This window comes from Daucus carota, chromosome 7 (assembly GCF_001625215.2).
Source record: "Daucus carota subsp. sativus chromosome 7, DH1 v3.0, whole genome shotgun sequence".
Taxonomy (NCBI): domain Eukaryota; kingdom Viridiplantae; phylum Streptophyta; class Magnoliopsida; order Apiales; family Apiaceae; genus Daucus; species Daucus carota.
The window spans coordinates 31,222,946-31,367,124 of record NC_030387.2 but is presented as its reverse complement, the minus strand read 5'-3'; the positions used below and the strand labels follow the sequence as shown (position 1 = coordinate 31,367,124).

General features: G+C 37.8%; 10 protein-coding genes, 2 long non-coding RNA genes, 2 other non-coding genes and 1 pseudogene across 33 annotated transcripts; 9 read left to right on the top strand and 6 right to left on the bottom strand.

The window, feature by feature from the left end:
- Positions 1–1,695: 1,695 nt before the first annotated feature.
- LOC135147745 (uncharacterized) lies at positions 1,696–2,699 on the top strand. Its single transcript, XR_010285530.1, has 3 exons — positions 1,696–2,059; positions 2,376–2,424; positions 2,561–2,699. It is a non-coding gene; the product is annotated as an uncharacterized LOC135147745 (long non-coding RNA).
- Positions 2,700–7,885: 5,186 nt separating this feature from the next.
- On the bottom strand, positions 7,886–9,693 carry LOC108195272 (uncharacterized). Its single transcript, XR_001801470.2, has 3 exons — positions 9,255–9,693; positions 8,433–8,509; positions 7,886–8,296 (listed from the first exon to the last, which is right to left on the bottom strand). It is a non-coding gene; the product is annotated as an uncharacterized LOC108195272 (long non-coding RNA).
- Positions 9,694–12,322: 2,629 nt separating this feature from the next.
- LOC108194920 (disease resistance protein RPP8) lies at positions 12,323–15,408 on the top strand. Its single transcript, XM_017361855.2, has 2 exons — positions 12,323–13,319; positions 13,634–15,408. The coding sequence occupies exons 1-2, from the start codon at positions 12,323–12,325 to the stop codon at positions 15,406–15,408; spliced, it is 2,772 nt and encodes a 923-aa protein (XP_017217344.1).
- Positions 15,409–17,795: 2,387 nt separating this feature from the next.
- LOC108194919 (uncharacterized) lies at positions 17,796–20,023 on the top strand. The gene is made up of 2 exons (XM_017361854.2): positions 17,796–19,101; positions 19,207–20,023. Exons 1-2 carry the CDS (start codon positions 18,592–18,594, stop codon positions 19,828–19,830), a joined length of 1,134 nt encoding a protein of 377 aa, XP_017217343.2. The 5' UTR covers positions 17,796–18,591; the 3' UTR covers positions 19,831–20,023.
- Positions 20,024–28,939: 8,916 nt separating this feature from the next.
- Positions 28,940–35,068, bottom strand: LOC108195613 (uncharacterized). 18 transcript variants are annotated; one of them, XR_010285857.1, is made up of 10 exons: positions 34,719–35,050; positions 34,539–34,630; positions 33,412–33,568; positions 33,240–33,300; positions 32,942–32,988; positions 32,544–32,594; positions 31,183–31,389; positions 30,788–30,897; positions 29,847–29,942; positions 28,940–29,384 (listed from the first exon to the last, which is right to left on the bottom strand). XR_010285857.1 is itself a non-coding variant. In XM_064082195.1 (7 exons), exons 3-7 carry the CDS (start codon positions 33,504–33,506, stop codon positions 31,239–31,241), a joined length of 405 nt encoding a protein of 134 aa, XP_063938265.1. In that variant the 5' UTR covers positions 33,507–33,568; positions 34,539–34,630; positions 34,719–35,064; the 3' UTR covers positions 31,182–31,238. The 18 variants fall into 18 exon arrangements, 1 of the variants encoding a protein (XP_063938265.1); XR_010285855.1 differs by having other exon boundaries at positions 28,940–29,374; XR_010285856.1 differs by having other exon boundaries at positions 29,847–30,897.
- A 53,014-nt stretch (positions 35,069–88,082) lies between these two features.
- On the bottom strand, positions 88,083–88,427 carry LOC135147975 (uncharacterized). Its single transcript, XM_064082061.1, has one exon. It carries the CDS (start codon positions 88,425–88,427, stop codon positions 88,083–88,085), a length of 345 nt encoding a protein of 114 aa, XP_063938131.1.
- Positions 88,428–95,123: 6,696 nt separating this feature from the next.
- On the top strand, positions 95,124–95,229 carry LOC135148112 (small nucleolar RNA R71). Its single transcript, XR_010286005.1, has one exon. It is a non-coding gene; the product is annotated as a small nucleolar RNA R71 (small nucleolar RNA).
- An 8,273-nt stretch (positions 95,230–103,502) lies between these two features.
- On the bottom strand, positions 103,503–104,096 carry LOC135147974 (uncharacterized). The gene has a single exon (XM_064082060.1). It carries the CDS (start codon positions 104,094–104,096, stop codon positions 103,503–103,505), a length of 594 nt encoding a protein of 197 aa, XP_063938130.1.
- Positions 104,097–104,129: 33 nt separating this feature from the next.
- On the bottom strand, positions 104,130–105,317 carry LOC135147973 (uncharacterized). The gene has a single exon (XM_064082059.1). It carries the CDS (start codon positions 105,315–105,317, stop codon positions 104,130–104,132), a length of 1,188 nt encoding a protein of 395 aa, XP_063938129.1.
- LOC135148100 (small nucleolar RNA R71) lies at positions 104,716–104,822 on the top strand. Its single transcript, XR_010285995.1, has one exon. It is a non-coding gene; the product is annotated as a small nucleolar RNA R71 (small nucleolar RNA).
- Positions 105,318–113,726: 8,409 nt separating the features above from the next.
- LOC108194915 (probable disease resistance protein RXW24L) lies at positions 113,727–114,716 on the top strand. Its single transcript, XM_017361851.1, has one exon. The coding sequence runs from the start codon at positions 113,727–113,729 to the stop codon at positions 114,714–114,716; it is 990 nt and encodes a 329-aa protein (XP_017217340.1).
- A 5,272-nt stretch (positions 114,717–119,988) lies between these two features.
- On the top strand, positions 119,989–123,435 carry LOC108194914 (probable disease resistance protein RF45). The gene is made up of 2 exons (XM_017361850.2): positions 119,989–121,116; positions 121,517–123,435. The coding sequence occupies exons 1-2, from the start codon at positions 120,114–120,116 to the stop codon at positions 123,283–123,285; spliced, it is 2,772 nt and encodes a 923-aa protein (XP_017217339.2). The 5' UTR covers positions 119,989–120,113; the 3' UTR covers positions 123,286–123,435.
- Positions 123,436–131,604: 8,169 nt separating this feature from the next.
- On the bottom strand, positions 131,605–132,342 carry LOC108195305 (stromal 70 kDa heat shock-related protein, chloroplastic-like; annotated as a pseudogene).
- An 899-nt stretch (positions 132,343–133,241) lies between these two features.
- On the top strand, positions 133,242–138,623 carry LOC108193821 (disease resistance protein RPP8). 2 transcript variants are annotated; one of them, XM_064082289.1, is made up of 3 exons: positions 133,242–134,277; positions 135,317–136,942; positions 137,395–138,623. In XM_064082289.1, the coding sequence occupies exons 1-3, from the start codon at positions 133,281–133,283 to the stop codon at positions 137,415–137,417; spliced, it is 2,646 nt and encodes an 881-aa protein (XP_063938359.1). In that variant the 5' UTR covers positions 133,242–133,280; the 3' UTR covers positions 137,418–138,623. The 2 variants fall into 2 exon arrangements, with proteins under 2 accessions (XP_063938359.1, XP_017216136.1); XM_017360647.2 differs by lacking the exon at positions 137,395–138,623 and having other exon boundaries at positions 135,317–137,245.
- Positions 138,624–139,834: 1,211 nt separating this feature from the next.
- LOC108193822 (uncharacterized) lies at positions 139,835–143,294 on the top strand. 2 transcript variants are annotated; one of them, XM_017360649.2, is made up of 3 exons: positions 139,835–141,983; positions 142,083–142,421; positions 142,577–143,294. In XM_017360649.2, the coding sequence occupies exons 1-2, from the start codon at positions 140,915–140,917 to the stop codon at positions 142,265–142,267; spliced, it is 1,254 nt and encodes a 417-aa protein (XP_017216138.2). In that variant the 5' UTR covers positions 139,835–140,914; the 3' UTR covers positions 142,268–142,421; positions 142,577–143,294. The 2 variants fall into 2 exon arrangements, with proteins under 2 accessions (XP_017216138.2, XP_017216137.2); XM_017360648.2 differs by having other exon boundaries at positions 139,835–142,421.
- Positions 143,295–144,179: the final 885 nt, after the last annotated feature.

The following is a 144,179-nucleotide window of genomic DNA, read 5'->3' as shown; positions in this document are numbered from 1 at the left end:
CAAGAATTAATCAAGGAAATGCGAAATTTTAACTCATAAAAATGAAAATTTATTATACAACGGTTTCCTTCCCATAAACCGTTGTCTACACTACTTTTATACAACGGATTTTCCATGAAGCGTTGTTTGAGCATAATGTAGACAATGGATTCTGTTACAACCGTATAACTTCGGTAACAGTTGTGTCATTTTCAATTATACAACATAGGTGCGTAGAAAAACCATTGTCTGTTAGACACTACATGACAAAAAATACCTTTTTACAATAAGACAAAATTTACAATTGACTAGTATTGTTAAAAAAACATACAAAATAAACATAAAAAATTTTGATTTTTTTTATACATGACTAATTTTGTTAGTTCTTGACATCCGTACGGTTAGATCATCAAAATAAATTTTTATAAATTAATACACAGTTAATCGTATACATAACAAAGATTCTATCCAGTACTTTCTAAATTGTAAACATAAAACACATACTAATACTCACGTCCGAATTACAAAATTATCTTTATAGTACAAATGAACAATAGATATTTGCATATATGCCTAATATAAATATATTTGTTAAGCCATGGAGTACGAAAACAAGAATTGATCCGGGAAATGCGAATTTTTTACTCTTAAAAATGATAATTTATTGTACAACGGTTTCCCTTCTATAAACCGTTGTCTACACTATTTTTATACAACATAGGTGCTTATAAAAATCGTTGTCTGTTAGACACTACAGGACAAAAAATACCTTTTCATAAATAAGACAAAATTTACAATTCACTAGTATTGTTAAAAAAACATACAAAATAAACATAAAATTTTTATATTTTTTTTATACGTGACTAATATTGTTAGTTCTTGACATCCGTACGGTTAGATCATTGAAATAAATATTTATGAATTAATACAGAACTAATTGAATACATAACAAAGATTATATCTACTACTTTTTAAATTGTAAACATAAAACACATACTAATACATGCGTCCGAAGTACAAAATTGTCTCGGTTTTACACATGAACAATACATATTTGCATATATACATAACATAAATATATTTTTTTAATACAAAGAGTGCAAAAACAAGAATTAATCAAGGAAATGCGAATTTTTAACTCATAAAAATTACCTTTTTATAATAAGAAAAATTTTACGATTGACTAGTGTTGTTAAAAAAACATACAAAATAATCATAAAAAAATTAATTTTTTTAATGCATGACTAATATTGTTAGTTCAAATTTTCTTATATTTCTACATCAACAATTACTAGGATCAATTATTTTGTTTACTAGACACAATAATCCTACTATATTTTTGTAAAAGATCATATAAGATAAGTATAAAATATTTATTTTTTATACCACTAACTTTTTATATATTTAAAAATCTATTTTTATGATATTTTGATAATCAACTATAAATAAATACTTGAAAAGAATTCATTTTTTCAATAATTCAACTTCACAATATATTAAAATATAATATTTTTATTATTTATAATTCAATTTGGTATCTCAGCTTCGGAGACAAGCCATTTCATTTTCCCCACATAATTTTTCGTCCCCCCAGCAATCCCAAATTTTCATTTCCCCCTCTAGCGTTAAACTCAAATTTTGGTTTCCCCCTTCCTCTCTTTGTATCTTTCTTCTTCTACATCTCCAATTAGTATACACAGTACACCAGAGAAGCTATCGAAACAAGGGAAGCTTGCTCTTGCATCATATTCCCTTACCCGCTTCCCCCTTTATGCTTCTCTCTCTCAGGGGTCTCTCTTCTCTTCTCTCTCACGGGTCTCTCTTCTCTCTCTGGCCATCTAGCTCTATTCTCTTCTCTCTCTCCAATAATCTCTCTCGCTGTCTCTCTTCTCTGTCCGGCTCTTTCTTCTCTTCTCCCTCGATGTCTCTCTTCTCTTTATCCTCTTTTTGTTTGTGATTAGGATTTGTTTTACATACTAACAGTTGTTTTTGGCTTGCTTTGTAAGTGGAGTGTGTTGATTCTCTGAAGCAGCTAAAGGAGAATAAGAATTTGATTCGCATCTTCATTCTGCTTTTGCAGGTCCAAACCCTAGATTCTCAATTTATATTTTTTTAATCAATTACATATTGAGTATGAATGTGTCAATGATTGTTCCCACACTACAAATGTGTGTGTTTTATATTATGCTTGCCAAATCTTACTGCTTCTGTAAATACTATATGTAAATATGAAAGTCTATGTGAAGCAAAGGAGACAACATATAAGCCAAAAGTAGGCAGTGCTAACTATTCACTCTTGTTTTCTCTGCTAAATTTAGATCCCTTGTTTTCCTCTTTGTCATAAGCTCATCTTTTAATTATTATTATTGATAAATATTTCACTTTGTTGTTTACAGGAATGATATTGAAGTAGAAGCACTAGTGATGAATTGAGAAGAATACCAGGTATTATATAAACAAAATTAAGTTAAGTTTTCACTTTGACTATATCATTTTAAAGTGCTCTTTGTAAATTCTGATTATATGGCTGCCAGATTGATTATTTTGCTTACCTTGTGTTTCAAACTTCTGGGAAGCGTAGCTAGCACTACCTTCCCTTCCCAAATGGCCTGAAGGATTGCTAATAGCATACATGTGTAAGTGACACAAATTGGGGGAGGAGCCCCTGCTGAAATTTAACCATTGAGTGTGTGACATTTTAATATATCAGTCCACACAGTTAACTGGTAAGTGATATTATAATTAATTTATACTTGTCATTATATTATTTTCCAAGTTCAAGTTATAGGTAAGTATATATTGTGTACTCTTAGTTCATTTAAACATGTTGATATCAGTGTCAACCAAATGTATTTCAAACCTCATACAGATTTTTGGTCTTGATATCTAGTAAGCTCTATTCCTTGTGAACCTATTCATTTTGTATTAAATGTATGTACGTGAATATTATTCCTACTCCTCATAGATCACAAGTGAATTACTGGTGCTGCAACACTCTCTATCAGATTAGGTACAAGGGTGTTGGAAAGCAGATTAGTTTCCAATAGTCTATGACAGGTCCTGATTGGAACCTACCATGCACTACTAGAAATATGCTAATACACATCAGTTAAAAACTGATGTCCCGGAGAATTGTAACTGATGTTACTGTGGGCGATGTTAAAGGTACCTGTCTTTAACATCAGTTAATAACTGATGTCTATTATGACTTATTACATCATTTTTTATTTAAAAAATGATGTATATTATACTATTTAACATCAGTTCTGTAAACTTGGATGATGTCTATTGTACTCATATACATCGGTTAATAACTGATGTTAAAACTTAGTACCTTTAACATCGCCGACAAAGACATCACTTGAATTTTTTGCTTACATCAGTTAATAACTGATGTCTATAGCCTTTAACATCACTTCAATTTTAAAGAAACTGATGTCATAATATTTGATTAACATCATTTCTTTACTCATTAACTGATGTAACAACATTGAATTAAAATCATTTTTATACGCCAAAAATACCAAGAAAACAACCAAATTAACAACTAAATCTTATTAATGCATATATAAACCAATTGTACTCTACACATCCATCAAATTCCAAATTGACCTACTACACATCCATCAAATCCGATATTGATCAATTATTACAAAAATTTATAAATCACAACATTTACAATGATATATTGTTATCACCGCACCCTCCAACCTTGTTCCTCTGCTTGAACAAAGAAGACGGCATATTGTAATCTCTGCACAAAATCAATTTCATGTGATTAATATACAAGAATATAGCAAAATGATATCCAGGCCAAGAAAAAAGAACAACTATTCCCCTCGCTTTCAGGCACAGACAATCACTTAGTATGCTTTATGTTAGCTATATATATATTGATCTTTGTCAACTGAATATACATGATTAATTTCAAGTTGGCAAATAATTGTATTCGTTTATTCATCAATTAGAATACTACAGAAGCGCATGCGCGCACACACAAATAACCGGGGAAATTATATTTTTATTAATAAAATAATGGTACTGAATAACATTCTTACATATAACGTAAGTACATACACAAACATTTACTGATGTAAGAGCTTGCCAGTAGTAACTAATTGCAATAATAAACTCAAATGGGCATACCTCATTTGTATCTCTCAAGCGTAGGACATTCAATCGTTTGGCTGGCTTCCGGTTTGTAAGAGTTGAAAGCTGCATCCAGGTATCAATCAGGAACAGCTTATATAGATTAAATGGAGACTCAAGTGCCTAAGTTCATAAAGATCAGCTAAAGAACATATCAGACCTTCAGCTTTAAAGAGTTGTGAGAGTCGCATTTGGTCTGTATAATGATAAAAGAAATTTCAGTGTCAGCAGAAGTAATTACAAATCACTAATCATGGAGTGTCAGAGTGGTGTGCTTCGAGTGCTAGCAGAGGTCTAATGATAAAAGAACTATTCTTTAATAGCTTACCAGAACATGGTGAAACTTTATTCCTAAGGGGGGAAGTTTTGGTTGAAACCATCATGGACTTCACTGGAGTATGGTCTCTCTCTGGCTATTCAACATTTTCATTGAGCTAAGAACACAGAAGAGTTGGATCAGGCCGAATCATCAAAGATTATTATTGCAATAGAGTGTTTTATCAAATTATTATTGAAACAGAGTATTTTTCGATGTCCATAGTAGTTATACTCTCGTCACTAGAATCAGAGCTATTTTCTGCCTTGTCAAGAAAATGTTATTTTCTTTGAGCCTTAAAACCTATGAAATTATGGATAGGCATCAACGATACTCATCTCAAAGAAATTTTACGCGCAGTCTCCAAATCTGCGCATGGATTCAACCGTAAACACTTTAACGATGTTCAGTCCATGAACAAGAGCTGCAAAAAGTGCTCCTTGATGACCGGAACTACAACAATATAATCACTCTGTCATTCATTAAATATGAAAAGGAGTGAAACTCTTCTGTATATAAAATACCTATACATTGGCCAGCAAAGCATGAATACTAAACCAAAGCTTATATGCACCATCTTCCTGTTAACTTTCTGAAAATAAAGTATACATGTCATAAATCAGAATTCATCATACACGAGACATTTGCGAATTTGTGCAGCATTTGACTTGTCACATTTGCCTCTTGTTTGTATTCTTTTTTTATCCTAAATGGTCAAGAGACAAGTATCATCCCTGTTTATTTTAACATAACCCAGTCCATTTTGCTTACACTGAAATTAATTGAAATCTTTAATTAACTTTTGTGAGTGTCTGGATAACACAAACTCGAAATTACCTTCTGAAGATTATGAACGCGTGCATCAATTGAAGTCATTTCCCTTCCCACTTGAATGCCAAATTCACTAACAGAAACAAGAAAATTGCAACTAACATATAATGGCATACTATTAGTACAAAATAAATTTCTATCTCAAACTGTCAAGAAGCAACATACAAAAGCAATTGAATATATTGATACCACATGTTTTACAAAAGTGGTGACCCAGATTACGAGTAATCAAGTAAAATACAAACAACCCACATAATTAATAAGCCCCCAAATAATTTATATAAGTGGAACAAACTAAACAAATATTTGACATAATTAAACATCTCCTAAACAAGGACCCATATATACTAGAGATACAAATCACAAGCACAATAGCACAACAACACAATATTAACCCAAATAGCCCTAACTCCTAAGAATCAGTAGCCCTCATATATATACAAGAACACCCAAATCAAGAATCTTCATATATATACAATAGTACAATATTAACCCAAAAAGCACCCAAATAGAGCATGTATACACTAATCAAAGCTTACCGACTCAAGAAATAAGCTCCTAATTGACTGATTAAGCTCAAGCTTCGAGCACCCGAAATAGAGAAGCTAGCAGCAAGATGCACGAGAAAGACCTCGGGACTGAAGAAGTAGGGGCGGAATCGAGGGTCTACAGCTCTTGGAGCGCCTGAATTCGGACGGAGATGATGAACGCCGGGGGAATCGATGTCGCGCGATTTCTAGGGTTCATGAGCAGAGAGAGTGTGTGTCAGGTCCTTTCTGTTTTAAATTGAGTGTGTTGTGTGCGTGTTTTAGTTTGTCTGAATGTTTGTATGTGTTTTATGTTTAAGTTTGTTTTAATTATTTTATGTGATGTTTATTGATATATATTTGTAATGTGTTGGGTTGTAATATTTTGGGTGATTTTAATTTATGTGTGTGTGATAGTAGTTTTAATTAGTTTAATATTTTTATTTAGTTGAATAATTATAATTTTTAATATTTTAAAGTTATAATATATATATATATATATATGATTTATGTATTTTAATAATTTTTAATATTTTAAAATTATATATATATATGATTTTGTATTTTAATGATTTTGATTATATAAATATTTTATATGTATGTGTTTGTAGTTGAATGATTTTATTTTAAAGTTTTATGTTATGTATATTGGAGGGAGATGAAATTTGTTTAAGGGAGGGAAGTTGAAATTTTATAAGGGAGGGAAATTTTTGATAAGGGGATGGTGGAAACTTTTTTTAAACACGTACCTTAGACATCAGTTGCATAAATAACTGATGTCTAAAGTACTTTAACACATCAGTTTAAGTGAAAATGATGTTGAAAGTATCTTTAACATCAGAGACATTTCTAACTGATGTCTGAAGTGTGATGTCTATTCCACTTTTTCTAGTAGTGATGACTGGTAATTTTTAAAGCCTACAAAGTCCGCATAATGGCACCCTTCTTGCCTACAATAAAGATTATAGTTTTTATTAATACTTTATGTAGATATTGAGAATCATGTATTTTAAGCTTGAAAGAAGGAACGACTAATTACTTGTTAGTTTGTTTATAGTGGTAGTGGTTATTACAGGCTGTTTTCTTTTTACTCCTCTTTCTGGTGCTTAATTGATATTCAAATATGTTATAGGTTCATGATACATCAGATCCAATGGTGAAGAAGTTAGGTGTTGGCTCACTTCCTGCTTTGGTTGGTTGGACTTCGAACGGGGAGAAGCATATCTTAAAAACAGGAGTCTCTGTAAAAGATCTAAAATCTGCAGTTCACGATCTTAGTGGTTTACTTGATGGTTAAGAGAAAGAAGAATAAAAAGGCTGGTTCAACAAGCAGAAAACAACAGACTGAACCTCTTTCTCCTTGGGTATCATCTACCTTGGTAGTTGAGCTTTTGTTAGTAGAATCTGGTGCTTGCAAGCAAATTGGGTGGAAATGTGGCTGGTTTAAGATATTGTTTCTTTAAATCTGTTGTTTTCTATAGGTAGAACTACTGTGAGCGGTCTAAACTTATTTGTGTTTGTATATTGTTACTGTAGTTGGTATTTGGTAATGGAAACTTTTGTTACTAATTTATGGCTTCTTAATTATATTCTTGAGCATAGTTTCATTAGGTTGTGTAAAACCATTGTCCGACATAACTAAATACAAAAGGAAAAAAAAGAAAAGAAAACAGTTGTCCCAAGCCTTACAAACACTACGCCATATATGACCTACAACAACATCCAAAAAATGATGCCATAACCCCAAAATATGTTGCAATAGCCCATAAATGGGCTATTGCAACATAAAATTTAAGTTGCTTTTTTCCATGTTGCCCTAGGCTTCTATTGCAACATAATGATCATCTACTGCAACATAGGGTTTTCTGTTACAATAGACATGCTACTGCAACAACCAACTACCCTATTGCAACTGAAATTTTATGTTACGTTAAACCTTCTGATTTCAAAAAAAATGGGACCCACGTGTGGGTCAGACACGTGTCAGTCCCATGTAGAGGTCAAAGTGTGGGGCCCACAAGGGCTACTTTCTACAACATATATTTGTACTAAATATCTGATATATATATGTGTTAATGCAACATTAAACTACTATGCAAAAGTTTACTATATCAACTGCAAAATTAACTAATCATTCATACAAACCAAAGTTCAAAACAAATCCAACCAAACTAAACTACCTAACAAATCCAACTCATCCTTTAGGTCTTCTTCACACAATCAATGTTGCGAGAGCCACCTGTTATAGTGACATGAGTGTTCCCTAGCTTTGCGAGCTGAATTGCGTAGTGACCAACACCGCCTCAAGCTGCAGCAGTTAGTATGTTCATAGGTGGGCGTCTTTTCATAGAACAACTCCCGCTGTGATGTGGCATTGGTAAGTGGTTAACCCATGAGTGCCTAATGCGGCACATTCACCAGCTGATAGTTCAAGTGGCCTTAGAACTGTTACTTCTTACTTTGCTACTGCATACTCAACTAATCCACCTCCAGTCTGTTTCAATATCATAATGAGCAAAAATTAATGAGCAAACATAACAGTACCAACTGAAATGTTTCTCGCATAATCCATTCCGCAATATATGAAGTACTTGGTCGAACCAAAACGGAGATATAAGAGTATTCTATACCGTTGTTCCAAGCATGGCCATAACTTTTTCGCCTTTCTTGAATTTTCTAACTGCAAATCCAACATCCACAACCTAACCTGAGATATCAGAACCATGCATTAATGTTTTATTTTCCAAAAATCAAATGCATGACAAAGCAAATTAGAAGAGCGGTGGTGACTGGATACATGTTAACGTTTCCACAAATAAGCAAAAGCAGATGAAATCGAACAAAATTTTAAAGAAAAATAAGTAACCACAACTATAAGAAAAAAAAATGTGAACACTCCACAAGACAAAGAAAAAGCAGGTGACAATGTATTAGACTAAAACTTCTGGAACACTAAACAAGATAGATAGAACATAACATAATTCAGTGAATCATAGTTCACTCCATGAAGTTAAAAAAAAAAAAAAAACGAACAATAAAATTTAAACTACTAGTTCCCATTACCCATTACTAGTTCCCATTAAGAAATATAAGCTAGGAGATCCTAAATCGTTTCACTGTCTTAATGAAATACTAAGATTCTCTGCTCTTCATTTTATTTAGTTCAAGCTTTTAGTCAAGTACAAAATCAACTAGTTTTACCCCATATTATACACATCATTGAAACAGTACATTGACATGTTCACACAACTAATTAAAACATCAATTCATTAATGAATAATCAGACTACCAGATACATAATAAAAGCTGGTCAAGCTACAAAGACAAACTTTTCAACCTAAAACCAGAGTACCAGAAACAAGCACATATACAAAAGCTTACATCATAAAATTACATACGTATAGATATACATATTCGTCTGTTTTCAAAATCCAAGAACAAAATCGGAGTACCTTAAGCTGAAGAAGCGCACATCAAAGATTTAAATCAGTCAATCCCTAAGGAACCCAAAGCCAGCCTAAAACAGAACAAAGATATAAAACAAATTAGAGACAGGGATAAAGATCTAAGAGAAAAAACAATATAACCAAAAAACCCCTGAATCAAAGGCATGAAAACCCCCAATTTTGATCCAAGAACAAATCAATTGAATAAACCCTAAATTTAATTCAAAATCCAGGTGATTTGTGAGAGCTTGCTCCAATTCCACGAGAACGAGTGAAATCGACCTCATTTTTATCTAAAGAGATGAAGAGAGAGACAGACGGAGAGAGTGAGAGAGAACGGAGAGATTGAGAAGAGAGACGAGGCGAGGGAGAGAACGAGTCAATAAAGCGTGTTTGATACTCTGAATGTTCAAAAATCTGAACTTGTGTGGATACTGGTTTATGTCCTCAAAAAATTTGCCTCTTCAAATTTTGTCCAAATATTTGGAGCCCGCCGTGCTGCAAATGAAAAAGCCATTTCACTTGTTTTAAATTTTTTAACATATTATTTATTAAAAAATTCTATTAAAATCCTTGTCTTTTTCAAAAATTTAAATTATAATTTATTTATACTTTGTATAATTTAAAAAAGGATCCTTACTTTTATCAAAACAATTTAGGGTCATAGACATATTATATAATTATTTAAAATTTAAAAATATTATGTTAAGAACTAGAATTTGTTTTTTAAAAACTTAAATTACCTTTATATTTTTAAATATAAAATTGTTCATTTATTTGAGTGACATTTTATTTTACGATATGTCTAATTATTTATCAAATTTAATAAATTTCAAGATTAAATTATTCAATTTCATAATAATTTAAAAACATAATCATTTAATATAGTTTTTTATTTTGAAAAATATAATTCAATTTCAGTATTATTATCTTATTCATAATTAAATCGTTCAAATTTATTATTTTTATTACAATTAGTCTTTTCCTATTTAATATATTATATTTTATCTATTAATTATTTAAAATTATTTTAACTTTGTTTTATGTAAATTTTATTATCATATTATAAATTATTAGTTTACTAATACTCTATGCAACACATGTATTCGGCTATTGCAACATCAAATGGACATTGATGGTTATCGTTGGGGTAGGTATGAATTAGTGCATCTAATGCAACATAATTTTGCAACACTCACGTTCATACCATTGCGGTAGGCCATATATGGCGTAGTGAAACAACACAATATTAAGAATAAAAACGTTGTTTAAGACATATACAAACAAGTAAATAGTAGTCACAAACCATTGTCTAAAGCAATATTACTCGACCATCTGAAAATAAAAACCGTTGTAGAAAAGCTTTCAAGACAATTGTTCTAATATACAGACTATTGTTATATGGGGCCTTACACAAGTGGCCCCTTCTACAAGACCGTTGTACAATGTAGTAAAACACAAGCCGTTATGACACAAATATTCTTGTCTGATACTCTTACTAACAAGTGAGTAAAACCAAAAACTGTTGTGGATACTCCTAATAACAACACAAATCGAAAATATGACTGTTGTTGTGAATTGCTTATAACAACACCTTGTTAAATGATTCCGTTGTTGTTTCCGGATGTAACACAACACGCAGAAAAACATAAACCGATGTGTTTCTTGATCTCACACAACGGTACGTACCGTTGTCTGAGGTGCGTATCAGACGGCATCTCAATAGACCACGGTTTTCTTGGGTATCAGACAACGGGCAAAAACCGTTGTCTGATGCTGTTTTTGTTGTAGTGGTTACTTTGTTGCAGATGTCCTGTTTGTTATTCTGATGAAAAACTAACTGGAGCCATTCAGGAAAATTATGAAAATCACCTGCTGCCTGGTTAATCCTCGTGAGTTGGTGGCATTCTTTTGCAAAGGAACAAGTTACCAGAGAGTGAATGACTGACTCATCATCTGAATTGCTAACTGAACACTTAGGATTAACCTAAATACACTTGCAAAGCAACATATCCTTTGTGGGCAAACAATTAGTGGACGCATGCCACAAATTTTTTTTAATCTTGTTTGGTATTTTTAAATTCCAGAGCTGTCTCCAAAATCCCGAATTGTCTGCTGTGTTGGCTTGGTCCTTAGAAGCTTGAATGAGATTATAACCACTTTTAACTGAGTAATTTAAGAAAACGAAGGTCGAAAGAAGGAGCCATGCCAAATCTCTCTCTCTATTGTTTATTTATTTATTGACAAGTGCTTTGAGTTGGACATGCTTCCAGAAGGATTGAAACACCTGAATTACCTCTGTTAATTGATACTATACATTGATGATTGGAGACAGCACTATCAAAAGCCTGCTGTTCATTTTCTTTCCTTCAATTATTGAAATTTGGTTTCCCATACTGTAGAAATGGCCGACACAAATCATTCGCAGTTGAAAGACCGGGAGATCTGTTAATTCACATTATATGACATCCTTGTTATGAATCGTAAACCAGCATACATAATTTTTATTTTTTTGTCAGGAGCATTCATAAATTTAGTTTTAACTAAACCAACATGAATTTATTCTTAAATTATCGGATGATCCTATATATTATTATATATCTATTACTCTCATTTTTTAACATTTTGTTTCATTATTAGGGACATATTTTAAGGCGTATATAAAACATAATTTCATAATTTATTTTCAAAAAATTTATTTTTCTATAATAATTTAAACATTGAACTTTTATTCAAAAGTAAAAAAATTTAAATTAGTTTATCAAACTATATTTATGAAAGTATTAAAATGTATATGAAATTACCGTCTCCCAACCTAAACAATTGAGAGGGGACGGAGGGAGTAATATATTATCTACTTGCTCGTATTCAAAATAATTTAATTTTTCTTTACTCTAGTGACAAAATAAGTTGAAGATCAGGTTTTTTTTTTGAATAGTAGCATTCGAAAAGCAGTTGTACTATTGTGAGGACCTCTGGTCTTTACCAATGGTTAGTGGTTTGCTAATAATGCATCTTATCTTTGTCTGCTGTTCCTCTTCTTTTGCTTCAATTTGGTTTCTGATACTGTAGAAATGGCCGACGCAGTAGTATCTTTCGCAGTTGAAAGACTGGGAGATCTGTTAATCTCTGAATCTAAACTCTTATACGGAGTGACCAACCAAGTGAACGAGGTTCGCGATGACCTCAAGCGAATGCAGAATTTCTTGAAAGAAGCTGACAAGAAACAAATTCAAGATGAAAGAGTGCGAGGCTGGGTGAATGAGATCAAAGAGCTTGCATTCAGAACAGAAGATGTTATTGAGCTTTTTGCACTACAAGCTGGTGGATCGGGCTTCAAGGAAGCGCTACGAAGATCAGCTTGCATCGCATGTCACTTGATAAGCCGCCACAATGTTGCTATGGAGATCAATGGTATAAAAGCTAAACTAGCTGATATCCGACAGAGTCTACCAACATTTGGTATTACAGGACTAGAACAGGGAGAAACCTCAGTTCCACAAAGAATTTTTTATTCACATGATGTTGAAAAGGATTTTGTTGGGATGGAGAAGGAAATAGATCAGCTGGTAACTGATCTGATGAAGAAAGATGAGAAACATGAAGTAGTTTCACTCTGGGGAATGGGAGGCCAAGGGAAAACTACACTTGCTCAAAAACTTTATAATCATGTTAAAATCAGAGATCACTTCGAAGCCTTTGCGTGGGTTTGTATCAGCCAACAATTCGACAGGGAACAAGTTCTTAAAGGAATCCTTAGACAACTTCTCCCTGATGATAGGAAGGGGAGAGTTTCAGACATGGAGGATACTGAATTGGTCGATGGACTACGCAAAGTTCAACTAGAAAAGAAGTGTTTAGTAGTTATTGACGACATCTGGAATGTTGATTCTTGGAGAATGTTGCAGCCTGCATTTCCACTTGGTGAGAAGACTGGAGGTTGCAAGATCTTACTCACCACTCGTCACTTAACGGTGGCAGAAATCGGGTCAGTTTGTAAGATCCTGGGTTTGACAGAAGATGAGGGCTGGCAGCTACTTTCTAGGAAAACAAGAATATACGACCCCCCAGGTTACTTCTACAAACTCTCATTTTTCTCTATTGATATGAATGTATATAAGAGCATGATATGTACTTGATATTGTGAACCACATAGTTGATACTTGTAGCCTTGTAGGTGATTACAACAAAAACATATCACCCAGGTAGTTTACCTCTGATAATGTATATACAATTATAAAGAGCAGCTTGTTATGCAAATTTTGTGTATATGCGGTTGTTAGGCAGTAGTTTAATTAATTCAACAAGAAAGAAACTTATAGTTAATGTTTATATTATAATTTATACTATAATCATCCATGCCACATATATTTTTATTTTTGCAGAGCTACCGGTGGCCTCGGAGTTGGAAAGAATCGGAAGGGACATGGTAAAAAGATGCAAAGGTTTACCGCTTGCTATATCAACACTCGGAGGAATCTTAAGAGGCAAACAATTGTTGAGAGAGTGGGAGAAAATAAACAATGATATTAGTTTCTACTTGGTCAAGGGCGAGGGAGTGGGTGAGGATGATGAATACTACACTGTGAGACAGGTTTTAGGCTTGAGTTATGATAGTCTACCATCTCGTTTGCGACATTGTTTTCTTTGTTTTGCCAATTATAAAGAGGATGAAATCATTCAGACAGCGGACTTGTACATGTTTTGGATGGCAGAGGGTCTGATATCAGTGGAAGATAGAGCACAAGGGGAGATGATGTTGGACGTAGCAGAACGCTATCTGGATGAATTAGCACATCGAAGTCTTGTTACAGTTAAAACACCTGATGTTGCAAATGAATCTTGGTCAAAGTACAAAGAATGTGTTGTTCACGATCTTATTCAAGATATGTGCTGGTCTAAAGTAAAAGAGCAAGGAGTGATGAATGTTATTGATTTAGAGCGCAAACTTGACATTGGATCCAAAGCAGGCATAGTACGCAGATTGTGTGTTCGCTCATATAATGCTAACAGAGATGTGTTAGAACCTTATGATCGACAGATGCTTGCACAAATTCGATCTTTTCTTTTTTGGAATGATCGGAGCTACGACCCTCCAGTGTGGCCAAACAATATATTTACTCTCGAAAAATTTAAACTGCTCCGCGTTTTTACAGCCAGGTACTGTAATTTAAGCAATGAAAATGTAAGGAGCCTATCGGAGCTAGTTTACTTGAAGTATTTGAGTTTGCAAGATTGTAAGTTGGATATTTTGCCAGCATCAATAGGGAAGCTAAGAAATTTGGAAACCCTTGATGTAAGAACGCGAGGTGCTGGTTGTTTGAGCATACCAAATGTTGTTTGGAAGCTCAAGTTGTTAAATCATTTGTACCTCCCAAGGTGGATGTCAGTTGGAGGGAGAGCAAAGAAGTTGAGATTGGAAGGTTTAAATGAGTTACAACTGTTGTACGGTTTCGACTCGAAGTATTGTGATGCACATGATCTCCTTCGATTACCCAATCTCAAAGCTTTTCAAGGAGATATTACGGTCGAGGAAAACCTCACGACACAGACTATTATTGATTTTGCCAATTTCAGGGAATTGCGTCACATAGAGATTCTAATTACTGTCAGGGGAACACAAGTTGATTTGATGTTACTTTTAGAGTGTTGTTTCATCGATTCGTTATCCATATATGCATCTGCATGTGTATTTCCGAAGGCGTGCGACTGCACTCGTTTCTCGAAACGTCTCACCCAGCTATGCTTGAACAATTTTATATTTGAGGAAAATCCGATGGTGTTACTAGGAAATCTTCCCAACCTACGTGTTTTAGATCTATATTCTGTGGAAAGCACTTATTTGGACGGGGAGATGGTGTGTTCTGCTATGAGTTTTCCGAAACTCCAAGTCCTATCTCTCCAGAAATACAAAGGTTTAAGAAAATGGAGGTTGGAACAAGGAGCCATGCCAAATCTCTCTCATTTGTATATCAACGAGTGCTCAGAGTTGGAGATGCTTCCAGAAGAATTGAAACACTTGACTTTCTTAAAACAACTCTATATTTCCTGGATGCAAAGAGAATTCACAGATAAAGTTAAAGTGATAGATGGTGTGGAAGGCCAAGATTTCTACAAAATTCGTCACATTCCTATGGTAGGTATATATAGGGATGTTTAACGAACCGAGCTGTTCGCGAACAAGCTCGAGCTCGGCTCGTTAAGAGCTCGTTCGGCTCGGCTCGTTAAGTTAACGAGCTCGAGCTCGAACACAAAAAATTGTTCGTTAATTAAACGAGCTCGAGCCGAGCTTTTAGTATGTTCGGCTCGAGCTCGGCTCGAGCTCGACTCGAGCTCGCTCGGCTCGAGCTCAGCTCGTTAAAGCTCGAAAAAATGTAATATTTTTGGGTTTTTTTTTATAATTTATATATGTTATTGAACTCAGAATTCAACATATAATTTATATATGAGTTAATTGCAAAATGCACCCCATAACTTGGGTCCAAATGCATTTCAGTCAACATACTTTTATTATTTGCATTGTGCATCCCCCTGGTAATTAACGCGCTGCAAACTGCACCTTTTCCGTCCAAAAATAACGGGCCGTTAACAATTAAATGGTAAGTGCGGCAATTAAAATTTAAAAACACTAAACCCCGTTTAATTGAAAGAGATTAAGAGATCTTAATCTAAATCTAATAAACACTAAGCCCCGCGCATTTTGCAATCTAACACACACAGTCCCTTCTTCTCGACCGTTCGCTCTCCCCTCTATAAACCCTAAATCGACTACCAAGTAACCCTAAATTAGTGCTAATAAATCCTAATTACTCGCTAACCAACAATCATGAGAGGCAGATTAAGGAGTTGTTCGGATGAAGGCAAAAGTCAAGGCGCCGATGAAGGCGACGTTTCTCTGCTGCCAAATGGGAAAGAAATCCCCGACTATGAAGGTAAATTTCTTCCTTTTTCGAGGCTGTATATCTGCATGTGAATATCGTCAATCCCCCCTTTTAAGTAGCATGCATACAAATTAGGGTTTAATTAGATTTGTTGGCCCCATTTAGATACTTTTGTACTATGTCTGATGTGTGCTTTAAGTAATTAGGGTTTAATTAGGAAGTTGTGGACCCATGATGTTTACATTTCTGAAAACATACCATGTGCTACTCGTTTAACTGCTGCATTTTGTAATTGTGGTCCATTTGTTGTAAAAAGTGATGCTTTTGTGAGAATATTCTCTTCATTGCTGCTTCTTTATGTGTAAATGTGCTTTATTGTCGGTCCAACTTGTAATTTTTTATGCAGATATGAGCTTACATTTTACTCTTAAATTACACTATGGTGGGCATGTCAATGAAGATATTACTGGTTATGTGGGTGGGAAGATAGCTTATTTTGATATGTGTTCTGTCATGGGTCTAAATTTACATGAAATGGAGGCCATGATTGCAGAAGTAGGTATAGTTGGGGAAAAGGTTGACCTTTGGTTTTTGTGTGATGAAGCTGAATTCACCCCTGAAAATTTATCACCCCTGGAGACAGAGAGAGACATTAGTATCCTATCTTCTTTGGTTGAGTGCAACTACAAAATGATAAGGCTGTATGTTTCCTCAAACATGCCAGCCTATGATGGTGAAGAATGGGATTTTTCTTATACACAAATGGCAATTGATCAAAGAATTGAGAGGATAGAGGATATTAGGGTTGAAGTGGAGGAGAAGTTGAATGATATAGAAGAAGAGGGTTCTGCAGAAGACGAGGAAAAAAGCTTCCATGGAGATAGTTCAAACATGGACTCAAGTGAAAGTGATTGCCCTAAACCTAAGAAGAAGCCTAGGAGAATTCCACCTCCAAATCCACCTTACAGGGCTAGGAAGAGGGGTAGATATTCCATGTTGAGGGGTCTTTTCAAGAACACACCTGAGACTCCTGTGATAATAGATGGTGCTGAAACTGAGGAAATGGTTCAGGGTGATGACAAGTGTCCTGCCAAGGGAAAAAAGAAGAAAGTTGAGAAGAAAGTTGAGGAGAAGTGCCCAGACAAGGGAAAAAAGAAACAAGCTGAGGAGGATTGCCCAGACAAAGGAAAGAAGAAGCAAGTTGAGGATGAACCTGTTGGTAAGTCCAAGAGAAAGAAGTGTAAATCTGTTGTTAAGTCCAAGGGAAAGAGGAAGGGAAAAACAGTTGAAGATGTGCAAGTTGAACAGTGTAAATCTCTTGTAGTGGATCTGTCAAAGGGGCTGCAAGTGGAAATATTATGGAATAAAGAATTCAAGGGAATTGAAGATGTATAAGGAGGCCGTTGGGCGACAGGTGATTATGTCTCCGGAAGGCATGTGGTGTGATTCCAAATCTTTCTTTATCGTCAAGGCCCCTCTTGTCGAGGAGAAGAGTTTTTACACCAATATGGCCGGGTTCTATCGATCCAAACACCCGGATGGTCCGTTGGCTCCTTACGACGAAGGAGATTTTGATTACAGGTTCAGGCTGTCGTCTGTCGCCCGGGCTCCTTTTCCCCTTAGAGATCATATAAAAGAGATGCCTGCGGATGTTGCGGATAAGATGATCCGGGCAGCGTTCCAGATTCCTCCTGACGTGGAGTGGAGATGGCCTGAGCCCGAGGAGAGGATATACCATCGCCCGGCTGATGGTTTTGTTCCGGTTTGGATGGAGCATCTTAGATCCGGGTGGAACCCGAGGTGGCACATCTTTTTTAAGCATCTGTGTAAATATGAATTCAAGTGTTCTCCGATGCAGCTGACTCCTAATGCCATCAAGTGGATGACCTGGTTCTTGGCGGCCTGTAATAAGAAGAATTACTACCCGACTTTCAAGCTCTTCCACATTCTGTTTCAGTTCAAGAAGTCCGGGGTGAAGCCCCTTTATGAGTTGCGTTTCCGTTCTAAGGAGCTGGGTTTGGGAGCCGGGTTCATCAGCCCGGTCATCCATCAGAGTTCCCTGAAGGGTTGGAATGGGGAGGTCCTCATGTTGAAGGGTTTAGATCTGGGTTTTATGCCGTATGTTGTTTCTGATGAGAAACAAGTGAAGACAGATTTTGGGGCTCTGGGTGCCGCGGGTGCGTTCCGGGAGCAGCTTCGCGAGTTTTGTGGTTGCCTCGGGTCCCAACTGACCCGGGATTCATTTATGCAACACGATAAGTTGCATGGATATGGCTGTAAGTAGTGTTTTTCACCCGGGTTGTCTCTGTTGCTTGTACTTAGGAATTTTCCGTTGTCTGCTTTCGTGTTTACCTGTTTGTTGTTCCAATTTTTGTCTTGGTTATATGTTATGTTGTTTCTGACCCGGGTGCTTCTTTCTTGTTTCAGGTTTGCCATACTTCGACCCGGATTTGTGGAAAGAAATGGCAAGTGATTCATTTGCTGCCCATCTGAAGAGCTTGGGGGCGGCTCACGTCCTTCCTAAGCCGGCTCCAAAATCTAAGTCCGCGAAAAAGAAAGCTGAATCCGGGTCATCTCGGCAGGAGACAGAGGGTACGGGTACCTCCAGTGCCAACCCGGATCCTATCCTGGAGGTAGAGGATCCGGAGCTTGGCGCTGACCAGCTGGGGGTAGAGAGTCCGGATCTTCAGCCGAGGTTGAAGAAAAGAAAGCCAAGTTCCCATGTGAAGAAAGCTACTGGGGTTGGAAGTGCAGACCCGGGGAAATCGGCCATTGAGGTCCTCGATGTGGATGTGGATGCTGAGGGCGAGACCGGGCTGGTATCGGAGGTGAAGAAGCCCGAGTTTGGGAAATACTCGGTGAAGAAAGTTATAGGGTTGATGTCCGAGCTTCCTTCGGACCAGGACTGGGAAGTGATGGGTGAAGAGGGTTTGGTGGAGAATTTCAAAGAGATTGGGAATCTTTGGGGCCAGGTAATGTTTTGACTCTCTTTCTTTTTGTTTTTCTCCCTTTGTATTGTTTGTGCCTCCTTCTCTTACTTTTTATTTTCTGATTTGTTCTGAAACCCTGGTTTTCAGCTTGGTGGCCGTCTGGCCGGGTTCAATACTAATGCTTTGAACCAGTTGAAGAAAGAGAGGGAGTTTTCAGCGTCCACTTTGGCCCAGGCTGCAAAGTTGGAGAAGAGTCGGGATATGGAGAGGTCGGCCAGGGAGGTCTTGGAGTCAAGTATGGCGACCCGGGTCAAGGAAGCTGAGGCCCTTAAGGAGGCTGAGCTCGGGCAGAGGGTTAAGGATGCTGAGGTCCGGGCGGATGCGGCTGAGAAGAAGGTGTCCGGGTTAGAGAAGGAGATTGCGGATCTGAAGTTGCAGCTGGAAACCCGGAGGGCTCCTGAAGAGGTCGTTGCCGAGTTTCAGAAATCCACAGCCTATGCAGATGCTTTGGCGAAGGCTGCAGCCGCCGAAGTCATGCGCTGTTGGACAGTGGCTGAAAAGCACATCAAGACGGACCCGGCCGCCAATGCCCAGAGTTTTATCGACCTTTACATTGCTGCAAAGAACAAGATTTCTGCAGGCGAGGGGGAGCCCGAGCCTTATGTTGACCCGAATCAGGAGGTGGATTCTGATTCCTCTGCCGACTCGGAACCCCTGGCCGATGAGACTCCTGCCGATGATCCTCCTGCTGATGATATTCCCTCTGCTTAGTTTCTTTTTCCTTGTTTTGAAATACAATCATTTGTAAGGCTGAATTCTCTGCTTGGATTTGGATATTTGTCCGGGGTCTATGTAGATCCTGGTTTATGTATTGTTGCTCTTGCTATTTCCTATGAAATATTCTCTTGTCATGTTTGCCTATGAATGGTTTCGTTTGCTTTGTATATTGTTTTATACAGGTGTACTCGGGTAATGCGTACCCGGGTTGATTGCTTATAATAGTTTTGTACTCAGAAATTTTTCTAAGTAATGTGAACAGGTGGATCCGGGCAACATCTACCCGGGTTGGTTTTTCTAAATAAATGATTGCACAAATGGACCCGGGTAGGTATTTCCCGTGTTGGCTGTTTTTTCTTGGCTTTTATACTTAGAAATTTTCCAAGTCAAATTGTTGAGTGGATGGACTCGGGTATGTCTTCCCGGGTTGGTTGTTTTCTTTGGCTTTTTATACTTAGAAATTTTCCAAGTTGAATGGACCCGGGCAACATCTACCCGGGTTGACTGCTTGACTGTATTTGCCTTCAGAATTTTTCCCAAGTACATGAAATGGATGGACCCGGGCAACCTCTACCCGGATTGATTGCTTTAATGCGTTTGTACTTAGAAAATTTTTCGATGTAAATGAAATGGATGGACCCGGGTTGATTGCTTTAATGAGTTTTTGGTTGCCTTAGAAATTTTCTAAGTAAATGGGATGGATAGACCCGGGTAGATCTTTCCCGGGTTGATTGCTTTATTTAGCTTTTATGCTTAGAAATTTTTTCCGAGTGATGGTATGGATGGACCCGGGTATGACATGCCCGGGTTGTATGCTTTCATTTGCTTTTTATACTTAGAAATCATTCTATGTTGAATGATTGCATGGATGGACCCGGGTAGATCCTTCCCGGGTTGGTTGTTGATATTGCTTGGTTGCCTTAGAAATTTTCTAAGTAAATAATAACATAGATTCATCGGCAGCAAAAGACTTCATTGATATTAACACTATTACACAGCTTTAGAACGATCAAAATACATGATTGCTTTTAGGGATATGTAGCTGTCTTCTAGGATCCTTGTCCTTCTTCCTCATTCTACTGGTAGAATTTTCTTAATCTGAGTCCGTGCCAGGTGTTAGATACTTCTGACCCGTCCATATGCTCCAATTTGTAGGTGCCCGGCCTTAGGACTTCTTTGACTTTGTAGGGGCCTTCCCACTTAGGCATCAGCTTGCCAGTGTTGGTTGGATCAGAGGCTTCGGTGTCTCGTAGGACCAGGTCTCCTGCTTGAAAATTTCTAACCCGGGATTTTTTGCTGAAGTGATCCCGGGTCTTCTCTTTGTATTTTTCCATCCTTGCGATTGCCTGGTCTCGGACCTCATCTACCAAGTCCAGGTTGACCCGGAGTCCTTCTTCATTCGCAATTTCATCAAAGTTGATTGCTCTGTAGGAAGGTGACCCGACTTCGATTGGGAGCATTGCCTCCGTTCCATAGGCCAATTTGAAGGGAGTTTCTCCGGTGCTTGTCCGAGGACTAGTTCGGTATGACCAGAGGACATGGGGTAGTTCTTCTGGCCACTTGCTCTTGCTTTCTTCAAGTCTTTTCTCAATTCCTCTCAGGAGGATCCGGTTGGTGACCTCGACCTGGCCATTTCCTTGAGGATAGGCGACTGAAGACTTCTTGTGCTTGATGCCTCTTTCAGCCAGGTAGCTTTCAAAGTCCGACCCTATGAACTGGGGTCCATTATCTGAGACCAGGACTCTTGGTAGCCCGAATCTCATCAGGATGTTGTCCATGAACCGGATGACATCTTGCTGATTGATTGTCCGCATTGCCTTGGCTTCAACCCACTTGGTCATATAATCAATGGAAACAAGCAAGTATCTGAGGTCTCCTTTAGCCCGGGGAAAGGGTCCCATGATGTCTATCCCCCATACAGCAAAGGGGATCGGGGATAAGACCGAGGAAGGTAGGACAGGGCTTACCCGGGGCACGTTGCTGAACAGTTGGCAATTTTTGCACTTCTTAACAAACTCGACGGCATCTTGATGAATTGTTGGCCAGTAGTAGCCTTGCCGGATGATTTTATATGCCAGGCCTTTTGCTGACATGTGATCTCCACAGATCCCTTCGTGAACTTCTCTCAGACAATATTCGGCTTCCTCCGGACCTATGCATTTCAGGATTGGGGATGAGTAGGTCCGGCGAAAGAGTGTTCCTTCTTCGACAAAAAACTTGGCCGCCTTAGCTTTCAGCCGTTGTGCTTTTCCCTTGTCTTCAGGTAACTCTCCCCTCTCTATGTAGTTGATCAGGGGAGTCATCCAGGTAGGGTTGTTGTTGATTTCGAAAATTTCTTCATGATCTATTGTTGGCTTGTGCAATTCCTCGAAATAGACCGAGCTATCCAGGTCTGCTGAATTTTGGACCAACCTGGAGAGGTTGTCCGCTTCAGCATTTTCTTCCCTGTTGACTTGCAAGATCCTGCACCCGGGGATCAGAGTGAGGTAACCTTTTACCAAGGCCTGATACTTGGTCAGGATCGGGTCTTTGGCAAGGTACTCCCCATTGGTCTGTCTGACCACGATCTGGGAATCACTGTAGATGGTGAGGTTCCGGATTGACAAGGTCCGGACCAACTTCAATCCCGCTAATAGGGCTTCATACTCTGCTTGATTGTTGGTTGCTGGGAAGTTGAAAGAGATTGCTGTTTTGATGGTGAACCCGTCCGGGCTCTTCAGGATTAGCCCGGCTCCTGACCTTTCGGTTGTTGAGGAGCCGTCAACATGGAGTATCCAAGACTCCGGGTTGGGTTCTACTGGAGCTTCCGGTTCGGTTTCCATAGGAGATGACTGGTTTTCTGGGAAGTTGCATTCCACTACAAAGTCTGCCAGGACCTGGGCTTTGACTGCTGTCCGGGGTAGGAAGGTTAGGCTGAACTGGCTAAGTTCGATCGCCCAGTTTACTAGTCTCCCGGAGATGTCTGGTTTGTGAATGATTTTCCTCAAAGGTTGGTCTGTGACGATCCTGATTTCTCTTCCTTGGAAGTAATGTCTGAGCTTTCTGGATGCGGTGATCAGTGCGAAAGCAAATTTCTCTAAGTTGGGGTATCTGGTCTCCGCATCTTTGAGGACCTGGCTGACATAGTAGACAGGCTTCTGCTTCCCGGCTTCTTCCCTGATCAGGGCTGCCCCAACGGCCAGAGGTCCGGCTGACAGGTATAGATAGAGAGGTTCTCCGGGTAAGGCTTTTGTCAGGATCGGGGGTTTGGACAGGTATGCTTTTATTTCGTCGAGAGCTCTTTGGCAATCCGGGCTCCATTCTACCAACTTCTGATTTTTTGCCCCTTTTAACAACTCAAAGAACGGTAGACATCTTTCAGCGAGTTTGGAGACAAATCTCCGAAGTGCTGCTAAAGACCCTGCTAGCTTTTGGACTTCTCTCTGAGTCTGAGGTGGTTGCATCTCTTGTACAGCTTTGATCTTCTCCGGGTTAGCCTCGATACCCCGGTTGCTTACCATGAAACCCAAAAACTTTCCAGCCTCTACCCCGAAGGTGCACTTGTCCGGATTGAGCTTTAGTTTAGTTCTTCTCATGTTCTCAAAACACTCTCTGAGATCTGAAATGTGACCCGGGACTGATGTAGATTTGGAGATGATGTCGTCGACGTAGCATTCCAAATTTCTTCCAAGTTGGTCCTTGAAAATCTCGTTCATTGCCTTCTGGTAAGTAGACCCGGCGTTCCTTAACCCGAAAGGCATCAGCTTGTAGGCATAGACTGCTCGGTGGGTTATGAAGGCTGTTTTGGCTATGTCCGCTGGGTTCATCTTGACCTGGTTGTACCCGGAGAAAGCGTCCATGAAACTTAGCATCAGGTGTCCGGACGTGGCATCGATAAGCTGGTCAATGCTTGGTAGAGGATAAGGGTCCTTGGGGCATGCCGCATTCAGATCCGTGTAGTCGACACACATCCTCCACTTTCCATTTGCTTTCTTGACCATGACTACGTTAGCTAGCCACTCCGGGTATTTGATCTCGCAGATGATATCCGCCTTCATCAATTTGCCAACCTCCTCGTCTATTGCCTTCTGCCTTTCTGGTGCGAAATTTCTTCGTTTTTGTTTGACTGGTTTCTTCTTGGGGTCCACATCCAGGCTGTGCATTGCTAGTGACTCGTCCAACCCGGGCATGTCGTCCGGGCTCCAGGCAAAGACATCTGCGTAGCTCCGAAGTAATTGGATGAGTTCTTCTTTAAAAACGGTATCCAAGCCTTTTCCAATTTTGATTTTTCTTGTCGGGTTGTCTTTTTCGATCAGGACCGACTCGGTCTCTACCGCAGCTTCGACCTTGGTTAGTTCTTGTGCTGAGATCATTTGCTGGATTCGGGCGTCAGTGTTCTTTTCCACGAAATCTTGAGCTGAGCTCATGGTTGCTTTTTGGTTGCTTTTTCTGGGATCAGGGTTGGTTGCTCCCGGGTTGATGTTACCCGGGTCGAGTTCGATCACCTGGACTTCTCCTTTGGGGTTTGTTTTCTGGTGAGGCCGATGTTTTTTGTTACTTCTCTGTTTTTGGAAGACGGTAGCCTTTCTCTTGTTGTCCATGTGGGTTTCCGCCATAACTAAGGCTTGGCTGTAACACACCCCGGCTGTTTCCGAATCTCCTTTGACTTCGCCTACCCCGAACGGAGTTGGGAATTTGAACTTCAGGTGCGTGACAGAGGTGATGGCTTCGATTTTGTTTAGGCCCGGGCGGCCAATAATCACATTGTAAGAGGAAGGAGTGTCTGTAACATAGAATTTGATCATATGGACGACCTGGGTTGGTGCTGTTCCAAAACAAACCGGGAGGTAAAGGGTGCCTAGGACCGGGACAATGCTGTTCCCGAATCCGTATAAGGGGTCCTCCCTGTAGTCGTTCATCCGGATGTTCCCTAGTTGCATTCGGTCCATGGTATGTTTGAACAAGATGTTTGCTGAAGAGCCGTTGTCAACTAGGATCCGTCTGACCTCATTCTCGGCTATATCCAAGGTTACCACCAGGGCTTGATTGTGACCCCGGGTGACACCCTCGAAGTCCTTGCTGCTGAAGGAGATGACTTGTTCGGGGAAGGCTTGGATGGACATGACTTCTTGACAGGAGTCCGGGCTGGGAGGAGGGGAACAGGATCCGCCCAATACTACGTTGACAATGTTCTTTTGTTTCCCCGAACCATCTCCCTTGTTTGCTGTATTCCGGGCTATATATTGCCCCATGTTTCCTTTGCTGATCTGTTCTTCAATGAAGTACTTGAGGGATATGCAATTTTCAGTTTTATGACCATGGGTACCATGGTAATCACAGTGCCTGTTGGTAGGTCTGCTTTCAGGAGGAGTTTGCATGGGTTTTGGTGGGTAGTAGAAGGGTTTATCCCGGACCTCTTTGAGTATGTCCTCGCGGGATCTGTTTAGAGGAGTCCACTCGGGCTCTGGTTTTGGTTCTCTGGTTGCTTTGTTTGGACCGGGGTCATTTCTGGACCCGGATCCCTGTTGGCTGGTTCTCTTAGAACCTGATTGCTGGATGAAGTTTGTTTGTCTGTCTGGCTTGAACTTCTTATCCTGATGATATTCTTTTCTGGGTCTATCTTCGACCCGTTTCCCTCTTGAGCTACCCTGTCTGGTCATTCTCATTGCTTGTAGCACATCGGTTTCCTTAATGAATTTTGCAGCCATGGCGTAAGCAGCTGCCAGGCTCTGGGGTTCTTTGTTGATCAGCTCGACCACATATCTCTCATTTTGTTCCGGGTCCAGGTTCCTTCGGAATATGCTCAGAGCTTCGCGCTCATCCAGGTTGGAAATTTTGTTGATTGCTTCCTGGAAACGTTTCATGTAGTCCGCGAGTGCCTCATTGTCATATTGGCGAACCGTTTCCAGGTGACACATATGGAGTTCGTGTGTCTTGTTTGCTCGAAACCTTCTGAGGAAGGCTTCCCTGAAATCTTTCCAGGACCCGATGCTCCGGGAGGGGATCCGGCTGAACCATCTTTGTGCCCCTCCCTTGAATGTGGAAGCGAAGAAACGGCACTTGGTCAGATCATTGTAGTAGTAGATCTGGGCTATCTGTTCGAAGTAGTGCAGGTGTTCTTCCGGGTCTCCCAGTCCATTGAAGGATTCAAAGTTGTAGTGCTTCATGCCTTTTTGTCGGGGGATGGACTCCAGGGAGTGGCTGAAAGGAGTCAGGGTTCCCCCAATTTCAAGCCCGGAGTCGTTCCCAATTTTCCTGTTGAGCTCGTTGATCATGTCTCTGAGGTTGGTTTGCCCCGGTCTCTCATCCTCGTCATCAGAGAGGAGTTCGGGTGTTGTTTCCTTTCGGTACCGCTTGGACCGGGATCCCTTTATCAATTTCTCTTCTTCGAGTTGCATCCGGATGGCAATTTTTTGTTCAAGTTTTTCCTCTTCCTCTTTTCGGATCTGTTCTTTTCTTTCAGCTAAGATTCTTAGCCGGGTTTCCTCACTATCCTTCTGTTTCTTTTTCTTGGCTTTGTCTCCGATCCGGTCGAAGACGGAACCCCGGGATTGACGGCTGTTCCCGGAGTCCTCGGACTCACCGATGTCCTCAAGTCTACGGTTTCTTTCCCGTCGATCATGGTACTGCCGGATGGCTTCAGCCAGCTCTACATTGGTGAGTTGGGATAGGTGGAGGGTGGTGACCGGGACATCGGTGTACTTGTACTGGTTTGCTTCGATCGTGACCCGGGCATCATTGGGGTTGATTGTTTGGTTCTCTTCCGGGTTCACATGTGTGAAAAGAGGTCCTGAGGCATGATCCTGGTTCGGGTTGTCCTGGTCTGTCTGAGGGTTGTCCGGGTTCTGGGGAAGACCCAGGTGGGAGCGTGTTCTTTTTGTCATGGTTTCGAGAACTCACACCGGTTATATGGTTGCTGTTTTGGTAGTAGTGCCAACAAATAGTATAGATAGTGACAGGATGACAAAAATAGTGTGTACAGGTAGTCAACTTACTATTTTCAGAAATACTATAAGTGGTTAAGTGACAAAATGTGACCAGGTGTGAGACAAAAAGATTTTATGTGCTACAGACAAGATTAGGGTTTTGCTCAGGCAGGGTTTGCTATCATGCACACATCAAGAAAAACCATGACTGAAGGTTTTGAGGAGCTGGGTGTTTTATGAAAGCTTACTAGTGTGATTTGGACCCCCGTTTCGGGGGTTTGTTGAAGAAGATGAGTCCAGTGGCACCGTGACCACAGGACAGAGGACACCTTCCCCTCCTTCTAGCGCCAAATGATAACTCCAATCTCCGACCCCGGTCCTTCCTCCGCCGTGGCTGGTGGTTCCGTGGTGCAGCTGCTGGATGGGTGCCTACAAAACAACGCCGGCGGGGGGGTTTTGCCCCGAAGCGCCTCCGGCGTGAGAGTAAGCGTGGGTTTCGGAAGGATAAAGATTAGAGAGAGTGTTATCTATATGTGGTGGGTGAAGGTGTTTGGCTGGTGGTTGCTGGTGGCTGAGAGTGTTTGAGTATATGCTGAGTGTAAGTGTGTGTATGAATGAGTGTGTAGAGAGTGAAGTTAAGTTAACCCCCAGACTCTTGATCCTTGGCCTATTTATAGGCCAAGGATTAGGGTTCGGGGGTGCATACCTGGATCCTGGTCCTACACGTGTAGGGGTTTGATCCCCTACACGTGTCCAGGCGTCAGCGCGGAAGTAGTATTTTGGAATGTTCCCTGGCTTGTCTCTATCTCCAGTAGTTGACCGTTATGCTTGTCTTTATCGTGTCAGTCTGTGCCTTGTGCAGCAAGTGTCGGCTGGTACATATGCACCCGGGCAAGTAATGGGTTTTACTGTACCCGGGTAAGGAATCTTCTTGTCCGGGTCAAGTGGACCGAGAAGCCTAGAGGACGTCTCTCGGGGCTGGAGGCTATCGGAAATGGGAGCCTCTTATAGGACCCGGGTCCTGGAGCAACCGGGTATCACCCTATCACAAGGCACGGGCCTGTATCTATATATCGAAATTAATGTTTTGTAAAATAATTTAAATAGTTTTATAATTACTAAAACAATAAAGAATAATATCTCATTATTCCAACTGTATCTTTTATATGCAATATAATTTATAATATTTCACTCAATTTTTATAAATCAATTTTTTTTAAAAAGAAAAGTTAGATTGAAACCCACTATTATATTGGAAACCCGAATATCATGCATGTTCTACAAGTATTATTTTGTATAACACTATATTTTATAATTTTCTAATTACAAGACATACTACAAAATGTCGGATACGAAGTGGTTTTCATAAAACTTAAACTGATATAAAACAATGCTAACTAATCGACTAAAAAAGACAGTGACGATCAATTCAAGCACAACGATCAACAAAATCAAATTGAACATAGATGTATATCTAAATTCAACCTTAATATTTACTTGAAAAAGAGATATGAATCATGAATTTGACAAGTATTTTAAATAAAAAAGAATGATTGTGATTACACCAAGACACAAATTCTTGATTAAGTTTTAAGTTCGAAATTAAATGTCAATTTGTCACTACTTTAAAAAAACGTATTAAGAGGCCAATTAAGTTGCAGTTAAACGGCATCTCCGTCTAAAGCGCTTCGCTTTTGTACTAAGCATGTGAGTAAGTATTGTTTAAAAATTAAGATTAAGTGGTCCTTAAGTGGAATAAACCGGTCAAAATGATGTTGAGTTGCTAATTTTTAAATTTTAAAAAATTATTTTTTATAATGTTATTGTAAGAATATTTAAAAATTTTAAGGAATATATACCCCCTCATTCCCACTCATTTCTATACATTTTTTCATTGCTCGGTACGCATTTTAAAACTTTCATAAAATATAATTCTATAACTTATTTTTAAATTATTTTTTTTTCAGAATAAAAATTTTAATATCAAATTTTGATTCAAAAAAAGAAATCTTAATTAAAAATAAGTTATAAAATTAAATTTTACAGGAGTCAACTTCCTCCACTAATAGACCAGAAGATGATAAGTTGAAATTCCTGCCCTTTTTAGCCCGACTTATGTGAACATTCTTTATTAGAAAAAATAAAAAGAAAGGCACCAATTCTGGCAGCATGAGTCCAACTAAATCAAGATTTAGATATGCTAGAGTAAGCAAACATAAGGCTCCACTCATATTATAATCCAAGTCCCCTTCATTGTCACATAATCAAATGGAACATATACATCACAAAGTTCACAAAAAATACAACTTTGTAGATTAAACAAAAAAGTATGAATTCAGTAGAAAGAGACCAAGGTACATATGATACGATGATGCGATGATACGAGCAGTGATCTATTCTTGTTAGTGACAAATATGTCTGACATCTTAATTGTTCCCCCTTCTTCTCGGCTTTCACTAAAATAGCGGAGCCCTAAGAACAATGGAAAATGGACGTGATATATCCTAGATTTTTATACAGCATACATAATCTAGTATAAAGACCTAAAGCTTCCACGAACGACAATTCCTCTCTTAGCTGTCATGGCTCAACCATCTCTTTGCCAAATTATTAAAACACCAGGAAGAAGAGTTCTGTAATGTACTTCACATTTGTCAAGGGTTAGTGGTTATCATAGTATAAGAAGTTGAGCAACATGAAAGCAAGCACGAACAACCAATAAGTGACCACAACTCGACCAGAAGCTTTATTCATTCTAATAAAAGTTACTAAATTCCTTTGTGATGGCAACTATCTGAAACTTTTTTTATTACAGAAACAAAGAAGTAAAGCGTCAAATCCGGCATCCTTAATCGGGCTTAATCAAGTTTTAGATACGCTAAAGACTAAGCAAACATAAGGGCTCTACGCCTCTATTCATGTTATATACTCCAAGTGCCCTTGGTTGTTGACACTGACAACATTCACTCTATGTCACTACTCTATAAGAAAGCCGGAGAAGGCAAGAATGCAAGTTATCTCATGTTTTTCTACATTATTCTTCACAATCAGCCAAAGAGATAAATTCTACGAAATGCACAATTTTATAACTAAAAAAAGGATTACCTAAACAATGTAACATCCGCATTGTATAAATTACTCATTCTTCTGGGGGGGGCTTGTTTCACCAAACCATCTTTGGGGGATCAAATCCAGTCCCACCTGGGAGACATAAAATCTTTTACAAATATGAGCACATTACTAAAGTTAGAGGGTACTCCCTTAAAGTAAGAAAGGAACAGAAAGAAACAAATATTGGGAGTTAATAGTAATTATAAAAGGTTTTTTTACCATATTCAAGGATAAAGAAAAGTACAATTTTAAAAACCGTCATCCATCTCCCATTTCTTTTGTTTAGTACTAAAATATAGATTATTTTAAAAAAAATATTATTAATCTTTCAAATTATAGCTAAAATTGCTTTTTAGTTAATTATATTCAATGTACATGATTTGAAATTTAAAAAAATAATAATAATTTATGTAAAATGATTTATGCAACTTCCAGAACCACATGTGAACACCTTTGGATTGAAGTCAACTCTCAGGATATATTCCATTCTGAAAAATGGAAATCCTCTCATGTTATTTCTAATACTCTAATATTCAGCCCCATGATTTTTAAATGAATAGCTTCTTCATTAAGAGAAATCATATGGGTAGGAGCTCTATTTTGAGTCTAAAACAATTTCAAATTTCGTTCTTGCTAGATAAAATAGCCTATGCTATCCAAAGCCAACTTACTAACCACATGCGCTAACAATTTTAATTTCCATCGCTCGAAGCATGCTCGATAATATGATTCCATGAATTATGATCAGTAAATAGCGAATGTTTCTGTTTAAAATTATCCCAGATTTGACGACTAAACCAACACTGGAAGACAGATGGCCTACTAAATGTGATGGGTGTTACCAAAACACACCCTTCACATTCTTCCTGGCTGCAGAATTGCATCACCAGTGCAAGTTTAACAATGCATGAAGGCTAAATGACAAGAAACGTCACCTGATTCCAAATTGGCTCACCAGGAGAACCAATGACAGTTGTCTGACTGTTCTTTTTACTACGTATGACTTGATCTCCCAATTTTAGAATAACATACGGGTCTGTCTTTCCTGAAAGATAGTAAATATAAATATTAAGATATTATAAAAGCAGGACACAAGAGTCATCCTAAGTGTCTATTAGTGCCAAATTATCTGATCAGCCTTGCAGTGATGAAGTAATGGACATCTTTATCTCAATGTTTCATTAACCACACTATCTAGATTAAGCAGAATTTATCCTGGGATTTTCGGTAAGTGTAGCAAACAAAAATTCATTCAGCTCGGACAGAAAAAAAGGAAGTTGTCCTAACTTTTAATTGTAAAAAAAAGTTGAAACTGAGAAACAACTAGTACCAGGAAAAACATAAAAGAGCTTTCTAGCATCTACAAGGGTAACCGGTAATTTCCCCTCATAGTCCTTGTTGCCTTCTTGTACTTCTCCAGACCGAAAAGCAGTGGGAAGGGGACCAACTGCTTTTCCCTTCTGGAAATCCAAAAACAATCTTCTTTGGACGAACAAATAGTCGTAGTAAATCCTCGGTCAAAAGCTTCGTCAAAAACCTATAGGCACCAGTCAACACACATTCAAAACAATATTATCATAGTGATTGTAATTAACATTCACTTGAACACACAGTAAAATTGACAAAAGGAAACACCCCTTGGTTGCAATTTAATATTTAATAAACAAAATAATAGTTTGATTAAATATCCCAAAATCAGTTCACGTAAATATATTTTGTGTAAATTAACTAATTATCGACATTTAATTTTTTTGTATAAATGAATTAGTTAAAAAAGAAATTAATGAGGGGGTAGAAATACCATATTAATATTTATGCGAGAGGTTGTATCCATTTTTGGTGACCCGAGAATTGGGTTGTTAGATATGGTGTGTCCAAGCATGGCGGATCGTGAATTTGGGAAGCCAAACAAAAGCTAGTCAATAGAGGTACTGTAAGCTTAAATTGTGTTTCTAAGCTATTTGTTACGTTGTACAAGACTATAATCAAGTTTATCTAGTCTTTTAGGATGTAGTTCATTAGCATGATTCTTAAAATTTGGTGTAAATAATATTTTAGCGATAAATGTACCACTGACAATTTCCTACATATTAAGATCATTCATCCGATTCATTTACATCTCAATATGGAAAATATTAATTTCAACTTCTTTCGTTCATATGATAATGAGACTCTTGAAAATTTTATATTTTATATTTCTTATTTCTTAACTTATCTGTTAGTGATACAACACTGTTTTTTTGTACACACAATAATGAAAAAGTATTGAAGAACCTAAGAAAGTAAAGGATGAGGTACTTAGTCGAGAAACATTCTAACATAGTTGAAGTAGAAGGAAGTCCAATCGATTATAATATTATTAAATGAACAACATTTGTGTAGATCCAATCAACTTTGAAAATTAATTGATTATACTCTACTTCTATATATTAATGGCAACCAAGAGTAAAAAGAGCCTTAATGGCTGTGAAATTATTATTTTATCCCTAAAAATTATAAATTTTTAGAAATGCCTTTCCTAAGTAATTTAAGCTAAAAATAGATAAATATGTTATTATTGAGAGAACCATTTTAATGGCTGCGAAATTACAATTTTATCCCTAAAAATTATAAAATTTCAGAAATGCCATTCGTAAGTAATTTATGCTAAAACCAGATTAACATATTATTATCGAGGATCGAACCCTTTACCTTAAAAAGCTTATATGCAGGTGCATCATGCATGCATGCCTTCCATCTTTTCTGTGGCATTAAAAAAGTTTTGAAGACGAGAAAGAAACCTTCCTCATTCTAGCTAAGAGCAAACCAACATCAGTCTTTTCTAACATGAACAGAGTTATGTCAATAATGTTGCTCCCACCAATATAACCCCATGTGTAAGTGCAGATGAAGAAATGTCAATAATTTCCAATTGCCTTAGAGCCAACTTTTAGTTGCTTAGATTATGCCCCTAGTCACATATCAAGATAATTACAAGTAAAAGATGTTTAATCGCCTTACTTAAGTACTTTATTTCAGATAAAACCGCACATAGAGACCTGGCCCAAATGGCTAGTGAAAAGTATAAATTTACAAGTTCAGAGTCTTACATTTTTTGAGTTGTCGTCCCCGGCTTTGGAAAGATAAGAGCTGGGATCTGTAGACAGCAATTACATATGATTACACAACTGGAGGGGCCTCTTGATTAGTATAATAGCAAAACAGCTCGCCCTCAGTGTACATTTCTTCTACCATTGGCTTCCAGAGGCGCACTCGGGCGTTTATGAACCAATTAGACACCTGGAATTATGCTACTATTAACCCGTTCACCATGAAAGTTCACCATGAAAATTACATAAATAATAAATCATAAAAAAGCATTTGACAAGTAAACCAGTGACGAGGTACCTGACTCCTACTAAGAATTGTTTGCTTCGCGAGCATATGTTTGTCTGAGTCTTTGGGATAACTGCACAGAAGTCACCAAATATTCACGAACTTAGGTATGCTTATAAATAGGGTGAGTTGTATGAAGAGAATGAAATGAGTGCACAACGCTAAATCTGTAACTTTTCCTTACGGGTGGAGGAATTGCTCAAATAGCCAAGCACGAAGAACTGAAACAGAACGTTTTGGCAACTGTCTCTGAGGTCTCCAAGCATTGTGCTGGATCATTCCCAACTGTTGAAGAGCTCTCTGTTGCCTGAGCTGATTATTTATAAATTTAAGCCTTGAACCTAGCAGCAAAAGAATAGCACATAAAGGTGTCACAGTAGGTCCAGTTTAGTATCACGGCCTTATACCCATCCGCAGTAGTGACAATTGGAATTTGTGACATGAAAAGTGTGAATATCACAACAGGTTTTATACAAGGAAATGTCTTCCCCCTCATTTTATATCATAAAATTCCAAAGAGTAGATATGTGACTAAAGTGCACATCGGTTAAGGATTTTAAAAAATGATTGAAAAGTCACCGGAGAAAAAAAGGTAACTGCAAGTAATATCCCCAATTTTAATTGGAAATGACAAGATCTGATCTAAATGTGGTAATAGCCTGATAAAAAATTCGGTTCATCATATTCCACTGACCAACTTGTGGAAGACAATCTTTCTCATGACCTGTCCATGCCATCAATCTAATTGTATTTGGAGTCGTCGTAATTGAATTTACAATTCAAAAGTTAAAGTGCCAAAGAAGATATTAACATATACAGGGAAATAGATACCCAGTTCCTCACCCTGCATATGTCAAAACAAAGTGTGAATTTCACATCGTAGACTGCAGAGTACGCAAAGACAAGAAAGGATGGCACTGTGCAGAACTAACCTAAAGTTAAAGGGTAAAGGTCAGCTTCAAATTTATATGAATGGCGATCTAAGCTTCTGCTGAAGTGCGAAACAACTACTTATAAAATATTTTTGATATAAGCTCTTAATCACGTGGAATACCAGACTAATGCAGGTGGGTGTAACTTTAGGAATCTAAGGACGTCTGTTGGCTGATCATCTTGATTCTCCCCATAACATTTATGTGTTTGCTATGAAAGCCTAATCATATTTATAGATTCATACATCTGTTACTCTGAGATTTACACTCAGAATAAACTTATTCAAAAAGTAATTAAAGAGGAATTAAGCTTGAATGGTCATAACACAAGCGATAAAATGAAAGTATGCATAATCATGTGCAAAACCTAAAAGCTAACCTCGCTCAAACTTTTAATTGTCAATTCGTGAAGCACAGGCTGTTCTGGCACCCTCAGCCACCTGCTAAGTTAGACTCGAACGATTTGAATAACTAATATCAACACAAAAACAAAAACACTTTTTACATATATTTATTACAATACCAAAATTCCCAATTCTAAAAACAGTAATAATCAAACCTGGTTCTACTATGGCTGTATTGCAGACTAACGACGGAACCTGATCATCCCCCCGCATCAACTACGATAAGAAATGACAAACCCTGAACAAAGTTATATTCCTGAGTTTGATAAACCCCAAGTTCAGGGTGTATCAAACTCCTTGAGAAATTAATAAACCCTAAACCTGAATATGTCTCGCGTCCTTCACCCACTCAAACTCAAGGTTTGTAATCACTATAAAACACAATAATATTCCCGTTTGTCTCCGATTGAATTCCATTAGCCATGTGTATATCTTTGATTGTCTCTGCGTCGATGGCGATTCTTTTCCCTAGCGGTGATTTATTCGGGGGTTACCGAGCATGGCATTTTTGTAATAATGTAATAGTTAAGGGTAAAAAGGGGATTTCACGTGCCTTTTCTGAGCTCTTTTTGCCCCTTGTCGGCATATAATATATAGAAGTAGATGTCATTGTACTATATGATCGGTGGTTTATTAATAATGCATCTTAGCTTTGACTGCTCTTCATCTTCTTTGGCTTATGTTATTGAGATTTGGTTTCTGATGGTGTAGAAATGGCCGACGCAATAGTATCTTTCGCAGTTGAAAGACTTGGAGATCTGTTAATCTCTGAATCTAAACTCTTATACGGAGTGACCAACCAATTGAACGAGGTCCGTCGTGACCTCAAGCGAATGCAGAATTTCTTAAAAGAGATGACAAGGCTGTCGTATACCTATCAAATAAAAATCCCAACAAATCCTCCTAACAATGTAGCAGGGTAAGTCGGAGTCGATCCCACATAGACAAATGTGTCAAACACTAGTTATTTCTGACCAATTTCAACTAAGCAAAGAACACAATAATATTTTAGAGATGATTATACTAATTATACGAAAGCAAATATGAATTTTATCAATTAATTAAAACATCCAGAATTAAGTATCCCCACTAGCATGAATCAATGCAATTACGATTCCCTACCCCAATCAATCAAATATATTACTCAAAAGGAAAGATGCGCCCTATAAAATACCATTAACCTCTTACGAGTTAACCCCGGATTATGGATCTACTCACTCATAATTAAACTAACAAAACACAAGATGTAATAAAAACGCATAATTAAACTATTATTGAGAATAGAGAAACAACCTTCAATCTTCAAATCTTGAACAAGAAGAAAAGTAAAAGTCTCTTCTCTTCTCTCCCTATCTCTATGTATGTATCTCTGATAAAAACTAATTGATTTCCTGGAATAAAAGTATTTTAATACTTTAATGAAATTACAAGGCAGTCTCCGAAACCGAACAGGAGTCTGTAATTAAAATTCGCAGGTCTGCTTTCTCCACAGTTTCTGGGCTTTTCCAGTTGGGTTTTGGATCTTGGACCATCTTTGAATCAAAGAAAATTCTATAAGCTTCGCGTGGGCTATAAGATCGTCAAAATCTGATGTACGGAACTCCAGATATGGCCCAAACAGCGAAATAATACGTGTAGCCCAATGAATCCGAATTTCCATCCAAATTTGAGTCCAATTAAGCTTTATTTCTTCAAATCTTTCTAACTTTAGAAATTCCTTGCACTCTACAATAAAACATTAAAATCTATTAAATAAATATCCAAATCAATGCAAAATACAATTAAATATGAGGATAAAATCATCTAGAATATATATAAAATATACTCTATCAAAATATCCCCACACTAAGTATTTGCACGTCCTCGGGCAAATAAGCGAAATAAAATATCTATGACTAACTACCATCACTTTCGTAGATGACACGATTGCATTGAGCGCATGCAACAAGCAGTTAAACCCCTAGGCAGCCCTAGTAGGACGAGTTTTGTCTCGTGAGGGTTTATAGAAGATTTACCCACAAAATCAATTATTTTCTACCAAGTCTCAAGAATGCAAACTAAATGAATATGCATATACAATCATGAAAGCATTAACCTTGTCAACATATAATCTTCAGAATAAGCAACATTCAAGGCATTCATCTATGTCACATATTAGTTATGCAACTCTTCCACTGCAAGTACGGAGTGCCTCGTGTGTGCTTAATATGCTCTCTAATGAAACAAAACAGAGACCAACAAACTTCAACAGAGTCTCAACCATGAGCCGTTAATCAGAATAATGCTTAAACACTTCGTTACATTAGAGTCAACTATAGCTTAGGGTCACCAAGGAACTTCTATGTCTCTCTTCTATTTTTCTCTCTCTTTTTTTTTCTATGCTCGGTCTAAGGTCGGGACGCTTCTCAGGGTAAGTGAGTTACGACGACCATAAGACTTCGCTAGCTCTTTATTTATCTTTTTTTTAGTCAAGTAATTCTCCAGTAACCAAGGGTTGTGAAAAGTCACCAAGAAAATATTCTATTTCTAGTACATCACTTAATACCAGCACATGCACATGGATCGTCCCTTTCACATGACATTTTGTTATCACCCATTGATCTCAAAAGAGTACTTGATACTTTATTTTCAACTTTTTTTTGGAAAGGCATATACATCCCATGGCTTCCCCAAACTTAAGATTTACATACTCTAAGCTCAAAAGAGAATAGTTAAAATTCTACGCCCGACTCATAGCAAAGACTCAAGAATTAAGCTAGCCTAAGTCTCGGTTCTAGAGCATTTTATAGTGTAAAAACAATTTCCGCACAAGCAATTTCTAAGCATACAAGACATCACATATGATCAAGAATACTAGCCAAGAATTATGCGAATAAACTCATCACAAGAAATTAACTCGGTATTATATACTTTCATGAATTATGCAAATGCAAACTAAAAGAAAAAAAAACTACTAAAAAAAAACTAAAAATTAAATAACTACATGCTCTAATTTAATGCAACTAACATGAATTTTCTAAACTTAAGACATGGCAATATACAATGTTTTTCTAATTTTTCTTCTTGTTTTTTTTAAATCATATACAAATTTTTTTCCATTCATTAAGAACTCATCCCCACACTAGAATGGTTCATTGTCCTCAATGAATAATATATAAATATGTAATATATAATATAATAATATATAAATAATAATATTAGAAAAGAAACTCCCCCGAAGCGTTCAAATTGAATTGTTCCATAATAAATTGATAGAATATATTTTTATATATATTCTATATGATTTTATTCTCATATTTAATTATATTTTGCACTGATTTGGATATTTATTTAATAGATTTTATTGTTTTATTGTAGGAAATAAAGAATTCCAAGTTGAGAAGGATTTGAAGCTAAAATAGCTATTTTGTAGCTAATTTCTACTAAAATTCGGATTTATTGGGTTTTACCCGATTTCTACACTGTTTGGGCCATATCTTGAGTTCCGGGTGTCAGAATTGGACGATCTTACAGCCCACGCGAAGCCCTTGAAATTCTCTTTAATTCAGAAGTGGTCCAAGAAGCAAAGTCCAACTGTAAAGGCCCGAAAACTGGACAAAACAGAAAGCTGCGAATTTTGAGACTAAATCCTACTTGGTTTTGGAGTTTTATTTATATATTAGTTTTAAATATTAAAAGATATATAATATTAGAGAGAGGATTAGTTTTGAGGATTGTACAATATTAGAGTAGGTTAGGGTTAGAGAGAAACTTAGAGGAGAGGCCATGACTCTTTTTGGGATGACAACAATGAAGGTTAATAAAGGTTTTCTTCTATAGTTTTCTTCTCTTTACTTGTTAGTTTAATTATGTCTTTTAATTATTCTAGTTGTTTAATTAGTATCGAGTAGTGTGTTCTAGGGTTTAAGGGGAAGTCATGTTTGCACTATGATCTTGGCATGATTTAACAGTGATCTGATTGATTGGTTAATTCTAATTGATATGTTTTAATATTGATTTATGTAATCGGCCGATATCATGAATTGATTCTATGCGAATAGGAGTATGATCGAGAGATATACGACTAGAATTGAATTGAATGCGAGAGCATCATTGGATTTCTGAAAGCGTTAATACTCGAGAGAGATTAACCTTGCTTTAATTACCCGATTAATCGAATTACTAAAAGTGATTATTTGTGTGAGCATGTTTCGAGAGTGTTGATACTTGAGAGAGATTAACAAATTCTAGTTGCATGACCACTTTAATTGCTTTAGCTTAGAAGCCAACTATTGTGTAAGCATGGTGTACCTGATTGCCCTGGATTTTCAATATATTATTTTAGTGTCTATTTAGTTAGTGTTAATATAATAATATTTATTTAGTTAAAAATATTTCTTTCGATCATCGTTGATTTGGAAACAATCGACTGTGACTAAATAGAATTGATAACATCTGTCTCCTTGAGGATACGACCCGCATTTGCCAGTCTGCACTACAACAGACACCGTGCGCTTGCGGTTAGTTATAATTTAACACATCAAGTTTTTGGCGCCGCTGCCGGGGAGACAGCTAGTTTCTATTGATTTTGTTTGGTTATTTAGATTGTTTCCTTTGCCTCTTTGGGACTTTAGTTCCAAGTGAGGTAGATTTTACTGTGTTTTCTTGGCTTGTGTTTTTGTTTCAGGTTACAATGGAGGGAGCTGATAATTTTGCACGTCTATCTTCCCGAGTTGAGGCATATACTCGTGAAAATGCCTCATTAAAAGCTACTGAGCCTGCTATGCGTCCAATGAGTATCAACGAGATGTCACAAGCTGTCCCGAAGACTTATAACTTCTGTCAAGTTTGTGGTGTTCAGGGTCACTATGGTTATGAATGTTCTTACAATGTCTTTAATTCTCAGAATGCTCAGTTGGGACATGTGAATGATTATCAAGAAAGATATGAGTACAATCACTATTCTAATTCTTGTGATCAACAATGGATGGATCAACCAGATTTCTCTTACATGGACAATGAATTTCAGAATTTCTCATATCATGATCAACAACAATTTCAGCAACATCGTTACGAGGAACCACCACTACAGCAATATGATCAGTTTGAGCAGGAATATCATCAACCTCAATATGAGCAACCTCAGTTTCAGCAGTATCACTATTCTCCACTTCAACAAGAGCTACAGGTTCCTTTAACCAATGTAGATGTGCCATCGTATCAGACGAATGAGGTATGGGATATGTTGATTAATATGAACAAGAGTTTTGAGGATGGTAATATGAACTTCCAGAAAAGCATTGAAGAGAGTACCAAGATGATTAAGGAACTCAAAGCTGAACAGTTGATGATGGAAGCTCAAATTGCGCAATTGGCTAGTTCTTCTACTACATGGCAACCTGATTCTTCTCCACCTATATCTATCCAGGTTAACATAAATACTATCATTCTTGGAAATGATGAAGAGTGTGATAGTCTTTCGATCTGTGCTGATGATGTACCTATTGATAAAGAGAAAGATCATGCCACTGATGATAAGATCGATGATGTTGTTGTTGTGGACCATGTACGTTATGATGAGCTAAGTAAAGAAAGCAATATCGAGTTGGTAGCGGGTTCTCCTCCACCTTGTGTGCTTAGATCACCATTCTCGAAGGGAATCAACTTAATCAAGGTGGATCAACAATTTGATATGGAAAAATTTGCTTTCACTCGGACCTTTGCTCCTATATTTGAGAATACATGTTTTAAAATAGACATGATGATTGTCCAAGATGAGATTCCTCGGAATTTGACCTATGATCTGTTTCAAAAGGCTCTTATACTTTAATTCTCGGAAGATGGAGATAACAATATTGACGCTCTACTCGTTGATTGGAGAAGCCAAGAATTTCAACCAGCTCCTGCGAAAGTGAGGCGTTTTGAAAAGCCACCACCGGAGCCTCCACCTCGTATGAATATCAAGGGAGTCCAATCTTTTTGTGGATGTGAATTCTACCGTTGTTTTATCACTAAATTCTCCAAAACTATAAAATATTTTGATCAATTGTTACTTCTTGATGTGACAATAAAATTTACTAATGCTTGTTTGGAGATATTTTGCAGGATCAAAACAAATACTGACTCTCTTGAATTTATTCGAGGTGGCGAGGTTTTGTTCGAGAAGGTGAATACTCCACATTTATTTCTACGTGGTTTGAAAAGGTCAAGCTAGTGACTCTAAAAGAGCGCTTCTTGGGAGGCAACCCAACGTCTCTATTAGTTTATTTATATAATATATTTTTGTATTTTTTTTAGGAGCTTAAAATTTTTATTTTCATTTTTTTTACTCCCATAAGATGCCTTGATGAATTTGTGTGAAGTGTTTTCAGATATTATATCCAATCACTCATGCGGCTCCATTTTAAAGTTCTAATAGTTGTGGCAGTAGATGAAAAAGAAAGGCAAAAATATTGAGTTGAGCTTGTAGGATGAATGCATGAGAAAGAGAGAAAGGAAAAGGAAAAAAAAAAAAAAAAAAAGCTCTCTGTGCTTAAAAAAAAGAGCCGCGGTGCTGCCAAATCTAGCTGCGGCTCCAAACCTTCTGACATATGTGCGCACTTTCTGTGCTATTTAGTAAACATTTAAGGAAGAGCTGTGGTGCTACGATGTCTAGCTGCGGCTCCTAATCCTACTGGAACGTGCGGTACTTGGTGTGTATAAATTTTAATCGGAGTTTACAAATTTTAATCTGGCTGGAAGTTTAGCCCACTAGCACTCCTGCGTCACAGTTTCCACCTTTGATCAAGGTGCTGTGTGAAAAAGAAATGTGGGAGCAGAGTTTTGAACCCCAGACCACTGAAGGGAGGATTTCAGGAGCCACCAACCAACCACTGTGACAAGTGCTTCATTTGTTGAAAAATTCCATCTGCTTGAGTAAAGAATGAAGAAATGCTGAGTAAATTCATTACTAATCCACCACAGGGGAGTTTTCTTTTTAGCTTATATTATTATATTTATATATCTCTGTCATATTTGTTCATGAGGACAATGAACCACTTTAGTGTGGGGATGGTTTCTCAATGATTAAAAAAATCAAAAAAAATATATATTATAAAATTGAAAAAAAATTAGAAAAATTAGAAAAAAATTGTATATTGCCATGTCTTAAATTTAGGAAATTCATGTTAGTTGCATTTAAATTAGAGCATGTAGTTATTTAATTTTGTATGCATTTTTTAGTAGTTTTTTTTATTTCATTTAGCTTGCATATTTCATGAAAGTATATAATACCGAGTTGATTTCTCGTGATGAGCTTAATTGCATAATTTCTTGGCTAGTAATCTTGATCATGTGCGATGTCTTGCATGCTTAGAAATTGCTTGTGCGGAAATTTTATTTACACTATTTGATGCTCTAGAGACAAGACCTAGACTAGCTTAATTCTTGAGTCTTAGTTATGAGTCGGACGTAGAATTTTGACTATTCCCTTTTGAGCTTAGAGTATGTAAATCTTAAGTTTAGGGGAGCTTTAGGATGTATATGCCTTTCTTAAAAAAAAAGTAAAAAAAAAGATTATTGCAAATAAAGTATTGAGTACTCCTTTGAGATCAACGGGTGGTAAATTTTGAAAGGGACGATCCATGTACTTGTGCTGGTATTAAGTGCAATTGTACTAGAAAAAATTTCTTGGTGACTTTTCATAACCCTTGATTACTGGAGAATTACTTGACTTAAAAATAAAAAAAAAAGAGGAAAAAAATGAGCTAGCAAAGTCTTATGGTGGTCGTAACTCACTTACCCTGAGAAGCGTCCCGGCCTTAGACCGAGCATGGGAAAAAAAATGAAAAAAAAATATAGAAAAAATATAGGAGAGGCATAGAAATTCCCTTGCAACCCTGAGCTGTAGTTGACTCTAATGCAACGAAGTGTTTAAGCATTATTCTGATAAACGACTCATGGTTAAAACTCTGTTGAACTTTGTTGGTCTCTGTTTTATTTCACTAGAGAGCATGTTGAGCACACACGATGCACTCCGCACTTGCAGTGGAAGAGTTGTATGACTAACGTGTGAGATAGATGAATGCCTTGAATGTTGCTTATTCTGAAGATTATCTATTGACGAGGTTGATGCTTTCATGATTTGTTTTTAGGCATATTCATTTAGTTTGCATTCATATTAGTTGCATTTTTTAGATTTGGTAGAAAATAATGAATTTTGTGGGTAGATTCACTATAAACCCTCACGAGACAAAACTCGTCCTACTAGGGCTGCCTAGGGGTTTAACGGCTTGTTGCATACGCTCAATGCAATCGTGTCATCTACGAAAATGGTGTTAGTTAGTTAGGATTTAGATTTTATTTCGCTTATTTGCCCGAGGACGTGCAAAAGCTTAGTGTGGGGATGTTTGATAGAATATATTTTTATATATATTCTATATGATTTTATTCTCATATTTAATTATATTTTGCACTGATTTGGATATTTATTTAATAGATTTTATTGTTTTATTGTAGGAAATAAAGAATTTCAAGTTGAGAAGGATTTGAAGCTAAAATAGCTATTTTGTAGCTAATTTCTACTAAAATTCGGATTTATTGGGTTTTACCCGATTTCTACACTGTTTGGGCCATATCTTGAGTTCCGGGTGTCAGAATTGGACGATCTTACAGCCCACGCGAAGCCCTTGAAATTCTCTTTAATTCAGAAGTGGTCCAAGAAGCAAAGTCCAACTGTAAAGGCCCGAAAACTGGACAGAACAGAAAGCTGCGAATTTTGAGACTAAATCCTACTTGGTTTTGGAGTTTTATTTATATATTAGTTTTAAATATTAAAAGATATATAATATTAGAGAGAGGATTAGTTTTGAGGATTGTACAATATTAGAGTAGGTTAGGGTTAGAGAGAAACTTAGAGGAGAGGCCATGACTCTTTTTGGGATGACAACAATGAAGGTTAATAAAGGTTTTCTTCTATAGTTTTCTTCTCTTTACTTGTTAGTTTAATTATGTCTTTTAATTATTCTAGTTGTTTAATTAGTATCGAGTAGTGTGTTCTAGGGTTTAAGGGGAAGTCATGTTTGCACTATGATCTTGGCATGATTTAACAGTGATCTGATTGATTGGTTAATTCTAATTGATATGTTTTAATATTGATTTATGTAATCGGCCGATATCATGAATTGATTCTATGCGAATAGGAGTATGAAAGGCATATGTTAAGCCTATTTGTATTTAAGAGGAATCAACTCAACTCTGATAAGAATGCAAGTAAATAGCAAGTACTGTTATCCGGAATCCGTACGAAGAACGTCAAATGATTTATTGAAGATTTTATGTCAGAAGAATTTCAGGATGCTGCTGCAAACCACTGGAAGAAGTTCATTAATATGATCAAGCCTCAGTGTACAAATAATCTTTTGTAGCACGTCCAGAAGATCAGAAGGTATAAAGTTTAAATACTTTATTTATTCAGAAAATTCCATATTGTGTCAACAAATGAAGATGAACTAAGAAGACGAAGAATCGACGAACAAGCCACCGCCTAATTGTTTAATTGACAAGGAATATTTAATTCAGCTAGTTACAGATGAACCAGACAGTACATTTGTGTATCAGCTCATCCGGTTAAATATTCTGAGTCAAGAGAAGGTGGTCGTTCAATCAAGTCGAAGATCATAATTATTTAAAGAAGACTGAAGACTCTGCTGAAGAAGGAAAAGGATAATTAATTATCTAATTAATTATTTCACTTCTCAAAATAATTATATTGGATGTGTAATTTATTTATTAAATTAATTCTATCTCGAATTAATTTAATTTATGAATTTATGCATTTAAAATAATTAAGTGAATATTAATTGGTTAATTAATTAAAGGGAAAATGGATTGTCTACTTGAAATACACAAGGAAAGACAATCTATTTGATTGTCTAGTTGAAAAACAAGAAGGAAAGACAATCTAATTGATTGTCTAAGTGTTAAACTACAAGGAAAGACAATCCAAGGCATTGTCTTGCTAAAACAAGCAAGGTAAGACAATCCAATGGATTGTCTTGCTGTTTTAAGCAAGGTAAGACAATCCAAAGGATTGTCTTACCGCCTGTTGCACTCTCACAACACGGCAAGACAATCTCCTAGATTGTCTTACCGCATTTTTCCCCCTCCTTGACACGGCAAGACAATCTCTGAGATTGTCTTACCGATTGTTGCATTGTCTTGCCTTGGTAGCTTGCAAGACAATCCTTGTGATTGTCTTGACGATTGTAGAACAGTAAGACAATCTCCCAGATTGTCTTACCGCACTTCTCAATTGTCTTACCGACCCCTAGATTGTCTTGCCCACGGATTTCATTGTCTTACTAGTTGTAGACAATTAATTTAATTGTCTTACAAGGTCTAAAATAGCAAGACAAAGTGCCAAATTGTCTTAGCAAGCTAGGGATTGTCTTTGCCACCATTGTCTTACTAGTTCAAGGGTTTTGCCTATAAATATGGCTCTCCCTCATTCATTTCTTCTTGTTCAAAGTATTGTAAAGCTTTCAAGTTGTGCTAAACTTGCTATTCGTTAAATCTGCAGTTTACTGTGCTTTGATCATTCGGTTGTTTTGTTCCGCTGAGTTAGAATACTTTCTGTCAAATTTATTCTACAAACTAGTGGACATTAAAACGAACCATATTAATTATATAACGACTTCCACATTGTTATATTAATTAATTAAAATCTGATTAACAATTTTATATTCAATCAGATTATTCCGCCGCGATTATTTTTAAGTGACGATTGTATTCAACCCCCCCCCCCCTTCTACAATCGTTCCAGGACCTAACAATTGGCATCAGAGCGGTTGATACCATTTTACCGTATCAGATCCTATACACACTCTGTAACGTCCAAATATTTTTTATTCGAATTAATTTTATTCCAAAAATTAATTTTGATTAAAAATATTTTTCTTTCAAAAATCCAAATCTCTTCCAAACACTATTCACATTAAATCCAAATATTTTTAATTCGAATTAATTTTTTTTTTTTTTAAAAAAATTAAATTAATTTTGATTTAAAATATTTTTCTTTCAAAAATCCATTTCTCATCCAAACACTATTCACTTTAAATCCTTAAAAATGAGTACCCAAAAGATCAGTAGCATTAAAATCCCACCGTTCAGCCAAGAACACTTTGGCCTATGGAAAAGGCACATGTTCCTATTCCTCCGAACAGCGAACAGAAAATACATCGGGATTTTGGACAAAGGTGTTACTACTCCGATGAATGTCATATTAGCACACGAAGAGGATGGTGTGTTAATACCTCATCAGGTCATTCCGAAAGAACTTTCTGAGTACACAGATGAAGAGAGTGAACAGATGAACTTAGATGACGCTCTTCAACTAATATTGGTTGAATCTCTAAATCCAGTGATGTACAATGCTGTTGTAAATTGTACGAACGCCAAGAAAATCTGGGATACATTAGAGATTATCAATGAAGGCTCAGAGGAAGTTAGGGAAAACAAGAAAGAGATACTGATGGCTCAGTATGAACAGTTTGGTTCCCATCCCGGTGAAGGGATTTCTGAAGTATTTATCAGACTTAATAATTTGATAAATAATTTAAATTTGAATGGGAAATTCTACGACAAGAAAGAGGTCAACATGAAGTTTCTCTTAACCCTTCCCGAACATCTGGAACACAGAATCACTGCCATCAGGGAAAGTAGAGATCTGAATGAGATTTCTATGGAAAGACTCTACGGAGTTTTGAAAACTTATGAACTGGAGCAAGTTCAGAGTAAACAGAGATATGGCTGGGGTAAAACACAGAACCATTCGAGAGCTCTAGTTGTTGAGTCACCTGCACCGGAAGAAAAGAAGGATGTTGTTGTTCCTTCTAAAACCACTCAGGAATTTGTTGTACCTGAGATGGGTCAGACTGCCTCTTCCAGTGGTGACGAAGAGTTCTATACAATGGAAGAGCTAGAACAGTTAGAAGATCAATCTCTATCACTGTTTGCCAAGAAATTTGGAAACATGAGATTCAAGAAGAACCCCTCCTACAAGTACAAACCTACTGTGAACAGGTTTCAGAAAGGAGGTTATTCATCTTCTACGAGCAAAGGAGGATACAAGACTGGGATGGTCGATAGAAGCAAATTCAAATGCTTCAACTGTGGTGAACCGGGACACTTTGCAACTGAATGCAAACAACCCAAGGTTCAAGGAAAGAGAAAGGATTCGTACGACGAGCTGAAGCAGAAGTATGATGCACTAGTGAGAAAGCATCAGGGTACTTCTGGAAGTCAAAGTTTCAAGAGCAAGTCTTATCTGGCAGAAGGGAAAAGCTGGGATGATACAGACAGTGATGAAGAAGAGCAGATAGGGAATGTTGCTCTCATGGCTAATGCTGGATCATCTTCACCTCCTCCTATTGGAAGCTTTCAGGTAGATCCTACATGCCCTAAACTTTTTATGCAATTAGGACTTGAAAGAGATGATGCTATTAAAAAGATGAAAGCTGCCAATCTTAAAGTTGATACTTTAGTCTTAGAAATTCATGCTTATAAGATGAATGAGATGAAAGTATTAAAACCTAAAATAGAACAATTGACTATGGATTTAGGATTACAATGTGCTAAAGTCAAAGTTCTAGAGAAAGGTGAGATTGCTTTAAGACTTCAGCTAGACGAAGAGAAAGTGAAATGTAAAGCCTTTAAGGATGCCTCCATGATAGTCAAAGAACTTAATGATAAACAAGAGATCAAGAGAACTGTTGGAATAGGTTTTGACTATAACAAATCTGTAGGCAAGGCTAGTAACATTACTCCCTTTAAGAAGAGTGCTGAGGAGAGAGGGATTCCTTTTGTTTTGAAAGATTCCCCTAAACCTTTGTTTAAATCCTTAGAAGCTGAACCTCTTTTAGAGACTCCTGTTGTCATTAGATATGAACTCAAACAGGAAGACCTTAAATTGAAAGAGAGTAATGAGAAGAGAGATGAGATCCTGACATCACTGAAACCAATCAAAGTGAAAGGCAATGTTAGGTTGCCTAAAGCTGGTTTAGGTGTCAACTCTGAGAGAACTAAATTCAACAAGCCTAATAACTTTGTGAATAGTAAGAACAAGAACAATAGATGTCATTCTACTGAAAACTTTAAATCTGATAACAAGGTTAGAGTAGAATCTATTGATGTTCCTACTACTATGACTGATACTCCTGTTGTTTCTGCTTTTGATGCATGTCATAAATCTTGTAGTGTTGATAATTGTATGACTTGTGCTTTCAATTTGATGTCTGCTTATTTTAAAAATTTGCATGCTAAAAATGAAAACACATCACCTAGACAACACACAAACAACAAGCATGCTAGATCAAAGACTGCTAGTCCTACTCGTGTTAGGAAGGAGACTTATGTTCCGAAGCCTAAAACCAAGGTTTATAAGGCTGTTGTTAAGGAAGTAAGTTCAGTCAAATCGGAACCAAGTATCAGTCCAAGAGGCTCTGTTGTTACACCTGATAGAAATCAGTTCTTTAAGTTTGCTGGACCCAATCAAGTGTGGGTCCCAAAGAATGTTTAATCAAGTTGTCTTTTGCAGGGTGCCAGTGGAATTGTTCGTGTTACCTGGGTGCTTGACAGTGGAGCGTCAATGCACATGACTGACAATAAATCCCTGCTGGAAGACATAAGAGAAGGAGCTGGCCCTACAGTCAGTTTTGCTGATAATAGCAAAGGTCGTACTGTGGGATATGGCAAGTACAAAATTGGAAGAATCATCATAGAGGATGTTGCTTTAGTTGAAGGACTTCAACATAATCTCCTGAGTGTCAGTCAGTTTTGTGACAAAGGATATTATGTTCACTTTGAAAAGGAGATATGTATCATCAAACATATCAAGGATAAGCGTCCTTCACTATGTGGCGTAAGGAAAGGCAACATATACGTAGCTGATTTGTCTTCAGGACCGGGAAACGAAGTTCACTGTTTCTACGCTAAAGCGTCTGCTGAAGATAGTTGGTTATGGCATAAGAAGCTCTCACACCTCAACTTCAAAACCATGAACTCTCTAGTCAAGAGAGATCTAGTGAGAGGTTTGCCTTCCCTGGAATTCTCATCTGATGATCTGTGTGAAGCTTGTCAGAAAGGAAAAGCGAAGAGAGCATCTCACAAAGGCAAGACCATCAATACCATTATAGATCCACTTCATTTACTGCATATGGATTTGTTTGGCCCCGTGAATGTTGCATCAATTGATGGAGGAAGATATGCCTTGGTTATTGTGGATGACTTCTCGAAATTTACTTGGGTTTACTTCCTTGCTTCTAAGGATGAAACCCCGTTGACAGTGATTGATCATATAAAGTTAGTTGAATTGGATAAAGGTGTGCCAGTCAAAGCTGTAAGGTCAGACAATGGCACAGAATTCAAGAATCAAACTCTAATCAACTTTTACTCTGAAAAGGGAATTAGAAGGCAGTATTCAGCACCAAGGACTCCTCAGCAGAATGGAGTCGTCGAAAGAAAGAATCGTACATTGATTGAAGCTGCAAGGACAATGATTGCTGAAGCAAAGCTTCCTCTGTATTTTTGGGCTGAAGCTGTGTCTACTGCCTGCTATACCCAGAATAGAACTTTGATCAACAAGGATCATATGAAAACTCCATTTCATCTGTATAACAACAAGAAACCTTATGTCAAACATCTTCATGTCTTTGGAGCCAAGTGTTATGTTCTCAAGGATGGTGAAGAGAACTTGAACAAGTTTGAACCAAAGGCATCTGAAGCAATTTTTGTTGGTTATACTAATAATGCTTATAGAGTTTTTGTAATTGATACTCTGTCAGTGAAAGTTAGTGTCAATGTAACATTTGATGACACTAAACTACCAAGTTTACAATCTGCTGATCCATCTGAATCTCTGAAGTTTGACAACTATCCAGATTCTGATTCAGATGATGATGTGCCACCTGAGGTTGCAACAGGTGATGACAACAATGATAATGATCCAGGCAATGGTGGAGGAAATGGCAATAATGCTGGAGATTCCACTGATGCTAGTGGTGGATCATCAAGTCATCCTGGCAACAACTCAGGGGGAGCTGGTGGATCAACTAGTCATACACATCAGCTTACTGACAATACAGCTGAATCATCTAGGACACAACTTCCAAGGGAAAGGATTTGGAGCAGAGATCATCCCTTTGATCTTATAATTGGTGATCCTGATGTTGGTGTTAGGACTAGAAGTGCTACGACGAATGAATGTCTATTCTCTGGTTTTCTATCACAATTAAAACCAAAGAAAATAGATGAAGCACTTGCTGATCCTGATTGGGTTCTTCCCATGCAAGAAGAACTCAATCAATTTGAGAGACAAGAAGTCTGGGCCCTGGTTCCAAGGCCAAAAGGAAAGTCTACAATTGGAGCTAGATGGGTCTTCCGTAACAAGTTAGATGGTGATGTCATTGTTGTAAGAAACAAAGCCAGACTGGTCGCAAAAGGTTATTCTCAAGAAGAAGGAATTGATTACGATGAAACCTATGCTCCAGTTGCTCGTCTTGAAGCCATCAGAATATTCCTTGCATTTGCTGCACACTCCAACTTCAAAGTTTATCAGATGGATGTGAAGAGTGCATTTCTGAATGGAAAGCTAGAAGAAGAAGTATATCTGGAACAGCCCCCTGGCTTTGAAAATCCAGAATTTGCTGATTTTGTTTACTTCTTATTCAAAGCTGTCTATGGACTCAAGCATTCACCAAGGACATGGTATGACACTCTCTCTGAGTTTTTAATTGAAAACAATTTCACTAGAGGTGTCATAGACAAAACTCTCTTTTACAAATTGCATGATAATAATATGATATTTGTTCAAATATATGTTGATGATATTATATTTGGTTCTACTAACGATAACTTGTGCAAGAGGTTTGCTAAGTTAATGCAGAGCAATTATGAAATGAGTATGATGGGTGAGCTGTCCTACTTTCTTGGTCTTCAAGTAAGCCAAAAGGAAGATGGCATCTTCATTTGCCAGTCAAAGTATGTCAGAGATCTTCTGCGAAAGTACAATCTAGAAGACTCTTCTCCGGCAAAGACACCCATGGCCACTGCCACAAAGCTTGACCAGGATAAATCTGGTAAGAAAGTTGATATCTCAAGCTATCGAGGTATGATTGGCTCTTTACTCTATCTCACTGCTAGTAGACCAGATATTATGTTTGCAACATGTTTGTGTGCTAGGTTCCAAGCTGATCCTAAAGAATCACATCTTATAGCCGTCAAAAGAATCTTTAGATATCTTAAGGGTACACCTGGTTTAGGTATTTGGTACCCTAAGAATACTGGTTTTGACTTAACCGGCTATACAGATTCTGATTATGCAGGATGCAGGATTGATAGGAAAAGTACGTCTGGAAGCTGTCAATTTCTAGGACGTCGGTTGGTTTCCTGGTACAGCAAGAAGCAGCATTCAGTGTCTACTTCTACTGCTGAAGCTGAGTATATAGCTGCTGGAAGCTGCTGTGCTCAGATACTGTGGATCAGAAACCAATTGAATGATTATGGGATTTCTGTCGACAAAATTCCAATATTTTGTGACAACACAAGTGCCATAGCCATTTCCAACAATCCGGTTCAACATTCCAGAACCAAGCACATAGATATCAGGTATCATTTTATTCGAGAACATGTCATGAATGGTACGGTGGTGTTACATTTTGTGCCCACGACTGATCAAATTGCTGACATCTTCACTAAACCACTTGATGAATCCACTTTCTCTAAGTTGGTTTGTGAGCTAGGGATGTTAAATATGACATGATTCTCATTGTATATATTTTTAATATGCTTTATATATTTTTATATAATTTTATGAATTTTCTGTGTATTTATAGGTATATTATTAGATTTTATATGATTGTCTGTATATTATTTGATAATTATCTGTGTAATTATGCATGTTTATATGTTTACCTGTAATTTTCTAAATGCCTGATTACTGCCCTGTATTATTCTCTAAGCATTTAGATAATTATTTGTATTTATTTTGTATTTTTCAAAATTAATTAAGCATAAATATTTGAATTTAAGGTAATTCATTTTTATGAATTGAAGTTAAGTTCATAAGTATTTATATTTAATTAAAGTTGAATTTTGCAAAATATATGTGTAATATATAATATTGTTTTCATATTAGATTTTTGATTTTAATTGCAAAATAGTTTATCTCCTTAAAGAAATCGAAAATCATATTTTATATATTTATTTCTATTTTAAGTTTGTTGCATGCTTGTAAAGTATTTCTGATTGGTATCTATGTTGTGAAACTAATATTGTGAATATTTATGTGATTTGTAAATATTCAAGTAATTGACGGTTGCAATAACTTTGTCGTCCATATCAGGGATAGACATTGGAATTGCTGGTTCTTTATTGAACCAAGTGCCTTCATAGGCATCTGAGGGAAACTTGGACACGTTGCCATCTAAAACGTCCTTGTCTACCCTCCCGGAAGGAACATTTCCGGATCCCCTAAGGGATCTTTCACCCTTGAAGGTGAAAGGCAATCTACTCTGGTAGAGGATTCTTCTAAGGATCAAGTGCCTTAACAGGTATCTGAGGGAAACATAGGTTTCATGCTATTGAAAGGCCTATTGTCTACCCTCCCAGAATCAAACTCTGGATCCTTTAAAGGATTTACTACTCTCTGAAAGTAGTTGGCAACTTGTGGACTATGACTTGGATTTATCCGACGAGTCTAACGAGGACTGGGAATTACGAACTCCTATTGCACCACCAATGACCTTCCATGAGGAGGCAAAGGTGATCTTAATTGCAGGTATATCACACTTTGGAAGCTCAGGATTTGTGTGGATTAAAACACTTACAGAACTTGTGAGTGAAACCTTTACCCGTAAACTGAGAGATATTTTGAGTGTCGAGTGATACACCTGCAGAATGTTTTTGTGAGACTCCCACTGTTTACCAAATTTAAACCTTATTGTTCAAAATTGGTATCTAAAATGTTTTATCTATGTGGATGCTTACTATGGTCAGTTTTTCAAAACATGTTAAATGAAAACTTTTCTGATTACACTTTCTTTTATGATCAGGAGCTGCTTGGCAATGTGCAAGTACATCTGCCGTCAATGGCATCCGGAGGACATTTTGTTCCTCCACTACCTTTGAACCCATCTCAGGGAACATTGGTAGTATATACAGGTACATCTGGAGCTATGAGTGACTCGAGTGATGAAAGGCAAACACCGAGCGATACACATGCACGAGAGGCTAGTGAAACAGCTTTGAGTGTACGTGAGGTGAGTGCACACACTAACACAGCTCTTTTTGAGGAACAGATTGCAAGGTTACAAGCTGAACTTGCAAGAATAATTGCTGAGAATGAAAGATTGAAAGGTGCACAACTGGTCACCTTAGAGAAGAAAGTAGAGGAGGAGCCATCCAGTACTTACAGGGATGAGCTTAGAGCTGATATCCAGGGTTTAGCTGTCGAGATGAGATCCAACCATGAGCTCTATATGTCTAAATTTGATGAAATCGACAGCAAACTGGATCAACTTCTCAGTAACTCCAAGTCTGATGATCCAACCTCCAGAGAGGATCCCTCAACTAAGGGGGAGAATAGAGGCAAGGGAGGAGAAGACAAAGGAAACAGCTCCAATCAAAGCAACAAAGGGAACACAAACACCAATACTTCTGATTCTGCACCTGACAGAGAAACTGAAAAGTCTAAAGGCAAGCAACCCATGCATCAACAGGAAGACAATTATGATGCCTTTCCTAAGGAAATGGATGATGATGATGTGTTTGATGCCACTTACTGCCAGAATCAAGAAGATGGTGTATTTGATGAAGCTTATCTGTTCCAGACAGAAGAGGAAGCTGTAGATCTTGAACATGAAGAGTTGGTGAAAAAGTTCAAGATGGAAAATGAAGCTAGGAAGCGAAAGCTCAGGGACTTTCAGAAGCTCCTAGAAGACAAGCTGATTACTGAAGAAGAAATCAAGAAGGAAAAACAGAAAATCTATGATGCTGCCTGTGTGCAGAAGAATCTTGATATTAAGCACAAAGTTGGTAAGAGTTGGGACATTGCACGGAGAATCATCAATGGACCTCAAAGGGAACCCTTCGACGACAAGAAGTTCATGTCTTTGATCTATGATCTAAGGGAGGTAAACCCTGATGAGGATTTATTTATGCATGCCCTATCTCTTGAACTGTGGTACATTACAGTTGCTGTCAGGAACTTGCTAGATGAATGGGAGCTTATCATTTATACCAGGAGGAACGGGACATTCAGACTCTCAGTTGAATTCTTAAAGTCATTTACTGTAACTGAGCTCTGGGTGCTTCGTAACAAAGTTAAAAGAAGCTCTAATTTGAATGAACTCCTACGAGACAAGCTGATGGAACATGCTGAATTCAATAGTCCTCAGATTGTCAAGAAACCTTATTGTCTGAAGTTCATCAATGACAACGTCATAAATACTGTGTATCTGAATGATGAAGCATTCCCAAAGTATCCTGTGAACCAACTGATCCTTGCATCTACTCTCCTACGAACCAAGGGATTCGCTTCTAAAGAGAAGGCTGATGCTGATAGTGTTATCTCTGACTATTGTCTTCGGAATGGTATTTCTAAATACACAAGGAAGATGAAGCAAGTCAAGAAGACTCAGCCTGCTGACTTTCAGGAGGACCCGGTGGATTTGGAAGTAATGCACCAACTGGCTCTGGCTAACGAAAGGAAGAAACGTGGTGAAGCCACTACTGCAGAAAAGTCATCCAGGGAAGAACCTTCAACTCCTATTCTTCACAGTTCTGATACTGAAGAAGGAGAAGTTGATCTGTAGATTTATATAGGGTATTGTAATATTTGTTCTAAATGAACACCCCTTTTGTAATCTACTTATATGTTTGAATATGGTGAATGTCTAATGAATACCAGAAACTTTTGCTATTTATCTTTCCATGTTTAATCCTTTGTCTTATCAGTTAGTTGAGTTATCCTCTCGATAATTTGCATGTTATGTTAACAAACAAATAGGGGGAGATTGAAAGGCATATGTTAAGCCTATTTGTATTTAAGAGGAATCAACTCAACTCTGATAAGAAAGCAAGTAAATAGCAAGTACTGTTATCCGGAATCCGTACGAAGAACGTCAAATGATTTATTGAAGATTTTATGTCAGAAGAATTTCAGGATGCTGCTGCAAACCACTGGAAGAAGTTCATTAATATGATCAAGCCTCAGTGTACAAATAATCTTTTGTAGCACGTCCAGAAGATCAGAAGGTATAAAGTTTAAATACTTTATTTATTCAGAAGATTCCATATTGTGTCAACAAATGAAGATGAACTAAGAAGACGAAGAATCGACGAACAAGCCACCGCCTAATTGTTTAATTGACAAGGAATATTTAATTCAGCTAGTTACAGATGAACCAGACAGTACATTTGTGTATCAGCTGTGACATCCCTCAAATCCGGGGGTCTGGATTTGGTGCCACTAAAACAAAATCATTTAAAAACCTGTATTTGCGGAAGAAGGTAAAATAGATATTTGAAAATCTGAACATTTTAAAAGAGATTTAAATCAAAATCACTTTGACCCCCTAAAAACAGGATCGCTAATAGGTTACAGCATTGAAATCAGAAACCAAAATCTCAAATCTTATGACAACTTAAACTACATTATCAATTAAACCTCGATAAGAAGAATAACTGATAACCAATAAACAATCTATTCACAAATGAACTATATTAAACAATTCTAACCATAACTTGTCTCTCAGATATCTTCCTGGCCATCTCGCCTAGCATCAATCTTACGCGCAGCTTATACAGGTAACCATCTCAATCCCTAACTGAAAGAGTTAGAAATAATAGCAAGGGTGAGCGAAAATGCTCAGCAAGATAATTTAAAAGGCAAGAGCCACAAGATATAATTTCTTTTGAATTAAATCAGAGTATTTGAAATAAAGTAAACTTTTGAAATAATCTAAATATTTGTCACTCAAAAGTTTATCAAACATATAAATCAATATGCTCGAAAATCACAAGATAAATTTGACAATAAACATAAGCTATCATAAGCTTAAATAATTATGACCAGGTTTTAAACAACGGACGTACTACCACAGCTGATCAGGAAATCCAGTGATAGCACCGAATCATGCTTCGTAGAAGCGGATCCAAACAATAGGTACCAAACAGAAGGCAACACATTGGCCTTTGGCAGAAATGGTATTATACATATTTCATATAATACCTAGCCCTTCGCTGGACCGCCGTCCCGGCCACCTATGCAAAAACAAAGAAATCTTCCGATTTCTTCCGGAAGCAGATGATTAACACCTGTTCTCAAAACAATATTTTGCTGGTCTATCTGGCTGGACTATTAAATAGCCCCATACGCCATAAAATCATCCTTTCAAAACTTTTCTGAAAACTCTTTTGTTTTCAATCTCAAAATACTGTCAAAACCAATTTTACAAAGTCTGAGTATAGTTTTGAAGTTCACCGCAATACGGCACAAGGGAATTAATAAAGTTATTTTCGCTATTTAAAATCCAGGGTTTATGTCTGGGACAGAAGACCAGGCATATATTGTAGTATCGAAATATGACTACTATAGTGTAATCAATGGTTCCAAACTGAAAAGTAACTCAGACAATAATTTCCAGAAAACTGATTAAAAATAATCAGAATGCTTTTCAAATAAAGTTGCCACTGCTCATATAACAGTAAAAAGTATCGAACTAAAGATATTCGATAATTTAATCACAGGATAAAGATTAAAGCATTTGTACTTTTCATATCAGAAATGGATAGTCATGCTTGCAAGAAATACAAGTCATAATTATAAAACTTTCTTTATGAAAAGAGGAATTGAAATATTTGCTCTTTAAATAAAAGAGAAGAATAGGAATACTTGCCTCTGATAGAAAACCGGTGACACACAGTCACTCTACTCGAGATTCCTATATTGGCCTCAATTTTGCTAATCTCTGCAATGACTACTCTCTACTGGACTATCTTACGGCACAACTGGCCTTATCAAACTATTCTGACTTGACTTGCAACAATATCGGCTTGCTTCTGAAAGTCGTTGATGCACGCTTCTCGATAAACTATATATGACAGCATGCAATACTTCAGTTGAAGAATAATCCAAAGCGTCGTTGAACTTGCAGAATCGAAATTATATTACTACCCTTCGCAATATAAAAATATTATATACAAATAATATATATACACATTATGTCAAACAGTTGAACACGTAGTCACATAAGCACGTATCAAATAATTTACATGCTTTAATATTTATATAAATATAAATATAATCTAGTAATTCTGTATATAATCTTATATTTGATTATATACAAAACACTAAGCACATCAAAAGTATACCCTTGGATATAATCCAAATCCAAATTACAAGTCCAATTGTAATCCAACTCACATCTCAAATCAACTCAAAATATAATCAAAATAAAATAATAATCAATTAGAATTTGGACAGCACTTCTTTTAAAATCGAGCAAACGCCATGCGGTTCAAATAATAATCAGATCCGACAATTAACAATAATTTCCAGAATTTTAATAAAACTTATAGCAATCGTCACAAGATTCTAATAAAATAAAGTCCGGAAATTAGTTACAATAATCACGTATTATCTTAAGAATAATACAAATTGAAGTTTCAACAGCCATTCAACTATTCGAATATTCGAATTTAAATTCTAAATGCAGAACCTTAGAACATTGCACCTACTCAAATTCATCTATTTATAACGCACGTAGCATTATCCATAATAATCTCAAATCCAGATAGAATTATAATCCAAACAATTCAAACTCAACTAACTACCTTTATGTGCTATTATTCGAAATAGAAATAGAATTTAATTTAATCAATTATTAATCATCAAGATTATTAAAAATATCAATTATATTATTATTATCCATTGAACTGATAATAATAATAATACCGATATTAAAAATAATTCAATAATACATAATTAATTAATAAAATATCTATCTCTCCGCCTATCTGGTTCGGGTCAGTAAGCCATAGCCGGATTTTTGACCATTTCCTGTCCCGCAACCCTCACTGTAACTCCCTTATTTTTAATTAGCACCAACACAGAACATCACCCTTAACAACAATTTTATCACCACTCCTGTTGTCCCCTTTCCTGCAACCCCAAGACAATTTCATTTTCCGGCCAATTTTGTTAACCTCCACCTTATATCCCCAGCTACTACTAGTTTCACTTCTAACACCACATACCAACAATCAACCATCTCTTGTTGTAATAACCTCTCCAACATTATCGGAACACATATGAACTCATAGAACACACAAGCCACAAATACTACCAGCGGCACCAGTGCAAACAACTACCACCCCGCAAACACCTCCATATCACCCTCATACCAAGTACTACTATCTAAATCACCGACAATAGTCTCAACAACACATATACTATGGCCTGTAAATTCACAAACTATCACCACAATCCATCGACTTTGGCGGTTCCCAACCAACCCCGCTCTCTCCCTTGTTTTCCCCTGGTCTCACCACCACTGTTCAGCCGATAGTCATGAACTCCGATCTGCAGCAATCAACAATACACCCCACCTCGTCTTCCCCAACCTGCTCTGTTCTAACCCATCAGCAATTAACAGCCCCTGTACCAATCCCCCATCTGTTTTATCTCACCAAGCAGCCCTCCATCTAGCCGCCAACACCCTTCCTTAATCTGCCTCCTAAATCAGCGCCCAAACAATCAACCATAAGCATCTATGACTACACAACTCTGTATACGATCATACAAAAACTCACTCAAAAACAGACCAACACAAACACCAACCCTCACATCTCATTCCTCCAGTAAACAACCCTTTGCCGCCGGACAAACCTCCATCTCCTTTCGTTTCCGGTTACCACGAAGCTCCAGCTACCGCCATACCCATCTCGCTCTCCCCTTCTTCAATTGTCAGAAATCAACCTCACAACAACCCCCTTTGTTTTGAACGGCTGCCAGGCTGCTGTTCTCCGACGCGACTTCTGTTATTAAACCCACCTTCGGCTACCAGTCAACAGCCGCCCTTCAAACCCTCTTTGTTTGCAACCAACGGCGTCCTTGCCGCCGCTGCACCACCATCTGGTCACCACTCGAGCGACAACAGCGCCGCCTCGACCCATCAAACTCCCATCAAACCAACCTCCGAAGGCAACCCACGCAAACACAAACGGATGCATACATGTATATAAACACGCGATGAATGACTTCAACCTTCACCTCCAGATGCGATTGTATATTGATTGGAGTTTCAGAGATCAAAACCCTAGCCCCCTTTTTCTCTTTTCTCTCGCACCGCCCCTGAGTCTCTGTTTTTTTTTTTAACACCCGTTTTTATTCAAACATGTTGTAGCTTTGTATATATACCAACGCACCTGCTTGTCTACTCCTTCATCTATTAATAAAACTAATGCTACACTTAAAATCTATATAAAAGCTAATTTTTTAACAATAGATAAAAATTTAGAGACTCAAAAATATATTTCCAAATTTGAAAATAAAATTTTAAGAAATTTGAAAATCCTAAATACTCGGCATTCGCAAAAATAATATTTTAAAACCTTTCTCTCTATTTTCACAAATAATAATACTCAAAAATCAATTTTTGAATTGCAAATAACTAAAATAATCATTTGCGAGTCTTCACATATTTCTAAATCCAACAGAAAATATAAAAATATCAAATTTTGAATATTTTGATAATTTAAATCGGATAACACTTCTAGCTCAAATAAATAAAAATATTGGTTTTGAAATCAAAAGACAACATTGATTTATCAAAAAGAATTAAATAAATCAAATTTCTAAACTACCTGCTCAGACTGAAAATAAACAAATAAAATGCACATTTAACACGTTACATAATTAAATCAATTAATCACATAATTGCAGCAACTCACAAAAATGTTTTTGAAAATCCAACAAATTGGAATAAAATATAAAATTTTATCCCTGCTCTTTTAGAAAATTAATAACAATTTAATAAATAATTTCAGAAAATTCTGAGTCGTCACAGACTTCCCCCCTTATAAGGATTCCGTCCTCGGAATCCGCGAAGAAGGAAAAAAAAAACGAGAGCATACTTTTTCTTGCACGTCGGATCATTATCTGCTTTTGTAGTTGTAGCTCTATACGAAATGTTGAAATGTATTGGCAAGATTAGCTTGTTCAAACCTTATTGGCATACACTCAAAATTGGTTGAAAACAAGAATCATATCTTCTGAAGATATATCAGAATTTAGATATCAAAGCAATTGTTAGCTGTAGGAGCTTGCAAAGAAAATCTGAGTTGAAATTAAGAATTACTGTGAGATCAATATGATCAAGAGAATTCAATATTGCGTATCTTAAAAAAAAGATACTACTAAAGGTAATTAGCCTTCTTGTAATGCACAACACACAAGTGATGGCGTCCCATCAAACTTCTATCACACAGACAGATAGTCCTTGTGTCCCCTATAGATAGGGTTGTTCATCTCAGTCAGAGTAGAAAATATGAGAAAATTTCAAAATCAAGCAAAAATGATTGACTTTTGAGAAATGAATCTTTGATATGAATATTAGGTTTAAAATTGAATAGATTCCAAAGATGCAAATTTCGACAAAAAGGATAGTCAGAAGTGATGCAATTAGCATTAGCATCCCTATAATTTCAAGAGTGAGAAATATACTTTTGGAGAGAAGTATATTCTTTAATGAATATACTTTTAAAGAAAATACATCCTTCATGAATGTCTATATAAAAGAGAAGTTGAAATAATTCACTAATTTTGAAAATACTCAATAGAATCAATAATGAGGAAGGTATTGCCAATACTAGCACAAACGTCTTCATGATCTATTCTTCTGATGGCTCGTTTCGATTGTAACGATTCTTATCGAAGTTCTAATATTCTGGCCGACTCGTATCTGACTCTAAAGATTCCATCACCGCAATTCGCTTTAGTAAAAAGTCCTATCCAGCTTGGCACAGTCAGAAGCCATCTTCGACTTTATACAATCATCATTGTAGAGCGTTGACGATCTAGCCTACTCATAGCACTATATCGAGTAGTCTAACAAGAAATCTACAACTCTTAAGTCCAATAACTATACACATGGAGTCTCACTCTAGTTCAACAACCTCATATTCCTTACACCGACTCTATATATGTCTCTATAAGAACAATAAATAACCCTCTAACCAATGTTCTAGAAGTGGTAGAGATAATAAGGAACATTATAGACTAGACAGGTCAATGCACGAATCTTAGCTGGCACTGGTTACTCTGAAAATCAATCTCAAGCTTTAAAAGATTAGAAACTAAAGGTGTTCCATCATGATTCTCCTCAGATCCAAACTCACTAGTTTTAGAACTGGAGACTAGCATATCTCAGATGATCACTCAGAATCAATACTCTAACTCTACTCTAACTCAATCTCAGTTCTATTGACAAAGACTATACCCAATAGTCTTGACTTACCTCTATATCAGGTTCCACTAGACACATCTCTCTACATTCTGATGTCAATAACTTATAACCTATAGCTCTGATACCAACTGTGACATCCCTCAAATCCGGGGGTCTGGATTTGGTGCCACTAAAACAAAATCATTTAAAAACCTGTATTTGCGGAAGAAGGTAAAATAGATATTTGAAAATCTGAACATTTTAAAAGAGATTTAAATCAAAATCACTTTGACCCCCTAAAAACAGGATCGCTAATAGGTTACAGCATTGAAATCAGAAACCAAAATCTCAAATCTTATGACAACTTAAACTACATTATCAATTAAACCTCGATAAGAAGAATAACTGATAACCAATAAACAATCTATTCACAAATGAACTATATTAAACAATTCTAACCATAACTTGTCTCTCAGATATCTTCCTGGCCATCTCGCCTAGCATTAATCTTACGCGCAGCTTATACAGGTAACCATCTCAATCCCTAACTGAAAGAGTTAGAAATAATAGCAAGGGTGAGCGAAAATGCTCAGCAAGATAATTTAAAAGGCAAGAGCCACAAGATATAATTTCTTTTGAATTAAATCAGAGTATTTGAAATAAAGTAAACTTTTGAAATAATCTAAATATTTGTCACTCAAAAGTTTATCAAACATATAAATCAATATGCTCGAAAATCACAAGATAAATTTGACAATAAACATAAGCTATCATAAGCTTAAATAATTATGACCAGGTTTTAAACAACGGACGTACTACCACAGCTGATCAGGAAATCCAGTGATAGCACCGAATCATGCTTCGTAGAAGCAGATCCAAACAATAGGTACCAAACAGAAGGCAACACATTGGCCTTTGGCAGAAATGGTATTATACATATTTCATATAATACCTAGCCCTTCGCTGGACCGCCGTCCCGGCCACCTATGCAAAAACAAAGAAATCTTCCGATTTCTTCCGGAAGCAGATGATTAACACCTGTTCTCAAAACAATATTTTGCTGGTCTATCTGGCTGGACTATTAAATAGCCCCATACGCCATAAAATCATCCTTTCAAAACTTTTCTGAAAACTCTTGTTTTCAATCTCAAAATACTGTCAAAACCAATTTTACAAAGTCTGAGTATAGTTTTGAAGTTCACCGCAATACGGCACAAGGGAATTAATAAAGTTATTTTCGCTATTTAAAATCCAGGGTTTATGTCTGGGACAGAAGACCAGGCATATATTGTAGTATCGAAATATGACTACTATAGTGTAATCAATGGTTCCAAACTGAAAAGTAACTCAGACAATAATTTCCAGAAAACTGATTAAAAATAATCAGAATGCTTTTCAAATAAAGTTGCCACTGCTCATATAACAGTAAAAAGTATCGAACTAAAGATATTCGATAATTTAATCACAGGATAAAGATTAAAGCATTTGTACTTTTCATATCAGAAATGGATAGTCATGCTTGCAAGAAATACAAGTCATAATTATAAAACTTTCTTTATGAAAAGAGGAATTGAAATATTTGCTCTTTAAATAAAAGAGAAGAATAGGAATACTTGCCTCTGATAGAAAACCGGTGACACACAGTCACTCTACTCGAGATTCCTATATTGGCCTCAACTTTGCTAATCTCTGCAATGACTACTCTCTACTGGACTATCTTACGGCACAACTGGCCTTATCAAACTATTCTGACTTGACTTGCAACAATATCGGCTTGCTTCTGAAAGTCGTTGATGCACGCTTCTCGATAAACTATATATGACAGCATGCAATACTTCAGTTGAAGAATAATCCAAAGCGTCGTTGAACTTGCAGAATCGAAATTATATTACTACCCTTCGCAATATAAAAATATTATATACAAATAATATATATACACATTATGTCAAACAGTTGAACACGTAGTCACATAAGCACGTATCAAATAATTTACATGCTTTAATATTTATATAAATATAAATATAATCTAGTAATTCTGTATATAATCTTATATTTGATTATATACAAAACACTAAGCACATCAAAAGTATACCCTTGGATATAATCCAAATCCAAATTACAAGTCCAATTGTAATCCAACTCACATCTCAAATCAACTCAAAATATAATCAAAATAAAATAATAATCAATTAGAATTTGGACAGCACTTCTTTTAAAATCGAGCAAACGCCATGCGGTTCAAATAATAATCAGATCCGACAATTAACAATAATTTCCAGAATTTTAATAAAACTTATAGCAATCGTCACAAGATTCTAATAAAATAAAGTCCGGAAATTAGTTACAATAATCACGTATTATCTTAAGAATAATACAAATTGAAGTTTCAACAGCCATTCAACTATTCGAATATTCGAATTTAAATTCTAAATGCAGAACCTTAGAACATTGCACCTACTCAAATTCATCTATTTATAACGCACGTAGCATTATCCATAATAATCTCAAATCCAGATAGAATTATAATCCAAACAATTCAAACTCAACTAACTACCTTTATGTGCTATTATTCGAAATAGAAATAGAATTTAATTTAATCAATTATTAATCATCAAGATTATTAAAAATATCAATTATATTATTATTATCCATTGAACTGATAATAATAATAATACCGATATTAAAAATAATTCAATAATACATAATTAATTAATAAAATATCTATCTCTCCGCCTATCTGGTTCGGGTCAGTAAGCCATAGCCGGATTTTTGACCATTTCCTGTCCCGCAACCCTCACTGTAACTCCCTTATTTTTAATTAGCACCAACACAGAACATCACCCTTAACAACAATTTTATCACCACTCCTGTTGTCCCCTTTCCTGCAACCCCAAGACAATTTCATTTTCCGGCCAATTTTGTTAACCTCCACCTTATATCCCCAGCTACTACTAGTTTCACTTCTAACACCACATACCAACAATCAACCATCTCTTGTTGTAATAACCTCTCCAACATTATCGGAACACATATGAACTCATAGAACACACAAGCCACAAATACTACCAGCGGCACCAGTGCAAACAACTACCACCCCGCAAACACCTCCATATCACCCTCATACCAAGTACTACTATCTAAATCACCGACAATAGTCTCAACAACACATATACTATGGCCTGTAAATTCACAAACTATCACCACAATCCATCGACTTTGGCGGTTCCCAACCAACCCCGCTCTCTCCCTTGTTTTCCCCTGGTCTCACCACCACTGTTCAGCCGATAGTCATGAACTCCGATCTGCAGCAATCAACAATACACCCCACCTCGTCTTCCCCAACCTGCTCTGTTCTAACCCATCAGCAATTAACAGCCCCTGTACCAATCCCCCATCTGTTTTATCTCACCAAGCAGCCCTCCATCTAGCCGCCAACACCCTTCCTTAATCTGCCTCCTAAATCAGCGCCCAAACAATCAACCATAAGCATCTATGACTACACAACTCTGTATACGATCATACAAAAACTCACTCAAAAACAGACCAACACAAACACCAACCCTCACATCTCATTCCTCCAGTAAACAACCCTTTGCCGCCGGACAAACCTCCATCTCCTTTCGTTTCCGGTTACCACGAAGCTCCAGCTACCGCCATACCCATCTCGCTCTCCCCTTCTTCAATTGTCAGAAATCAACCTCACAACAACCCCCTTTGTTTTGAACGGCTGCCAGGCTGCTGTTCTCCGACGCGACTTCTGTTATTAAACCCACCTTCGGCTACCAGTCAACAGCCGCCCTTCAAACCCTCTTTGTTTGCAACCAACGGCGTCCTTGCCGCCGCTGCACCACCATCTGGTCACCACTCGAGCGACAACAGCGCCGCCTCGACCCATCAAACTCCCATCAAACCAACCTCCGAAGGCAACCCACGCAAACACAAACGGATGCATACATGTATATAAACACGCGATGAATGACTTCAACCTTCACCTCCAGATGCGATTGTATATTGATTGGAGTTTCAGAGATCAAAACCCTAGCCCCCTTTTTCTCTTTTCTCTCGCACCGCCCCTGAGTCTCTGTTTTTTTTTTTAACACCCGTTTTTATTCAAACATGTTGTAGCTTTGTATATATACCAACGCACCTGCTTGTCTACTCCTTCATCTATTAATAAAACTAATGCTACACTTAAAATCTATATAAAAGCTAATTTTTTAACAATAGATAAAAATTTAGAGACTCAAAAATATATTTCCAAATTTGAAAATAAAATTTTAAGAAATTTGAAAATCCTAAATACTCGGCATTCGCAAAAATAATATTTTAAAACCTTTCTCTCTATTTTCACAAATAATAATACTCAAAAATCAATTTTTGAATTGCAAATAACTAAAATAATCATTTGCGAGTCTTCACATATTTCTAAATCCAACAGAAAATATAAAAATATCAAATTTTGAATATTTTGATAATTTAAATCGGATAACACTTCTAGCTCAAATAAATAAAAATATTGGTTTTGAAATCAAAAGACAACATTGATTTATCAAAAAGAATTAAATAAATCAAATTTCTAAACTACCTGCTCAGACTGAAAATAAACAAATAAAATGCACATTTAACACGTAACATAATTAAATCAATTAATCACATAATTGCAGCAACTCACAAAAATGTTTTTGAAAATCCAACAAATTGGAATAAAATATAAAATTTTATCCCTGCTCTTTTAGAAAATTAATAACAATTTAATAAATAATTTCAGAAAATTCTGAGTCGTCACATCAGCTCATCCGGTTAAATATTCTGAGTCAAGAGAAGGTGGTCGTTCAATCAAGTCGAAGATCATAATTTTTTAAAGAAGACTGAAGACTCTGCTGAAGAAGGAAAAGGATAATTAATTATCTAATTAATTATTTCACTTCTCAAAATAATTATATTGGATGTGTAATTTATTTATTAAATTAATTCTATCTCGAATTAATTTAATTTATGAATTTATGCATTTAAAATAATTCAGTGAATATTAATTGGTTAATTAATTAAAGGGAAAATGGATTGTCTACTTGAAATACACAAGGAAAGACAATCTATTTGATTGTCTAGTTGAAAAACAAGAAGGAAAGACAATCTAATTGATTGTCTAAGTGTTAAACTACAAGGAAAGACAATCCAAGGCATTGTCTTGCTAAAACAAGCAAGGTAAGACAATCCAATGGATTGTCTTGCTGTTTTAAGCAAGGTAAGACAATCCAAAGGATTGTCTTACCGCCTGTTGCACTCTCACAACACGGCAAGACAATCTCCTAGATTGTCTTACCGCATTTTTCCCCCTCCTTGACACGGCAAGACAATCTCTGAGATTGTCTTACCGATTGTTGCATTGTCTTGCCTTGGTAGCTTGCAAGACAATCCTTGTGATTGTCTTACCGATTGTAGAACAGTAAGACAATCTCCCAGATTGTCTTACCGCACTTCTCAATTGTCTTACCGACCCCTAGATTGTCTTGCCCACGGATTTCATTGTCTTACTAGTTGTAGACAATTAATTTAATTGTCTTACAAGGTCTAAAATAGCAAGACAAAGTGCCAAATTGTCTTAGCAAGCTAGGGATTGTCTTTGCCACCATTGTCTTACTAGTTCAAGGGTTTTGCCTATAAATATGGCTCTCCCTCATTCATTTCTTCTTGTTCAAAGTATTGTAAAGCTTTCAAGTTGTGCTAAACTTGCTATTCGTTAAATCCGCAGTTTACTGTGCTTTGATCATTCGGTTGTTTTGTTCCGCTGAGTTAGAATACTTTCTGTCAAATTTATTCTACAAACTAGTGGACATTAAAACGAACCATATTAATTATATAACGACTTCCACATTGTTATATTAATTAATTAAAATCTGATTAACAATTTTATATTCAATCAGATTATTCCGCCGCGATTATTTTTAAGTGACGATTGTATTCAACCCCCCCCCCCCCTTCTACAATCGTTCCAGGACCTAACAGAGTATGATCGAGTGTAAGTCTAAATGTAAAGACAACCCTATCTGTTACATAGGGATGATAACTCAATAATAGAACAGGACAAGTAAATAACACTACGCCTGCACCGGAATTGGAAGATACGAAGACAAAGGTTGAAGAAGCCATCTACAGTCTTGAAGGAATAAGTTCACTGGAAGAAGTTCATTAATATGTTCTTGCCTCAGTGAAGAATAAAGATTGAAGTATTCAAGATTGTGGAAGCAATGAAGATGTTGTCCAAGTACTCGAAAGATTTCAGTGCAACCCCTGAAGCAAGATATTTCTATATATCTTGGTTGGTTATTTATAATCAACAAACTGAAGCATAAACTAACCCGGAACCGACTGATCAATGTTTGCTGACAAAGACGGTACAATGTTTGACTTCAGTGTTAGTCGCTTGTGAACCAGACCAGTGCACTAAGCGTCATCACATATGAAGTTATGCAGAGTATTTATCAATCGAAGAAATTGATCAAGTTATCAAGTCATCTATTTCAAGTCAAGCCTTCAGAATATCTCCAGAGTCAGCTGATATAGTTCCATGCAACTACTGCTCAACCGTCATATCGGGAAGTGGCCTAATTTATATATGTGTGCACTTATATATTTGTATATGTACAAATATATTTATATATATATGTATATACGTATATTTAATTAAATATAATATATATAATATATATGTATATATGTTTTCAAACATATGTATATGTATATTTATATGTATATATATTTAAATAAATATATGTATGTATATAGTATATGTATTTATATTATACATAAACATATATATATTTAAGTGTATATATATATATATATTATAGTATGTGCATAAATGATGATGTCACGTGTCTACTTGGAAGCTAGCTATGCAAATCCCAAGTTGCGCCTAGTAATCTCCAGTGGCGCCCTTGCTGAGTACATGAACATCCTTGCTCAGAAACTAAGGCTGGAAGTTGCGCCTTATAGTGCCCTGGAAGCGCCTTAGTTGCGCCTTGAAGATGCGCCTGAAGTTGCGCCTTAGAGTGCTCGAGTTGCGCTCGAAGTTGCGCCCTCGAAGTTGCGCCTTACAGTGCTCGAGTTGCGCTCGAGTTGCGCTCGAAGTTGCGCCCTCGAAGTTGCGCCCTCGAAGTTGCGCCTTACAGTGCTCGAGTTGCGCTCGAGTTGCGCTCGAAGTTGCGCCCTCGAAGTTGCGCCTTACAGTGCTCGAGTTGCGCTCGAAGTTGCGCCCTCGAAGTTGCGCCTTACAGTGCTCGAGTTGCGCCTGAGGTTGCGCCCCTCGAGTTTGCGCCTTAGAGCGCCTGGGAAGCGCCTTGAACTTGCGCCTGGAAGTTGCGCCTTAGAGCGCCTGGGAAGCGCCTTGAAGTTGCGCCTGGAAGTTGCGCCTGGAAGTTGCGCCTTAGAGCGCCTGGGAAGCGCCCTTGTTGCGCCTTGAAGTTGCGCCCCTTGAGGTTGCGCCTGTTAGCGCCCAAGTTGCGCCTTGTGTGCGCCCTAGTGATGCCCTGTGAGGGTGTTAGCGCCACTTGCGCCCAAGTTGCGCCCCATTGGTGCCCTATGGATGCTTAAAGCTTGAAAATATTCTAAGGCATGGGATTTCTACATGCATACACATTGGAAGCACTTGGGACGAACTCAATTCGTCCAGGACGAACTCAAGTCGTCCAAGACGAACTCGTTAACCATGGTTAGTTTATGAAAAGCCTATAAATACCCATGGATTTTGTTCTCATTTGTAACACTCTCCACCACCTTTATGGTGGAATGGCTTTGTGCCTTGCACACTACTACACACAAATAAATCATAGCTTAGTTTTGTAATATATATATTTAGAAGCTAGGGTTTGTGAGTGTACGTAGTAGTAGCCATTGTAGCCAACCTTCGGGTTTGGATTTATAGCACCCTTCGAGGTATTTATCAATATACAGATATACCTTGGAAAATATTGTGTGTTGGTTTAATATTTTTATATCCTCAGAAACCGACCCAATAAATATCCGGAACACGAAACCCATTACAGGACTGCAATTTGTTTATCCGCAAGATTCGAAAGAATTTTAAATTGTAGTGAGTATCGTATTCAACCCCCCCTTCTACGATACTTTGGACCTAACATCGAGAGATATACGACTAGAGGCACACATACAATTAGCAGAATTGAATTTGAATGCGAGAGCATCATTGGATTTCTGAAAGCGTTAATACTCGAGAGAGATTAACCTTGCTTTAATTACCCGATTAATCGAATTACTAAAAGTGATTATTTGTGTGAGCATGTTTCGAGAGTGTTGATACTTGAGAGAGATTAACAAATTCTAGTTGCATGACCACTTTAATTGCTTTAGCTTAGAAGCCAACTATTGCATGACAAACATCGGGCTTTCAAATACCAGATTCTCAGAACCGGTAATGGAAGTACATTGATGACCCAATCCAATTGATTACTCAAAGGATTATTAGAAGCAGTTTTCTATGTTCGACAAAGATGATTGTGATTCAAAGAAGATTCTATTGAAGACTAATTTGGTACTACTGACAGTGGATTTTGAAGAAGGTACTTCAGGCCTTGATCTGAGTAATTACTCCTACTTGATTATCAGATCACCAGATCAGGATGGGAATTTGCTACATATGCAGTGAAGCATCTTTCCAGGGCTCGGAATGTCAACTTTGAATGGCACCACTGGTAGTAGGAAAAGAGAAGTTTTTGCAGACGAATCTTCAAGGGATTTCAATCTAACTCAGTGATTCAGGGATATACAATTACACAGTGAATTGTATCAATGCTAAATCCATCCAGAATCAACTGAACCAAAGACAGAGAACTGTGGAGGTTTAAGGATATAATTATCGAGTTACTACCGCACCAAATCAGTTTCGTGCATTAATGTCAGAACCTTAGGATTGAACAGAAGAGTTTACAGCTGCTGAATTTGAGGAAGCTCAAGTCGACGAAACTTAACACTTTTGAAGAATGTGAGGACAGAACTTCAAGGATTAGCATAACACTGTCTGAGAGGTTTAGTCATGTCAGATTCAGATGGAATCCATTGGTTTCAAGTGGAGACTCTTCGGGGTTCAGTTCGACAGGTTGTTTGAAAACTGAGTTGGTCAGTACACACAATATTGATTGGTATCTTTAGCAAAGGAGGGTTGCTATATATATTGAAGCCTCGACAAACAAGGATAATAAGGTTTGTCTGGAATCTAAGTGGATGCTTTAAGCATCACAACAAGTTCTTATGCTATTTTAGGAAAGGTGTGATGAGATGGATCAGGTGCTGATGAGAAGGATGATTATGGTTATCTGGCTATCCCTAGCATTCTCTGAAGATGACTCAACTCGCACATCTCAGGTACGAATTCTTTCTAACTTTGCAATACTTATTTCATTATATTCAAAGCATGTTATAAATCTCTGAGTAGAATGTTTTAACACACAAGCACAAGCATGATAGCATCATAATAGATAATGTTAAACTAGTATGCTAGACGACCTCTCTAGTAACTAGGTTTGATGATAATATTGTGCATGTGTCTTTAGCAGATTCTTAACATGTGTATGAATAGTTATGATTTGATTATTTGCAATGGTGAGATTAGAAGCTTTCCTTTGGAACACGACTCTTAGTTTAGGGGTTATGATCCTAGCATATATAACTTTGTTAAAACACTTAGTTTCATATTCCTTAGTACAATTAGATTTGCTTATTTATCTGAATTGTTTGTTAAGGAATTTATTTGTTCTATGATGGTATGTCTACCTTGTGTTAGTAGAACTTTTAGAACCTCATGTTAGATCTAAAACTAACTTAGGTAATAGAGATAGTATAATGCCATATAACAACAGATTGGGATTAGTATGAATTGATAATGTGATTATTAATTTCTTGTGTCTAATCCATATGCTTTTCGAAGATTATTGAATATATGTAATTCTACTTGCTACCTGTTGCACTTGTGTTAATTGGTTTAAGTAGAGAGTACTGAATCTTCTGAATTGCAAAACTGCCTGTCTTGCTCTTGTCTTATCTTTGATTGTTTGCCATGTGTATTCAACATCATGTCTGCTTACTTTCATGTCATGAATGCATGTCTTTGTACTTGCATTGATTTTAGAAAAACATGTTTGAGAATCACATTAGGGCAATGTCTAAATAAGAATTAGCATGTTAAAGTTGATTCTGTTGTTACCATTGTTAAAGAAAAATCTCTAATCCATCCGGACCCAGTTATGATTGGGGACCATAGAACTCTTTCCATTTGTGATTGCAGGTTACATATGATCCATATGATTTTTGGTGCACTCTGTTTGCTGAGTAGCTGAAATCATATGATTCACCAAAAGTACCCTGTTAGCAAATGTGATCGTATGAGCAGTTCCGTCAATAATCTTTGAAAGATGACAACAAAGATTCTCTTGCGGGACATGCCTGTTTTCCTGGAATGTCATCATGGAAGCATATCTTTCTTGGAAGAGTCAAAGCACACAAATTCCTAGTATCAGACTGTTCTCCAACAAATGACAGTATGTCAGTTCATGGAATAGTGTTTTATCTCAAATCAGGAAGGATGTGAATTTTGATCGTAGCTAATATGGAACTTCAACTGAAGATGGAGTGAGCTGTTTTGATAGTGAAGCCTCATCAGATAAGTATTAGCTATGGCACTTGAAGCTCTCGCACTTGTATGTCAAAACAAGGAGCTCTTTCTATTCGTAAGAAGAGAATTGGTGAGAGGACTACCTCATCTGGAATTCAATATGGATGAAGCTCATGAGGTATGTCAATAGGGAAGTCGAAGGAGCATCGCACAGAAGCAAAGATATGACTAACATTACTGAGCCTCTTCAGATGATACGTATGGATTTCTACGGATCAGCTAATGTCATGTCTGCAAACAAAGCTAGATATCTTTTTGCGATGATCATTGACTGCTCTAGATTCTTTCGTGTTGTTCGTATGTGTTCGAAGGACGAGACGTCACAAATGAAGGTTGATCAAGATGAACCCTGATCATTGATAAATCCAGAAAGACACCATTTTTGCCAGTGGCCAATCAGAAGCAAACACTAACTCTTGGTATGTGTTTGGAGGAAAATGCCTCTTTACAAGTCTTGCATTTGAAGATCAAAGAATATTTTCCTCGGCTACCCTATGGAGTCTGCAGTCTACAGGGTGATTGTGATTAATCAACAGAAGGTGATTGTAAGTCTGGACAAGAGATTGAACGACACTTTGCTCCAAGCTGTTAAAGGTGATATTATTGGTTTAATAATGATTTAGATCCAAGCAGAATCTCTTTGCAAGGATAAGGATTATTAAAGAAATCCCAGCAACAGCTTAGGGGGAGCATTTGGTGGATCTACTAGTCAAACTCAACACCACACAAGATGAACAGGACATATAAAGAACGTATCTGCTTAGACAAAGGGTTTGGAGTCAATATCATTCCCGGGTTCTAGTTCTTAAATGTTCCTAACGGTGAAGTGAAGACTGGGAGAGCTATTGTGAAAGGATGTTATTTCTTTGAGTTTCAATCTGAAGTGAAACTTGAGGAAGATTCAGAAGCTCTTAAATGGATCCAGATTGAGTGATTGCACAGCAAGATGATCTCAATCAGTTTGAAAGCAGATTGTGCGGATTCTAATACCTGACCTAATGACAATTCAGTACTTAGTACTTGTCGGGTATTTAGATTCCAACTGGATGTTTTTGGCTCTGTTACGAGGGACAAGCCAATTTGGTTGCTTAGAGTTACTTCAAAAGAGAAGATTATGGAGATGATGGAAATAGAATCTTCAAGTTCAGGACTCTACATCTTAGAGGACTCAACGACCTTCATGATTGAACTAAAGCGCCATTGACGAGACTCGGGTTCAGGATATTACAGTGAGCTAGAAGATGAAGCTTCATACAACATTTCAAGGACTTTGCAGTTGCAGATCCAACGGAATTTGTATATCTCTTTCTTCATCAGCTCTCATTGAGTTGCTATCCAACACCTGATGATCGTCACAGACATGGTATAACTTCTGACTAGCATATTATTTTAATATCTGTTTGCTAGAGTCATATTTGGTATCCAAATTATTACCTCTCATGATACAAGGCACACACAATACAACTATCTGTGCTGTGATACCATGATTATATTATATGTGGACTAACGTCACTTGTGCAAGATAATTGCTAAGTGAATGCAGATTAGTGATATGATGAATTTGTTGGAAAGTTGCAATTCTTTCTGGTCTACTAGCTAGTCTAAAGAATGATGGCAATAAAAGGAAGTCAAGGATCTTTTAAATATGTGCAATTTGGAAGATTCTAGATCTGCCAAGACTTATGACAACAACCACTGGACTTGATCAGTACAAGAGAGGTACATCAACTGAAATGTCAAGTCTAAGAGGTATTCAACTTATCACTTTACTTAACTGCAAGTAGATCACATACTATATTTTCTATAAGGTATTACTTCTTTCATGAGCATGTCTATCGTATTTCTTGAATGAATTCATGAGTATTAAATTGTCTATACATAGGATTTGTGAATTTATTTAAAATCTAGTACCTCGTGCTTTTTGCTATTCTATGTGATTTCCATGTTTATTGCTTTGCATGCTTAGATGGTGATTATATGTTTTAGCATGAGTGTTTGTTATCTCAATTATTTAAATTGTGTTGCATGACAATTAAGTGATTTATTTGTTCATGATTTAAATGATTAGAGATGACATGAAGCATGACTTAATTATGTTATCTTTCTTGATCTATACCTCTTTAACCATTGGTATCTAGTAGAGAACTTTGTCATAATTTGGTCGTGATATATCTGTATTTGTGAACATACTTAGGATTATTTTCTAGGTTGAATTCATTATTATAGGTATAAAATCTGTAGCATGACTTATTTGTTTCTAGACTTGTGACTTGTATCAGTAATTGGTACGTGGTAAGAATCTAGTTAGAATTTAGTCATGATATACTAGTATTTGTGGAGTTACTTAGATTCTCTCTAGGCTGAATCCATTTATATTAGTGTATATATTTGAAGCATAACTATTTGTGTTAGATATTTGATGATTTATTAATTGGTATTTTATTTCATGTCTAACTGCATATAGGTGTGATACTTTTAGTGTTAGTGATATTTTGCATGCTTATATATAGATCACTAATATTAATTGTTCATATTTTTCTGCGAGGAGTTGTGTGAGTTTACTCGTGTTTAATGATTATCTATATAAGACTCGTGAACTTTTCTTCAACTTTCCCTTGGGCTTGCGAATATCTTTGTATGATTGTCATGATTTTAGTTGTTATGTGCTGATCTGATAATTATATGATATTGCGTAGGTAATTATTATTTTATCTTAGTTAAATTATGATCCATGACAATTATATGCTTATTTGTTTCATGATTGACTTTGATAGAATAATAGAAGCATGATTAATTCATTTTTGAAGTATTTAATTGGTATCTATTTTTGATGCTTTATTGATGTTTTATTTGTGAATTGATTGTGATGTATTGGCACTGGTGAAATATTGTTGCATATTTCTTAAAACCACTGGTGCTAATATATTTTAGGTGTTTAATATTCTGAGTACAAGGGAGACAACCAAAATCTTTATTCCGTCTCATATTTATGTTCCGGAGTGGTGAGTTTCTTTAAAGAGATTTTCTTATCATTTGATTTCAACAGTTGGTATCCACTACTCTATTTCATAAATATTTCTTAAAATATTTTGCATCTATACATGTAGCGTCATAGGACGAGGCATTGATTATCTTGTATTTGTGTACTTGGTGATCTTTGTCACTTGCAACGTCTGTTTTGACGATGTGCTAGTATGATGCCTTTTCACTAATTATTGTGGCGAGCGCTTTATACACTGTAGCACATAAATTTTCTTGTTCCCTTTTTAAATTGTTGTGAGAAACAGGAGGCTGTGTCTTTTTCAAAGACAAGTTCATCTAAACTTTTTATGCATAGATTGAGACTCTCATACTCAAACTAGTTTTTAAAGGAAAACTTTATTTCTTTCATCGGTTGTGATTGTCATTCTTTATGTAAATCATTTTACAGTCACAGCTGATTCGTTTTTCTCAAAAGATTAAATGCAATTGCTTTCATTCAAAATCATAGATTTTCAAAAATGCATTTATATCTCTTTCTGTTCTTCGGAACTTAATCAGCCTTTCGGCTTTCCTAAATAGTCATAAGGTTGAAAACCAACAATCTTTATCCCAGACTATAAAACCAAATTCAGAACAAATCCCAACTTTCTCCTGGAGTAATAAGGAACTTATTAGACTAGAGGTCAATGAGGGAGAAACTGTACTTGTTGCAGCAAGTAAGGATGTGAGGGATAGTGTACCCACAGCTCTACCTCTCAAGGAGAAAAGGTGTTTTTGAACTTGAGGTAACTGTTGCTCATCTGTATTCTCTCAAAAGAATATAAAGCTGAAAAGGTAATAAAACAGTCTCTGGAATCATTCTCTCAACAGGATGAGTCCATTGAAATTCGCTCGTCAGCCAGAGCATCTTGTATTGAGTCAAGCACATCATCAGTAATCACTCTGATGAAGAGCCTAAACAAAAAATCTTATGGACACAATACAAGAGAGTGCACAGTAAGGTTAAAGATTTTGTTCCAGAAGCAACTTCTTCATTTATCATTTTACGGTAAATAAGATGGTTGATGCCTTTACAGGTGTAAGGAGGAAACGAGGATCTCAATTGCCAAATCTTCAGGATTCTCGTCTCCCTCCCCAGATAAGAACAGATCTGGATCCAATCGGAATGGATTTCCTATTTATAGGAGATCGGCAACTCTCTGACTATGAGTCAATTTATTGATGAGTCAGTTGAGGATCGGGGATTTACGAAACCCCATTGCACCGCCAGTGACCTCTCTTGAAGGGGCTATGGTGATTTTCCCATTCAGGTACAGAAGACCATACTTTGAGTGCTGAGAGAAACACTGTGAGCCAAACACTGAGAGTTAAACACTTGGTGAGATTCTGAGAAGGACCAGTGAGACATCAGAATGAGAAATATGTGAGCATAAGTAAGTGCAAACACATAGGATTTTGAGAAGAGTGAAACACTTGTGAGATACATATAATAATAATTGGTATTGAAAGCTCACAAGCTATTGAAAGAATTGACAGAAGCAACTACGGTTCATTCCATTTCACGGTGTGAACTTATGGTTGATGATTCTCTTGAATCAAGTGTCTTCACAGACATTGAGGAGGACTTAGGCCTTTGTCATAACTAAGCCTTTGTCTAACCTCCCAGAGGAAACAACTCTGGATCCTTATTTGGATAAGCCACTTAGTGGTTGGCAACTTGTGGACCATGATTCAGATTTATCTGATGAGTCTACAGGGACTGGGAATTACGAACTCCCATTGCACCACCGGTGACCCCCTTTAAGGGTGGCTAAGGTGATTTTCTTGCAGGTACTCAGCATTTTGGAAGCTCAGTATTTGTGTAGAGGGATACACTTACAGAACTTGTGAGTGACACCATTACCCAAAAACCGAGAGAAAATTGAGTATTGAGTGATACACCTGCAGAACATTTTAGTGAGACACCTACTAATTACCAAATTTATACCTAAAGACAAAGTGGATGTTGTTACTAGAATGTCAGTTTTACTCATTACTTTTCCGTTTGGAACCTATTCTTTCAGCATAGGGACCAACCCAATCAAAGTAAACCCTTCTTCTGAACTCTTTCTTCGACCCCAGCTTTAGCGTTGTTTAGTTCTCTACGGGGTGTTCGCAAAATTCTACACGCAAGCGCACGTGATCATAAGTAATATATTTGTTCGTTCCCACAGAGACTGGTGAATTAAGAATACGCACCTATGCAACAATGTATGAGTAATTTTCACTGCCAAGACAATTAACAAGGATGGGTTCTTTTATACTAATAACTAAATTTACTAATCAAATTCAGAATAGGAAAACACATGGGATTCTAATTTCATTATCGAATTCATCTAGAATTGAAATTACTGATTAACATGTGACTGTTGATCCTAATCAGACAACACGAAAGTAATACATGCCAACTCTCGTTGCACACATATCATACCAATCAAAATCCGCAATTAAGACAGAAATCTCATGGACACCAACAAAGCTCAGACCCTATATCTCTATAGCGGTAGTGTAAGCAGAGAGGTTTAATAGCAAGTCGTCTATCGTGATTACACAGGGTGATAAAAATAGTTCAAGTCTATCACAAATTATGTTTCATTCACATAATCCTATGTTTACATGGCATAGTTCTAAATTCAATCATCCACTCTCGCTTCAGAAAGAATTAACAAACAACTTAGAAGTTAGCTACGCTCCTAAGAAGAATAAGCACGTCTCATGCAAAGAAATCAACGTACGTCACAAAATCAAGCAATTAATATTCGTTACTAGACTACATCGATAAATCCATTAGAATCCCATGAAGGCGGTTAGTTCATAATCGAACTAATCGACATCATGGTATCTAATGAAAACATGATAAATAAACTACGAGAATTAAACGGAATAAAAGTGCTTGAATTAATAATAAAGAACACAACGTTACAGATTTGATGTTCACGATCTCGCTCGAAACTGTCACTTCCTCGCGAAGAACGATCCAATACAAACTGATAATGAGCTTGATTACAAGAACTAAACTATGATATTATTCTACGATATATTTTTCTTACTTCCAGGCTAGGTTTTTACACATAAGAAAAATTAAAATACGTTGACCAAGTCAACCGGGCCTCGACCGCTGCTAAAATCCATCAGAAAAGCTTCAAAAATCAGCCCGGAACAACTCTGTTGGGCGCAACCGCGCTAACCAAGCGCGGGCGCGCTAGTGGAACAGGCTGTAGCGCGGGCGCGCTAGGCACTAGCGCGGGCGCGCTAGTGTCTGCCCCCGGATGGCCAATTTCTCCAATTCCGCTCGTTCTCGCGTGCTTGTCCTTCCTCGCTCTAGTACCACTTCCGTAGGTGATCACGGTTGCATTTAGCACATGCAACAAGCCCTTTAAACCCCTAGATAGCTCTAGTGGACGAGTGTGTTCTCGTGAGGGTTTGTAGAAGATGTACCCACAAAATCCCAAGTCGTGATGAATCCACAATTCTCTATTCTTGCAAATAATGCACCAGAAACAACCTAAAATGATAGAAAATCACTTCATCACCTCAACTCGTGACCTGCACAGAAAAACACTAAAAACACATCAAAAGACACTAAACACTTAAGTACAACCAACCAATTTAAGTGGAAATGAAGGCCTATAAGTGTGTATAAATACCACTTATCACACCCCCAAACTTAACTGATGCTTGTCCTCAAGCGCAATAATACAATGCAATGCATGAATGCAACTACGTGATGAATGAGTAAACTATGAAGTAATTGCCTTGCCAATTATAATACCTCAGATTGTGCTAATGTTCTCGAATTTCATCTCTCTCGCTACTAAGTCAATTACTCTTCTATTTACAAGTGTGGAGTGCCAATGTGTGCAAGCATGCTCTTTTATTGAGACAAGATAAAAACTACTACTCCCACAGAATCCCAATCAAGAATCGAAAAAGTTTAAAACTAACACCCCGTCACTCAAGTCCCACTAAAAGCCAAGGTCCCAAAGAATGTTCACACCCTTCTATTTTATTCACTATATATTTTTTTTTCTTTTTATTATTGGTGATTAATTGCTCGGTCTAAGGTCAGAGCGCTTCGCAGTGTAAATGCGTTACGAACACCACAAGACTTCACACACCAATTATTCACTCTATTCTAGTGGTTTATTTAACCGTGCAATGGTTGAGATCCCTAAAGATTTATGCACTAGTACCCATGTAGCGAGCGTTGGGTCAACAATCCCAAACCACGAAGGCTTTAGGTTGTTAGGCACAAAGTCCCCTCAGACTTAATTACTCGAGTACTAATGAGCTCAACCTAGTTAATTCTACCACTTATTTTTCTAGTGAATTTATTTACTACTATTTTTTTTTCTTTTTTCTTTTTTTTTCTAGAAAGGTATATCTACTCCTCAGTTCCCCCAAACTTAAGATTTACAGACCTAAGCTGAAGGGTGCTCAATTCAATCCTAGAATTCATGGAATTTCGTCTAAATCCTATCTCAAGAACATATGTGAATTACAATTTCCAACACAAGCAATTTCCAAGTACTAACCTAGCGTTGCAATTGAAACTACTAACCAAGAACTACGCACATAACTCATCATAGGCAATTAACTTGGCTTAACTTCATAATTCATGCAAATGCTCGTGATACTAACTACGACAATTAAAAAAAATATGAGAAAAATAGAAAAAAAACGTGAGAAAAATAAAAAAAACGTGAGAAATAATCAAAGCAAAATAAAATAAACGTGAACTACATGAACTAACTAACACATGCAATAATAAACTACAGACCTAATAATATGCTCTTCCTTAGATTACCACCCCCAAACTTAAAATTTTCAATGTCCCCATTGAAAGCGGTAAAAAGGCTAGAGCACCCACATACCTACTCGGAGTCCGAGTCCTCCCCCTCCTCCACTGGAGGTGAATCAGGTGGAGGATACTGCATCCCTGCTCCGAATACTGGCCACTGAACTGTGACCCCCTGTGCCTGGAAAGCAGTACCAAGAGCTTGTGTCAAATCAAATGCAAACCTCTGGTGGATGTCATGCATAGTGTCCATCCGTCTCGCTAGTCGGCGATAATGAACATCTCCCATAGGCTCGGAGCTCCTCTCCGTCTGTGAAGTACCAGCTCCAGAAGCTCTAGTACGCTCCCTCCTAATGAACCCTGGACGTCCCCCTGGCATCTCATCATATATGTACCCGAGGCCTCGAGGGTGGGGAACTCCTCCATCCCACTCCGTCATCCGACTGATCGCCGAATGATCAATAGGTGCTGCTGGCAACTGTAATTGCTCGTTGGCTGGCCAACGAACACCGCTTGATCGACAGAGCTTCGTAACAATTGTGCCGTATGGAATGGCACCAGTGGTTCCTCCCTGTAAGAACCTCAGAATCCCCTGATGAGTAACATGTCCCAGATCAATATACTTGCCCGAGACAATCCCAAAGAGCAGAATAGCTCTATCCACCGTCACCTCATGCCCATGTGAAGATGGCATGATGTTAGCACAGATGAAGGCGTTCCACGCCTTCGCATACCGGTTCAACGCGGCAGCTGGAAACGAAACATGTGCCGGCAAAGGAGGTGCAGTCATCTTCCAATTCGTATCCGGTACACACATATCATACACCAACCGCTCAAGATCAACCGGATCATCATCAAACCGGCGTTTGGCACGCCCAATCCTCTCAACAACCCAATCTTCTTCATTACAGCGCTTGGCACGCCCCCCAATCACTCTACGGATCACCTCCGCACTATAATCCACACGGATTCCTCGCACCACCGTGAAACCATCGCGATTCTCCTTGGCATTAGCATAGAACTCGCGAATAATAGCCAAGGGAACCGCCTCCGGAGCCTCGCAAAAAGACTCCCATCCCCTTTCTTGAATCATGTTCAAGAGCTCACCATCTTCCGCCGTGGGTAAGAATCCCCTCTCCTTAACTATCGACTTATTCATAAGCCGTTGAAACTCGGTTCGTGCACCATCGGAAGTGAATTCAACCTCACCCATCGAGGAAGAATCGCTAGATGTAGGGGCTTGGGTGCTTGGTCCTTGTGATCTTCGGGCTATTTTGGGTGCCATTGATAGAGATTTAGAGTTGCAAGAGATTTGTGTGTAGTGGGTTTGAGAGATTTGATGGTGGTTGTGTGTATGGATGTGTGTATATATGTGTAGGGTTTATAGAATTATAATAGGAATTGGAGATGGGTTTTGTGTTTATATAGGGATTTGAGAGCTGAGTTAGGGTTATAGAGGATATATTTCGGGCTAGGCATGCAAAATTAGGATTGTGGGCTTTTAAAAACGGAAAATAAAATATTTTTGGGAGAAATTCGGGATCCTGGGCAGTCAGTAGCGCGGCCGCGCTAAGTGTAGCGCGGGCGCGCTGGACACTTTAGCGCGGGCGCGCTGGACACTAGCGCGGGCGCGCTAGTGTCTGACACCCAGGGCCGAATTTTCTCGTTTTTTGCGTTTTTGAGGTTTACAACGGTACAGTGTGGTTCCAATGCGCGGGTTGCCTCCCACGAAGCGCTTGTTTAACGTCGTTAGCTCGACGTGAAGTCCAGAATTAATCCGATTCCGATGAAGTATCCTGTGGAGGATACCTCGTTCCATAACCAAACGAATCCCAAGTAACATTAACATCTAGTGCTAAGAATGCTTCAGCAAGAGAGTCCGTTAATATATCAGCAAAGCGACTAATTCGTTCTTCCACCGCGTCAATACGCCTGATTATCCTTCGGTACTGTGCTTCATTCAATGTTGAATCGGCAGGTGATTGAATTACAGATTGGCTACTCGCACTGGTAGAAAGTAGAGGACAAGTGTCTCCACATGCATTAGGAATTGAGTCTGAGTGAGCTCTAATTCTGTGCCAATTGGTCATCTGAATTTCCTGAGTGACTTCGACCGCTTCATCATCCTCTGATTCTTCCTCTTTTGGAATTTTCCACTTTAGGTCTCTGTGCTCAGCCGCAGCCAGGTTCTCTATCAGTTCGTAAGCATCATCGAAGCTCTTGCTCCACAGATTTCCTCCAGCTGCCACGTCTAACACTGCTCTACATTGACCATTAAGACCCCTGTAGAAATAATGAATTGCCATTCCAGGAGGCATGTCATCTTCATTAAGATTTTCGAGAATCTTCTTGAACCGGTCCCAAGCTAGACAAAGATATTCTCCCGAGAATTGAGAGAATTTACTTTCGGTGTTTTTGATAGCTGATACTTTAATTAGAGGATAAAACCTTGTGCAGAATATTTTCTCCAATTTGTTCCAGCTATTAGTAGTGCTTGCCGAGAGAGAGATAAACCACGATCGTGCTACATCACGTAGCGTGAATGGAAAGAGTCTCAGCTTCACCAGATCCTTAGGTCCGATATTGAAATCCAATGCAATAATGAATTCCTCGAATTTCCTTAGATGCAGGTTTGGGTCCTCAAGAACAGATCCCCCAAATTGAATAGTATCCTGCAGCCTGAGAATGATTGATGGCTTAATCCGAATACCACTGGCTGATATCGCTGGCTCAATTGTGTCAACCTTATTATCATTGATTTTCAACCGAGAAAATTCACGTGACGCCTCACCAACTGTTGTCCTAGCATAATCCCTTGTTTCAGAATCAGAAGAAGAAGATGAATCCATTGCTTCCTTATGAGCTTTAGAACGTGTTAGCATAAACGCGATCCAAGTACCTGAAATAAAGAAAAGAAGAAAAGTGAGAAGAGAATAGAATCCTAGTCAGTGAATTTTAATGCACACTGATGACAAGTACATAAACTAATTAATTAACACCGAGTCCCCGGCAGCGGCGCCAAAAACTTGTTCGCAAAATTCTACACGCAAGCGCACGTGATCATAAGTAATATATTTGTTCGTTCCCACAGAGACTGGTGAATTAAGAATACGCACCTATGCAACAATGTATGAGTAATTTTCACTGCCAAGACAATTAACAAGGATCGGTTCTTTTATACTAATAACTAAATTTACTAATCAAATTCAGAATAGGAAAACACATGGGATTCTAATTTCATTATCGAATTCATCTAGAATTGAAATTACTGATTAACATGTGACTGTTGATCCAAATCAGACAACACGAAAGTAATACATGCCAACTCTCGTTGCACACATATCATACCAATCAAAATCCGCAATTAGGACAGAAATCTCATGGACACCAACAAAGCTCAGACCCTATATCTCTATAGCGGTAGTGTAAGCAGAGAGGTTTAATAGCAAGTCGTCTATCGTGATTACACAGGGTGATAAAAATAGTTCAAGTCTATCACAAATTATGTTTCATTCACATAATCCTATGTTTACATGGCATAGTTCTAAATTCGATCATCCACTCTCGCTTCAGAAAGAATTAACAAACAACTTAGAAGTTAGCTACGCTCCTAAGAAGAATAAGCACGGCTCATGCAAAGAAATCAACGTACGTCACAAAATCAAGCAATTAATATTCGTTACTAGACTACATCGATAAATCCATTAGAATCCCATGAAGGCGGTTAGTTCATAATCGAACTAATCGACATCATGGTATCTAATGAAAACATGATAAATAAACTACGAGAATTAAACGGAATAAAAGTGCTTGAATTAATAATAAAGAACACAACGTTACAGATTTGATGTTCACGATCTCGCTCGAAACTGTCACTTCCTCGCGAAGAACGATCCAATACAAACTGATAATGTGCTTGATTACAAGAACTAAACTATGATATTATTCTACGATATATTTTTCTTACTTCCAGGCTAGGGTTTTACACATAAGAAAAATTAAAATACATTGACCAAGTCAACCGGGCCTCGACCGCTGCTAAAATCCATCAGAAAAGCTTCAAAAATCAGCCCGGAACAACTCTGTTGGGCGCAGCCGCGCTAACCAAGCGCGGGCGCGCTAGTGGAACAGGCTGTAGCGCGGGCGCGCTAGGCACTAGCGCGGGCGCGCTAGTGTCTGCCCCCGGATGGCCAATTTCTCCAATTCCGCTCGTTCTCGCGTGCTTGTCCTTCCTCGCTCTAGTACCACTTCCGTAGGTGATCACGGTTGCATTTAGCACATGCAACAAGCCCTTTAAACCCCTAGATAGCTCTAGTGGACGAGTGTGTTCTCGTGAGGGTTTGTAGAAGATGTACCCACAAAATCCCAAGTCGTGATGAATCCACAATTCTCTATTCTTGCAAATAATGCACCAGAAACAACCTAAAATGATAGAAAATCACTTCATCACCTCAACTCGTGACCTGCACAGAAAAACACTAAAAACACATCAAAAGACACTAAACACTTAAGTACAACCAACCAATTTAAGTGGAAATGAAGGCCTATAAGTGTGTATAAATACCACTTATCACGGGGATATTATCTTTTGGTACAAGATGTATTGGACACGTTCCTTGACCATATTTGATACCACATATCCTCGGAGGATTCCACAACTAAGGGGGAGAATATATTTAGGGGGAGAATATATGAAAGGGGGAAGAAAAAGTAAGTTAGCTTTCTTTAGCTGTCTACAACTAAGGGGGATTAAACTACTCTTTAGTTGTGTACTACTGAGGGGGAGATTCTTCTTTCAACTAAGGAGGAGGATTGATCTTTCATCTAAGGGGAGACAACTACTTATCACTAAGGGGAACCTGATCAAGGTAACGGGAGGAGAAGTATAAGGTGATACAATTATTCTTCAGTAAGTGGTAGAAAGGAACTTATTCATTACCACTGAAGAATTAAATGAAGCTGCTGATTGTTCTTTGCATAATGGAATGTTTTGAATTCTCTTCAAGACAGACTATGAGGATTATCTGGCAGGTAAGCAAGAACCAGAGAAATAAAGGTGATATGCACATTTGTTATTTCTATTCATGAAATCTGGAAATGTATTATATGATCCAGAAACTTTGTAGCATTATTTACTAGTCCAGGATTTTACTTTTTCTAGTGTTATTTGAGTTATCCTCCAGAGGATTTGCTTGTTATGATTAACAAACAAATAGGGGGAGATTGTAAGTCTAAATGTAAAGACAACCCTATCTGTTACATAGGGATGATAACTCAATAATAGAACAGGACAAGTAAATAACACTACGCCTGCACCGGAATTGGAAGATACGTGGGTTGAAGAAGCCATCTACAGTCTTGAAGGAATAAGTTCACTGGAAGAAGTTCATTAATATGTTCATGCCTCAGTGAAGAATAAAGATTGAAGTATTCAAGATTGTGGAAGCAATGAAGATGTTGTCCAAGTACTCGAAAGATTTCAGTGCAACCCCTGAAGCAAGATATTTCTATATATCTTGGTTGGTTATTTATAATCAACAAACTGAAGCATAAACTAACCCGGAACCGACTGATCAATGTTTGCTGACAAAGACGGTACAATGTTTGACTTCAGTGTTAGTCGCTTGTGAACCAGACCAGTGCACTAAGCGTCATCACATATGAAGTTATGCAGAGTATTTATCAATCGAAGAAATTGATCAAGTTATCAAGTCATCTATTTCAAGTCAAGCCTTCAGAATATCTCCAGAGTCAGCTGATATAGTTCCATGCAACTACTGCTCAACCGTCATATCGGGAAGTGGCCTAATTTATATATGTGTGCACTTATATATTTGTATATGTACAAATATATTTATATATATATGTATATACGTATATTTAATTAAATATAATATATATAATATATATGTATATATGTTTTTAAACATATGTATATGTATATTTATATGTATATATATTTAAATAAATATATGTATGTATATAGTATATGTATTTATATTATACATAAACATATATATATTTAAGTGTATATATATATATATATTATAGTATGTGCATAAATGATGATGTCACGTGTCTACTTGGAAGCTAGCTATGCAAATCCCAAGTTGCACCTAGTAATCTCCAGTGGCGCCCTTGCTGAGTACATGAACATCCTTGCTCAGAAACTAAGGCTGGAAGTTGCGCCTTATAGTGCCCTGGAAGCGCCTTAGTTGCGCCTTGAAGATGCGCCTGAAGTTGCGCCTTAGAGTGCTCGAGTTGCGCTCGAAGTTGCGCCCTCGAAGTTGCGCCTTACAGTGCTCGAGTTGCGCTCGAGTTGCGCTCGAAGTTGCGCCCTCGAAGTTGCGCCTTACAGTGCTCGAGTTGCGCTCGAGTTGCGCTCGAAGTTGCGCCCTCGAAGTTGCGCCTTACAGTGCTCGAGTTGCGCTCGAAGTTGCGCCCTCGAAGTTGCGCCTTACAGTGCTCGAGTTGCGCCTGAGGTTGCGCCCCTCGAGTTTGCGCCTTAGAGCGCCTGGGAAGCGCCTTGAACTTGCGCCTGGAAGTTGCGCCTTAGAGCGCCTGGGAAGCGCCTTGAAGTTGCGCCTCGAAGTTGCGCCTTAGAGCGCCTGGGAAGCGCCCTTGTTGCGCCTTGAAGTTGCGCCCCTTGAGGTTGCGCCTGTTAGCGCCCAAGTTGCGCCTTGTGTGCGCCCTAGTGATGCCCTGTGAGGGTGTTAGCGCCACTTGCGCCCAAGTTGCGCCCCATTGGTGCCCTATGGATGCTTAAAGCTTGAAAATATTCAAAGGCATGGGATTTCTACATACATACACATTGGAAGCACTTGGGACGAACTCAATTCGTCCAGGACGAACTCAAGTCGTCCAAGACGAACTCGTTAACCATGGTTAGTTTATGAAAAGCCTATAAATACCCATGGATTTTGTTCTCATTTGTAACACTCTCCACCACCTTTATGGTGGAATGGCTTTGTGCCTTGCACACTACTACACACAAATAAATCATAGCTTAGTTTTGTAATATATATATATTTAGAAGCTAGGGTTTGTGAGTGTACGTAGTAGTAGCCATTGTAGCCAACCTTCGGGTTTGGATTTATAGCACCCTTCGAGGTATTTATCAATATACAGATATACCTTGGAAAATATTGTGTGTTGGTTTAATATTTTTATATCCTCAGAAACCGACCCAATAAATATCCGGAACACGAAACCCATTACAGGACTGCAATTTGTTTATCCGCAAGATTCGAAAGAATTTTAAATTGTAGTGAGTATCGTATTCAACCCCCCCTTCTACGATACTTTGGACCTAACATCGAGAGATATACGACTAGAGGCACACATACAATTAGCAGAATTGAATTTGAATGCGAGAGCATCATTGGATTTCTGAAAGCGTTAATACTCGAGAGAGATTAACCTTGCTTTAATTACCCGATTAATCGAATTACTAAAAGTGATTATTTGTGTGAGCATGTTTCGAGAGTGTTGATACTTGAGAGAGATTAACAAATTCTAGTTGCATGACCACTTTAATTGCTTTAGCTTAGAAGCCAACTATTGTGTAAGCATGGTGTACCTGATTGCCCTGGATTTTCAATATATTATTTTAGTGTCTATTTAGTTAGTGTTAATATAATAATATTTATTTAGTTAAAAATATTTCTTTCGATCATCGTTGATTTGGAAACAATCGACTGTGACTAAATAGAATTGATAACATCTGTCTCCTTGAGGATACGACCCGCATTTGCCAGTCTGCACTACAACAGACACCGTGCGCTTGCGGTTAGTTATAATTTAACACATCATAAATCCATCCTTTTGCACAAGAGTCATGTTGGCCTACTGGTAGAGATGTTGGCCTACTGGTAGAGATGTTGGCCTTGTGTTCAGCAGGTAAAGGGTTCGATTCTCTGGTCTTGCTTTTTATTATTTCCCAATATGTTGTGCACCTTCCTTTCACATGTTCAGACAACACGCAACATTCCACCGTGTGTAAACTTGAGAAGAAATAACTCACTAGCCAGGGCGGCATCACAGGATGCAAAGTAAAAGTGCTGCTCTTATAACAAAATGGATAGAAGACTTAAGAGCCGTGAGGAGTGAATGGGGAGCTGTGGCTCCAAACCTACTGCCAAGACGCACAATGAGAAAGGAAAAAAAAGAGCCACGAGGAGGGAACAACGAGCCATAGCTCCAAATCATTCTGCCGAGGAGAACTGTGGCCAGCACTGCAGCTCCAAAAATTTCTGCCCTCTAACATTTTCAGTGACCTCTTTTGTTTTTCTTTTTTTTTTCACTTCAAAATTGTTATAAAATATTTCTTCATTCCTGAAACACTTCACACAATTTATCAAGGCACCTTGATGGAGTAAAAAAAATGATATATAAATCTATCTAATAAAATATTACTACTACTACAATTAGCCTACTAATAATAACATAAAAGATAATTATAATAATAATAATTATTAGACAAGCTTACAAGAACCATGGGTTGCCTCCCAAAAAGCGCCTTTCTTTAATGTCTTCGGCTAGACATCCGACATAGTTATTCTGATGAGGGGGTAGAAAGTGGAATCTCCACCTTCTCAACAATTGGCTCACCAGCTTTGTAATGCTTCACTCTTTGACCGTTCACCTTAAAAGTTCCACCACTCGTATTCCATAATTCAACGGAGCCATATGGGTAAACTTTTCGGATTTTAAAAGGACCTGACCATCGTTTTGTCTTCTCCTTGTAAAGCTTAGAACTTTCATAAGCTTCAAAACGAAGCTCATCTAACTCATTAAGTTGAAGAAGTCTCTTCTCACCAGCTGCCAATGGATCAAAATTTAAATTTTTGATGGCCCAAAATGCACGATGTTCTAACTCAACTGGAAGATGCTTTCCCATAAACCAGTCTGTATGGAGTTGTCCCAATAGGAGTTCTAAATGCGGTCCTATACGCCCCAAAGTGCATCATCAAGTTTCATAGACCAATCTTTCCTTGATTTTGCAACCGTCTTCTCCAAGATGGTCTTAATTTCACGGTTAGAGATCTCAACTTGACCACTAGTTTGAGGATGATAGGAAAGGCCTACCTTATGATGTACTCCATATTTCTTCAACATAGCTTCAAAGCGATTTTCAAGAAAATGCTTTCCTCCGTCAATAATTAGAATCCTTGGCACTCCAAATCTAGGAAAAATTGTCTTCTTGAAAAATTTGCTCACAACACGCGCATCATTAGTAGGAGTTGCAATAGCTTCAACCCACTTAGAAACATAGTCGACGACGAGTAAGATGTATTTGTTCCCAAACGATGAAGGGAATGGTCCCATAAAGTCAACTCCCCAAACATCAAAAGGTTCTACTTCGAGTATGTTGTTTAGAGGCATCTCATTTCTCCTTGAGATATTTCCGGTTCTTTGACAACGACCACAAGAGTGAACATAGAGATGAACATCCTTAAAAGAGTGGGCCAGTAAAAACCGCATTGAAGAATCTTTGCAGCAGTTTTAGTAGTACTTGCATGGCCTCCACATGGTGAATCGTGACAATGTGAGATTATAGAGGCAATCTCACTTTCGGGAATACATCTTCTAATAACACCATCCGCACAAGATTTGTAGAGAAAAGGATCATCCCAAAAGTGCGTCCTCACATCATAGAAAAACTTCTTCTTTTGTTGAGATGAATACCCGTGAGGAACAGTACCACTAGCCAAATAATTAGCTATATCAGCAAACCAAGGAACATCTATCCTTGCAAGAGAAAATAGATGATCATCAGGAAATGAATCATCAACTGGAAGGTCTTTAGCACAATCCCCACCAAGAACAAGACGTGAAAGATGATCAGCAACCACGTTCTCAGCCCCTTTCTTGTCCTTAATTTCCAAGTCAAATTCTTGGAGAAGTAGAATCCAACGAATCAAGCGAGGCTTTGCATCTTTCTTGTTCATTAAGTATTTCAGTGCTGCATGATCAGTGTGAACAATAACTTTTGAGCCAACAAGATATGATCGAAATTTTTCCATTGCATAGACCACTGCTTACAGATTGTTAGGTTTTGGATCATTTAAACACAACTTACTCTCCCTCAATATCACAACCCTACTTCTCTCTAGTGATAGTTCTCTTACTCGATTTCAAACTCGGTGGTGCCGTTCTTTTGCAACGATAAGTGAACACTGTTTATACAGTATTAAAAAATAAAGAGTGTTGCAAGCAAAAGTAGTTATAGATCGCTATGTGGGAGTCGACATATCCAAACACGGGAAAAGAATATAGTCTTGACATGATATTGATGGATGATATCAATAAATTAACTATTAGTGATGTATGTTTGTTGGTTGTTCTTTTATAATATTTATTTTGTTCTTCGGACATGTTTGTTGTTGTTAATTTTTATATGATTTATTTTCTATATAGGAAAAAATTATTCATGCATTATCTGTTTGTTTTTATTCTACAAATATTAACATTGATTCATTAATATAATTTTTATACGCCGCCGCTTCTCACTTAGTTAATTATACCGTAGCTGAGGGTTTTTTCTGGTTCACGAGATTAAGAGAATAATGGGTGTGAGGAAGCATGTAGTTTACTTAATTAGAAGATTTTTCAGTTTAATTTTAAAGGTGGGTGGTAAAAATATTATTTTTAATTATTTTTTTGTGAAATAAAATTTTGCTTAAATATTTTTAATCATAAAAAGAATTTTAGAATAATAATTCTAATTATTTGATCAAAACACTTAAAATTGTGTCAAAAATCAAAAGATCATATATAAAAAAAAAAATCAGTACATAACACTCCATATACAAAATAAAATGGGAGTTTAATAAGAAACACCAATCCAATTAAATATGTCACACAAATAAAATATGATAGCAGATTTATACTATACTATTAAAGTCGAAATATTAAAAGTTTGGTCGGTCGGTACTTGACCCGAATTATGACCTATTTATATAATCAAGTATCTTTTTTAACTAAAATTATTATTATTTTTTTATATTTTTTAACTAAAAAGATTCAACTTCCTAAAAATAACATGGACAACATGACAATTACCCTTTTTAACTAAAAAAAAACTCAATAGTCTAAAATAACATCGAGAAACATGGTAATTAGTAATTACATTTTTAACTAAAACATATTATCATTTTTAGATTATTTTACTAAAAATTCGATCTTCTACTATTAACACGGCCAACACACACATAAGAATATAATATTATATATATATATATGGAATTATTAATAATTAACCGGTGATATTTTCCAACCAAAATACATTAATATTATTTTTAAATACTCTAATGGTTTTTGTTAAAAAGTAGTATTATAAATACATACTATACTATATATTATTATATTATTAAAGCTTAAATATAAAAAGTCCAGTTGGTCTGTTGATCAGTCGAGTTTGGTGAGCCGGTTGATATTCGACCCAGGTCGTTATTTAGGTTTATGCGTCTCTTAACTTATAATATATTTGGTATTATATATGGAAATATGATAGGAAAGGCCTACCTTATGATGTACTCCATATTTCTTCAACATAGCTTCAAAGCGATTTTCAAGAAAATGCTTTCCTCCGTCAATAATTAGAATCCTTGGCACTCCAAATCTAGGAAAAATTGTCTTCTTGAAAAATTTGCTCACAACACGCGCATCATTAGTAGGAGTTGCAATAGCTTCAACCCACTTAGAAACATAGTCGACGACGAGTAAGATGTATTTGTTCCCAAACGATGAAGGGAATGGTCCCATAAAGTCAACTCCCCAAACATCAAAAGGTTCTACTTCGAGTATGTTGTTTAGAGGCATCTCATTTCTCCTTGAGATATTTCCGGTTCTTTGACAACGACCACAAGAGTGAACATAGAGATGAACATCCTTAAAAGAGTGGGCCAGTAAAAACCGCATTGAAGAATCTTTGCAGCAGTTTTAGTAGTACTTGCATGGCCTCCACATGGTGAATCGTGACAATGTGAGATTATAGAGGCAATCTCACTTTCGGGAATACATCTTCTAATAACACCATCCGCACAAGATTTGTAGAGAAAAGGATCATCCCAAAAGTGCGTCCTCACATCATAGAAAAACTTCTTCTTTTGTTGAGATGAATACCCGTGAGGAACAGTACCACTAGCCAAATAATTAGCTATATCAGCAAACCAAGGAACATCTATCCTTGCAAGAGAAAATAGATGATCATCAGGAAATGAATCATCAACTGGAAGGTCTTTAGCACAATCCCCACCAAGAACAAGACGTGAAAGATGATCAGCAACCACGTTCTCAGCCCCTTTCTTGTCCTTAATTTCCAAGTCAAATTCTTGGAGAAGTAGAATCCAACGAATCAAGCGAGGCTTTGCATCTTTCTTGTTCATTAAGTATTTCAGTGCTGCATGATCAGTGTGAACAATAACTTTTGAGCCAACAAGATATGATCGAAATTTTTCCATTGCATAGACCACTGCTAGCAGTTCCTTCTCCGTTGTTGCATAATTAATCTGAGCTCCATCCAGGGTCTTACTTGTATAATAGATGGCATGAAGCTTTCCATCCTTCCTTTGTCCCAAGACCGCACCAATAGCTTGATCACTAGCATCACACATGATTTCAAATTGCAAATTCCAATCTGGTGGTTGTATGATTGGAGCAGAGATAAGAGCTTTCTTTAACCTGTCAAAGGCCTCAACACAAGCATCATTAAAAACAAAAGGGACATCTTTGCCTAAGAGCTCAGTTAGAGGTCGAGCAATTTTTGAAAAATCTTTTATAAAGCGGCGGTAAAATCCCGCATGACCAAGAAAACTTCTTACACCCTTCATCGAGGTTGGGGGTGGTAAGCACTCGACAACCTCTACCTTAGCTCTATCGACTTCGATGCCTCTGTTTGAGACAACATGACCCAAAACAACTCCCTCTTGTACCATAAAATGGCATTTTTCCCAGTTTAAAACTAGACTAACTTCCTTACATCTACAAAGCACCTTTTCTAAATTATGCAAACAGATGTCAAAAGATGTTCCGTAAACAGAGAAGTCATCCATAAAAACTTCCATTATATTTTCAATAAAATCTGAGAAAATTGCCATCATACAACGTTGAAAGGTTGGAGGAGCACCACATAATCCAAATGGTAGTCTGCGATATGCAAACGTACCATAAGGACATGTAAAGGTCGTCTTTTCCTGATCATCCGGATGGAGGGGAATTTGAAAGAAGCCCGAATATCCATCCAAATAACCAAAAGGAATGTTTTGCCAACCTTTCAAGCATTTGGTCAATAAAAGGGAGAGGAAAATGATCTTTCCTGGTGGCTTTATTCAATTTGCGATAATCAATACACATACGCCAACCAGTTACAGTTCTAGTAGAAATTAACTCACCCTTATCAATTTTGACAATGGTCATTCCTCCTTTCTTTGGAACTACTTGTACAGGGCTAACCCACTTACTATCAGAGATAGGGTAAATTATACCTGCATCAAGAAGTTTTAGAACCTCCTTTTTGACTACCTCCATCATATTAGGATTAAGTCTCCTTTGAGGTTCTCTAGAGGAGGCATGCTCGTCCTCAAGAATGATTTTATGCATGCACAAAGATGGGTTGATGCCCTTAATATCATCAATGGTGTACCCGATGACACTTTTATATGTTTTTAAAATCATGAGCAAACGCTCAATTTGATTGTCATCAAGCTCAGCATTGAAAATAATAGGATAAGTACTATTAGGACCCATAAACACATATTTCAAAGATGCATGAAGTGGTTTTAGTTCTACCTGAGGAGGCGTAGTACTCTCCTTCACATCTTCACGGCTTAGTACACTGAGATGAGGTTGCATGACTGTTGGTGTTGTATCAAAAAATTTTGTATAGTCCGCACACTCTCTATTTTCAGCATCAATTTCTCCCACAAGAACCTCTTGAAGTGGATCATCACATGTTAGAGTGTTGATCTTGACGTTGATTGCTTCTTCTAGTGCATCCACCCTGTTTATAGTTACATCCATAGAGGGATGACCCATTGAATTCCGAAGCTGAAATTCCATCTTCTCCTCTCCCACTTGAAAAGAAATCCTTCCACTTTTCATGTCAATAATAGCCCCAGCTGTAGCTAAGAATGGTCTCCCAAGAATGATAGGAATATTTGCATCTTCCTCCATCTCCATGATAACAAAATCACATGGGATATAAAATTTTCCTACCTTGAGAGGAACATCTTCAAGTATACCAAGAGGGAATTTCACAGTCCTGTCTGCCAATTGTAGAGATATACGTGTGGGTTTCAGCTCACCCATCTGAAGCTTTTTGCAGATTGACAATGGCATAAGACTCACACTTGCCCCAAGATCACATAGAGCTCTTTTGATCTCAACATCACCAAGTTTCACAGGAATAGAGTAACTACCCGGATCAGCTAGCTTCTTCGGAAAAGTATTTTGCAAGATAGCACTACACTCTGCCGTCAATGAAATAGTAGAAGTTTCTTCAATCTTTCGCTTTCTTGACAAAATATCTTTGAGGAACTTTGCATAAGAAGGCATCTCAACTATGGCATCCATGAATGGAATGTTAATATGCAACTTCTGTAAAATGTCAAGAAACTTACCATACTTCTTCTCAAGCTTAGCTTTTGCCAACCTTTGAGGGAAAGGAACAGGTAGCACATATGGTGTAATAGGAACAACGACAGGTTCTTTCTTTTCTTCTTCCACTGCATCATTCTCTATCACTTTTTCAGATGTAATTTTCTCCCCATCTTCTTCAAGATTCACAACACTTTTTCTCACCTTTAACTCTGGCTCTTGCAATTCTTTTCCGCTCCTCAAAGTTACCGCATTGATATGACCTCTTGGCGGTTGCTCAGTTTGGCCAGGAAGTTGACCCGAAGACTTGCCAAGTTGATTTACTTGTTGAGCTAATTGAGAAATTGCATTTTCCATCATCTTGTTGTGAGCTTTCATCTCATTGATACTTGCATCAATGCCCTCATTCTTCTTTACCTGTGATGAAATAAATCCTTCCAAGAGATTCTCCAAGTGGGATTTTTGTGGTTGAACAGGTGCATTGAAAGGTGCTCTTGGTTGAAAACTAGGTGGTTGAGATTGAGCTTGATTATTCTTGTATGAGAAATTTGGATGATCTTTCCAACCAGGATTGTACGTGTTGGAGTAAGGATTGTATTGTTGCCTCTGATTCTGATTGTAAAGGGCATTTGCTTGCTCCATAGACATATCAGATGAATTATATTGACAAGCATATTGAGTGTGCCCCTGTGTACCACATATTTCACATAAAGCAACTGTAGATGAAGACCCAGACTTTAGCTCCTTGATCTCATTAGCCAATTCTTTCATAGAACTCGTCAACATGGTCAAAGCATCAACATCGTACTTACCACCCTTCTTGGGTTGATTTCGATCACTGTAAGGATAATTGTCATTAGACGCCATCTCGTCTAATAGAGTTCTTGCATCTTCGGTACTCTTTGCCATAACTGATCCGCCAGATGCGGCATCGATAAAGATTCGAAACTCTTGTGTCAACCCATTATAGAATGTTTGGATCAGCAACCAATCAGGAATTCCATGGTGAGGACATTGCCTTTGAAGGCGTTTGAATCTTTTCCAAGCATCATGTAGTGATTCATATCTTCTTGACGAAAATTAGATATGTCATTCCTTAGCTTGGCAGTCTTCTTTTGGCTAAAGAATTTAAGTAGAAAGGCCTTTGCTAAAACATCCCAAGTAGTAAATTTGTTTGGCCCTTCATCTTTCAACCAATCCTTAGCTGCATCCCGAAGAGAAAATAGAAACAAACGCAACTTGATAGCATCATCAGGGACATTGGTCAGCTTTATCATATCACACTTTTCAAGAAAACTCTCGAGATGATCAACTGGATTTTCAGAAGCCAAGCCCGCAAAAGAATCATTAGAGATGAATTGAATGGACTGAGGCTTGAGCTCGAAGTGAGTAGCTGTGACAGCTGGTATGAGAATAGAGGACATGACGCCTGTAGTGTCTGGCATGCCATATTCCCTCAAAGATTTCGCTGGTACTTCTTCGCCCATAATCTCCTTGTTTTTGTTTCTCCTTTGTTCACCGGATTGCTTTCTTGCTGTAGCTTCAATTTCAGGATCAAATGGAATCAAATTTTCTGTACATGAACTTCGAGTGTGCATATATCAAGAAAACTAGAAACAAAGGATCAGAAAACAAGAGATAATAGCCGAAGCAACACAACTAAAGACTTAGCTAAAAATATCAAAAATAGACTAATCTAACACCACTTTATCCCCGGCAGCGGCGCCAAAAATTTGACAAGGCTGTCGTATACCTATCAAATAAAAATCCCAACAAATCCTCCTAACAATGTAGCAGGGTAAGTCGGAGTCGATCGCACAGAGACAAATGTGTCAAACACTAGTTATTTCTGACCAATTTCAACTAAGCAAAGAACACAATAATATTTTAGAGATGATTATACTAATTATACGAAAGCAAATATGGATTTTATCAATTAATTAAAACATCTAGAATTAAGTATCCCCACTAGCATGAATCAATGCAATTACGATTCCCTACCCCAATCAATCAAATATATTACTCAAGAGGAAAGATACGCCCTATAAAATACCATTAACCTCTTCCGAGTATTAATGGCTTCTCTAAAAATACAATCAAGCCTATTTCCATGGTATCATGCAATTTAGAGACATTAAACACAGCATCCTGGCTTCCTAACAATCCATTCTACCTATTTCCATGGAGAATTTCATGTCCTTATTGGATAAATCACAACCATCTAAATCCAACTTCCGATGGTAAATAGATATCGGTTCAAACAAATCACATAATCATGCCTGACATGTAATTGTAAATCAGCACAACTCAATAAGCGAGAGCAATTAAACAATCAATTTGGGGTTGGGGGAATCATGCATCTATCATAGCTAGGGTTCAACTTAACCCCGGATTATAGATCTACTCACTCATAATTAAACTAACAAAACACAAGATGTAATAAAAACGCATAATTAAACTATTATTGAGAATAGAGAAACAACCTTCAATCTTCAAATCTTGAACAAGAAGAAAAGTAAAAGTCTCTTCTCTTCTCTCCCCAACTCTATGTATGTATCTCTGATAAAAACTAATTGATGTCCTAGAATAAAAGTATTTTAATACTTTAATGAAATTACAAGGCAGTCTCCGAAACCGAACAGGAGTCTGTAATTAAAATTCGCAGGTCTGGTTTCTCCACAGTTTCTGGGCTTTTCCAGTTGGGTTTTGGATCTTGGACCATCTTTGAATCAAAGAAAATTCTATAAGCTTCGCGTGGGCTATAAGATCGTCAAAATCTGATGTACGGAACTCCAGATATGGCCCAAACAGCGAAATAATACGTGTAGCCCAATGAATCCGAATTTCCATCCAAATTTGAGTCCAATTAAGCTTTATTTCTTCAAATCCTTCTAACTTTAGAAATTCCTTGCACTCTGCAATAAAACATTAAAATCTATTAAATAAATATCCAAATCAATGCAAAATACAATTAAATATGAGGATAAAATCATCTAGAATATATATAAAATATACTCTATCAAAATATCCCCACACTAAGTATTTGCACGTCCTCGGGCAAATAAGCGAAATAAAATATCTATGACTAACTACCATCACTTTCGTAGATGACACGATTGCATTGAGCGCATGCAACAAGCAGTTAAACCCCTAGGCAGCCCTAGTAGGACGAGTTTTGTCTCGTGAGGGTTTATAGAAGATTTACCCACAAAATCAATTATTTTCTACCAAGTCTCAAGAATGCAAACTAAATGAATATGCATATACAATCATGAAAGCATTAACCTTGTCAACATATAATCTTCAGAATAAGCAACATTCAAGGCATTCATCTATGTCACATATTAGTTATGCAACTCTTCCACTGCAAGTACGGAGTGCCTCGTGTGTGCTTAATATGCTCTCTAATGAAACAAAACAGAGACCAACAAACTTCAACAGAGTCTCAACCATGAGCCGTTAATCAGAATAATTCTTAAACACTTCGTTACATTAGAGTCAACTATAGCTTAGGGTCACCAAGGAACTTCTATGTCTCTCTTCTATTTTTCTCTCTTTTTTTTTCTATGCTCGGTCTAAGGTCGGAACGCTTCTCAGGGTAAGTGAGTTACGACCACCATAAGACTTCGCTAGCTCTTTATTTATCTTTTTTTTAGTCAAGTAATTCTCCAGTAACCAAGGGTTGTGAAAAGTCACCAAGAAAATTTTCTATTTCTAGTACATCACTTAATACCAGCACATGCACATGGATCGTCCCTTTCACATGACATTTTGTTATCACCCATTGATCTCAAAGGAGTACTTGATACTTTATTTTCAACCTTTTTTTTTTTTTTGGAAAGGCCCCAAACTTAAGATTTACATACTCTAAGCTCAAAAGAGAATAGTTAAAATTCTACGCCCGACTCATAGCAAAGACTCAAGAATTAAGCTAGCCTAAGTCTCGGTTCTAGAGCATTTTATAGTGTAAAAACAATTTCCGCACAAGCAATTTCTAAGCATACAAGACATCACATATGATCAAGAATACTAGCCAAGAATTATGCGAATAAACTCATCACAAGAAATTAACTCGGTATTATATACTTTCATGAATTATGCAAATGCAAACTAAAAGAAAAAAAAACTACTAAAAAAAAACTAAAAATTAAATAACTACATGCTCTAATTTAATGCAACTAACATGAATTTTCTAAACTTAAGACATGGCAATATACAATGTTTTTCTAATTTTTCTTCTTGTTTTTTTAAATCATATACAATTTTTTTTCATTCATTAAGAACTCATCCCCACACTAGAATGGTTCATTGTCCTCAATGAATAATATATAAATATCTAATATATAATATAATAATATATAAATAATAATATTAGAAAAGAAACTCCCCCGAAGCGTTCAAATTGAATTGTTCCATCCTAGGGATGGCAACGGGTTGGATCGGTTCGGATATTTGAGATATCCAAATCCAAATCCAAATTATTTTTAAAATCCAAATCCAAATCCAATCGGGTTTCACATATCAAATCCAAATCCAAATCCACGGGTTTCGGATCGGGTTCGGGTTTATTCGGGTTTATCCAAAACCTGAATTCCGAAATTTATATAGTATTGTAAAAATATTATTTTTGATTTTTTCACCCTTAAATTTCATTATATTTAAAACTAAACTACTTTAATAATAAAGCATTACACATTAATAAAATCTTGAACCGTATTTAATAAAATCTAAACACAAATCTTCACTATATGGAGTATGAAATTTTAAAGTAACTCATTAGTTAAACAAAAAAAGTCAATATAACCCAAGAATATACACATTCACACTCTACCTATATATATATAAACACAATTTAGTAGATTTAAAATTGAAAAAAGTATATTAGTAATACATATACATATACATATACATATACATATACATATATTTGGATTTTTTTTCGGGTTTCGGGTTTGGATCGGGTTTGGATCGGATTCGGATTTCGGGTCGGGTTTCGATACGGAATACCTAGTATCCAAATCCAAATCCAAACTCGTTCGGGTCTAAAAATCAAATCCAAATCCAAAATATCGGGTTCGGTAAGATCCATTCGGGTCGAAACGGTCAGGTATCCATTCAGATCGGTTTTTTCTGCCATCCCTATAATCCATCCTTTTGCACAAGAGTCATGTTGGCCTACTGGTAAAGATGTTGGCCTTGTGTTCAGCAGGTAAAGGGTTCGATTCTCTGGTCTTGCTTTTTATTATTTCCCAATATGCTGTGCACCTTCCTTTCACATGTTCAGATAGCACGCAACATTCCACCGTGTGTAAACTTGAGAAGAAATAAAGCAGCGGCGCTTGGGCTTGAAGATGGACTAGAAAGCTGGGCCGCATATTAGTGGGCTCACTAGCGCACAGAGCCAGGCTTGTGGATGGGCTGCAACGATCATGAGCCGAATGCTGAGAAGCCAGGGCGGCATCACAGGATGCAAAGTAAAAGTGCTGCTTTTATAACAAAATGGACAGGAGACTTAAGAGCCGTGAGGAGTGAATGGGGAGCTGTGGCTCCAAACCTACTGCCAAGACGCACAATGAGAAAGGAAAAAAAAGAGCCACGAGGAGGGAACAACGAGCCATAGCTCCAAATCATTCTGCCGAGGAGAACTGTGGCCAGCACTGCAGCTCCAAAAATTTCTGCCCTCTAACATTTTCAGTGACCTCTTCTTTTTTTTTCTTTTTTTTTTTCACTTCAAAATTGTTATAAAATATTTCTTCATTCCTGAAACACTTCACACAATTTATCAAGGCACCTTGATGGAGTAAAAAAAATGATATATAAATCTATCTAATAAAATATTACTACTGCTACAATTAGCCTACTAATAATAACATAAAAGATAATTATAATAATTATTATTATTAGACAAGCTTACAAGAACCATGGGTTGCCTCCCAAAAAGCGCATTTCTTTAATGTCTTCGGCTAGACATCCGACATAGTTATTCTGATGAGGTGGTAGAAAGTGGAATCTCCACCTTCTCAACAATTGGCTCACCAGCTTTGTAATGCTTCACTCTTTGACCGTTCACCTTAAAAGTTCCACCACTCGTATTCCATAATTCAACGGAGCCATATGGGTAAACTTTTCGGATTTTAAAAAGACCTGACCATCTTTTTGTCTTCTCCTTGTAAAGCTTAGAACTTTCATAAGCTTCAAAACGAAGCTCATCTAACTCATTAAGTTGAAGAAGTCTCTTCTCACCAGCTGCCAATGGATCAAAATTTAAATTTTTGATGGCCCAAAATGCACGATGTTCTAACTCAACTGGAAGATGACAGGCTTTCCCATAAACCAGTCTGTATGGAGTTGTCCCAATAGGAGTTTTAAATGCGGTCCTATACGCCCCAAAGTGCATCATCAAGTTTCATAGACCAATCTTTCCTTGATTTTGCAACCGTCTTCTCCAAGATGGTCTTAATTTCACGGTTAGAGATATCAACTTGACCACTAGTTTGAGGATGATAAGAAAGGCCTACCTTATGATGTACTCCATATTTCTTCAACATAGCTTCAAAGCGATTTTCAAGCAAATGCTTTCCTCCGTCAATAATTAGAATCCTTGGCACTCCAAATCTAGGAAAAATTGTCTTCTTGAAGAATTTTCTCACAACACGCGCATCATTAGTAGGAGTTGCAATAGCTTCAACCCACTTAGAAACATAGTCGACAGCGAGTAAGATGTATTTGTTCCCAAACGATGAAGGGAATGGTCCCATAAAGTCAACTCCCCAAACATCAAAAGGTTCTACTTCGAGTATATTGTTTAGAGGCATCTCATTTCTCCTTGAGATATTTCCGGTTCTTTGACAACGACCACAAGAGTGAACATAGAGATGAACATCCTTAAAAAGAGTGGGCCAGTAAAAACCGCATTGAAGAATCTTTGCAGCAGTTTTAGTAGTACTTGCATGGCCTCCACATGGTGAATCGTGACAATGTGAGATTATAGAGGCAATCTCACTTTCGGGAACACATCTTCTAATAACACCATCCGCACAAGATTTGTAGAGAAAAGGATCATCCCAAAAGTGCGTCCTCACATCATAGAAAAACTTCTTCTTTTGTTGAGATGAATACCCGTGAGGAACAGTACCACTAGCCAAATAATTAGCTATATCAGTAAACCAAGGAACATCTATCCTTGCAAGAGAAAATAGATGATCATCAGGAAATGAATCATCAACTGGAAGGTCTTTAGCACAATCCCCACCAAGAACAAGACGTGAAAGATGATCAGCAACCACGTTCTCAGCCCTTTCTTGTCCTTAATTTCCAAGTCAAATTCTTGGAGAAGTAGAATCCAACGAATCAAGCGAGGCTTTGCATCTTTCTTGTTCATTAAGTATTTCAGTGCTGCATGATCAGTGTGAACAATAACTTTTGAGCCAACAAGATATGATCGAAATTTTTCCATTGCATAGACCACTGCTAGCAGTTCCTTCTCCGTTGTTGCATAATTAATCTGAGCTCCATCCAGGGTCTTACTTGTATAATAGATGGCATGAAGCTTTCCATCCTTCCTTTGTCCCAAGACCGCACCAATAGCTTGATCACTAGCATCACACATGATTTCAAATTGCAAATTCCAATCTGGTGGTTGTATGATTGGAGCAGAGATAAGAGCTTTCTTTAACCTGTCAAAGGCCTCAACACAAGCATCATTAAAAACAAACGGGACATCTTTGCCTAAGAGCTCAGTTAGAGGTCGAGCAATTTTTGAAAAATCTTTTATAAAGCGGCGGTAAAATCCCGCATGACCAAGAAAACTTCTTACACCCTTCACCGAGGTTGGGGGTGGTAAGCACTCGACAACCTCTACCTTAGCTCTATCAACTTCGATGCCTCTGTTTGAGACAACATGACCCAAAACAACTCCCTCTTGTGCCATAAAATGGCATTTTTCCCAGTTTAAAACTAGACTAACTTCCTTACATCTACAAAGCACCTTTTCTAAATTATGCAAACAGATGTCAAAAGATGTTCCGTAAACAGAGAAGTCATCCATAAAAACTTCCATTATATTTTCAATAAAATCTGAGAAAATTGCCATCATACAACGTTGAAAGGTTGGAGGAGCACCACATAATCCAAATGGTAGTCTGCGATATGCAAACGTACCATAAGGACATGTAAAGGTCGTCTTTTCTTGATCATCCGGATGGAGGGGAATTTGAAAGAAGCCCGAATATCCATCCAAATAACAGAAAAAGGAATGTTTTGCCAACCTTTCAAGCATTTGGTCAATAAAAGGGAGAGGAAAATGATCTTTCCTGGTGGCTTTATTTAATTTGCGATAATCAATACACATACGCCAACCAGTTACAGTTCTAGAAGAAATTAACTCACCCTTATCAATTTTGACAATGGTCATTCCTCCTTTCTTTGGAACTACTTGTACAGGGCTAACCCGCTTACTATCAGAGATAGGGTAAATTATACCTGCATCAAGAAGTTTTAGAATCTCCTTTTTGACTACCTCCATCATATTAGGATTAAGTCTCCTTTGAGGTTCTCTAGAGGAGGCATGCTCGTCCTCAAGAATGATATTATGCATGCACAAAGATGGGTTGATGCCCTTAATATCATCAATGGTGTACCCGATGACACTTTTATATGTTTTTAAAATCATGAGCAAACGCTCAATTTGATTGTCATCAAGCTCAGCATTGAAAATAATAGGATAAGTACTATTAGGACCCATAAACACATATTTCAAAGATGCAGGAAGTGGTTTTAGTTCTACCTGAGGAGGCGTAGTACTCTCCTTCACATCTTCATGGCTTAGTACACTGAGATGAGGTTGCATGACTGTTGGTGTTGTATCAAGAAATTTCGTATAGTCCGCACACTCTCTATTTTCAGCATCAATTTCTCCCACAAGAACCTCTTGAAGTGGATCATCACATGTTAGAGTGTTGATCTTGACGTTGATTGCTTCTTCTAGTGCATCCACCCTGTTTATAGTTTCATCCATAGAGGGATGACCCATTGAATTCCGAAGCTGAAATTCCATCTTCTCCTCTCCCACTTGAAAAGAAATCCTTCCACTTTTCATGTCAATAATAGCCCCAACTGTAGCTAAGAATGGTCTCCCAAGAATGATAGGAATATTTGCATCTTCCTCCATCTCCATGATAACAAAATCACATGGGATATAAAATTTTCCTACCTTGAGAGGAACATCTTCAAGTATACCAAGAGGGAATTTCACAGTCCTGTCTGCCAATTGTAGAGATATACGTGTGGGTTTCAGCTCACCCATCTGAAGCTTTTTGCAGATTGACAATAGCATAAGACTCACACTTGCCCCAAGATCACATAGAGCTCTTTTGATCTAAACATCACCAAGTTTCACAGGAATAGAGTAAATACCCGGATCAGCTAGCTTCTTCGGAAACGTATTTTGCAAGATAGCACTACACTCTGCCGTCAATGAAATAGTAGAAGTTTCTTCAATCTTTCGCTTTCTTGACAAAATATCTTTGAGGAACTTTGCATAAGAAGGCATCTCAACTATGGCATCCATGAATGGAATGTTAATATGCAACTTCTGTAAAATGTCAAGAAACTTACCATACTTCTTCTCAAGCTTAGCTTTTGCCAACCTTTGAGGGAAAGGAACAGGTGGCACATATGGTGTAATAGGAACAACGACCGGTTCTTTCTTTTCTTCTTCCACTGCATCATTCTCTATCACTTTTTCAGATGTAATTTTCTCCCCATCTTCTTCAAGATTCACAACACTTTTTCTCACCTTTAACTCTGGCTCTTGCAATTCTTTTCCGCTCCTCAAAGTTACCGCATTGATATGACCTCTTGGCGGTTGCTCAGTTTGGCCAGGAAGTTGACCCGAAGACTTGCCAAGTTGATTTACTTGTTGAGCTAATTGAGAAATTGTATTTTCCATCATCTTGTTGTGAGCTTTCATCTCATTGATACTTGCATCAATGCCCTCATTCTTCTATACCTGTGATGAAATAAATCCTTCCAAGAGATTCTCCAAGTGGGATTTTTGTGGTTGAACTGGTGCATTGAAAGGTGCTCTTGGTTGAAAACCAGGTGGTTGAGATTGAGCTTGATTATTCTTGTATGAGAAATTTGGATGATCTTTCCAACCAGGATTGTACGTGTTGGAGTAAGGATTGTATTGTTGCCTCTGATTCTGATTGTAAAGGGCATTTGCTTGCTCCATAGCCATATCAGATGAATTATATTGACAAGCATATTGAGTGTTCCCCTGTGTATCACATATTTCACATAAAGCAACTGTAGATGAAGACCCAGACTTTAGCTCCTTGATCTCATTAGCCAATTCTTTCATAGAACTCGTCAACATGGTCAAAGCATCAACATCGTACTTACCACCCTTCTTGGGTTGATTTCGATCACTATAAGGATAATTGTCATTAGACGCCATCTCGTCTAATAGAGTTCTTGCATCTTCGGTACTCTTTGCCATAACTGATCCGCCAGATGCGGCATCGATAAAGATTCGAAACTCTTGTGTCAACCCATTATAGAATGTTTGGATCAGCAACCAATCAGGAATTCCATAGTGAGGACATTGCCTTTGAAGGCGTTTGAATCTTTTCCAAGCATCATGTAGTGATTCATCATCTTCTTGACGAAAATTAGATATGTCATTCCTTAGCTTGGCAGTCTTCTTTTGGCTAAAGAATTTAAGTAGAAAGGCCTTTGCTAAAACATCCCAAGTAGTAAATTTGTTCGACCCTTCATCTTTCAACCAATCCTTAGCTGCATCCCGAAGAGAAAATAGAAACAAACGCATCTTGATAGCATCATCAGGGACATTGGTCAGCTTTATCATATCACACTTTTTAAGAAAACTCTCGAGATGATCAACTGGATTTTCAGAAGCCAAGCCCGCAAAAGAATCATTAGAGATGAATTGAATGAACTGAGGCTTGAGCTCGAAGTGAGTAGCTGTGACAGCTGGTCTGAGAATAGAGGACATGACGCCTGTAGTGTCTCGCATGCCATATTCCCTCAAAGATTTCGCTGGTACTTCTTCGCCCATAATCTCCTTGTTTTTGTTTCTCCTTTGTTCACCGGATTGCTTTCTTGCTGTAGCTTCAATTTCAGGATCAAATGGAATCAAATTTTCTGTACCTGAACTTCGAGTGTGCATATATCAAGAAAACTAGAAACAAAGGATCAGAAAACAAGAGATAATAGCCGAAGCAACACAACTAAAGACTTAGCTAAAAATATCAAAAATAGACTAATCTAACACCACTTTGTCCCCGGCAGCGGCGCCAAAAAATTGACAAGGCTGTCGTATACCTATCAAATAAAAATCCCAACAAATCCTCCTAACAATGTATCAGGGTAGGTCGGAGTCGATCGCACAGAGACAAATGTGTCAAACACTAGTTATTTCTGACCAATTTCAACTAAGCAAAGAACACAATAATATTTTAGAGATGATTATACTAATTATACGAAAGCAAATATGGATTTTATCAATTAATTAAAACATCCAGAATTAAGTATCCCCACTAGCATGAATCAATGCAATTACGATTCCCTACCCCAATCAATCAAATATATTACTCAAGAGGAAAGATGCGCCCTATAAAATACCATTAACCTCTTCCGAGTATTAATGGCTTCTCTAAAAATACAATCAAGCCTATTTCCATGGTATCATGCAATTTAGAGACATTAAACACAGCATCCTGGCTTCCTAACAATCCATTCTACCTATTTCCATGGAGAATTTCATGTCCTTATTGGATAAATCACAACCATCTAAATCCAACTTCCGATGGTAAATAGATATCGGTTCAAACAAATCACATAATCATGCCTGACATGTAATTGTAAATCAGCACAACTCAATAAGCGAGAGCAATTAAACAATCAATTTGGGGTTGGGGGAATCATGCATCTATCATAGCTAGGGTTCAACTTAACCCCGTATTATAGATCTACTCACTCATAATTAAACTAACAAAACACAAGATGTAATAAAAACGCATAATTAAACTATTATTGAGAATAGAGAAACAACCTTCAATCTTCAAATCTTGAACAAGAAGAAAAGTAAAAGTCTCTTCTCTTCTCTCCCTATCTCTATGTATGTATCTCTGATAAAAACTAATTGATGTCCTAGAATAAAAGTATTTTAATACTTTTATGAAATTACAAGGCAGTCTCCGAAACCGAATAGGAGTCTGTAATTAAAATTCGCAGGTCTGCTTTCTCCACAGTTTCTGGGCTTTTTAAGTTGGGTTTTGGATCTTGGACCATCTTTGAATCAAAGAAAATTCTCTAAGCTTCGCGTGGGCTATAAGATCGTCAAAATCTGATGTACGGAACTCCAGATATGGTCCAAACAGCGAAATAATACGTGTAGCCCAATGAATCCGAATTTCCATCCAAATTTGAGTCCAATTAAGCTTTATTTCTTCAAATCCTTCCAACTTTAGAAATTCCTTGCACTCTACAATAAAACATTAAAATCTATTAAATAAATATCCAAATCAATGCAAAATACAATTAAATATGAGAATAAAATCATCTGGAATATATATAAAATATACTCTATCAAGAGGCTGAAAAGAAACAAATTCAAGATGAAAGAGTGCGAGGGTGGGTGGATGAGATCAAAGAGCTTGCCTTCAGAACAGAAGATGTCATCGAGCTTTTTGCACTACAAGCTGGTGGATCGGGCTTCAAGGAAGCGTTACGAAGATCAGCTTGCATCACATGTCACTTGATCAGCCGCCACAATGTTGCTATGGAGATCAATGGAATAAAAGCTAATCTAGCTGATATCCAACAAAGTCTACTAACATTCGGTATTACAGGACTAGAACAAGCTGGAGAAACCGTAGTTCCACAAAGAATTTTTTATTTTCATGATGTTGAAAAGTATTTTGTTGGGATGGAGAAGGAAATAGATCAACTAATATCTGATCTGATGAAGAAAGATGAGAATTATGAAGTAAATTCACTCTGGGGAATGGGAGGCCAAGGGAAAACTACACTTGCTCAAAAACTTTACAATCATGTTAAAATCAGAGATCCTTTCGAAGCTTTTGCGTGGGTTTGTATCAGCCAGCAATTCGACAGGGAAAAAGTTCTTAAAGGAATCCTTAAACAACTTCTCCCTCATGATAGGAAGGGGGAAGTTTCAGACATGGAGGATCCTGATTTGGTCGATGGACTACGCAAAGTTCAACTAGAAAAGATGTGTTTAATAGTTATTGACGACATCTGGAATGTTGATTCTTGGAAGATGTTGATTCTTACTCACCACTCGTGACTTATCGGTGGCAAAAATTGGGTCAGTTTGTAAGATCCCGGGTTTGACAGAAGATGAGGGCTGGCAGCTACTTTCTAGGAAGACAAGAATATATGACCAGCCAGGTTACTTCTACGAACTCTCATTTTTCTCAGCTGATATGAATGTGTTTAAGAGCATCATATGTACTTAAAATATTTTGAACCGCATAGTCGATAGTTGTAGGTGATTACGACAAAAACAGATCTCCCAAGTAGTCATTCCTTACCTTAAAAAAGGCTTAATGACCTTTTAGCCCTTGAAGTTTGGGTGGAAGTTATTATGCGGCCTCGAAGTTTAAAAACGTTCATTTCGACCCTCAAAGTATCTTTGTCGTACCTTTTAGCCCTTATGGCGTATACCGGTATATAACGGGGTGGACAAAGTTGACATTTCACACGTGAGGGTTAAAAGGGGCATTAAACATTAAGGGTTAAAAGGAACATCTAATGTATTTTTATATATTCTTTAGGGGTTAAAAGGAATGAGATGTATATTTTAAGGGTTAAAAGGTACACCCAAACTTTACCGCGAATATGAATTGTCAAGTTTATCCCCCGATTTATACCGGTATTTTTAAAAAGGGTTAAAAGATACGACAAAGATACTTTGAGGATCGAAAGGTACGTTTTTAAACTTCGAGGCCGCATCGAAACTTCCACCCATACTTCAAGGGTTAAAAGGTCATTAAGCTCCTTAAAAAATGTATATACAAGTATAAAGAGTATAAATTGAAGTTGTTGCTACTTTTCATGTCACCACCAAAATAATTCTATAGCTCCCGGATAGACGACTGGCAAGCAGCTTGTTATGCGAATTATGTGTTGAAGTATAATGATTTGTGGTTGATAGGGTATAACCCGGATTGGCTTAATCTGGACCCTGGATTGGCTTAATCCGGACCCGAACACGATATGACCCGAAGATGATCCCGGACCCAGGAGATGGTCCCGGACCCAAACACAACCTATCCACTCTTCTCCCGGACCGGGACACAAGAGTCCAAGCCGACACCTGAATAAGCCACATTCTAACATGAAAAGGATTGGCTTAACCCGGACTCTGGATTGGCTTAATCCGGACCCGAGCACGATATGACCCGGATATGGTCCCGGACCCAGGAGATGATCTCAGAACCAGGAGACGATCCCGGACCTTGGAGATGATCTCGGACCCCGGAGATGATCCCGGACCCAGACGCAACCTATCCATCCTTCCCCCGGACCGGGACACAAGAGTCCAAGCCGACACCTGAACAAGTTGTAGTCTGACATGACAAGGACAATACCCAATGCCAGCTACTGACACTATGAAGACAAACCTCATAACACTCCAAAATACTATTCCTTAGCTGACGCCTGGACAGGTGTTAAGCATCCAAGCCCTACAGATGGACAGCAGGATCCAAGGTACACATCCTCAAACCCTAATCCTTGGCCTATAAATAGACCAAGGATGAGAGGCTTAAGGATCTTCTTCTCCACACTCTCATATTTCTCACACACTCAAAGCCACCATACACAGCAGCCATACACCCTCACCCACCACACATAGATAGCTCATTCCCCGTCTATCTATTTTCCGACGCCTGTACTCATTCTCACGCCGGAGGCGCCGCGGGGCTCAAACCCCCCTCCGGTGTTGTTTTGCAGACACCCGTCCAGCAGCGACACCGCAAGACACCAGTACACAGCGGAGGAAGCATCAGAACGGGATTTGACGTTATCATTTGGCGCTAGAAGGAGGGCGAGGTTGTATTCTCCGTCCTGTGGTCACGGTGCCACTGGACTCATCTTCATCAGCAAACTCCCGAAACGGGAGTCCCGATTCAACCCTGTAAGCTTCAAAATGCACTCAAATCTCTCAAAACCCTCTCAGCCATGATTCTCTTTGTTGTGTTCATGTTAGCAAACCCTGTCTAGAAACACCCTAACTTTGTCTGTAGTACATCAAGACACCTTGTCCTGTAGTCCCTTACACCTTTGTCATTTAACTATTTCTAGCATTTCTTGAAGTAGTAAGTTGACTATCTGCCTACACTATTTCTATCATTCCACTATTGTCTATAATGCACACATACACTTTCACCAAAAAGCAAGCATACTCCCTGGGTAGTTCTTGTTTAAATCATTCACTATAATCATGACAAGAGGTGGAAAAACCCAAACCCAATCAACCCGATCCTAGCAGTTCAACCCGGTGGACCAGGACAATCCACATCAGGATCTCATCTCTAAACCACTCTTGACCGGGATCAATCCAGAAGAGACCTGGATCAACCTAGACGATGCCCGAGTCACAATTGAAATGAACCAGTTAAGTGCATCGATGTCCCGATGACCGCAGACCATGTTACATATCTAACCAACATAGAGTTGGCCGAAGCAATCCGGTTATACCAGGAACAACGAGTCGATAACCTCAAAGGACCCGGGTTGATTGCTGATTTTGAAGACTTTGAAAATTCCCGCCAATCCCGGGGTTCCGTTTTTGACCGGATTGGTGACAAAGTAAGGAAAAAGAAGTAGAGAAAAAGTGATGCCACAAGGCGAAAGATGCTGGCCAAAAAAAAAAAAAGAAAAAACAGAACACATCCGGAGGGAAGAAGGAGAAAAGCTAGAGTAGAAAATTCAAAGAAGGATCCAGCTAGAAGAATAAAGGCTTATGAGCAAGTCCCGCTTCAATCATGATCTATCTCATACTTGGATTTTTTTTTTTTCCAAGGCAAACAAACAAAAAGCTACCCGGGTTCAATCATGACTATCTCTTACTTGGAAAAATTTTTCTAAGGTAAAAAACCAAAAGCTACCCGGGTTCAATCATCTTACTTCGAAAAATTTTCTAAGGCATAAAGCAAATGCTACCCCGGTCCAGTTATGACATATCTCTTACTTGGAAAAATTATTTTCCAAGACAAACAAACAAAAAGCTACCCAGGTTCAATCATGATTTATCTCTTATTTGGAAAAATTATTTTCCAAGGAAAACAAACAAAAAGCTACCCGGGTTCAATCATGATCTATCTCTTACTTGGAAAAATTATTTTCCAAGGCAAACAAACAAAAAGCTACCCGGGTTCAATCATGATCTATCTCTTACTTGGAAAAATTTTCCAAGGCAAAAAGCAAAAGCTACCCCGGTTCAATTTTGAGAACCCGAGTACCCCGGTTCAATCATGAGCTATCTTACTTGGAAAAAATTTTCTAAGGCAAACAAACAAAAAGCTACCCCGGTCCAGTTATGACATATCTCTTACTTGGAAAAATTATTTTCCAAGGCAAACAACCAAAAGCTACCCGGGTTCAATCATGATCTATCTCTTACTTGGAAAAATTATTTTCCAAGGCAAACAAACAAAAAGCTACCCGAGTTCAATCATAATCTATCTCTTACTTGGAAAAATTATTTTCCAAGGCAAACAAACAAAAAGCTACCCGGGTTCAATCATGATCTATCTCTTACTTGGAAAAATTTTCCAAGGCAAAAAGCAAAAGCTACCCCGGTTCAATTTTGAGAACCCGAGTACCCCGGTTCAATCATGAGCTATCTTACTTGGAAAAAATTTTCTAAGGCAAACAAACAAAAAGCTACCCCGGTCCAGTTATGACATATCTCTTACTTGGAAAAATTATTTTCCAAGGCAAACAAACAAAAAGCTACCCGGGTTCAATCATGATCTATCTCTTACTTGGAAAAATTATTTTCCAAGGCAAACAAACAAAAAGCTACCCGGGTTCAATCATGATCTATCTCTTACTTGGAAAAATTATTTTCCAAGGCAAACAAACAAAAAGCTACCCGGGTTCAATCATGATCTATCTCTTACTTGGAAAAATTTTCCAAGGCAAAAATCAAAAACTACCCCGGTTCAATTTTGAGAACCTGAGTACCCCGGTTCAATCATGAGCTATCTTACTTGGAAAAATTTTTCTAAGGCAAACAAACAAAAAGCTACCCCGGTCCAGTTATGACATATCTCTTACTTGGAAAAATTATTTTCTAAGGCAAACAAACAAAAAGCTACCCCGGTCCAGTTATGACATATCTCTTACTTGAAAAATTATTTTCCAAGGCAAACAAACAAAAAGCTACCCGGGTTCAATCATGATCTATCTCTTACTTGGAAAAATTATTTTCCAAGGCAAACAAACAAAAAGCTACCCGGGTTCAATCATGATCTATCTCTTACTTGGAAAAATTTTCCAAGGCAAAAATCAAAAACTACCCCGGTTCAATTTTGAGAACCTGAGTACCCCGGTTCAATCATGAGCTATCTTACTTGGAAAAATTTTTCCAAGGCAAACAAACAAAAAGCTACCCCGGTCCAGTTATGACATATCTCTTACTTGGAAAAATTATTTTCTAAGGCAAACAAACAAAAAGCTACCCCGGTCCAGTTATGACATATCTCTTACTTGAAAAATTATTTTCCAAGGCAAACAAACAAAAAGCTACCCGGGTTCAATCATGATCTATCTCTTACTTGGAAAAATTTTCCAAGGCAAAAAGCAAAAATTACCCCGGTTCAATTTTGAGAACCCGCGTACCCCGGTTCAATCGTGAGCTATCTTACTTGGAAAAATTTTTCTAAGGCAAACAAACAAAAAGCTACCCCGGTTCAATTTTGAGTACCCCGGTTCAATCATGAGCTATCTTACTTGGAAAACATTTTCTAAGGCAAACAAAAAAAAAAAAAACAATCACCCGGACTCAGGTCAAGCAATCCCGTCCGAAAACATGTGGAGCAATCCCGTCCGGACTCATGCCGAGCAATCTAACCAGACTCACCTCTTGTCCGGATCAACCCAGGCCGAGGGACAAAAAGCAAAATCTCACATCCTACCCTGATCAACCCAGACGGGGGGCAAAAAGCAGAATCCCACCACTTCGTCCAGATCGGTCCGGACAGGGGGGCAAAAGCAAAATTTCACACCATGTCTGGATCCACCTGGATAGGTGAGCAAGATTTCACACCTAGTCCGGGTCAACCCGGGCAGAGGAGCAAAAGCAGGATTCTTCGCCTAATACCGGATTAACCGGGATAGAGGCGCAAAAGCAAAAATTCCACCTTGTCCAGGTTAGCCCGGACAGGGGGGCAAATGAAAAACTCCACCTTCTCCGCAATCAGCCCGCACCGGACAATACACTCAACTCCCTCACACAGAAAATCTGTATAAGGGAGTGGGGGGCAAATGATAGGGTATAACCCGGATTGGCTTAATCTGGACCCTGGATTGGCTTAATCCGGACCCGAACACGATATGACCCGGAGATGATCCCGGACCCAGGAGACGGTCCCGGACCCAGGAGATGGTCCCGGACCCAAACACAACCTATCCACTCTTCTCCCGGACCGGGACACAAGAGTCCAAGCCGACACCTGAATAAGCCACATTCTAACATGAAAAGGATTGGCTTAACCCGGACTCTGGATTGGCTTAATCCGGACCCGAGCACGATATGACCCGGATATGGTCCCGGACCCAGGAGATGATCTCAGAACCAGGAGACGATCCCGGACCTTGGAGATGATCTCGGACCCCGGAGATGATCCCGGACCCAGACGCAACCTATCCATCCTTCCCCCGGACCGGGACACAAGAGTCCAAGCCGACACCTGAACAAGTTGTAGTCTGACATGACAAGGACAATACCCAATGCCAGCTACTGACACTATGAAGACAAACCTCATAACACTCCAAAATACTATTCCTTAGCTGACGCCTGGACAGGTGTTAAGCATCCAAGCCCTACAGATGGACAGCAGGATCCAAGGTACACATCCTCAAACCCTTATCCTTGGCCTATAAATAGACCAAGGATGAGAGGCTTAAGGATCTTCTTCTCCACACTCTCATATTTCTCACACACTCTAAGCCACCATACACAGCAGCCATACACCCTCACCCACCACACATAGATAGCTCATTCCCCGTCTATCTATTTTCCGACGCCTGTACTCATTCTCACGCCGGAGGCGCCGCGGGGCTCAAACCCCCCTCCGGTGTTGTTTTGCAGACACCCGTCCAGCAGCGACACCGCAAGACACCAGTACACAACGGAGGAAGCACCAGAACGGGATTTGACGTTATCAGTGGTTAATAGGCAGTAGAATTAATTCAACAAGTATGAAAGATTATTTATAATTTGTGTTTATAATGTAATTTGTGCTATAATCATACATGCCATACATATTCTATTTTTGCAGAGGTACCGGTGGCCTTGGAGATGGAAAGAATTGGAAGGAACATGGTTACAAGATGCAAAGGTTTACCACTTGCTATATCAGCACTCGGAGGAATTCTTAAAGGCAAACATTCGTTGAGAGAGTGGGAAAGAATAAATGAAGATGTTTCTTTTCATGTGGCCAGGGGTGGGGGAGTAACCAATGATGATGAATACTACACTGTGAGACAGATTTTAGGCTTGAGTTATGGTAATCTACCATCTCGTTTGCAACATTGTTTTCTTTGTTTTGCCAATTATAAAGAGGATGAAATCATTGACACCGAGGAATTGTACATTATTTGGATGGCAGAGGGTCTTATATCAGTGGAAGATAGAGCGCAAGGGGAGATGATGTTGGAAGTAGCCGAACGCTATCTGGATGAACTAGCACATCGAAGTCTTGTTACAGTTAAAGTACATGATTACGCAAATGACTCCCGGTCAAAGTACAAAGAATGTGTTGTTCATGATCTTATTCAAGATTTGTGCTGGTCTAAAGTAAAAGAGCAAGGAGTGATGCATGTTATTGATTTAGAGCGCAAACTTGACATTGGATCCAAAGCAGGCATAGTACGCAGATTGTGTGTCCGCTCACATGATGCTAACAGAGAGGTGTTACAACCTTATGATCCACATGTACTTGCACAAATTCGATCTCTTTTCATTTGGAATGATCTGGACGACGACCCTCCACTGTGGCCAAACCATATATTTACTCTTGAAAAATTTAAACTGCTCCGAGTTTTTACAGCCTGCAGGTACTGCAAATTAAGCAAGAAAGATGTAAGAAGCCTATCGAAGCTAGTTTACTTGAAGTATTTGAGTTTACAAGATTGTGAGTTGGATATTTTGCCAGCGTCAATAGGGAAGCTAAGAAATTTGGAAACCCTTGATGTAAGAACGCAAGGTGTTTGTTTGAGCATACCAAATGTTCTACGTCATTTAGCTCTACGGTCAGTGGAAAACACTTATTTGGACGGGGAGATGGTGTTGTTGGACCATAAAGAGTAAATATGTTGTGTGTATATATTATATCTCATAGTTTGTTACAGGAGGAGGTAGCCTCAAGTTTCCAACCCCTTTTCCCGATCTACTTCTGTGTTATTTATACTGCTTGCTCATGTGTTGTAGCTTGTGGGCTTTACTTTGATGGGCTTTTCAGTCTTAGGCTGGAGGCCCAACATTAGTCCCCCTCTAAAGTAGTTCCAGATCTTTAGATGTGGATTGGATTTTTTTTTTGGAAAGCATCTTTATCCCATGTGATTGTTGTTGCTTGACAAGTTTATTGTGGCGTGGAGGCGGTGTGACATTCGTGTAAGGAGGTGCATGAGGTGGTGAGGTTGATGGTGACCGTTGTGGCGAGGACTGTTGACTTGCAGAAAAACTTGTACTAAACTGTGGAGGAGATTGAAGCAGAGAAGTTGAGGAGCTGGAACCTGTCGTGAAGGTTGATGAGATTCCTGCGGATAAAGAGTCTCTTTCCTTTCTAGTTGCTTTCTACCAAACAATCGAAGGATGATGGTGATAACTGCTGAATGAACATAATGGCTAAAAGAATAAACTGGCGAGTGAAGTAGAGGGGCTGTGAGCTTAGCTCGGAGGACCGTCTTTGCAGTGAAGCAGAGGGGCTGTGGGTTGTGAGCTTGGAGAACCGTCTTCGGTGGTGATATCGATGTTGTCACTTCAGGCTTTTAGGTTTGATGATCGATTTCAGCATGAATAGGAGGTCATCTTGTAGAGATTACCTTGATTCACATACCAGTTTGCCCGCGAAGCGGGCTTACATTGGAGATGATGTGTTTAGGCAGATGAAGCTTTGGGGCGTGATACTTGAGACCCGTTGTAAGGCTTTCCTGTCATTTAAAGGACGTTCGTCGAGCTAGTTAAGCGATGTAGTGAGGAGGCATGATGCCTGAGATCCGTTGTAGGGCTTTGCCTGCCATTTCAGGGACGCTCACCGAGCTGGTGGAGCGATGTAGTGAGGGAGCGTGATACTTGGGATTCGTTGTATGGTTTTGCCTGCCATTTAAAGGATGCTCGCCGAGCTAGTGAAGCGGTGTAGTGAGGAGGCAGACAACAGAGCCACTTGGTTCATCGGTTCAATATTTCAGTGCGTTCCTTTCCGATCAGATTTGAAAATATCATCTCTCTACTCGAACTCTTCAAAAAGCAACTAATAGGCATCCTCCTATGAGGCAAGGAGCTTGCTAGCTTTGAAAGTCATGGATGACTAGAGCTTCGAACGTCGGAAGAGCCGATGAAGTAAGGAGGCAGAGCCGCTGAAGCGAATAGGCGATTTGACCTTGAAGGTCAAGGACAACTAGAGCTTAAAATACTTTAGAGGCCGGAGAAATAATGAAGCAGAGCCGCCGAAGTGAAGATGCATGTCATTGAAGAACTTTAGCGTCCTCTTCTCGAAACAAATGTAGAAAAATCTTCAAGTTTCAGTTATTTTTTGGGCTTCCAACATCTTCTCAGAAAGGAATATCGGTGGGGACCTTGAGGCCTCCAAAGTGTAAACTGGTGAGGTGTTTATCCACTGTAATATCATCATCTAAGAGAGATTTAAAAGCGCCTCACAACCGGGGCGCTTCATAGAGGGACGCTTTAAAAATTGGTAGCTCAAAGAGCAATTAAGAATGCTCGGACGCTCAATGAGCAATTGAGAATGCTTCATGAATTGGACGCTCCAAGAGCTGTATTTAAGGGCGCTTCACCAGCGAGACGCTTCACAAGCGAGACGCCTCACAAGCGGGGTGCCTCATAAGAGGGGCACTTCAAAAATTGGACGCTGCAAGAGCTGTTGGAGCAAAGAGCTGATTGGAGCCATTTTGAGGCTATGCCTTTTACTTTCAAGAATGCTCCGAGAGCTGATGGAGCGAAGAGGCGGAATATGGAGTCATTTTGAGGCTATGCCTTTTACTTTCAAGCATGCCCTGAGAGCTGATGGAGCGGAGAGGCGAAATATGCAGTCATTTTGAGGCTATGCCTTTTACTTTTAATGATGCTCCAAGAGCTGATGGAGCGAAGAGGCGAAATATGGAGTCATTTTGAGGCTATGCCTTTTACTTTTAAGGATGCTCCAAGAGCTGATGGAGCGAAGAGGCGAAATGTGGAGTCATTTTGAGGCTATGCCTTTTACTCTTAAGGATGCTCCAAGAGCTGATGGAGCAAAGAGGCGAATTCTAGATTCATGTTTTTTGGATTCCCATAGGGATATATGTTTGTTTCCTTTAGATCCCGTTGGGATTCAATTTTTGTATGCTCCAAGAGCTGATGGAGTATGGAGTCAGATTGTTGAACCTCTTGGAGGTTGTAATTAATACTTTTTAAAAAAAAAAAAAAAAAAACTTCAGCGCTTCACTAACTCTACGGCTCAGCGCTTCCTTCTTCGAGTAAGATATATGATATTTCATTGTGAGCTTTAAGAAAGTTCTAGGAGCTGGATTTAAGGACGCTGATGAGCTGGCGGGCCGATGAGCTGGTGAGCCGATGAACTACGAGAGGCGATAAAGCATGGAGGCAAATCGTTGAACTACTTGAGGGCCGTGCTAGATAATATTTTGAAAATATCAATATTATATCGGTTCAATGGCTCCACGCCTCCTTTTCCAATCAGATCTGAAAACATCAGGTCTCTGCTCAAACTCAATGGCGGCGTCTCATCGAATATTGCTTATGCTTTAATTCGTACCAGAGATTTCATTGTTGCTCCCAATATCATTCTCAAAATCGAGTCTATCTTGCCTTTATTCCTTCTTTTCCGGTTGTACTAGATCGTCATTTTCGGAGCTCGATGGCGGCGTCCACACACCGAATCTGAGCGTGTTGGATGGTGTTGTCGGCAAACAACCTCCGAGGATCAAGTTCTCGTTGTCGACTTACCTCCGGCGACCGTATAGTCCAGATCTCATGTGTTTTTGGCGCCGATCTGTATTCAGATCTCAAAGCTTCATCTTCCTCCATTTTATCCGGTGATATTGTTGTAGGCTGTCTTACAGGTGTTCGATCTACTGCTCCGATTTGCTTTTCCGTTGTAGAGATGAAAAGTGTGTGAGTCTCCTTTTTCAATCTGAACTTCCCTCCGAGCCATGCTTGGTTGGCTCTGTATGTATATTTTCTTGTGTGTATTGTTTATGTGTGTGGTTGGATGAAGAGGCCCCTCCTTCTAGCGCCAAATGTTGGACCATAAAGAGTAAATATGTTGTGTGTATATATTATATCTCATAGTTTGTTACAGGAGGAGGTAGCCTCAAGTTTCCAACCCCTTTTCCCGATCTACTTCTGTGTTATTTATACTGCTTGCTCATGTGTTGTAGCTTGTGGGCTTTACTTTGATGGGCTTTTCAGTCTTAGGCTGGAGGCCCAACAGGTGTGTTCTGCTATGAGTTTTGCGAAACTTGAGAGTCTACGTCTCATTAAATTTAAAGGTTTAAGAAAATGGAGGTTGGAAGGAGCCTTGCCAAATCTCTCTCAATTGTATATCAGCCGGTGCTTAGAGTTGGACATGCTTCCAGAAGGATTGAAACACTTGACTTCCTTAAAACAACTCATTATTTTCTCTATGCCAAGAGAATTTACAGATAAAGTTAAGGTGATAGATGGCGTGGAAGGCCAAGATTTCTACAAAATTCATCAGATTCTTTATGTTACATCATGTGAAATGTGATAGTTGGCTTTTGGATCAATTTGATTTGTTTGTGTCTTGCTAGAACAACGTCTTAGCCAATTTAGGATGTTGAAGATGGAGAGCAGTGAGCACTGACCAAGTCCTCTAACATTCTTGTTTATGTCCTTATCTCTAATAAATAATTCATTCAATGTATTGCGAGTAATTTTCTTTCGCCGTAAAGTATTAGTTTTATATTGTTATTTTCATGTAAAAGTAGTAGATTATTATGTCTTCAAGAACTATCCATTTTAGAAAATACTTCCATACAGATAAGGATTTTGTAATATGACGATTATCCACCAAAAGAATAATATTGTCAACTAAATTATCTGTTTTAATTTTTAAAACTCAAATAATTTAATTTATGGAGCAACTCTATATTTTGTTATCATGTTTTAGAATTATAGTAAATAAGAAGCACATATTCATAGCAAAATTCCAAAATTTAGTTATCATCATATATATAATTTTTTTGGTTAAATAATAATAATTATTATAATACTTGAATGCTACTCCCTCCATCCCAAATTAGATGAGTTTGTTGACTTTGGGCACGTAATTTAAAGTGCATTGACCATCTAGTTTCGAAATTTATTTTTTTATTTTTTCTTTTGCAAACAAAAATTTCATATTTTAATTTTTATTTGCAAAAGTTAAATTTTAAAAATAAATAATGTAGCTATGCGGTCAATGGATCTTAAATTATGTGCCGAAGTCAACGAGTTCATCTAATTTAGGAGGGAGGGAGGACACAATTTAGTAATTATTAATTAATGCGAAAGAAATATGCAACACACCTCATCACTAGGCAGGGTGCTAGCCCCTGCAGTAATGGTAATATCTTGCTTCTTCCCAGAACCCTTGTCAACAGCAGTAACAGACAGAATACCATTTGCATCAATGTCAAATTTGACTTCAATCTGGGGATCTCCACGTGGAGCTGGTGGGATTCCGTCAAGACGGAAGCTCCCAAGAGATTTGTTGTCCCTAACAAATTCCCTCTCACCCTGAAGGACATTAATATCAACACTAGTTTGCCCATCAGCAGCTCCAGATATTACATTTACATGTTGCTTACCTAATATTTGCCTGGGTCAAAGTCGATAGCTCCATCTTAGCTCTCTCTGCGGTCTCTGTTAGACGCTGTAGAGCTTGTTTGTCCTTTAAGAGATCTATGCCCTCAACATTTTTAAAACTTAATGCAAGCCGATCAACAATTTTCTGTCCTGTGCATAAAATATTGAAAACAAATTGTTACATGTCCTGAAATTTTAAGCGTTAAAAGGTCATTAAACTGATTAAAAAATAAGAAATGATATGCATTTTGATACTTTTTCCGTCCGAATGAATTGTATACTTTACTTTTTAGCACCTTTTTTAAAGACTCTTTTAAAGTACATTTTCATAATATTTTTTTAATTTTTTACATGAATAAAAGTTTTATATTTACCTTTTAGTTCAAAAAAAGAGAAAAATTAAAAAACATAATAAATTATATTTTTTAGGGTCCGAAAATACATGCAAATAGTGAATTTATACGTCCCATTAGGACAGAGGGAGTATTACTTTTCCACAATGATATAGATTTTTCTTTAAATAGTAGCATTCGAAAAGCAGTTGTACTATTGTGAGGGCCTCTAGTCTTTACCAATGGTTAGTGGTTTACTAATAATGCATCTTATCTTTGTCTGCTGTTCCTCTTCTTTTGCTTCAATTTGGTTTCTGATACTGTAGAAATGGCCGACGCAGTAGTATCTTTCGCAGTTGAAAGACTGGGAGATCTGTTAATCTCTGAATCTAAACTCTTATACGGAGTGACCAACCAAGTGAACGAGGTTCGCGATGACCTCAAGCGAATGCAGAATTTCTTAAAAGAAGCTGACAAGAGACAAATTCAAGATGAAAGAGTGCGAGGCTGGGTGAATGAGATCCAAGAGCTTGCGTTCAGAACAGAAGATGTGATCGAGCTTTTTGCACTGCAAGCTACAACCAACTCAGGCTTCAAGGAGGCATTACGAAGATCAGCTTGCATCACATGTCACTTGATAAGCCGCCACAATGTTGCTATGGAGATCAATAGTATAAAAGCTAAACTAGCTGATATCCGACAGAGTCTACCAACATTTGGTATTACAGGACTAGAACAGGGAGAAACCTCAATTCCACAAAGAACTTTTTATTCTCATGATGTTGAAAAAGATTTTGTTGGGATGGAGAAGGAGATAGATCAGCTGGTATCTGATCTGATGAAGAAAGATGAGAATTTTGAAGTAGTTTCACTCTGGGGAATGGGAGGCCAAGGGAAAACTACACTTGCTCAAAAACTTTATAATCATGTTAAGATCAGAGATCATTTCGAAGCTTTCGCGTGGGTTTGTATCAGCCAGCAATTCGACAGGGAAAAAGTTCTTAAAGGAATCCTTAAACAACTTCTCCCTGATGATAGGAAGGGGGAAGTTTCAAACATGGAGGATCCTGATTTGGTCGATGGACTACGCAAAGTTCAACTAGAAAAGAAGTGTTTAATAGTTAATATTGACGACATCTGGAATGTTGATTCTTGGAGAAAGTTGCAGGCTGCATTCCCACTTGGTGAGACGACTAGTGGTTGCAAGATCTTACTCACCACTCGTAACCTAACGGTGGCAGAAATTGGGTCAGTTTGTAAGATCCCGGGTTTGACAGAAGATGAGGGCTGGCAGCTACTTTCTAGGAAAACAAGAATATATGACCAGCCAGGTTACTTCTACGAACTCTCGTTTTTGTCAACTGATATGAATGTATATAAGAGCATGATATGTACTTAATATTTTGTACCACATACTTGATAATTGTAGGTGATTACAACAAAAACAGATCTCCCGAGTAATTTACCTTAGAAAATGTATATACAAGTATAAAGAGTAAATTTTGAAGTTGTTGCTACTTTTTCATGTCTCCACCAAAATAATTCCCTAGCTCCCCAATAGGCGACTGGCAAGCAGCTTGTTATGTGAATCTTGTGTAAATGTATAATGATATTTGGTTGATAGGCAGTAGTTGAATTAATTCAACAAGTATGAAAGAAAATTTATAGTTAATGTTTATAATGTAATCTATACTATAATCAAACATGCCATACATACTTTTATTTTTACAGAGCTACCAGTGGCCTCGGGGATGGAAAGAATCGGAAGGAACATGGTTAAAGGATGCAAAGGTTTACCACTTGCTATATCAGCACTCGGAGGAATTCTTAAAGGCAAACATTTGTTGACAGAGTGGGAGAAAATAAACAATGATATTACTTTCTACTTGGGCAAGGGCGAGGGAGTGACTGAGGATGATGAATACTGCACAGTGAGACAGGTTTTAGGCTTGAGTTATGACAATCTACCATCTCGTTTGCGACATTGTTTTCTTTGTTTTGCCAATTATAAAGAGGATGAAATCATTCAGACTGAGGACTTGTACATGTTTTGGATGGCAGAGGGTCTGATATCAGTGGAAGATAGAGCACAGGGGGAGATGATGTTGGACGTAGCCGAACGCTATCTGGATGAATTAGCACATCGAAGTCTTGTTACAGTTAGATTACGTGAGTATGCAAATGACTCCTGGTCGAAGTACGAAGAATGTGTTGTTCATGATCTAATTCAAGATTTGTGCTGGTCTAAAGTAAAAGAGCAAGGAGTGATGAATGTTATTGATTTAGAGCGCAAACTTGACATTGGATCCAAAGCAGGCGTAGTACGCAGATTGTGTGTTCGCTCATATAATGCTAACAGAGATGTGTTGGAACCTTATGATGGACAAGTACTTGCACAAATTCGATCTCTTTTCTTTTGGAATGATCAGAACTACCACGACCCTCCAGTGTGGCCAAACAATATATTTACTCTTGACAAATTTAAACTGCTTCGAGTTTTTACAGCCAAGTACTGTAAATTAAGCAAGGAAAATGTAAGAAGCCTATCGGAGCTAGTTTACTTGAAGCATTTGAGTTTATACTATTGTGAGTTGGATATTTTGCCATCATCAATAGCGAAGCTAAGAAATTTGGAAACCCTTGAATTAGGAATGCTAGCTACCTTGTCCTTGAGCATACCAAATGTTCTTTGGAAGCTCAAGTTGTTAAATCATTTGTGCCTCCCGGATAATATGTCAGTTAGAGGCAGAGCTAAGAAGTTGAGATTGGGAGGTTTAAATGAGTTACAACTGTTGTACGGTTTTGACTCTAATTATTGTGATGCACATGATCTCCTTCGATTACCCAAACTCAAAGCTTTTAAAGGGCAAATGATAGTCAAGGAAAACCTCACGACCCAAACTATTATTGATTTTGCCAAATTCAGGGAATTGCGTCACACAGATATTTCGATTACTGAGACAGGAACAGAAGTTGATTTGGTTTTAGTTTTGGAGTGTTGTTTCATCGATTCGTTATACATATATGCATCTGCATGTGTATTTCCGAAGGCGTGTGACTGCACTTGTTTTTCTGGACGTCTCACAAAGCTAACCTTGAATGAGCTTATATTTGAGGAAAATCCGATGATATTACTAGGAAAGATTCCCAACCTACGTTTTTTATCTCTACAATCTGTGAAAAACACTCATATGGACGGGGACATAGTGTGCTCTGCTATGAGTTTTCCGAAACTTGAGGTACTACGTCTCATTAAATTTAAAGGTCTAAGAAAATGGAGGTTGGAAGAAGGAGCCATGCCAAATCTCACTCTTTTGATTATCAGCAAGTGCTTAGAGTTGGACATGCTTCCAGAAGGATTGAAACACTTGACTTCCTTAAAACAACTCTCTATTTCCGGTATGCAAAGAGAATTCACAGATAAAGTTAAGGTGATAGATGGCGTGGAAGGCCAAGATTTCTACAAAATTCGTCACATTCCTCTTGTGATAATAAAGTAGCATCGCGGTGGCCACCTGTTTGTATCATTGCAGCATGTGAAATGAGATGGTTGGCTTTAGGATCAAGTTAATTTGTTTGTGTATTACTAGAACTACTACGTCTTAGCCAACTTTTCTCTATATTTTATCAATAAACATCCGTTTTCCTTTTTCACTTGTTACCTTATGACTGATGGCCGATGGAAACTTGCTAGGATGCCGTAGCGTATCATGGCCATCACCAGAAGGTTTTTGGCCCTTGTCTGGACCCTTTTCCTCTTTTTTCCCCCTTTATCTTGCTTTCGCTTTCTCCTTTTATATTATCATGGAGATGAGTCATTATCCGGGTTATCAGGAGTGAAAGACAGGTGTTTTTGTTTGTAGAGTAGAGTAGATGATGGGGAGGGGCTAGGTGACAGGTGGGAGGTGTCCCACTAAACTTGCATGAATCACTAAATGGAAGCAGGTGACGAGGAGGGGATAAAATGACAGGTGGAGTGTTTTCCGTAAAATCTGGGATGACTAATGGGAAGCAGCTGATGATGAGATGACGTGGCTGCCGTAGTGGCAAGGCCGCAAGGGGCTGCGGTCCCGTAGTAGGTCGGGGGATGTAATCGCTGTAGCCGTAGTGAAGTTGTAGTTCATAAGAGCCTTTTTGCTATCAGTACTTTAAGTTAATTCGAAAAGAGTTTGCAAAGGCTGGACTAAGGAAACCTGTGAAAGGGTTCTGGGTTTAGCAAGCTGGTGTGTGGGCTGTGGGGTGCTTACGGCTTAACTATGCAGGGGTGCTTACGGTCTCGCCGTAAGCTGCAAGAACTGATAATCCCGTAGGAGGTGGTGAAGCTCCGTAAGATTGATTAGCCGTAGTCTAGTACACAGCTTTTTCAGCCATCAGATGCCCCTATGGTTGCTAGGCTTTCTTCAGGAAGCCGTAGGAACCAGTTAAAAAAGTAAAACTTGAATACATTTTGCACAAAGTCACAGATCTTCCAAATACTCTAAAGGAAGCTAATATAAACCCTTTTGCTAACCGGACAGTGACAATATACGGAGCTCGCTGATAGAAAGCTACGATGTAAACTCTATTTTGAAGAAAGTATTCTAATTGAACTTTTCACAACCTAAATATCTAATATCTTGTATATAATTGTTAAAGGCAGTCTCATCTGCAAAGGTTAACTGTGTGATCTTTAGGGTGATAAACGAGAATCATGGGTAAAACTAGTTATGAAGAAAAATTATAGTCATGAGAGAATAGATTTGGTGTTAATATAAATTGGTATTGAAGATCACCTTAAACAATCCAACTCAAGTCGTAGCTACCGGTGAATGACGACTTATGTTGACTAAAATAGGTGTTAAGAAAGTGTGGGAAAGCAAAGATATCATAAACCAACTTGTAGCCATATATAATGATACAATCTGATTTCAAGATAGAAAAATAAAGGAAACCGTAGCCAGGGGAACTAAAATGAGGTCCACAACCAGTTTTTGAAATTTAGTGAAGTAGCCAAAAGCATATCGCACTACTTCCAGGGGCACCTGTTTAATTAGTTGTCTTCATTTTGTTGAGTATTTTAATCACAATATCTAGCTCCGGAAGCATTTTGATTCCTGTTGGGAGTTTAACATCTTTTTTTGAAAATGTATTTCTCCATGAGTTCTGCGTAATTAGGCCCCGGATCAGCATCCCTCAGCATGGAGTCACGGAGGGTGTTAGTACTGGTAACTGGTGCAACACAGGGCATATATGCGTTCAGCATACTTGATGATCCCGCACAGAAGAAGTGATGGAATTCACCGGTTTTCAGGCCTGATGGATTTTATAGAAAATATCAGTCATAACAACGCCCTAAGTTATTGTTCATTAGTCTCGAGGGCGAAAACAGTGATGGGATCTGGACTGCCAAGGTGCCCGGGCGAAGCCACCAGATGCCCCTATGGTTGTTATTTTTTCAATGTAGTGCTTAAAGTCGTAGGGGCATTATTGCATTGATTGGACAAGTTATTTTACTTGCTTGAAATGAATCCGACCGCAAAAATAGCAGGGACATCCGTAAGCAAGTGTGCCATTTTAAGAAGGATATCTAACGATTTATGCGAGACTATCTTTATTAAAGGCCCTGTTAAAATCAACAATATCCGAAAGAAAAGACTTAAGATGTAAGTCTTGAGTTTTCACTGTTTAAAGATGTGTTCTAGTGGTCGAGCTAGTTAGCACAAGAAGAAAAAATGTGTATGATTATGCAGCATTCATCTCATAGGTATATATATATATATACGTAGAATGTAGTACCCGCAGACAGTGAACAAAGATATTTACTTAAGTGTATAAGATTCACTTATAAATTGTAACATAAAGTGAAAGACGAGACGCTAACTATAATCAAGTTACATGCTCAAGCACGCAGGATTAAACATTTTGGGACTCGAATTTAATCAACTTTTCTGCCATAAACTATTAGTTATAGCATACAAGATCTTATATCAGCTTAAAAATTACATTCTTGCAGTTTAAGTAATACAAATTCTCGTTACATAAATAAATCATCTAAAAATAATTTAAGAAAGTTGAAATCAGGTGCGTCTTATTCATCAACTCATCATGCATGAACAATATATATATATGTGCCTTATTCGTAAAGGTTACCTGTTGACCGTTTGAGAGGAGCCATAGCCGCATAGGTCGCATATACTGGATGTCTTGATAGGGGGAGCCGTGGCCCCGTAGGCCACATATGTTGGCTGTTTTGATAGTAGCCGTGGCCCCGTAGGCCACATATGTTGGCTGTTTTTGAAAATAGCCGTGGCCCCGTAGGCCACATATGTTGGCTGTTTTGATAGAAGCAGTGGCCCGTAGGCCACATATGTTGGCTGTTTTTGATAGTAGCCGTGGCCCCGTAAGCCACATATGTTGGCTGTTTTGATAAAAGCCGTGGCCCATATGCCACATATGTTGGCTGTTTTTGATAGTAGCCGTGGCCCGTAAGCCACATATGTTGGCTGTTTTTGATAGTAGCCGTGGCTCCGTAAACCACATATGTTAGAACAAAAAAGTGCTGGTGAATAATGTGTGCGTGACAAAAACCATACAAACAGAATTATTAAAGCACCAGTTGGTAATCACAAATGATATTAAAGCAGCAATTGGTAACCACAAATGATATTCAGGGAATTATGTAATAGTGAACACGTAGTTGGCGAAAAGGCTAAAGAAATCGTAATAAGCAAATAATGAAGAGTGCTAGAGCAAAGTAATTAAGTAGAAATAAAGCTCAATGAATAAATATTTAATAAAATCGAAACAATGCCCCCTTTATCTAGCGAGTTGGTTTTATGCTTTTCTTGCGTCGCGGCAAGGCTATTACTAATTAATTAGGGGACAATTTTTGCTGAAGTGAGCTATGAATTTTGTTGTTACGAACTCACAACTAAAATTAGTTTATAAGTTTAATTATTCGAGTACAATGCACGTTTAACAGGGGACGATGTTTTGTGTGAATGGGTTGTAAATTTGGTTAAATTATTACTCACAGAAGGATTTTCAAAAGCTGTACTTGATACAACTTATGTATTATATATTGAATAAGATAAAACATATGTCATATGTGATGTTATATGATATAATTAGGAGAGCTAATCTGGATTATTCTATGATTATTGTATGTTTAATGTCTCTATTAATCTCTTGTTAGCTGCCCCTTTGGGTAGAGATTAGGTTATAAAGTTAGGCCTTGTAATTGTTTAACTAAAATCATACATTGAAATAAATAATAATAACAAATTAAATGCTTAATAAAGACATGGATATGTGTGGACAATGAGGGATCAATTAGTTGAACTACAAAATGTAATGCGAGAACAATTAGAGGCAAAATGACGTCGATATACAGCTCTAACTAACATAACTGAAAATATGTATGGGTTAATGTAAAGATAAAGCTCTTGGTATCCTTGGCTTCCAGAGCAAGAAGGTGATGTGTTTCAAAATATTCACATAAAAGTTTCACTGTTTTCAAGAGGATATACAGTGTGGACAAAAGATTATGCATGCATGTAGTAAACTAAAGCCTATCTATCTTAATATATATATGGGAAGGTGAGAGCTATAACGCAGCTTGAAATGATATCTTAGACTTGTAATAAATAAGTAACAGATTATGTAATGCATGATGTCAAGGTACTCTGTTAAAGCCTAAAGATAAGGTTGTCCATTTGCAGTCGAATATAGTACAAATAGAAAATTGAGTGAGGGCCGAAGCTCTGTTTTGTGTAAAAGAAAGAAGGGCGGTAGCCTTACTCATTTATTACACAGTGTCACCCTTTCATGCACAAAGTTTGTTTGTTTATACAGTCACATATGTATATAGTGGTTTAGCAAAATAAATCTGATCAAGACATATCGTGTTTTCAACAGTCCTCCATAAAAGAGATTATGCACAGTTAACATAGAGCTTAACACGCATCATCAATACTAGTCGCAGCATCGTTAGTAAAATTCGTAGTGAGAGTGCTTACCTTGACTTGTTTGCTCACCGCGCTAATCATACTCACCATTAACACTGCCTCCATCTTTAACTTGATAGCATCTCCGGTTTTTTTTTTCTTTCTTTTTTTTTTTTTGACAAACTTTGCATCTTTACTCGACGCTTCAGCTCCTGTTTGTTAAAGTTACTAACTCTAGAACTAAAGCACGATATCACTGTAAAAGGGTGTTGTCAAAGTAGCGTAATTGTACTTTACATAATATATATTTGTGCTAAAAACGAAAGGAAATGACCAGAAAGGAGTCTTAAAGGCGAAAAATTAGCATATAATGTACTGATTTTAAGTGTTAGTAAAGAAAACATTGAAAGCTAAAGGACCGCAGCGTGAGTGTTGGCCGTGAATATAGAAAGTAGAAGAACAGATGACATAATCAGAACATAGAAAATAGATTACCTATATGTAAGATGTAACAGTTGCTCCAAGCTACCAGTTGACAAAAACGATATCAAAACAGATATTTTAATTTTTTTTTTCTTAATTAATGTCTGCACAAAGGACATGTATACGACATGTTTGATGGATCCAAAATAGAAGTTTTGCGGCCTGGGTGATCATTACTGGACAGTTGCAGGCAAAGTTTTATATTGCATATACATTGGCTTATAATTAGTTAATTACACGAAGCTTGGCCATCAATAAGTGTGTCAGAGTGTTACACAAACACACCACTGATAAATTTAAGGAGGATACATGCAAGTGCTAGAGTAGGCAAAAGGAGCAAGTGCAGGACTATTTAACTACTCCTAACTATGCATGCAGAAGTTAAGTATAGATAAAAACATAATAATATAAAAGAAAGCGTGTCGGGGTTTTTGATCGCGAGTTTGAGGACAAGATAGGGGAGCACTACAAGAAGGCAACAGATAGGTGAGTTGAAGAGCAATACCTGGTGAGGTGTTAATGACTAAATATTAGTGAGCTGAGTATCCATGTCGATATGATTTTTATTGAAGTTCAGGCTTGCCATGCTTTGCTGATAAAACTTGGATGCCTTCTCAGTAGTAAAGGAATGTCTGGTATATATGAAGCAAGATGTCGTCTTTAGAGTCACATCAAGATGTCGTTGTAGCCTGCATCAAGATTATATCAGTGATCATGGTTATCATAATATAGTGGTAAGTAACACCAGGCAACTATGCTCGGTCCCCGGCGGCGGCGCCATTTGATGGCCGATGGAAACTTGCTAGGATGCCGTAGCGTATCATGGCCATCACCAGAAGGTTTTTGGCCCTTGTCTGGACCCTTTTCCTCTTTTTTCCCCCTTTATCTTGCTTTCGCTTTCTCCTTTTATATTATCATGGAGATGAGTCATTATCCGGGTTATCAGGAGTGAAAGACAGGTGTTTTTGTTTGTAGAGTAGAGTAGATGATGGGGAGGGGCTAGGTGACAGGTGGGAGGTGTCCCACTAAACTTGCATGAATCACTAAATGGAAGCAGGTGACGAGGAGGGGATAAAATGACAGGTGGAGTGTTTTCCGTAAAATCTGGGATGACTAATGGGAAGCAGCTGATGATGAGATGACGTGGCTGCCGTAGTGGCAAGGCCGCAAGGGGCTGCGGTCCCGTAGTAGGTCGGGGGATGTAATCGCTGTAGCCGTAGTGAAGTTGTAGTTCATAAGAGCCTTTTTGCTATCAGTACTTTAAGTTAATTCGAAAAGAGTTTGCAAAGGCTGGACTAAGGAAACCTGTGAAAGGGTTCTGGGTTTAGCAAGCTGGTGTGTGGGCTGTGAGGTGCTTACGGCTTAACTATGCAGGGGTGCTTACGGTCTCGCCGTAAGCTGCAAGAACTGATAATCCCGTAGGAGGTGGTGAAGCTCCGTAAGATTGATTAGCCGTAGTCTAGTACACAGCTTTTTCAGCCATCAATGACATAAGGATGTTCAAGATGGAGAGTACTAACCAAGTATTCGAACATTCTTGTCTAACTCCTTGTCTCTAATAAATAATTGATTTAATATATTACGAGCAATTTTTTTCATTGAAAAGTATTCATCTATATTTTTATATTTTTAGCGTAAATGTATTAGACTACTATTTCTCATGAACTATCCAATATTCTATGATATTTTTGGTGTCAGGCTGTACCATTGTCATTGTTTCAACTTTAATAATACTATCAATTATCCGAGGTTCGACTTTAATAATTTGTTGTATGGCCTTTTAGTATCTCCTTCGTCTTTTTTTAGTTGTCATATTTGTAAAAAAAATTTATCCTTTTACTATTTATATTGCATAGAACATATAAACTGCAATAATGAGGGGCAAAATTGAAATTCACCTACTAAACAATGTATGAAAACAAGAAAAAATCACTTATATTGGGACAACAATCGAATTCTAAAAAGGCTATTAAAATGAGACGGAGGGAGTACTACTTTTTCTTGATCTCCGTGAAAGTCAAACAAACTCACATAAAATGAGATGAAGAGAGTATTATTTAACCATATTAGTCACTAGAGAATGGTTAATTTTGACCGGTGGATGAATAGTTAATGCTAATGATCACCCATGCATTCACGTCAATTCCACCAATAAAAAAAAAAATTTCTATTAATTTTCATAAGAGTTGGTACTATTATGTACCTTGGACACGTGTCAGAAAGATCATTATTGTTTTATCGATCATTATTAAAACTATTAAAACGTACCCCTACAAATTAGTTTGTCCCCTGCCGATTAATCATCCACCAAGACTTGTGACCATGCTGATGCAAACTAACAAACCGAACTTAAATTAACAGCCCCTCACTCACCAATATCATGAGTATAATCTATGTGAAAAAACAAACAGCATTTGATATGTCCACAAACCTATAAATAGAGAGATCTGTTAAGTCTACAAGGAAAAAAGACCCGTTAAAGTTTTTATGTGCCGCAAATCACAGCTTCAAGAAAACACAATACTCTTCATACAAGGGTAATTATTTATGGCATGATTCTGCATTTCTGGAATACTATGTTCCATTATATAAGTCATTTGACTTCACATATTTTTAGAATGTATGACCACATATTTCAAATTGATATTTTTAAAATTTTGTTTTTCTGAATAAAAATATTTATGTTATATTTTTATTCAGAAAAAAATTACAAAAATATTTATATTTGCTATATGGTCAAAATATCAAACCACCAATCAAAAAGAAACAGGACTCCTTGGAATTTATAAACAATCCTCTGTTATCCGATAAGAACTTTTTCTCAAAGCCAAAAGATTCACATGTTACCGGAAGTAAACCCCAGTAATCATGCAATTTCTGAATAAAATTCCCCCTGGACAAGTGTCGAGCTTCAAGAGTGAGAAGAACGTTTCCATTTAGAAAACGTCATGACCAAAAACGCTTACTAGGTTTGTCTTATCATTTGCTGTCTGTGAAATCTGCATCAATAACATCTCCTTCCGGTCCCTTGTTCGATGCTTTTGATGGACCATCTGCTCCACCTGCGGCAGGATCAGCCCCAGGTGTAGCACCGGGTTGGTTGTAGAGGGGCTGGCCTAGCTGCATGACTTCTTGGTTCAAGGCAGCCATGGCGTCCTTTATCACTTGAGTCGCACCTTCTGTAATAGCCTTTTTTAGTTCCTCCAGTTTTGCTCACCTTGAAGGACATTGATATCAACACTAGTTTTCTCATCAGCAGCTGTTGAGATTACCTCTGATTTTGAAGTGGGCAGGGTTGTGTTCCGCGGAATGATCTTTGTCATAACACCACCAAGAGTTTCCAGCCCAATAGAAAGTGGTGTTACATCCAAAAGAACAATATCACTAACGTCCCCAGCCAACACGTCAGCCTTATAATAGAGCAAAATATATAAATCGTATCAGACCGCTGCATATCCCCTTGAAATCCAGAACACAAAAGAAAGTAGATCTAAGCTGAACTGCAGCTCCTAGAGCAACCACCTCATCAGGATTGACAGTGACATTGGGATCCTTTCCTGTTAAAGATTTCACAACTCCCTGAACAGCAGGAATACGGGTTGAACCACCAACAAGGATCACTTCATCTATATCACTAATTGATAGCTTTGCATCCCTCAAGGAATTTTGAACAGGGGTTTTTAGCCTAAGGAAACAAAACATATGAAAAACCAGATAAGACCTTTGACGCACAATTACAACAAGGACAAAGGGTTATTATAAGTACCTGTCGAGGAGATCTGAGCATAGTTCCTCAAACTTCGCCCTGTCAAAGTAGTTTCTATGTGCTTGGGACCATCCGCAGTGGCAGTAATGAAAGGCAAACTGAGAGGAACCAAATTTGTAGAAGATAAATTTAGTAAGAAACCGGAATGAAGCACATATTGCAAATACTGTATATTTAGAGCTCCAGACATTACATTTACATGTTGCTTACCTAATATTTGCCCGAGTCAGAGTCGATAGCTCCATCTTAGCTTTCTCTGCGGTCTCTGTTAGACGCTGTAGAGCTTGTTTGTCCTTTAAGAGATCTATGCCCTCAACATTTTTAAAACTTAATGCAAGCCAATCAACAATTTTCTGTCCTGTGCATAAAATATTGAAAACAAATTGTTACATGTCCTGAAATTTTAAGCGTTATAAGATCATTAAACTAATTAAAAAATATGAAATGACATGCATTTTGATACTCCCTCCCGAATGAATTGTATACTTTACTTTTTTGCACTTTTTTAAAGACTCTTTTAAAGTACATTTTCATAATATGTTTCTAATTTTTTACTTAAATAAAAGTTTTATATTTACACTTTAGTTCAAAAAAAGAGAAAAACTAAAAAATATAATAAATTATACTTTTGGAATGTATACAATTGGTGGAACGTCTCAAAAAAGAAACTGTATACAATTCATTGGGACATAAGAAGTATTTTTTAGGGGTATGGAAATACATGCAAATACATTTATACGTCACATTATGAAGGAGGGAGTATATCTTTTCCACAAAGATATAGATTTTTCTTTGAATAGTAGCATTCGAAAAGCAGTTGTACTATTGTGATTTGTGGTCTTGAGTAAACCTCAAAGTTGTGCCCAAAATTTACACCGATTTTTAAAAAGTTGGTCAGAGTTTCAAATTCTCAAAAAGATGGCCAAACTGTTAAAGCCATATTTTTGAAAAGAGAACCAAAATTTGGCCACTTTTCTGAGAATTTGAAATGAACAAAAGGGTGAAAATGAGTTCCAAATTCTCAGAAAAGTGGCCAAATTTTGGTCCACTTTTCAAAAATGTGGCTGCCGTTTGGCTGCCGTTGGTGACATTTAACGGAAGCCACACTTTTAAAAAGCGAAGCCAAAGTTTAGCCATCTTTTTGAGAATTTAGAACTCTAGCCAATGTTTTGAAAATCGATGTAAACTTTGGCCACAACTCTGAAGTTTACTCTCTAGTCTTTACCAATGGTTAGCGGTTTACTAATAATGCATCTTATCTTTGTCTGCTGTTCCTCTTCTTTTGCTTCAATTATTGAATTTGGTTTCTGATACTGTAGAAATGGCCGACGCAGTAGTATCTTTCGCAGTTGAAAGACTCGGAGATCTGTTAATCTCCGAATCTAAACTCTTATCCGGAGTGACCAACCAAGTGAATGAGGTTCGGGATGACCTCAAGCGAATGCAGAATTTTTTAAAAGAAGCTGAAAAGAGACAAATTCAAGATGAAAGAGTGCGAGGCTGGGTGAATGAGATCAAAGAGCTTGCCTTCAGAACAGAAGATGTTATTGAGCTTTTTGCACTACAAGCTGGTGGATCGGGCTTCAAGGAAGCGCTACGAAGATCAGCTTGCATCACATGTCACTTGATAAGCCGCCACAAAGTTGCTATGGATATCAATGGAATAAAAGCTAAACTAGCTGATATCCAACAGAGTCTACCAACATTTGGTATTACAGGACTCGAACAAGGAGAAACCTCAGTTCCACAAAGAATTTTTTATTCTCATGATGTTGAAAAGGATTTTGTTGGAATGGAGAAGGAAATAGATCAGCTGGTATCTGATTTGAAGAAGAAAGATGAGAAACATGAAGTAGTTTCACTCTGGGGAATGGGAGGCCAAGGGAAAACTACACTCGCTCAAAAACTTTATAACCATGTTGAAATCAGAGATCACTTCGAAGCTTTTGCGTGGGTTTGTATCAGCCAGCAATTTGACAGAGAAAAAGTTCTTAAAGGAATCCTTACACAACTTCTCCCTGATGGTAGGGAGGGGGAAGTTTCAAACATGGAGGATACTGAATTGGTCGATGGACTACGCAGAGTTCAACTAGAAAAGAAGTGTTTAATAGTTATTGACGACATCTGGAATGTTGATTCTTGGAGAATGTTGCAGCCTGCATTTCCACTTGGTGAGACGACTAGTGGTTGCAAGATCTTACTCACCACTCGTTACTTATCTGTGGCAGAAATTGGGTCAGTTTGTAAGATCCCGGGTTTGACAGAAGATGAGGGCTGGCAGCTACTTTCTAGGAAAACAAGAATATATGACCAGCCAGGTTACTTCTACAAACTCTCGTTTTTGTCAACTGATATGAATGTATATAAGAGCGTGATATGTACTTATTATTTTGAACCACATACTTGATACTTGTAGGTGATTACAAGAAAAACAGATCTCCCAAGTAATTTACCTTAGAAAATGTGTATACAAGTATAAAGAGTAAATATTGAAGTTGTTGCTACTTTTTCATGTCACCAACAAAATAAAATGGTGTGTCTGCAAGACTGCATAGTTCTCCAGCTCCTGGATTGGCAACTGGCGAGCAGCTTGTTATGTGAATTTTGTGTTGAAGTATAATGATATGTGGTTGATAAGGCAGTGGTTGAAGTAATTCAACAAGTATGAAAGAAAATTAATACTCCCTCTATTTTTTTATTATTAGTCGTTTTAAGCTAAGGGGGTGTTTGGAAGTTAGCTTTTTGAGATGAAATTAGCTTTTTGGATCAAATTAGATGTTTGACCAAATGAAAAAGCTAATGGATGTGTTTGGTAGTTAGCTTATTGAAATAGCTTTTTGGATCCAAAAAGCTAATTTTGAAAAAGCTAATAGGAGGAGCTTTTTCAATTAGATGATTGGCAATGTGTCTGGATAAAGTACAAACAGCTAATTCAATCAGCTATTTACCAAACACTTTTTTCCAAAACAGCTAATTTCAATCAGCTAGTCAAAACAGCTAATTCAATCAGCTAGTCAAAACAGCTCATTCAATCAGCTACAGCTAACCGCTAACAGCTAACTCCCAAACAGGGCCTAAGTATTTTGTTGAGACCAAGGAGTGGCTTTCTATACTCTACAAAGCATTAACTATGATCTTGTTTTTACTTGTATGCCCTTACAACTTAAGAGTGCATTTCATGGGGGCATTTGATGAAAAAGATGACATTTAATATGCATTGAAAATGTAAAGCGTCATATATAAAGGAAAACAAAAGTATAAAACGTCTGATATATAGGAATGGAGAGAGTAGTTAATGTTTATAATGTAACTTATACTATAATCATACATGCCATACATATTTTTTTGTTTTTGCAGAGCTACTGGTGGCCTCGGAGATGGAAAGAATCGGAAGGAACATGGTTAGAAGATGCAAAGGTTTACCACTTGCTATATCATCGCTGGGAGGAATTTTGAAAGGCAAACAATTGGTGAGAGAGTGGGAGAAAATAAATAATGATATTACTTTCTACTTGGCCAAGGGCAAGGGAGTCACTGAGGATAATGAATACTACACTGTGAAGCGGGTTTTGGGCTTGAGTTATGATAATCTACCATCTCGTTTGCGACATTGTTTTCTTTGTTTCGCCAATTATAAAGAGGATGAAATCATTGACACCGAGGAATTGTACATTATTTGGATGGCAGAGGGTCTGATATCAGTGGAAGATAGAGCACAAGGAGAGATGATGTTGGAAGTAGCAGAACGCTATTTGGATGAATTAGCACACCGAAGTCTTGTGACAATTAAAACATATAGATTAGCAAATGAGTCTTGGCCCAAGCACAAAACATGTGTTGTTCATGATCTTATTCAAGATATGTGCTGGTCTAAAGTAAAAGAGGAAGGAGTAATGAATGTTATTGATTTAGAGAGCAAACTTGACATTGGATCCAGAGCAGGCATAGTACGCAGATTGTGTGTTCGCTCATATAATGCTAACAGAGATGTGTTAGAACCTTATGATCGACAAGTACTTGCACAAATTCGATCTCTTTTCATTTGGAATGGTTGGAAGCTCGACCCTCCAGTGTGGCCCAACAATATATTTACTCTTGAAAAATTTAAACTGCTCCGAGTTTTTACAGCCAAGAACTTTAAATTAAGCAAGGAAAATGTAAGAAGCCTGTCGGAGCTAGTTTACTTGAAGTATTTGAGTTTAGAACGTTGTGAGTTGGATATATTGCCAGCGTCAATAGGGAAGCTACGAAATTTGGAAACCCTTGATGTAAGAACGCGAGGTGGTGCCTTGAGCATACCAAATGTTCTTTGGAAGCTCAAGTTGTTAATACATTTGTACCTCCCACGTGATATGTCAGTTGGAGGTGGAGCTAAGAAGTTGAGATCGGAAGGTTTAAATGAGCTAGAACTGTTCTACGGTTTCAACTCAAAGTATTGTGAAGCACATGATCTCTTTCAATTACCCAAACTCAAAGCTTTTACAGGATATATGACAGTCGAGGAAAACCTCACGACACAGACTATTATTGATTTTGGCAATGCCAAATTGAGGGAATCGCATCACGTGAAAATTGGAATTGTTGACAGTGAAACAGAAGTTGGTTTGGTTGTACTTTTGGAGTGTAGTTTCATGGATTCGTTATACATACGGGCATCTGTATGCGTAATTCCGAAGGTGTACGACTGCACTCGTTTCTCTAGACGTCTCACCGAGCTAACCTTGGACGGGTTTATATTTGAGGAAAATCCAATGATATTATTAGGAAATCTTCCCAACCTACGTTTTTTAACTCTATCTTTAGTGAAAAACACTTATTTGGACGGGGAGATAGTGTGTTCTTCTGTGAGTTTTCCGAAACTTGAGACACTATTTTTCGGTGAATATAAAAGGTTAAGAAAATGGAGGTTGGAACAAGGAGCCATGCCAAATCTCACTCATTTGTTTATTAGGAAGTGCTTAGAGTTGGAGATGCTTCCAGAAGGTTTGAAACACTTGACTTCCTTAAAACAACTCTATATTATATCTATGCTAAAAGAATTCACAGATAAAATTAAGGTGATAGATGGCGTGGAAGGCCAAGATTTCTACAAAATTCGTCACATTCCTCGGATAATATATGACTTTGACTAGCATCACGGTGGCCCGCTGTTTGTATCACTGCATCATGTGAAATGAAATTGTTGCCTTGTTGGCTGTGGGATCAATTTGATTTGTTTGTCTGTTGCTGGAACGTCTTGCCAACATTTCTACGTATTTTATCAATAAATATCCCTTTTCCTTTTTTTATTTACAAAGTTCTACAAAGTTCAAGATGGCGTGAAAGGCCAAGATTTCTACAAAGTTCGTCACATTCCTCGTTTAGCTATAGATAGATGCCTATGTAATATGTATGATGCCTTTCTGTATACTATGATGGAGCATCTGCTCCACAAGCTGCAGGAGCAGCACCAGGTTGATTGTAGAGCCGTAGAGGGATTGGCCTAGCTCCCTTCCTGTTCAAGGCAGCCATGACATCTTTTTCTCCAAGCTCCTTCAGCTGCTTCTCTGTCTGTTACATAAATCAAATCAAACTGCTTCACCTCCCCTGTTAAAAACAGAGGCGAGTTGAGCAACCACCTCATCAGGATTGACAGTATCATGTTAAACAACAGCGAACATCTGTCAAACAGAAAAAGAATATAGAGAACAAACGAAGCCGCGTACGACTGCAAATGAAGAATCTTTAATCTGCAAGCAAAGCAAAGAATAAAGATTACAAAGCTAGGAAGAATGTGGAAGAACAAAGCAACAAACAAGCAGTTAAAGAAAGTGGAGGACAAGTCGTTCTGTTTTTACTCTTTATAAAGTAGTCACGAGTTCTTGTGTTAAAAATACTCTAAATTTTAAAGCCTGGTTTTCATCTTCTTTTGCTTCTTTTTCTGAAATCTGTTTCGAATACTGTAGAAATGGCCGATGCAATAGTCTCATTTGCTGTGGAAAGAGTTGGAGCTTTGTTAATCTCTGAATCCAAACTCTTATATGGAGTACGCGGTCAAATCAAACAACTTCAAAGTGACCTCAAAAGAATGCAGAATTTCTTGAAAGAAGCTGATAAGAAACATATTCAAGATAAAAGAGTGCGAGGATGGGTGGATGAGATCAAAGAGCTTGCATTTAGAACAGAAGATGTGATCGAGATTTTTGCACTACAGGTTGCCACCAATTCCGGCTTCAAGGGGGAGTTACGAAGATTTGCTTGCGTCCCGTGTCAATTGATAAGGCGTCACAATGTTGCTATGGAGATAAGTGATATAAAAGCTAAGCTCGCTGCCGTCCATTAAAATCTACCAACATATGGTATCACAAAAGGCCTGGAAGAAGGAGAAACCTCAGCTCCACAAAGAACTTTTTATTCTCATCATGTTGAAAAGGATTTTGTTGGGATGGAGAAGGAGATAGATCAACTGGTATCTGATCTGATGAAAAAAGATGAGAATTTTGAAGTAGTTTCATTATGGGGAATGGGAGGTCAAGGAAAAACGACACTTGCTCAAAAACTTTATAATCATGTTAAAATCAGAGATCATTTCAAAGCTTTTGCGTGGGTTTGTATCAGCCAGCAATTTGACAGGGAAAAAGTTCTTAAAGGAATCCTTAAACAACTGCTCCCTGATGATAGGAAGGGGGAAGTTTCAAACATGGAGGATCCTGATTTGGTCGATGGACTACGCAGAGTTCAACTAGAAAAGAAGTGTTTAATAGTTATTGACGACATCTGGAATAATGATTCTTGGAGAATGTTGCAGCCTGCATTTCCACTTGGTGAGACGACTAGTGGTTGCAAGATCTTACTCACCACTCGTAACCTAACGGTGGCAGAAATTGGGTCAGTTTGTAAGATCCCGGGTTTGACAGAAGATGAGGGCTGGCAGCTGCTTTCTAGGAAAACAAGAATATATGACCAGCCAGGTTACTTCTATGAACTCTCAATTTTGTCAACTGATATGAATGTATATAAGAGCATGATATGTACATAATATTGTGAACCACATAGTTGATACTTGTAGGTTACTAAAACAAAAACAGATCTCCGAGTAGTGCACCTCAGGAAATTTATATACAAGTATAAAGAGTACAAATTGAAGTTGTTGCTACTTTTTCAACTCACCACCAAAATAGTTCTCCCGGATAGGCGACTGGCGAGCAGCTTGTTATGCGTATTTTGTGTTGAATTAATTCAACAAGTATGCAAGAAAATTTATAGTTAGGTCTCGTTTGGTATGCTGCAACCCAACACAGTAACCTACACTTGCATGGAACTCATCCAGATTACAGTGTTTGGTTATAATACTTTTGATTCAAACTATGTAACCCATATTTCCAGGACCGTGCCTGAGATTTTTGAAATGCGCCGTGTAAAATATAAAAAATGTGCCCTAATATTACCCTGATAGTCTAAAAATGTATATGAGATAATAAAAACGGGCACAAAATTGTAAAAATCATGTTATAATAAAAGAGCATAAAATATTTTTTTCCATATTATAAAAATTAACAGAATATTGTAAAAAAAATAAAACAAGTACATAGATAACATAAAATTATATGTATAAAATTTTTCTAAAATAAATAAAGTATGCATATACAATTTTAATTTATATTATATGTATACTTGTTTAAAAATTATATAAATCCGTTATTTAATTCATTTTATATTTAAATTACTTCTTTCATATTTGTTATATATATATATATATATATATATATATATATATATATATATATATATATATACATGTATAAATTAATAATGAATATAATTTAAAATAAATTAGTTAAATTGAATCATTATTTTAGTGATATAATACTGCATATGGTCATCAAGAAAGAAAAAAATAGTATAAGCAGTTAAATTAATTAATTTTAATGAAGTCATTGAAGTTAGCAGTTAAATTAGAATTTTACCTCGAGGGTAATGTGACAATTTTCAATGCAATTAATTTTCAATGCAAGTATTTATTTCTATTAACATGATTATATATTAGTATTTTTTTAAGAATTTATATAACTTATTCAAGATAGCATTTAAAAATTATTGAAGTGTATAACATTTTTCAATTTTTTTTCATTTACAATTTTTTAATCTTAAAAATAAAATTTACTTTTTTTTGCTATTTTTTTCATTTTGACTATACATACATATATATATATATATATATATACACACCTACATAAAAAATGTGCCCCTGAGGGGTCTGTTCCGTCGAACACCCTTGTTCGTGCTAGATTTTGCGGGGTTAAATGCTAAAGAAATTAAGTAAACACAGTAAGGTAAAAGACAAGAATTGGTGACGCGGAAAACCCTTGTGGGGTAAAAACCGCGGGAGGGTTGCTACCCTGCCAAATGAAATGTCACTAAGTTGATAATTTTGAGTACAAGATTTGAGGTGTAGGGCTTATCCTTTTCCTCTGATTTACATACGTTTATATAGCCCTAGAAACAACTAATTACTCCCACTTTCACTCCAAGTCAGCTCCTGTTCCTATTTATCCGCTCTGGTTGGTTACAAGGCTTATCTTCCCGTTTGACATGGTCTTCTCTAATTCAAAGCCATCTTTATCCGTTAGCGCATCGACTTCTGAATTTGACGTCCATCGTGTCAATCTCGACGCCTCGTGCCATCTGCCTTTCACGTCCATGTTGCTCCCGTCGTCACCCGTACTTTGTGTCCTAACAATTAGCCCCATGATTTTGTTAATAACTGATAATTTTAATAAAATCATCATTTCAATTCCAAGATACAATGCCTCGATTTTCGCGCGCACGCTTCTCCCCGCAGTCATCTCTTGGCTTTTGATCTCCTCACGCTTCCCCAGTACTCTCTTATGTTGACCTCATACTCCAATTGTGACACAACTGCTTTTAACTTTCAAACTTTCTCTTCCGTAAAAGAAAAACCCTTTCCTTCCAACAATGGCGAAAAAGGCTGCTCAATCCAGTGCTTCCCGTAACGCCACCGCGAAACATGCCAGCGACGTGGTTTCTCTCTGGACTCCGACCGATCTTCTCGAGGCCGGGGACTCCAAAGAAACTCTGATGACAGCTGCAAGACTCGAGGAGACTATGCCCTTCCTTCCTGCTGGAACCCAGGCTGTGCTCCCTTCCCCAGATGAGCGGGCCGACTGGTGTAGAAAGAATTGGGTATGTTTCTACTTTTATCCCTTCGACATTCAATTGCACTTTCCTTTTCCCAAATTGGTTAGGGACCTTGTGACTGACATGCATATCTCCCCTGGGCAACTGATGCCCTTCGCTTGGAGGATCCTGGCATGTCTTGACGCCATCGATACTAAGCATAACTTGAAAATAGACATCGAAGTTGTTAAATGCTGTTATGGGTTTAAGAGGTTTTATGGATGTCGATTTGGTTTCACAACTAAGAGAGCCTTGATTCTGAATGTTGAGGGCGTGAACGACAGAAATTGGAAAGATGACTACTTTTTCACCGACAAGACCACAATGGGCGATGGAACTGGCTTCTTGTTAGATCGCTGGACGCCAAGGGTATGTTTCGAACATTCTCCTTCTCTGTGTTTATTCATTTGTACATGTATCCTGCTTATGTTGCTTATTACGATCTTGTCATTCGTACACTTTTGTTTTATGGCTTTTAAATCCATATCCATGTTTTTCATGCTAGAACGTTCCACCCCTTTTGATAACAAGAATGAGACTGCAAAGGAGATTGTTGAGAAGATCATGTCTCTTCCGGTTGGAGACAGGATTTGGCCCAACTGCTTGGGACGCCCAATCCGCAATTCCAGTCCTGTAGATGTTGATGAGTTCATTAGAAAGATGGAAGCCGATGAGCGTGCCTTAGGAAAGCAGGCTTCCAAGACCGTTGCTGCCAGGACGCGTAGTAGGGCTGTTGCTGTCGCTAGCAGGATGTCGTCCACCCCTCAGACCGTCTCTTCTGACTCTCTAGAAAGTCCTAAGACCGAGAAGGGTCTTGAAGCAAGTTCTAGTCGCCTCTTTGCAAAAGGTACATCATGCTTCCTACGGTTAATAAAATGGAGTACTGTATGTATGTTCATGTTGTTTTTCCTATTGCTCCTATCTCCTTCTCCTCATGTGCTTGTAGAATTTAAGTTGTCTGGAATCAAGCCCCCAAGTATTTCTACTAAAGATATGTTTGTCAAACGTGCCCGTGATGAGAAATCAATTGGTACAAGTTCTTCGAAAGCCCCTGCCCTGCTTAGCCCCAGTCTTAGCCCTGAGGCTAAGAAAATGAAAGTTGCTACCCCTTCTGCTGCGACCAACACCTGATCCTCCGTTGGTGACTTATGGTTACAATGCTCATGCCAAGCCCCTTGAATTTGCTCAGTACCTTGATGATTTGTTGTTGCCTCAATATATTGAGTCCTCCAACGGGAAGAGTCCCATAGTGCTTTCAAGTGAGGCCACTGGTTACGCGTTCCATGTGAGTTTTCCTTTTTGCTGAGATCTGTCTTATGTTGCATTGTAATTGGCAGATTGTTGAATTGTTTCCTTTTGCGTTATGCAGGCTTTGCAAGCATCTCTTATGTTAGATATAATTGATGATCACTAATGTTCTTAAAGTTTGTTTTAGAACAGGAATCATCAGAGTTTAATCTGGAAGCTGATCAGAGTTTAGTAAAGTCTGACAGAGTTTAGTAAAGTCTGACAGAGTTTGATAAAGACTGATCAGAGTTTACATAGTCAAGACTCGTCAGAGTTTACACGTGGAAAGAGCTCAGAAGCGGATATAATTCAAGGAAGGATAGAAGCGGAGAAGTGATTTGCTGACTATGGAAACCAAACAGAAAACAGTAGCAATCTTTGATTGATAGATTTATTAGCTGATTTATAGGATATCAAATCAGAGATTGATTTTGTAACTGTGTCTATATAAACACAGATTAGGGTTACTCTATATGAGTTGAGTTATCGAGTACATTGTTAAGAACCCTAGCAGCTCTTAGTGATACAATATAAATCACTGAGAGAGTTTTTGTAACCATAAAAGCTTTGTGAATATAAGAGTTTATTGATTCCAATTTCTCATATTGTCTTACCGTGTTACAGATTGTGATCACTATATCATATTATATAGTGAGTTTATAGGACCTAACAAGTGGTATCAGAGCCAGCTCTGTTAAGATTACTACAGTGAGATCTTAATCACAATCATGTCTGAAAAATCACAAGCTTCATCCTTTAGAGTTCCAATCCTTAAGGCATCTGAATATCCAGTCTGGAAAGAGAGAATGATAATATTCTTAGACTCTGTTGATCCAGAATACCTTGACAGGATCTTTGATGGACCACATATGCCCACCAAGCTCTCTGTTGGGCTTGCTGATGAACCTCAGAAGATGGTTTCAAAAGAAAAGAAAGATTATACCCCTGAGGACATCCTGTCAATTGGTAAAGACTCCAAGGTGAAACACCTTCTGCACAGTGCCCTTGACAATGCAATGTCTAATAGGGTGATTGGGTGCAAAACTGCTAAACAAATCTGGGATGCTCTGGAAACCAGATGTCAAGGAACTCAGGCCATAAAGAAAAATAGAAAAACAATCCTTACACAGGAGTATGAACACTTTGACTCAAAGTCTGGTGAGTCCTTGACAGATCTGTATGACAGATTTGTCAAACTGCTGAATGACTTATCTCTGGTGAACAAGGAATATGATCTTGAAGACTCAAACCTCAAATTTCTTCTGGCTCTTCCTGAAAAGTGGGATTTGAAAGTTACCACAATAAGAGACAATCTTGATCTTGGAGAAATGTCTCTTGATGACGTTTTTGGAAGACTGAAGACCCATGAACTTGAGATGGAGCAAAGAAGCAAACGTCATGGAGGCAAATCAAAGTCTGTTGCTCTGAAAGTACAAGAGGAAGCTGCTAAGAACAAAGGAAAAGCTCATGTCACAAAGTCTGACATTGAGTCATCAAACTCTGATGACTCAAACTCTGATGTCTCAGACTCTGATGACAGTGATGATGAAATGATGCAGTTAGCAGCATTGATGGTGAAAAGCTTCAAGAAATTGGCCTACAAAAAGTTCAACAAAGGCAAAAGTTTTTCAAGGAAAGACAGAAACTCTGACAGAGTTTATGATAAGAAGAACTTCAAGAAGAATGAGGGCAAGGAAAGGAAAGCTGGAAAAGCTGACAAGTATACCTGTTTCAACTGTGGTGAAAAGGGTCACTT

Excerpts from the sequence above, each read along its gene's own strand:
- LOC108194920 (XM_017361855.2), top strand. The coding sequence starts at position 12,323 with ATGGCCGACGCAGTAGTATCTTTCGCAGTTGAAAGACTGGGAGATCTG. Across the intron at positions 13,320-13,633 it reads AAGAATATACGACCCCCCAG|AGCTACCGGTGGCCTCGGAG; the intron begins GTTACTTCTACA and ends TTATTTTTGCAG.
- LOC108194919 (XM_017361854.2), top strand. The coding sequence starts at position 18,592 with ATGGCAAGTGATTCATTTGCTGCCCATCTGAAGAGCTTGGGGGCGGCT. Across the intron at positions 19,102-19,206 it reads TTGGGAATCTTTGGGGCCAG|CTTGGTGGCCGTCTGGCCGG; the intron begins GTAATGTTTTGA and ends CCTGGTTTTCAG.
- LOC108195613 (XM_064082195.1), bottom strand. The coding sequence starts at position 33,506 with ATGATCCAGCACAATGCTTGGAGACCTCAGAGACAGTTGCCAAAACGT. Across the intron at positions 33,301-33,411 it reads TTTGAGCAATTCCTCCACCC|TTATCCCAAAGACTCAGACA; the intron begins GTAAGGAAAAGT and ends ACTTCTGTGCAG. Across the intron at positions 32,595-32,941 it reads GGGACGACAACTCAAAAAAT|AAAAGATGGAAGGCATGCAT; the intron begins GTAAGACTCTGA and ends TTAATGCCACAG.
- LOC135147975 (XM_064082061.1), bottom strand. The coding sequence starts at position 88,427 with ATGGGAAAGCATCTTCCAGTTGAGTTAGAACATCGTGCATTTTGGGCC.
- LOC135147974 (XM_064082060.1), bottom strand. The coding sequence starts at position 104,096 with ATGAAAGCTCACAACAAGATGATGGAAAATACAATTTCTCAATTAGCT.
- LOC135147973 (XM_064082059.1), bottom strand. The coding sequence starts at position 105,317 with ATGCACACTCGAAGTTCAGGTACAGAAAATTTGATTCCATTTGATCCT.
- LOC108194915 (XM_017361851.1), top strand. The coding sequence starts at position 113,727 with ATGGTTACAAGATGCAAAGGTTTACCACTTGCTATATCAGCACTCGGA.
- LOC108194914 (XM_017361850.2), top strand. The coding sequence starts at position 120,114 with ATGGCCGACGCAGTAGTATCTTTCGCAGTTGAAAGACTGGGAGATCTG. Across the intron at positions 121,117-121,516 it reads AAGAATATATGACCAGCCAG|AGCTACCAGTGGCCTCGGGG; the intron begins GTTACTTCTACG and ends TTATTTTTACAG.
- LOC108193821 (XM_017360647.2), top strand. The coding sequence starts at position 133,281 with ATGGCCGACGCAGTAGTATCTTTCGCAGTTGAAAGACTCGGAGATCTG. Across the intron at positions 134,278-135,316 it reads AAGAATATATGACCAGCCAG|AGCTACTGGTGGCCTCGGAG; the intron begins GTTACTTCTACA and ends TTGTTTTTGCAG.
- LOC108193822 (XM_017360648.2), top strand. The coding sequence starts at position 140,915 with ATGGCGAAAAAGGCTGCTCAATCCAGTGCTTCCCGTAACGCCACCGCG.